General features: G+C 40.2%; 1 protein-coding gene and 1 pseudogene across 2 annotated transcripts; both read left to right on the top strand.

The window, feature by feature from the left end:
* The first annotated feature begins 70505 nt into the window (after window positions 1-70505).
* Window positions 70506-71062, top strand: LOC130023991 (PEST proteolytic signal-containing nuclear protein-like; annotated as a pseudogene).
* Window positions 71063-79235: 8173 nt separating this feature from the next.
* Window positions 79236-143422, top strand: MINDY3 (MINDY lysine 48 deubiquitinase 3). 2 transcript variants are annotated; one of them, XM_056114658.1, is made up of 15 exons: window positions 79236-79571; window positions 89218-89297; window positions 91548-91608; window positions 93593-93766; window positions 96859-96910; window positions 98042-98156; window positions 101627-101700; window positions 102846-102925; window positions 112693-112763; window positions 115919-115999; window positions 130648-130720; window positions 136371-136443; window positions 139005-139092; window positions 140065-140136; window positions 142499-143422. In XM_056114658.1, the coding sequence occupies exons 1-15, from the start codon at window positions 79478-79480 to the stop codon at window positions 142646-142648; spliced, it is 1338 nt and encodes a 445-aa protein (XP_055970633.1). In that variant the 5' UTR covers window positions 79236-79477; the 3' UTR covers window positions 142649-143422. The 2 variants fall into 2 exon arrangements, with proteins under 2 accessions (XP_055970633.1, XP_055970634.1); XM_056114659.1 differs by lacking the exons at window positions 79236-79571; window positions 89218-89297; window positions 91548-91608; window positions 96859-96910 and having other exon boundaries at window positions 93635-93766.
* Window positions 143423-144179: the final 757 nt, after the last annotated feature.

The following is a 144179-nucleotide window of genomic DNA, read 5'->3' as shown; positions in this document are numbered from 1 at the left end:
TGCCTGGCTTTCTAACAGGGCTATCAGAATTTTTGAAAACTATTCTGAGAAATCCCTGAAGTAAAATTATGTCTTTCTGCCTCCTTATAAATGGCTTTTCACTTTCTTGGTCAGAAAATTTTCTTCCAGCAATATTTTGTATAGAGAAGTCATCATGCTCAAAAAGATCAAGCAACTGATAACTGATAAGGGAAACACTGTTTAATGCAGTGGTCTTCAACCTTAAGCCATGAACCGGTGCCACCTCATAGGTCTGGTGAAGTAGAAAACCACTGGTCTATTGCTTGGACTGGGGCACAGGCTAGAGGCCTGTTCACAGGTGTCCAAAGATTGAGAAATACTGCTTTATTGAGTAGGATGAAGAAAGAGCAGAGTTTCAATGTTTTCAGAAGCATTCTGATTCTGGGTTGAAATCACATTGCCTCAGGTTGCCTGTAGAACTATTTCTGAACTCATTGACCCTGGAATTTCTTTGGACTTTCTCCACTACATTTCATCCTCTATTCTCTTCCCCGGTAGCTCCACTTTTCCTGATCCTCAAAAGTACCTGGCTTAATTTTTTTAAACAAAATTACGAAGTCAAGATTATACACTGCTGTTAAAAACCTAAGCTCTGCCTTCAACTCTCAAGCCTCTTATTAATACCCATGGCATGGTTCTCTCTGAGGAAAGGGTTAGTGCACAGTGCTCAATCAGTGTTCTTTCATTCCCTTTCATTAGGCGCCATGTTTTCCTGACAAAGGATAACAAATGGACACTGTTGGTCCCTAATGTGCTTTTGACTACAGATCCTGCACCATTTCTCTGGGAAGCAATTGCAATTATTTGTCATTTTAATATGACTTGGCAAGGAGGTCTGAAAAACATGGCTATTATTCATCAATATGTATATTTGGTACTTATATTAATATTAGAATATCATTATTACTCGTCTCACATTGTAAGAGCAAGATAAAATTACACCATGTAAAAAATGCATTAAATCCTCTTCAGCTGCACTCATATAGGAAAAGTAAAGGTAATTTAAGAGCTTCAACCATTTATATGCTAAATGCTACCATTTATTACTATTAGTGGAGAAATCCCTTCACCTTTGCACTAATGGAAAATATATCAATATGTTTCCACTGTTAATTGGAAATAATATAGCTAATACTAAAATGCAAATCTTTTAAAATGCATCTATCCATTCTTTTATGTCCTGAAATGTTCTAGTACCTAATCTTTCTATGATGTTGGCATAAGATAAATGTAATTTTGATGTCAGAGTATAAATCTTTAAATCTTGAATTCCTTCATAGAACTTTGCATTTATAGTTAGTTTTGTAACCTTTGAAATCCAAGCACTAGCTTTGTAAATAATGACTAATAATTCATCAGCCAACCTTCCCTCAGTGGATATAGCTCATATTCTGTCATAATTGTGATGAAGCAACTTAAACTTCCATCCAGTTCTGGGCAGTTTTAAATTATTTGTCTGATTTTATCAAGCCTTCTTACTCATTGCAAACTAGAACTAAGTAAAATTCAAGTGTGTTGCAAATGAATACAAATATGGTTTTTTAATTTGGGCAACATTAGTCTACAACATTGTTTTATAAAGTTTATACAGTGTCTCACCTGAGCAACTGTGCATATCACACCCATCCACCACCAAACTTGCAGTCTCTATACTATTCTCACCAACCAGCCAACCCCAATTATCTGTTCCACTTCCCCTTTCTCATGCGTAAACACCCTCCTGTGATTAGGGTCTCAGGACTTTTGTTGCATTTCTTCCTTGGGCTGGTCTTTCCTATAAGAGTTAAATCCTGTGAATGGTTTTTCCCCCCTCTTTCTGATTCATTTCCTTTAGTAGTGGTCTCAAGTTCCATCCCTGTTGTTGCATAATGCAAGGTTTCACCTCTGTGTGACTGAGAAGTGCTCCATATGTATATGTACAGCAACTTTGTCTATTCCTGTGTTCACCAAATACTTGGGTCACTTCCTTATCTTGCTTTTATGAACAGTGCTACAATATGGGGGTGAACTCACCTCTTTCGATTTTGTGTTTCCATTGTCTTTGGGTAAATCCCAAGAGTGGAATTACTGGCTTATGTGATATTTTTAATTTCTTTGAGAAACCTCCATACTATTTTCCATGGAGACCAACTTTTAAAAAATATATAGCAATTTTCATTACCGCCAATAGTACGCAAGGGTTTCTTTCTCTCCACATTCTTGCCACCACTTATTAAATATTTATTTTCATTGCAATATAGCGAGCAAATGGAAGGAAAAGGCTAGTTCACTAGAATCTGGGTCTCTGAATAATCACATACACATGCATGCATGTGTGCACACACCCACCCACACACACACACACACACACAAACCACACACACTCACATACATACCAATAAGAATGAGAAAAAGGCCAATCAAGTAGTTTTCATCCTTTTAATATGAATCAGAATTGTATCCTCACGGCTGACAGTAAAATTAAACTTTTACTCATTCGAAATTACTTACTAAGTCTCTTGTAAGAGAACAGGCACCTTTTTTAATCATCTAAACCACTGATGTACAAGAAAGTATACAAAGTTCTGGTATCAACTCATAAACCTTAAAAAACTGGGGAGCCGTACAACAGCCTCGTAGTTGAGAACGAAGCACAGGGCAATAATCAAGATAAAACACACTAGATTTTGTGAGTATGTGGTATGGGTAGAATTGGAATGGGAAGAAGACAGAAGCTTATCAGGAAGCATGATCAAACTTCTACTTACAAGACAAGTGAAATAAAAGAAAGTGAGCCTCAGAGAAACATGTGGTTCAAGGTTATTCATTTCATTGCTGTCTATTAAAAGAAAGGATAGGTTAAACAAAATATAGATTATAAATAAATTATCCAAACTTATCTTTAAAAACTATAGGTATGAAAACATTTAAAATAATATTTTAAGAGTTTAATTTTTAACGTGGATATATAAAATGCAACATATAAAATTAAATTTTGAAAGAATGCATATGCATCAAAACATATACATATATGAAATAATATGCTACAAAATATTTACTAAGTGACAAGATTATGGGTGATTTTAATTTTCTTCTTTGTATACTTTTGCATTATACTGGTTTCCTGCAATGAATGTATTGCTTTGTCAGAAAAAAGTCACTTAAGAGGCATACTAAAATATTAATTATAATATTACTTTTTAATGTGTAGAATTTAAAACTTTCATCTTTACAACTGAGTACTGGATGAAATTATGAGTTTCTGTTGAATTTATTAGAGGGTTTAAATCTGTGCTAAGTAAACTTTTGGTCCTTCTTAATGTCATTTTAAATATTGACACTTTATATTTTACAAAGTATCTATATGAAAGCCTAAGCATTGCAGGAGGTATATTAAAAACTTGCACTCATCCTAAAGAAATCACAGAATGTCTAGGAAACAAAAACAATAATTATTTTTAAGGTAATCATTAAAAATGTAACCTGGGTTTTAAGAAATAGGGCTACTCAGTGACAGTTTTATTTGACTGCCAAATGGAAACACGAATTTTTGCAAATCATAAAAAATAATGTTTTTTGCCTGAATACATCTTGAAAAGTCAATGAAACACAAATTACATTATAAAAATACATCAAGAAGTCCCCCGTCCCCCCAATGCTGCTGTAACATCCTTCCTCTCTTTTCCTCCCTCTGCCAGCAGCCTATAAGCCTCTCAGCTTCTCTACAGTGTCTCTGTCCAACCTCCTCTAATAATCTTCTTTCAGCTCTTTCTCTATCCTCCACAAGAATCCTCACTTCCATCAATATATACAGATAACTTATAGCCTCCCTTGCATTGACCCAATTCTCTTCCCCGCTCTCCATCCCCTCACTCACCATCTGAGTCACTCATAAACTGTGAAGGTTAATATCCACCTCAGAGTGGGTGCTGTGGAATGCCTTCCTTATTGTTCCAGAACCGCTGATAAATTTACAAGCTGTAACATCAATGTCTTTCTTTAAGGTCTTTCAATGTAGTAGTTATCTGTATGTGTTTAAAATACCAATATGCATATAGCAGTTAACTACTGAAACAGGTCATATAGAAACCAATGTTATAAATTAAGAACCTAAAAATATCATTTTAGAGAGAGAGAGAGAGAAAAAGAGAACTAAATATATACAGACTTCTTTTTGCTTAACGATACCTAGGAAGTATGTGATAATTAGGAATATTTTAATAATTAAAAATAAATAAATTGGGAGGTTGTTTATAATAACACAAGGATATAACAAATGAAATAACATATTAAGTTTAGAATGGCAATAAAGGGAACACTAATGGGTTTATCATATACTTCTGGTAATACTCCTAAAGAGCATAACTTAAGTCTTGAGTCTTTCTTTCAAAAGCTGAATTCAAGGCAATAAAGGCCTGAGACTGGTAAATGTGTACTTAGTATTCCAAAGAAAGGTATCTTATGAATACTTATTGACGTGCTGGGTATTTGTAAATACATTAGTAAATATATTGAAGTTTGTATATTTCAGTAATGGCTCTAGTCCAGCGGTTGTCTGTAAACCTCATTACGTGTCCAGCCCATCTGATTTTTGATGTCTTGGCAAATGAGACAACGTCCCTGATTCTTGAGCGTTGACGAAGATCAGAACTCCGGATTCTATCTCTCATTTGAGTGAATCGTGATATTCCAAGCATAGCTCTTTCGATTCCTCTTTGAGAGACCCGAATAGCGTTCTCATCCTGTTTTCGTAGGGTCCAGGTCTCTGAGGCATATGTTAATGCAGGAAGAACAGTGGAATCAAAGAGATGTGCTCGTAGCTGGAGGTTCTTTGTCCTTTTAGTTATTTCTTCAATGCTCTTGAAGGCATTCCAAGCCGCTCTCTTCCTCCTGCGCAACTCAGGTGCCAGGTCATTCATCATGTTGATTTCTCGACCTAGGTATATATAACTGTTGCATTCGGAGATGGTGGTTCCGTTGAGAGCGAATGGAGCGTCAGGAACAAGGCTGTTTCTCATAAACATTGTCTTCGTAAGATTCAGCTGTAGTCCGACCTTTCCACATTCACGGTCAAAGTCATTCAGCATTTGTGCCGCTTGGCTGATGTTTGGTGTTATTAGAACGATGTCATCAGCAAAGCGGAGGTGGTGTAGTTGCCGACCATCTATCTTCACTCCCATGTTTTCCCATTCCAGTCGTCGCATGATGTTCTCGAGGGTGGCACTGAAGAGTTTTGGTGAAATGGTATCACCCTGCCGAACCCCTCTCTTGATATGGATGATTACTTCTTTGTAGAATGGTGAGATCTTGGTAGTGAATCCGCAATAGAGCTCATGAAGGATCCTGATGTATTGAGTTTGTATGCCCTGATTGGCTAGGGCTTCCATGACCGCTTCCGTCTCAACAGAATCAAAGGCCTTCTTTAAATCAATGAACGTTAGACAGAGCGGCATCTTGAACTCCCGAGATACCTCAATGAGCTTGGTTATTGTGTGGATATGGTCGATGGTACTGAATCCTTTTCGGAATCCAGCTTGTTCACATGGTTGTCCTTCATCTAGTGTTCTGCTAATCCTATTCAGGATGACTCAAGTGAATAGTTTGTAGATGACAGACAATAGGCAGATTGGGCGATAGTTGCCAATGTCGTGGATGTCTCCTTTCTTGTATAGTAGTACAGTCCTGCTGGTTTTCCATTGGGATGGAACCTTGCATTCAGACAGGTAGCGTGTGAAGAGTCGAGCCAATGTATTGATGAGTACTGATGGTAAGTTCTTCAGGTGTTCAGGTCTGATCTTGTCTGGGTCAGGTGCTCTTTGTTTCTTTACCGACGAGATGGCATGTTGGATTTCGGAAGGGAGAACATTGGGAACGACATATCCATCGTGTGGTATGTGGTATGTGGGCAAGTGGATGTGGCTATTAAAGAGATCTGAGTAGAAGTCATGAATAATCTTCTCCATTGCCCTTCTGGAAGATGTGATAGATCCATCATGATGTCGGAGGGCAGTCATCTTGGTTTTGTATTTGGTGAAAGACAGGCGGGCATTACGAATGTTTTTCCCAGCTTCTGCTGCATCTACCAGTACTGCTGCTCTCCTGTTTTTGAGGTCATCCTTGATGGCTTCTCTGCACTGTTTTGCCAGTTCAGATGTTCGCTTGTGGTTGCCTGAGGCATGTGCCAAGCCACGTTGGCGAATAAGTTCAAGAGTGTTCGAAGAAAGACGGTTTTTTGTGGTTATCTCTCTCTTGGCATTCCTTGCACAATCATGGAGGTGCTGAATCATTCGATCGTATTCCTCATCAATGTTGTCAATGACGGCATCTTCCCATGTTGCCTCAATAGAGCCAAAGAGCTCCCAGTTGGTGGTTGTTCTGGGAGTCCTCTTCTTAAACCTTGCATTCTTTTCTCCTCCTTCTGTGAGGTAGAATTTTGCACGAAGAAGACAGTGGTCTGATCCCGTTTGGAATTTTGGGACAACAGCAACATCGGTTAGGCAAAACCACCGATTGAATATGATGTGGTCTATTTCATTGTGGAACCGTCCATCGGGAGACTCCCATGTCCAACGTTCAGATTCAGCCTTTTGGAATTGTGAGTTACCATGGAAGGTTTTGGTTGACATGATGAACTCAGTCTGTCACCCTGTTCGTTCCATTCCAGGCCATGGGTTCCGATGTGGAGTTCATCGACTGATCTTCTTGGTCCTATCTTGGCATTAAAATCACCGACAATGATCTTGTAGAAGGTGTGATCTTCTTTATAGAACTTCTCCAGCTCCATGTAGAATTTCTCAGTTTCTCTTTCACCATAACTGGATGCTGGTGCATAGACAACAAAGATAGAAACTGCCGGTAGTGAGCCACATTTATTCAAGTGTAATCGTCCGATTCGGGTTGTTAGGCATTCGAATGAATCAATGCTCGTGACTAAGTTTGTGTTGACAAGGATACCGACACCACCGATGCCTCTTTTATCACATGTTCCAAGGAACAGTTCTTCTCCAGTGTCGAAAACAGCATGATGGGATTGATGTCTTCTCGTTTTGGTCAGACCAATGATGTCGTACTTGATCTTTCGCGCTTGTACCATAAGGTCTTCAATGGATGCAGCAGATGCCAGCGTACGAGCATTGAAAGTACAGACAATCATTTTTGTTTTTCTGCGTTTTGGCAGCCTATGTCTGCCTTGGTGTTTTATCAGCCTCTCCTTCCATATCCTTCTCGACTCTGCATATTCAGGGTTAGGGAAATGAGATCCATTTATTACTGGATTTGGCATATCAATTTGGTCTATTTGGCATAGACCATGGATAGCTTGCCAGGCTCTGCCGTGGACGCCCACCTATAAGATGGTCAGACTTCTTCGTCAAGACCCTAAATGATCGGTTTGAGGCTCTGCATGTTCCTAGAACGAACAGATACCATTGGGCTACGCTAGCATGCAACCGGGATGAATGGAGACATTACTGGCACCCGCTCAAATAAATCGATGAATAACGGGGATTAAGTGATTTAGTGATAAGTGATTGTATATTTCATCTCAAGGGGATGGAGGAGCCTAAAAAATTATTGTCTTTCTTCTAACAAAGCAGAATTAAGTTTTGGCTCTAATTTCTTACCAAAGCATGTTTCTATCCAACAAGATTAACAATAGCAAATTATAACAGAAGTGGCCAAATACAAACAATGAATTAATTGAATGACAGTCATTGTAATCTCTCATCAAAGAGCCCATTTGCTATTAGAGGTCTCTTGAGAAACACAAACTTCAGGTTCATAAGTAAGGACAATGGCTAATTGAAGCAAATTTAGGAAAACTATGACCATCATCCTTCTCTTACCAGCTTCTAAATGTCACCCTACCAAATGTTAGGTCTTCCCTTTGAGGAGTTCTTTAACTAAAACAGAGTTTAAAGTTAAAGAGTTTAACTCTATAACTAAGAGTGTCTGGCAACAGACTCCCATTAGCCTTATCCATAGTCTCTGCCTCTTGATGTTTTCACCAGGTATAATTCCCTCCCCTCCAGACAGAATTTGACAAAGTTGGTGAACTGTCACTCTCATAATTATATTCCGCTTTGTCAAACACTGTACTGGAGCAGATTCACTCAAAAGACTCCTTTCGAGGCTGATGTGAAGGAGATAAAGTACCAACTTGGAAAATTTACCTGGTGACAAGAGGTGGGAAACCTGAATGCTGAAGGGAGCTAGCAGCCACAGCCCCATAGAAACAATACCCTCAGTGGTACAACCTGAAAAAATGATTTCTGCCAGTGACCCTAGTCCTCCACCATCTGTGAGATGCTCAGGGTGTCCCTCATTAAGTCACACCCAGGTTCCTATCCCAAGAAACTGAGCTCTTATTTACATGTTGTTTGAAGTAGTTTTATCTGTGTTAATATTGTCATGCAGCTATCAAAAATGAACACACTGATTTCTTTAGGGAAAAATGTTACTAATTGAAGCTGTTCAGGTACCTCTTATGTTCACTCAGCTCCCGAATTTATTGAAGATGCTTCTGCTCAGGTCACAGTCCTGGGGCTCTAGAGTCAGTGTCTCTGCCAAGCATGTTGATGCTGGCACATAATTCGGCTCTAGCCCCAGACTCTAACAAGACCAAACACATTTACCCAAGTCCTCAGAAGAGATGAAATTATGGTTCCATCTCCAGCCAAGAAAATAATTTATTCATCGTAAAGTCTGGTTGGTAGAGTAAACTAAATGATGGTAGGAAAGAACTTAGGCTAAATAAATTTAATAAAATAAATATGTAATATGGGAGCTTTGAGCAGCCTGAAATTTTGCAGTGCTACATATTTGCCTTTTCCTTGTTTAAGTGAATTAGCAACTCTTACAAATAAATCTCACTGTCAGAAATTCCATCAAAATAACTCTTCACTTGATCACGTGACTCCCATTTCAGAGCTGTTCATTTTGAGGAGGTCAAAGGAACAGAGCGACTGAAGAATTTTTATTTTCAGTTTTACTTATTTTGCTTAATTTTCTAAAGTTCAATACCATAAAAAGTATTTTAGTACCTGAATGTCCTTTTCTCCTCTTTAATGAAATATGCAATTATCTTTTCTTAGTTTTACTGAAATTGTCTGTGATCTTATTGAAGTTCTTCAAGTCCCAAGTATCTTTTAGTTTAAAGAGTTCTTCAATAAAAACATAACACTAACTCTGCATGTATTCTTTTGTCTCCCCTAATACTTCAAAAGTAAGTATTAAAATTATTAGTTTATGTGTTTGGTAGGACAATGTGCATACTAATTTATTTGTTGTGTGTGCATCTTTGGAGATCATATTATGTTAGAACAATTAGAGCCAAATATAAATTCTGCCTTTACAGTGTAATGGTTAATCAATCAATCAGCAGGCATCAGATTTTGACAGGGTACATAGCATACTTGTTGTTACTGTGTTTGGCATATAGAATACGTCACGGGGAGCTTGCCAGGCTTTGCCGTGAGGGCAAGATACTCTCAGTAGCTTACTGGGCTCTCTGAGAGGGGCAGTAACAACAAGTCTCACAATGGAGACGTTACTGAGCCCGCTTGAGCAAATTGATGAACAATGGGAGGACAGTGCTACAGTGCTACATAGCATATTATAGCACACTGTATCTAAGAGTACAAGTGTATTTGCATCCATTTCATTACTGAGAACAAAAATATTAGCCTCAATTTGTTAGTCACTTGATCACTTAACTTCCCGTTAATCATCAATTTGCTCGAGTGGGCGCCAGTAATGTCTCCATTCATCCCTTTCACGTGCTAGTGTAGCCCAATGGCATCTGCTCACACCAGGAACACGAAGAGCCTCAAACCTATCGGTCAGGGTCTTGATGAAGAAGTCTGACCATATTATAGGTGGGCAGCCACGCGGTCTTTTGACGTCCAGTGGAATCCAGTCGGTAATGGCTCTAGTCCAGCAGTCATCTCCAAATCTCATTATGTGTCCAGCCCATCTGATTTTCAACACCTTGGCAAAAGAGACAGTGTCCCTGATTCTTGACTGTCGACAGAGATCAGAATTCCAGATTCTTTCTCTCATTTGAGTGAAATGTGATACTCTAAGCATATCTCTTTCGATTTCTCTTTGGGAGACCCGAATAGAATTCTCATCTTGTTTCCGTAGGGCCCAGGTCTCTGAGGCATATGTTAATTCAGGAAGAACAGTGGAATCCAAGAGATGTGTCCGGAGCTGGAGGTTCTTCATCCTCTTAGCTATTTCTTTGGCGCTCTTGAAGGCATTCCAAGCCGCTCTCTTCCTCCTGCGCAACTCAGATGCAAGGTCATTCGTCATGTTGACTTCTCGACCTAGGTACACATAATTCGTTAGTAACAATAGAAGAAGAGTACATTGATATGTATGATATGGGATCAATGTAAGTGATTAAAAGGTACTCTTATTTTATATATTTGTATTATTTTATAAGCTCTTTTCTTTTCATAGGGAGACCTCAAAACTAAATCAAACACAGCATCACTAAAGTGAACAATCATTTTAAAACAAAAGATGTAGTCAGTAAGCTCAAGAGGGAGGTATTATTCTTCATTTGTATAGAAAATAGTAACCAGAGTCTGACTAAATTATTTTTCACCCATCATCTTCTTCATGACCAGAGAGTACTAAGAGGTCTGGAGCATTTAAGTATGGAGTGCTATTTCCATAAGTTCTTCAGTACTTTTCTGAAGAAAACTGTTCAGGAATGATAGATCTTTGTGGTCGAATGAGGTAAGGAATTACCACCTGGTATTTCACAAGGTGTCAGTTCATTTTCTAAAGATGTTGAAACAATCTGTAATGGACAACCTACCTTAATTCTATTTAATGCAGCGTTTTCAATACCTGTTGAATATGGAACACTTGTGAAGGTTCATGTAATAACATTCTTAAGAACATTTCTATAGTGGGGTCAGAGAAATGGTATAGCAGATAGGGTACTTTTCTTACACTCAGCCAATCCAGATTTAATTCCAAAAATCCCATATGATCCCGTGAGCAGCACCAGGAGTAATTCTTTTTTTTTAATTTATATTAGTGAAAAACACCATGAGGTACAGTTGTAGACTTACAAATTTTTGTGCTTGGGTTTCAGTTATACAATGATCGAGTACCCATCCCTCCACCAGTGCCCATTCTTCACAACCACTAATCCCAGTATCCCTCCCACTCCCAACCCCCGCATCCGACCCTGCCTCTGTGGCAGTGCACTCCCTTTTGTTCTCTCTCTCCTTTTGGGTTCTGTGGTTTGCAAAAAGAGGAGTTGAATGGCAATCATGTTTGGTCTATAGACTACTTTCAGCATGCTTCTCCCTTCCTGGGCGAATGTCCCTTTACTTGGTGCTCCCTTCTCTATCTGAGCTGCCTTTACCCCTAGAGTGTGCGGCTGACCTCCAAGCCATGGAATAAACCTACCTGGAGTAATTCTTGAGTGAAAAGTCAGGAGTGAGTTCTGGGTAACACCAGATGTGACCCCAAAACAGCAACAACAAAAAATGATTTTTGTAGAATAGTGCTCCGTGAGATAGGTATCATACATTACAGTGCTCTGAAACAAACTTTAGATTAAAAATAGTCAAATTAACTTCTCACTGCATAATCAGAATATTAGAAAGAAGAATAAGAGGGGGAAAGGAGGAGAAGGTAAATGAAGAGGAAGAAGGAGAAAGAAGCAGAAGTGGAAGAGGATAATAAAGAAGAGAAATGAGAAGGAAGAGGAGGGAGAAGTAGAGAATGAGTAAGGCAGAAAAAAGTGGAAAATAAATAAGGTAACAGAAGATATAAAAAGAGGAAGAGGGAAAGTTCAAAGAGAAGGTAGAAGATAAAGAGGAATGAAGAGTTAGGGAGGAAAGAAAGATGAAGAAGAAGAGAAAGGAAGAAGAGGTTGAAGAAAGATTAGGGAAAGAAGATGAGAAGATAAAGAAGTAGAGGAGGAAGGGGAGGAAGAGGAGAATAGAGGGGGAGGAAGAAGGTAACAAAAGTCAAAAGAATTTAAAGAATGAAAACTTAAAAATGACTTTTAGGGTCTGGTAAGAACTAATAATTATACCATCAAGTCAAGGCATTTCCTAGCCTTAAATCCTGATATGGTCCATCTGGAAATTGGTACAATATGTCTCACTCCTTTCCCTCTATTTTTCACATTTTAGACACTTAGAGACAATTCCACGGTGAGATCTACCAACTGAACCCTTTAATCCACAAGTACCGTGCCTTGCAAGAGATTCTGTATTACTTCTTCACTCTCATCCTCACTCTCATAGCCTCTTTTTTTTCCCTCTTTTTGGTCACACCCAGCGATGCTCAGGAACTACTCCTGCTCTGCACTCAGGGGTGAGTACTGGTGGTGCCCAAGGGAGCATATAGATGCAGAGGATTGAACCCAGTTTGGCTGTGTTCAAGGGAAATGCCCTATCCACTGTACTATCACTCCGCTTCACTCTCATGACTTCTCCGTACTAAAACCCACCTTCAAATCAAATGGCAAAGCAACATCCTGAAGGCAGTAAAGAAATCCGTCCTCAGCAATCCTGAAACCAAGGGAGCTATCCAATGCTACATCCAACAAACAGAAGAAAAATCAGACTGGAAACTAAAGAATAGATCAGGGCCGACGAGTTTCAACCCACTCTGCAATTACAGGCATAAGAGAGATGAAATTGCCAAGCAACCTAGCAAAGAACAAGATGAAAAGGAATTCACCCAGGAGATCCATTTGCAAACGCTGACTTAGTAGAGATTCCTTCATCTAAGCATGAGAAGGAGGTGAAGTAACATGGATGGGAGAGGTAATTGTTGGTTAAATGCTGCATAACAAAATAAAAAGAAGCTCTGTGTGCTTTTAAAATGAACTCAATATGGGATCCACAAGAGAACACTGCCTTGAAGTACAAAATTACTTGGTAACCCTCTATAATGCAAAGATAAATCCATTAAGAACCGGAAATTGAGACATCAGATTAGTCTGGATATAAATTATAAAAATATGCATAGAAATGTAGAAACTGGCTAAAGTAAGAATAAAAGAGAAATTAATACACCTATAAAAATAAAAGCAAGACTCAGGTTTCAGAAAACCAAATTGTAATGTAGAAGGCATTTATCCTAAATGTTAGGAGGTATGGGGAGTCACGATAATGAGTTTAAGAACTAAAATAGCAAATATTTCATTCATAAATATTCATCCATAAATACATGGATAATAATTTGAATACACATAGAATTTAAGAGAGGTGCTACAGTGGGCAAGGTGCTTGCCTTGCATTCAGTCAACCCAGTTTGATATCCAGAACCATATATGGTCCCCCTGCAGCTATGTCAGGATCCCTGAGCACAGTGCCAAGAGTAAGCCCTGAGCATGGCTAGGCGTGGCCCCAAAACAAAAACATCAAAATAAAAATAAAAAACACTGATATATGAAGTTACAAAAATGAAATTTTATATACTTGCAGTATAGATTATATACAAGGGGATGGTTTCTTTAATATACAAGGCACTCAATAGTAAATGAGAAAAATAAGTAGAAAAATGGGCACATGTTAGAGAACAAATATACAATTTTCTATAATGAAAAATCATTATACCACAAAGTAAGTATATACTGAAGATTTGCATCACAAGTAAGGCAAGAAATTTTAATTAGGAGAGCAGTAAAAATTTTTCCACCATATTAATACTATCATGGACATAAAGAATGAGAATACCTCTGTTTGCAAGGAGGCTAGGAATTAACCAAACTTACACACAGCTTGATCACTTGATCACTTGACTTACCATTAATCATCGATTTTCTCAAGCGGGTGCCAGTAACGTCTCCATTTGTCCCTGTTGCATGTTAGTGTAGCCCAATAGTGTCTGCTCATTCTAGGAACACGAGACCCTCAAACCGATCGTTCAGGGTCTTGATGAAGAAGTCTGACCATCTGGTAGGTGGGCGGCCAGGCGGTCATTTGACGTCCAGTGGAACCCAGTCAGTAACAGCTCTAGTCCAGCGTTTGTCTCCAAATCTCATTACATATCCAGCCGATATGATTTTCAACACCTTGGTAAATGAGAGAGCATCCCTGATTCTTTTTTTAGTTTTTTTTATTAATTTTTATTAGTGAAACACCATGAGGTACAGTTGTAGATTTACAAATTATACAATGATCAAATACCCATCTCTCCACCAGTGCCCATTTTCCACCACCATGGATCCCAGTATCCCTCCCACACCCATCCCCCCATCCCACCCTGTCTCTGTGGCAGGGCATTCCCTTTTGTTCTCTCTCTCCTTTTGGGTGTTGTGGTCTGCAAAAGAGGCATTGAGTGGCAATCATGTTCGGTCCATAGTCTACTTTCAACATGCATCTCCCATCCTGGGAGGATCCTCCTCACACCCTTTATTTGGTGCTCCATTCTCTATCTGAGCTTCCCTATCCCCTAGAATGCCTGGCTGGCCTCTAAGCCATGGAGTAATCCTCCTGGTACTGATCTCGGCTATGCTTGGGTATTAATCTCCTATTTTGATACTTTATGTCCCCCAGATGAATGCAATCTTTCTATGTCTGTCCCTCTCTTTCTGACTCATTTTGCTTAGCATGATACATGATACCATGTAGTACCACTTGTATGTAAATTTCATGACTTAATCTTTTCTAACAGCTACATAGTAATCCATTGTGTAGATGTACCAAAGTTTCTTTAACCAGTCATCTGTTCTTGGGCACTCAGATTTTTTCCAGATTCTGGCTATTGTAAAGAGTGCTGCAATGAACAAACAAGTGCAGATGTCACTTTGACTATACATTTTTGCCTCTCTGGGATATAGTCCCAGGAGTGGTATTGCTGGTTCAAATGAGCATCCCTGATTCTTGACCATCAACAGAGGTCAGATATCCAGATTCTTTTGCTCATTTGAGTGAAATGTGATACTCCAAGCATAGCTCTCTCGATTCCTCTTTGGGATAATCGAATAGCGTTCTCATCCTGTTTTCATAGGGCCCAGGTCTCTGAGGCATATGTGAATGCAGGAAGAACAGTGGAATCCAAGAGATGTGCCTGTAGCCGGAGGTTCTTTGTCCTCTTAGCTATTTTTTCGACTCTCTTGAAGGTGTTCCAAGCCACTCTCTTCCTCCTGCACAACTCAAGTGCCAGGTCATTCGTCATGTTGACTTCTCAACCTAGGTACACAATACTATTGCATTCGTAGACGGTCCTGCTGGTTTTCCATTGGCATGGAACCTTGCATTCAGACAGGTAGCGTGTGAAGAGCCGAGCCAGTGCATTGACGATTACTGATGGCAGGTTCTTCAGGTGTTCGGGTCTGACCTTCTCTAGGCCAAGTGCTGTTCGTTTCTTTACCAACAAAATGGGGTGTCGGATTTCAGAAGGGAGAACATTGGGAACGACATACCCATCTTGCAGAATTTGGTATGTGGGCAGGTGGACGTATCTGTCAAAGAGATCTGAGTAGAAGTCATGGATAATCTTCTCCGTTGCCCTTCTGTAAGATGTGATAGATCCATCAGGACATCGGAGGGAAGTCATCTTGGTCTTGTAGTTGGAAAAGGACAGGCGGGCATTACAAATGCTTTTCCCCGGCTTCTGTCACATCTACCAGCACTTCTGCTCTTTTCTCTTTGAGGTCTTCCCTTATTGCATCTCTACGCTGCTTTGCGAGCTTGGATATTCGCTTGCGGTTTCCTGAGGCATGCGCCAAACCACGTTGGCGAATAAGCTCAAGAGTTTTCAAAGACAGGCTTTTTTTTGTGGCTATCTCTCTCTGCATTCCTTGCACAATCATGGAGGTGCTGAACCAGTCGATCACATTCCTCGTCAGTGTTGTCAACAACAGCATCTTCCCATGTTGCAGCAATAGTGCCAAAGAGCTCCCAGTTGGTGGTGGTTCTGGGAATTCTCTTCTTAAACTTTGCAGCCGTTTCTCCCCGTTCTGTGAAGTAGAATTTTGCATGAAGGAGACGGTGGCCCGATCCTGTTGGGAATTTTGGGACAACAGCGACATTGGTCAGGCAAAATCATCAATTGAATATGATGTGGTCCATTTCGTTGTGGAACCGTCCACCGGGAGACTCCTATGTCCAATGTTTAGATTCGGCTTTCTGGAACTGTGAGTTACCATGGATGGTCTTGGTAGACATGATGAAGTCAGTCTCTCACCCTGTTCGTTCCATTCTAGGCCATGGGTCCCGATCTGGAGTTCTTCGGCTGATCTTCTCAGTCCTATCTTGGCATTAAAATCATCAACAATGATCTTGTAGAAGGTGTGGTCTTCTTTATAGAACTTCTCCAGCTTCATGTAGAACTTCTCAATTTCTCCTTCATCATAATTGGATGTTGGTGCATAGACAACAAAGATAGAAACTGCCAGCAGTGAGCCACATCTATTCATCGATTCAATTGTAATCATCCAATTCCTCCACTACCTCCACTACCCAGCCACCACCACGCTCCAGGATGCTTTCTGGACTGATGCACAGGTGAGTCTACAAATGGTACTATTGGAAAAAAAAACTTCACAATTGTGAAAAACTAGAATTCATAAATAAAATATTGTTTTATTATAATCTATTATAAACCCTTTGCGGCCATGTGACACATCATAAGACACTTAATACCCATCACCCAGGATTGCCGCACCACATTTGATAGGGCTCAAATATGGTTTGAACCATGGGAATACCTAGAAGGGCGATTAGAGGCTGCCCCAAAAGCCTCTATCCCTCTCGGAGAGCCTGGTAAGCTACAGAGAGTATTCCGCCTGCACGGCAGAGCCTGGCAAGCTATCTGTTGTGCATTTAATATGCCAAAACCAGTAATTACAATGGGTCTCATTCCCCTGACCCTGAGGAAGTCACCAATATGGCAGCGTTGAGAAGAATGAGGAAGGAGAGGCTGATAAAATCTCAAGGCCGAACTAGGCTGCCAAAACGAAGAAAGACAAAAATGATTGTACTTTCAATGCACATACGCTGGCATCAAATGCATCCATAGAGGACCTGATGGTACAAGCACAAAAGATCAAGTACGACATCATTGGTCTGACGGAGACAAGAAAGCATCAATCACATCCATTTTCGACACTGGAGAAGAACCGTTCCTCAGAACATGCAATAAAAGAGGTGTCGGAGGCATCAGTGTCCTTGTCAACACAAACTTGGCCATGAGCATTGATTCATTCGAATGCCTAACAACCCGAATCGGACGATTACACACAGTATGAACACAAAATTCAAGGTTTTCATGGGCATCATTGTAATCACTCTGTGTATAAGCATAATTCTTTTTTTTAAATTTTTATTAGTGAGACACCATGAGGTACAGTTGTAGACTTACAAATTTTTGTGCTTGGGTTTCAATTATACAATAATCAAATACCCACCCCTCCACCAGTGCCCATTTCCCACCACCACGGATCCCGGTATCCCTCCCACCCTCTATCCCTCCCATCCCATCCTTCCTCTGTGGCAGGGCATTTCCTTTTGTTCTCTCTCTCCTTATGAGTGTTGTGGTTTGCAAAAGAGGCAATGAGTGTCTCTTTACAATAGCCAGAATCTGGAAAAAATCTGAGTGCTCAAGAATAGATGTCTGGTTAAAGAAACTTTGGTACATTTACACAGTGGAGTACTATGTAGCTGTTAGAAAAGACGAAGTCATGAAATTTACAAACAAGTGGTACTACATGGAAAGTATCATGTTAAGCGAAATGAGTCAGAAAGAGAGGGATAGACATAGAAAGATTGCATTCATCTGGGGAACATAAAGTAACAAAATAGGAGACTAATACCCAAGAATAAGCATAATTCTTATCTCTTGCTTTAATTAGTTAAAATCAATGACTAAGCCAAGCTTCAAAACTAGTTTTATACTCAATTTTTTTCTTAAAACACAGCACATAATTTTAGTATAATAGCTTTATGCATTATGAAGTAGATAATTAACTTATATTAGTCCTCAAACTTCAGGGTTTTTTACTCTTACTAAAGTCACATAGTATTTTTATGCTTTTTGGGTCACACCTGATAATACACAGGAGTTACTCAGGAATTGCTGCTGATGGTGCTCAGGGGACCATATGGGATGCTGGCCAAACGCAGGACAGCTGCATACAAGGCTAATGCCCTACCAGCTGTACTATCTTCCAGCCCCAGTCACGTAGTATTTTCAAGAAAAGATGAAATCATGTTCAACATTTTTATAACCTCAGAATATATTGAGACAAGTACTGATGCACAAGTGAGTCTACAAATGGTACTATTGGAAAATAATTTCACAATTGTGAGAAACTAGAATTCATAAATAACATTGTTTTATTATAATTTATTATAAACCCTAATATTTCAAATACTCAGTGCCTCTTAAACATCAGAAATAAGATATCAAAAATAAATACCACATCTTTATTCATCCATATTTTGTTGGACATGGGTTGTTTGCAAATCTTGGTATTATAAGTAGTGGACATAAGCATATATCTTTTTGAGTTAGTGACTTGTATTCTTGGGATTGATACCAAAGAGTGGAATTGCTGGATTTATTTTTAAAACTTTCATAAACTGCCACCCTGTTTTCCATTGAAGCTGGACCAGTTTATATTTCACAAACAGTAAGAGTGAGGAATCCTTTTTCTCCAAACATCTCACCATCATTTGTTGCTGGCCTTTTTAATTGTACAGCATTCTCAAAGATAAAAGGTTTCACTGTTGTTCATTGTTTATGATTTTTTTAAAACCTCTCAATGGTCTAAAGATAGTTTAGAGAATTTCTATGCTAGTAATATAGGTAAGGTAAAGTTATAGAAATTAAAACAGGAAAATACTTGTTTCTTAACACAAAAAGGTTCAATTCTTACCACCTATTTATAAGAATTTGTTAAAGAAATCTACCAAGGGGCTATAGCAATAGCACAGCGGGTAGGGCATTTGCCTTGCACGCAGGCGACCTAGGTTCAATTCCCAGCATCCCATATGGTCCACCGAGCACCCCCAAGAGTAATTCCTGAGTGCATGAAGCAGGTGTAACTCCTGTGCATCGTCGGGTGTGATCCAAAAAGCAAAAAAAAAAAAGACATCTACCAAGATATATATATATTTATAGATATATACACTTATATATTTATATAGATATAAATATTTATATAGATATATGTAATTTAGTGTTTTTCCATTTGTTATTAATCACTTGCCAGAATAATAAAAGTGCCTGAAACTTAAATACTAGATAGATAGATAGATAGATAGATAGATAGATAGATAGATAGACGGTGGGTACATGAAAGAAATAATGGATATAATCACGATGAATGGAAGATGGATGGGTGGGTGGATGAATGGATAGATGGATGGATGGATGGATGGATGGATGGATGGATGAATGGATGGGTGGATGAGTGGATGGATGGATGGGTGGTCAATGTAAAGAATGTTTCTTAAAAACCACTACATCCTCACTCACACTAATCTTCTAATTGTGGCATCATAATCATTAAGTTACAGATCAACCATTGTAAATGTCAACCCCCAAAAATGTAAGAAAAGGCAAAACATGATCATGTTCATATTGTTATAAAAATGAATTTTACGTTTCCAAATTCTGAAACTAAATAGAAATTATATTCAGTATGAGGATCAAGATGCTTGTGTTGCATGTAGCAAACCCTGGTTTGATCCTCAGCATCCCCCATTCAGTCTCTGAGTACCACTAGGAGCGATACCTGAGTAACCCCTGATCATTGCCAGGTTTAGCTCTTCCCACCAAAAAATGATTAATGATATCTTTGGGGCCAGAGAGCTAGCTCATAAGTCAGTGTTTGATTCCTGGCACTGCTTGGCCTTATGAAGACACCAGGTATGGCCCCGGTGCATATCCCACTGCAGCTGAGTCCAAGCATAACCTAAACCTGTGTCTTCAGAGTGATACAAGGTTAGTCTTCCAAACCCTTGTGCTCTGCTAGAATGATCCCTTTAAAAATAGGTCCTTTAGGGGCTGGAGTGATAGCACAGCTCGTAGGGCATTTGCCTTGCACACAGCCAACCCAGGTTCGATTCCCAGCAACCCATATGGTCCCCCAAGCACCGCCAGGAGTAATTCCTGAGTGCATGAGCCAGGAGTAACCCCTGTGCATCACCGGGTGTGACTCAAAAAGAAAAAAATAGGTCCTTAAAATAAAAATTACTGTGTTTTTCATTAACACATTGATGCAATTTGTGTTCATTAAAACACATTCAACTGTGAGCCGCCCATGGTACATGCCCTTGTCAATGTGTTTAAATACACACACACACACACACACACACACACACACCATGTTTCTTACTGATAACAGAGTGCAAATATTTTTAAGCATGAAAGCTTTTTTAATTATCTAAGTGGGGTTCCAAATAGATTTGCATAAATCTCTAAATCAATCTACATCTCACTTTGTAATGGATCTAAACGTAATATGACAGATTTCAACTATTTTGAAGACAGTTCCATATATTAAGGGAATTTAAAGTTTGCTGTAGAAGGAAGAGTCAGTACTTTCTAAAATAAGCCATAAAAATAACACAGGTATTCCTTTGATCCTCACGAGTATACTTTATTTGTCCTTGAAAAAATATATCCAATGTACCTTTCAGAATGATTTATTAGGTGTTATTGTTATGGTGTTCAATATTGTTCAATACTGAACTACTATACTGATTACCACTCTCCACTCTGCTTTAGTTCTATCATGTGCTTTTATTTACCTCCTGAGGCAAAAACATTTTAATTGGTTTAGAGAAGCTTGAACTCTCTTTTGTCAATGACAGATTTCATCAGAATAGAAGTAATCCAGAGCTATACTCCCAGAGCAGAAAAACTATGATCCTGTTTGGGTTTCCTAAGGCTTACGACTTCAAAACCCAGCAGTTAAAAAAAATAAGACGAAAAAAAAGCCCCTTTGTTATTTAAGAAACCTTATAATGAAATGCACATATGTAAATATTGTCTACAAATACACAATGTAAATATACATATAAATGTATACAGCAGATGTATATGGCACTCATTATTTTACATAAATTTAATGGGTAACACATATATTGAAATCCCTACAAAATTCTTAACATTGGCAGAGTCAGAGAGATATTACAGCAGGTTAGGCACTTGCTTAGCAAGCTGCCAACTCAGCTTCCATCCCTGACACCACATATGGTCACCTGAGCATTGCCAAGATTGATCCCTGAGCACAGAACCAGGAGTGATCCCTGAGTACATCCAGGGATGTATGCCCCCCTCACCCCACAAAAAAAAAAAAAACAGTTTTTAACATGGCAAAGCTAAATAGTTTCTAATTCAGAAAAAATCGTTGTTTAGAAAAAAAAACTTAGCACTTCTATTTTGTTAATGGGCTTCTATCCAAATTATCCACACATTAGATTTATGGAACATTGCAGTGAATTTTGAAATAATTTACAGTTATACTAAATCTTGATAACTGCATTAACTTAGCAAACGGTGCATTATTTTAATAGGTCTATATTTTTTTAAGGATTCATTTCACGATGGTCTGTTATGTCTGAACAATAGCATGTGAAATAATCTGCTTGTTGCACAGAAATTTTATGTATTTAATAGGCTTTCATTTCATACAGATTTCACTACTTGAAAAGCTAAAGCTGAGCTGTGATTTATGCAGAGCCAAACATTAATTGCAATACAGAGGCAAAACAAATCCTAACCACAGCCATAGATACCCACTTTTAGTGTCACGTTCTTTAGTTGTGAGACAAATACACAATTTATTAAGAAATTTATTAAGAAATAAGATCCACTTTCTTAATAAATTTAAAGTGTACAGCACAGTTACAAAAAAATAATAATAACAAGTACTGTCATGATGATATGAAGAAATTGTTCATTGTTGGTCAAAAAACAAAATAGCATAGCCACAATGGAAAATGTAATGAAATTTACTCTACAAAATAAAAATAGGAAAGCCATTATATGATTCTGCAGCCCTACTTCTGAGTATTCAGATTACCCAATAAAACTTAAGATCTCAAAGATAAAATAACATTTGTGCTACACACAGTAACCAAGACATAGAAACAATCTCAAAGGTCATTAATGGATTCTTTTGTTTTGTCTAGCAAGATGGTAATTAGTCATTAGTCATAGGCATAGAATTGGTCACTAGGGTTAAATTCACATACTCTCAACATTTCCATTTCAAAAAATGCACAGCCTTGGGGCCAGACAATAGTACAGCAGGTAATGTATTTGTCTTGCATATGGCCCACCCAGATCCAATATGCCATATGGTCCCCCTAGCACTGCTAGGAGTAATTCCTGAGTGCAGAGCCAGGAGTAACCCCTGTGCATCACTGGGTTACCAAAAAGCTAAAAAAATATGCACAGTCTTTCCTTTCATTAAGTTCTAGTTAAATTGTTCATCTATAAATCCAGCAAGCAGTCTACCCATGGAGAGGAAAGTGGGTTATTCAAAACATTGATGGTATCTACAGTTCTTTGAATAAATTCTCAATTCTGACAAATAAGTTGTTTATTAATTTTTATTGCTGAGTTAAATTGTGCATTAATTTTCATTGCTGTTTCCAATATAGGTGTGTTTTCTTAAATCTCTCATTCCATGTCAAGATGAGTAAAGGCCCTTGAGATGCACAGAGACTGACCTAAATGAACCCTTTGCAAAAGTAGAGACTTTTCCAGTGCAGGAAATTCATCCTCACAAGTAAATTCAGTTCCTATCATCAGACTGTGTTACACATAACACTCAACTGTTCCAGTGTGGTGGTGAAATTGTTCTCTTATAAAAGGCAAACTTGAGGAATCAGTAGAAATATAGGGTCATAGCTGTAAGGTAATACAAAGAGTACAGAAAATCTATCTCAATCACAAAACATATTTCCAGTCTATTCATGAGTTATTTCAGTGCAGTGAATAAATACATGTATCTAGACACTTCATTATTTGAATTAATAGTCATTGTTTAAAACTAACAAACAGATTCTCCTGTGAAGGTTACTTTTGGTAAACAGACCAATGAATTATTTATTACAGGGTGCCTGCCCTGGAGTCAGCTTTGTGACTAGGCATTAGGAGGATACAGACAAATGTTATATACCACTGATGCTCTTAAGCAGTGGCTGATAATTTGGTTTGAAAAAAATTAAATGATCTCATAAAACATAAATCAGAGACCCCCAAAATCATTTTACCTCAGCTTTTAAACTTTAACATCCCAACCACGCCTCAGAAATCTTTTTAGCAAGAGGGCAGCTAATAAATATTTTAGACTAACGGGAACATAGAATCTCTGTCAAGATTACTCGGTTTTTCTATTCTGGAAGAAAAGCAGTTACAATTGTAAGAAAATAAAATGTCTATATTCTAATAAATCTTTATTTATAACATAAGTGGTGACTTAGCACTTATTTGCCGTGGTTGTTTTGCTGACCTTATTGGTTCATTTAATCAATGTATTTCCATTTCTATTATTTTAATGATATCTTAGAATAATAGGACTTTTAATAAAACTATTTTATAGTGATTTCAGGTGTACAGCAAAATTATTTGAGACATATATGTATTATAATATCACAATAAGTCTAATTAATCTCTCTGATCACATGTAGCACGTCCTCCCGTTGTTCATCAATTTGCTCGAGCAGGCACCAGTAATGACTCATAACCAATTGTGAGACTTGTTGTTACTGTTTTTGGCATATCAAATACGTCACAGGGAGCTTGCCAAGCTTTGCTGTGTGGGCGAGATACTCTCGGTGGCTTGCCGGGCTCTCTGAGAGGGGCAGAGGAATTGAAACTGGGTTGGCTACACGCAAGGCAAATGCCTTACCCGCTGTGCCATCACTCCAGCCCCACCTGATCACATGATTAAAAATAATTTTTCCTGTGATGAGTACTTACAGTAGCTATTCTCTTAGCAACTGCTTGCTAATTCTCTTAGCTATTAAAAATATACAGTACAGTTTTGTGAAGTTTACAAACCACATGGCAATACAGTTTCTCCAGGATTCTTTTTGTTTGAAATGGAGTGTTACCTTTAGGCAAAAGTTACCTATATTGTACCTTTCATCAAAACCTCCATATATTCACTTCTTTCTTATTAAAATTTCTTTACTAAGGCAGCATGATTTACAAAGGTAGTCATAGTTGGGTTTTGGGCATATTATGTTCCACCACCATCCCTACCACCAATGCCAACGTCCCTATCCCCAAGTTCCCTCCCATTCCCGCCTACCCCCAACCTGCCTCCTTGACAGGCACATTTTAAGTCTGGTTATTGTAATTTGGATCTCATACTTTTAAATAAAAATCTGTTCTATGTATCTATTAGTTTGGGTGTATATACATATATATTTTTATATTATCTATAATAGATAGATAGCACAGCAGTAGGGCATTTGCCTTGCACACAGCCAACATGACCGACCCGAGTTCGATTCCTCCGCCCCTCTCGGAGAGCCCGGCAAGCTACCGAGAGTATCTCGCCCACATGGCAGAGCCTGGCAAGCCACCCCTGATGTATTCGATATGCCAAACACAGTAACAACAAAATCTCCAATAGAGACGTTACTGGGCCCGCTCAAGCAAATCGATGATCAACGGGAGGGTCTTTACTTTACTTTTACTATTATCTATAATTATTACACATAAATGAGATCATGTAGTATCTGTCTGACTTCATTTAGCACAATTCCTTCAGATTCATCATTACTTTCACAAATGGAATTGCCCCCTCCCTTTTTGTGGGTAAATAATGTTCCAATGTGAGTACACATATATAAAGAAGGGCTTTAATAACATGCAGTATGTAATAATACACATGCAATCTTATTTTTCTTTATCCATTGATGACTGCTTTCTTTATCTCTATCCCTACGCTATTGTAAATAATGCTGCAGTGAACATAGGATATAGATATTAAGTTGTTATTTTCATTTTCATTGGATAAATACCAAGAAGTAGAATTGCATTTCCTATGGTAACCTTATATTTCAGTTTTAGGATCTTGTACACCTTTTTATAGAAGCTGAACTAGTTGATGTTTCCACCAAGTGCATCAAACCCAAGGATTATCTTTTCACCACATTCTCCTGACAGGTATTGCTGCTAGCATTGTAACAGCAGCCATTCTAAGATCTAAGGGGATATCTCATCATGACTTTTTGTTCACATTTCCCTTTTTTTGTTTGCTTCCTTTTATGCCAGATGATATTAAGCACATTTCATGTGCATATTGGCCATCTGGATGTTTTCTTAGGGAAATGTCTATTGAAATCTTCTCCCTGTGTTCAGGCCACTGTATATGACACTGTCAAGAGTAGATGGTACAAATGTCCTTCATAATCAGGGTTTTCATGTCCTCCAGATCAACGCTTGAACATAGGTGTCAATGAAACATGTGGAATCATTCTTTCCCCCAAAACATTCTTATCTAATCACAGAAAATGCATCTCAAGTTGTTAAGTTCAATGATGCCCCGAGAAATAAATGAGGCATTATTCAAAATTAGACTGCTCCACAAAACACAGTTGGTTGAGTATTAAACCAACTTTAAGTTCTAGAAGATGTAGGATCTTGCCTATCAAATAATTGTACTTTTAGTACAATTAATTTAAGTTCTAGAAGATGTGGGATCTTGCCTATCAAATAATTGTACTTTTAGACTTGGAAGAATACATGCCACATAGTACATGTTCAGAAAATGTATTAATATAAAGAGAAGGAACACCTGATCTGCCACAATTAACATTTAATTTGTGAAAATTTTCTTTTGAATATTTCCTTTGCTTAGCTTGGCATAGGTTTCCTGTGGAAATAGATTGATAAAATTGGGTGGAGGTGCTTTTTTATTTAACACATGGAAGGAGCTTACATTGTGTACTGCCAGTTAACCAAAAAAAAAGTGGAGAGGAAAGCTGGAAAGATGTAGGGTTTTAATTCAGTGTTATTTGAAATCACATGTTATTTGAAAAACAGTTTGCTGTGCGCTGTTGGAAGACAGCCCTATGAAGTTCAAAGAGCTGAGTGTTCTAGCACCTGTTTCTGAGCTATATAACCTGTTTACACTTTTCATAATAAGATGAAACTCAATGTTTTCAGAAATTCAGTCCATGAAAGTTCTAAACATATCCTGAATTAAATCTTCAGTGCTAAAAATAGAGGTTACAGTGCTTAGATGAAAGAAAATTAAAACATTTTATTTAAAAAAATATGACACTGAAAATCATAATCCAAAGTAAGGATACCAGTGTGAATAAGAACATATTTTTCTATCTACAGGAGGCAAGATCAGATTTAAATTTATAGACTACAGAGATTCTTTGGCTCAAAAAATACTAGGAACAGATTTTTGTCATATATAAAAAAGACCAGATTCCAGGGGAGAAATCTAATAATAAGACCATATGGCTATCATTTTATGGCTTGACATTGAGAAATCAGTCTTAAATAATGAAGACCACCTGAAGAAGTCTATTGAGTGAGAAATGGGAAGTCTATTCTCTGTCTACTCCAATGTAGGAACGAGGAATAAACCTCACTAATACTCCCATTGAAACAGAAAAGCACTGTTCTGAGATCACAGTTTTGTCACATTGGTACAATTCTTTTATAGCCATAACCCTCTCCTCTTCTGGCTTTAGTTGTCCTTGAAAGGAAAGTTCATCAGAAGAGGGATGAAAATACTTTAGGATAAGACCCAGACAGTGGTGAACAGTAAGAATCTATCTTTTCCCCAAAGCCATAACAGCCTCATGAATTCAAGAATTACTAAATTTTAGTACTAACCACACAGATGTTAAGATCTGATAATACAAAAAATACCACCACAGACCTTGTACTCAAAAGGCGTATTTTGTAGTGACAGCAACCTTGTTTTCAGGGCATTCAGCAGAAGAGAATGGAATATTAAAACTTTGCAGAAATAGGTCAGAAATTCAAGGTTTTAGTATCTGTCCCTTTCTTAAGAGACAATAGAAAAGAATATATTGATGCACAGTCATTTGAATGTTGGTGTCCTTCCACAATTCATATGCTGAAATCCAGTTCCGCACTGTGGATGGTGTTAGGTGGTAGGAAGTTTCGGAAGTGGGCAGTTTTGAGAGGGTGGATAGCTCTTACAAGTCAGCCACATGAATGAGATAGTGCTCTTAGTAAAGTGAGCCCAGAGAACTCTTGAGTTACTTCCACCTTGGGGATATACAAAGAGAAGTCAGCCCCTCAGAGAAGAGTACCTAGTGAAGTGGGATCATGTTGACTTCGTGATCCAGGATTTCCCAGCCTCCCAGATACCAGCCGGGGATATTCTGGGATATCAGCTAAATGGTCATGGTCACGGTCCTCCCGTTGTTGATCGATTTGCTCAAGCGGGCCCAGTAATGTCGCCATTGGAGACTTTGTTGTTACTGTGTTTGGCATATCAGTACGTCACGGGTAGCTTGCCAGGTTCTGCCGTGCGGGCGAGATACTCTCGGTAGCTTGCCGGGCTCTCCGAGAGGGGTGGAGGAATCGAACTCAGGTCAGCCATGTTGGCTGCGTGCAAGGCAAACGCCCTACCTCTGTGCTATCACTCCGGCCTGCTAAATAGAATAAGAACGTTAATATGTTCTTAATCTGGAGCGATAGCACAGCGTGCTGGAGCTATAGCACAGCGGGTAGGGCATTTGCCTTGCAGGCAGCCAACCCCAGGTTTGATTCCTACATTTCTCTCAGAGACCCCAGCAAGCTACCAAGAATATCCCGCCCTCAGGGCAGAGCCTGGCAAACTCCCTGTGGCATATTTGATATGCCAAAAACAGTAACAAGTCTCACAATGGAGATGTTACTGGTGCCCACTCGAGCAAATCAATGAACAACGGGACGGCAGTGCTACAGTGCTACAATATATTCAATGTGGGTATCATCTAGAGATTATGAGATAATATCAAAGAAAATGTCTATCAAGCCTTATTAGAAAGAGTCAGCCTCTGTCTCATTCACTGATATCAGTATAGTTTTGATCAAAAGTGAACAAGTTAAAAATGTCACACAATGATCTTCTTACCTTTTAAAAGAGTTAAAGCCATTTTTATTTCATTAGCCATACCAACTTGGATCATAGATCAGGTTTATACCGTTGGTCATGGTTTGCCAACATCTACTCTAGATCTCTATCGTCAGCAACAAATACTTTCATTAAAATTAAGGTCAATAAAAGATATTTTCAGACAAGCAAGTATCAATAAGGGAGTAAAAACACACCCAAATAGTTTCTGATCATAATGGCAACTACAGTAAAAGTAAAGATAGAATAAAAGCAGAGAGACAATGGATTGGCATTATTAAAAATAGAAAATAAAAAAAATATATGAATAAAGTAGTACATGTCCATAAAAAACATGGATCAGCAAATAAAATAAAATTTAGAAATGGTTTAGGATTTGCAGGGCAGAAGATAATATCAAGCAACTATTCTCACCTTAAATAAGACAAAAAGCAAATTTAACATAAGAAATCAAACAAATGTAAGAGTTAAAAAATCAATTGAGAAAAAAATGGACTAACAATAGGGAATATCAGCAAAGTAGAAATAATGTTCTTGAAAAAGATTTTTTAAAATTGATAAACTATCAACAAAATTGACTAGGGAGATGGGGCAGAAATACAGAAAGCATAAATTGCCAACATCAGAAATAAAAAGGAAGTAACATATCTGATTATACAAATTTTTTTTGCTTTTTGGGTCACACCTGGCGATGCACAGGGGTTACTTCTGGCTCTGCACTCAGGAATTACTTCTGGCGGTGCTCAGGGGACCAAATGGGATGCTGGGAATCAAACCTGCAAATGCCCTACCCGCTATGCTATCTCTCCAGCCCCTGATTATACAAATATTTTATACAAATATTTATGCAACTATTTGTATAAATATATACAAACATTTATACAAATATTTTAAAGAATTTACAGATAAAGAAATAGGGGAAGATGATTATTAATGTGTTACAAATTAACCTAAACACTTAATAGCATTGAAAACAAATTTCTTGGAATTAACCTAATGTAACTTATGACAGATTTTGAATCAGAAGATTTATATCATTGCTGAAAGAAATGAAATACAATATAAACAGAAAATCAAATTCATTATTTATCTTGTTAAGATACCTTGATCATTGGATTTAGCATAACTAAGCAAAATTAAGAGACCCCTTTTGAAGAAATTAGCAAGCTGATGCTATAATTTAAACGAGTTGTAAAGGATATAGACTTGTAAAAAAAACTCTGAATGTAGCAAAATTGAGGTAGAGGCTTTGCACTGCCTTATCTTAAAAAGTTATTAATATAAATTGTTCTTTATATTAATTAAGCTGTATCACACATTGCCACAAGAGTAGATAAATAGATTCTTCAACCAGAATAAAGAGCACAAATTATCTCACTGAGGGTCAACTGATTTCATACAAAATTACCCATCATTTCTATGGGAAAAATGATTTCACCAGAAGTGGTACTATAACTGTCCCTCCATTCATAAAAATTAACTTAAAATAAATCATAGACAAGTGTATTAAAATGTACTAGGACAAAATATTAAATATGTTCAAAAGCAAGTATAGTCATATGTCTTTTTTAAAAAATTTTATTAGTGAAACACCATGAGGTACAGTTGTAGACTTACAAATTTTTGTGCTTGGATTTCAATTATACAATGATCAAATACCCATCCCTCCACCAGTGCTCATTTTCCACCACCACAGGTCCCAGTATCCCTCCCACCCCCCATTCCCCCTTTATGTTTTAAAACATTGAGAAATTAAATAGAGAATCTGGAAATGTAGGAATGTAACTCAACAATAAAGTACTTGCCCTGTCCAGAAAATGCATTCACAGTGTATTTTTTAACAGAAAACAACCCATACATATATATATGCAAATATATGGAATATAATTCACATTCAGAATATCTAAAAATTTTCTACAAATCAACAATATAAATAGAAACAAACTCAAAATTTTTAAAGGGCAAAAGTTTCCAAGAGACATTTCATACACAAAATAACATGCCAATGACCAAAAAGCACGTGAAAAGATTCTTTAATCTTTAATAATAAGGAGAATTCCAATGAAAAGACAATGAACTACCATTACACACTCAGAATGACTCAGATTTCAAATACTGACAATACCCTCTGTTTGCAGGACTAGAAACAATTGCATCCTTGATGCATTGCCAGTGGGAGTGTAAATGGAACACCAAGTTGGTAATTTCCTATAAAGTTCAGCATTTAGCTATCCTGTATCCCAACAATTTTACTCCTACATATTTACGTAAAAAAAATATAAGAATCTGGGCAGTCTTATTCATAGTAGCCAAAATCCGGAAACCATTTTTCAAAGGAGGAAAGAAAAACATTGTGTTATAAAATAGCACCAGATTACTAATAATTAGTCTAAAGAGCACTGATAACTAATCATTAGTTCTAAATCAGTAAAAAAATAATAAAATAAACTACGGAAATTGATGTCAATAGGGGTGAATCTCAAAAACGAATAATGACAAAAGAAAAATAGAAAAGAACAGATTCTTATTGATTCCTTCATATGAAGCTCTGGAACAATTAAAATTCACCTTGAGTGGTAGGAATCAGAACAAGATTTACTTTGGAAGCATATGGGAGCTTTAGAGCTCAGAGTAATATTCTAGGTCCTGTTTTGGATTTACACTGTGTGACGTCATTGAAGTAAATGTCGAAAGACTGTACCTTGACTAAGTTCATTTCAGATTACTTGGGCTCTAAGGAGGCTGGCAAAAGCACTTGTAAAACCCCCTCTGGAGAAGAGAATCTCATCCAAGACCTCAAATTACTTCTATAAACAATTCCACCACTGCATTACTGGACGCAAACTCAACAGTAGCTGAGTACCAAAGGAGGCATGAACACAGGAAGGAAAATGCGTATGGTGGTATGCAGAATAAGCGGTTCATAGGGGCTCCAACTATCATCAGTGAAACAAGCAGATTTTTTTAATATCTACGAATACATGGATCCAACAGATGGTATTTCTGTTCATAAATAATCACTGGTGTAGAAAGAGACAAATGAGCAGTGAGGCAAGACTCTGGAAATGCTTGCTCTGTTTCCAGAAGCTCATGGAGACCCCCTCAAAGCCATAGTGGGGGATGGTCATGGAGAAGTGGCAAGGTCAAAGGTTGCTGGTGAAAATGGAGAAGGGATATTTGTGGACTGTGCCCAGTGATGAGTCTCACGAGAAAGCCCACTTATTGTCCTTTTTTCTGTAACTCAGAATCATTGACCTTCTTCAAACCTTGCAAGGATCTCCAGGGCTTGAGAAGTAAGACTGAGAATTTCCTTGACCATTCAGAGGAATACAAGACTAGGGATATGGCCTGATACCTCAAGCCATTCAAATGATAATATTTTCAGCATCCTTGGACAATCAGACCCAACCTAGCCCCATAGCTTCATTTATTAGAATTTCATCTCAATCTGTTTGACTCTTTGTAGAACTGTCCAATATCATGTTTCCAGATATTAATCACTGGCCATCTCAATAAAGGTTTACTGCATAAATGCACAAATGCTTTAAGCTTTTGGTGCATTGCTCACTAGCCTATTCTATGGTAATTAACTCAACTTTATTGACATCGAGTAAATGTCAAAGACAGTGATACAAATACACTCTGATTAGGGAACAAAATGGAACTCAATTCAATGCAACAATTAATAATGATAGCTAATATTTCTTTAACACTACTATACATCAAACACTGTTCCCGAATTTTACATGGTTTAACGTTCAGAACTCATTATTCTTCCATTCAGTTGGTATTTGGGGAACCTCAGTTTTATACAAAACTAAAAGGCTAGAAGGAAGAGAGGAGAGTGAAGGAGAAAAGAGGGGGGAGAGAAAGAGGAAGAAGAAATGGGAGGAGAGAAAAGAAGAAAGAAGGAAAAGAAAGAAGAGGCAAACTAAAACCTAGAAAGACTAATTTCTCCAGCTCCTATGACTTAAGGAAGGACTCAAGCTTAGATTAAAATGTAAAACATGTGCCAGTGCCCACTCTATCTCCCCTCCTCCTATTAATACAGTGGGGAGGCTACTAAGATTCATTCTTTCTGATGAGACCCTTTCTAGTACTCTTTCTCAAGTGCGGCCTGCCGGTGGAAAACTTCAAGTACTATATATATACATGTTGAGTTTTCTTGATGCACACCTGGAACTTATAAAATGTTACAAAGCAATGGACTTCAAAATAAAATAGACAGGGTCTGACAATTCCACTTTTAAAGTGTATGAGTGTATGGCCCATGGGTGTGGCAAAAAAAATAAATAAAATTTAAAAATATGGATCAAGGTATGATTTATTCTTAGTAAAATAGGTCTTTAAAATTACAATTTAAGAAAACAGTTAACTTGGTCCAATTATCTTGCCTGTAATCATATTTTATTGGAAAAATGCTCACAAAGAAACTTTCATTTTAATCACAATTTTTAAAGCATACAGAAGAATTGATGTGTTGCTACCTAAATGAGTTGTTTCATAGAGAGCACTAAAGTTTTTATTTTACCAAAAAGTGGGAGCTTAACTAAACTGACAATACTTTGTCTCTGTCTCAAGTCTCACTGAAAATTAGTATGAATAACTTGATAGTCATGATTCATGAATTTTTTCCGAAGGTGGATAATTTTCACATTTAAATACATTATTTTTTGCAGTTTTAGGACACAATATCTGCATGATATACACCTTCCATACTCACAGGTTCACAAAAGACCAAGCAACTTTCAACCACACATTCTTTTTGAGTCCTAATGATTCAACTGGGTGTTTTTCTCCTTCCAAAGCCATTGACATTTTTATCAGAATACCAAACTGTGTTTTCTATACATACATATTTTTATAGACATTTATTTGCTGTATCAGCATGCCAATTTCAGATATCAAATATATGCTTCATATTTGTGGTTTGAGGAAATCAATATGCATAAAATCTTCTCCTCTCACATTTATTTAAACATCAATATTTTTAGCCAGGTAGAAGAAAATTATTATCCACTTAAACCCAATACAAAGCAGGGAGAATTTTACAGTATTAAAGTACCACTTACTCAAATGTAAATTGAAGGACGGAGACTAATATGACAGCGTTTGACAAAATAGTTGAATATTGCAGGCACTTCGGTGACCCTATCGGAGAAATCCTGATCTACATTATTATGACTTATGCAAGGGTTAGGATGCAGCTCAGTGGTACAACCCTTGCTTTACTTGCATGTGTGAGGTGCTGGGTCCAACCGCAGAACGTGAAAAGGGCATCAGTTTTTATATTTGTAAATTCACTCGTGGGAGGATTAAAAAAAATCTAAGAGTATTTAGTGACTGTCTCTTGATTCTATAAAGCCTTGAGAAATATATTTTATAACATTGTATTTATTTGAAATTTACGGAACACACATAAACAGGTAAAATATAACAAAAGCACCTGTTGCATCTGCAAGTGTTTTAATTGATTTTTAAAAGACATATGCCCTGAGAACTCTTTTCCTTTATAACAGATGCAAATCTGATCCTGACCTCCAGATGAAAATAGAACTGAGGTCAAAAGCTGAGCTCTCCAATCCAAGGAGCTCACAAGGAGCTCGTTTTCCCACATTCTGACTGTAAACTGAAGGCTCTTCGGAGTTCATCACCCAGATCAGCACTTAAATAAAACCAAGCACATGGGCAACACTACAAAACTGGGCAATAATTTGCTCACTTTATGGCTTTCTCTCTGCAGTCTGGATGCTTCAGAAAGGAAGTCATTTTATTCTACTAAATAGTGATTCTCACATCCCCTGTCTTCTTTCCCCCATCCTTTCTTGTGGGTACCATAGCAAGTTAAGGTAATAAGGACCACAGAGAGACAGTTGCTTGTCCCCTGCTTTGCCTGGGTATTAGCTGGTGAGTCTCCCAGCAGGAGATGAAAGGAGCAAGAGGGCGCAGTACTTAAAGACTGTTCCTGGTCATGTTCATGCATAGAAGGTCACTCATGACCTCAAAATAATTTTCTTCTTTCAAATTTCAAGTCTGCTATATTCTTGTTTCCTTTGGCTTCTAGGTGCCAGTCCTTCCCTGCTGTGTTTTAGCCAGAAAAATAGTTTACAATATCTTGGAATGTCTCTAAATTCTGATGACCCCACCACCACCACTCTGTAGTCCCTTTAATGAAGCCATCCCCCAGAATTATCCTAATTCAGGAATACCATGGGATTCTTCTTGGAGCCCTTTTTAAAATTGACCACACAAGAAAATCCATTTGAGACTTCAAAATGTCACACAATAGCATCTGGAAATTTCATTAAGTTCTTCTGTGAATCTGGGATATATAACCTCCAAAGAATTTACTAAGACCCTTCCTTTCATCTTTTACTGGAAAATAAATGTAAATACAAACCTCTAACTTCAAAGACTACCCTTCATTCTTTCTTGAGCACCTTTTAACATACCAGGTACTCATCAGAGCCAAGCAGAGCCAACAGTTGATAAGAAACAGTTCCTACCTTTAATAAAGTCAGAGGTATAAGCCAATTATTATCATTCCATTTGACATATATGATAATGAATAAGGAAGAGACATTTTAAAAAATTCAGTTTGAGAACACATGTAAAAGTTGCCTGCTTGAAAAAAAATTTTTTAACAGATGGAAGAAATTAAATCCTTTCATGACCCATAGAAAAGGGGCAGGTTTCCGGAAGAAATGTCAGAGTATTGAAATAGGATTATGAACAAAAATTATGCTATCATATTGCATATCTCTTTAAATATGTATGTATATACATATATGTACTTAAATAGGAAATACCTTTGCTTGGATGATGCAGAGTAGAATATTTTGAATTCTTAAAAGCAGCTCCAGTACTACACTCCAGAAGGATGCCATCTCAACCTGTGGATTTATTATCATTCAGCCATCTGTGACCAATGGTCCCTACAGAATTGTTCCAAATTTATTCTCCAATGTTAAATTTATGACAGGAAAAAAACTGGCACCTTTCAGTAGGTGAACATCTGGATTCATTTTGATCAGGTAAGAACCAGATACCTGATATTTAAAATTTGTAATGACCATAATGAGTAATGTGGAAATATATTATTCCGTTCTAATAAAGTGGGGAGAATTAATTCAATAAATGGGAAGCTTGCTTAAAGTAGTCAAAGTGGCAAAATAACTGCAAAAGTTGCAGAAAGCAATTTTTACGTCTTCTTAAGAAATGAAACAGCATGTTGGGATGGTGGGGGAGAATGTTGGACTAAATATTTACAGTCCCCAATTTTGTTCAAATAGAAAGAATAGCAATTTTAATTTTTGCTTTGTAGATAAACCAGGGTACCATTGGTTTAATTGGTTACAAAGTTTTCAGATTGTAATTCCATTCCCTTCAAAACATGATACCACCACAAACTTAATATTATCCCTCAGTCTGCATCAGTGAGGCCACCTCCATACTGTGGTTTCCCTCCACCCCTTCTATGGTCTGAGAACAAGAATTTGAATTCCTTTCATTGTATGGCCCTCCTGTGCTTTGCTTCCCCATACTCCACACATGGCTAGAAGCATCCAGTGTTTGTCTTTCTCCTTAAATTGCTTGTTCCTCTATGGAAAACAGTCTGGGCATTTCTCAAAATATTAAAAATAGATCTTCCATATGATCCAGCAATTCTTCTCTTTGGAGTCTATGCAAAGAAGACAAATACACTCATTTGAAGAGAGACACACACCTAAATTCAGTGCAGCACCACGTAGAAGAGCCAAGGTTTGTAAACAACCCAAATGCCTGACAACAGATGAATGGATAAAGAAAATGTCCTGTGTGTGTCTGGGCATAATATGCAAACGTATTTTGTGAATATATAGACACACATTCATATATACATATTCATATATATGTATATAAATGTGCTACATATTCACATATATGTATATGTACTGATACATATTCATATATATGTACCACATATGTGTGTATACATATACAGACACACATATATCAGGACACAACAATTTTCAAATGAAACCTTGCCTTTGCAACAGCTTGGAAATGCAGGAGGTCATGCTAACAACAGTCTTTCAAAATGCTCTTTAAATGCATTTCAAACTCGCGTGTCTGCAAGTTAGATAATATGCATATGATAGGGCTGGCAAAGAGGTGGAGTGGACCTCATTCTCGGAGAGCAAAATCCAATTATAGAAAAGTCTTTAAATACAGCCTCCCTCAGATCAGGGAATTTGGAAAGTAAAAGTTGTCAGAGCACTGGGGTAAATCTCTAGTCAGTGCTCCAGGGCACGGAGAATCTCCCCCACTACCCACCTCTCCTGAGACTGCTCCCTGCAGCGGGGTCACAGCGGGAGGATTTCAAGTTCCGGATCATTCCACCTCCCATCTTTTTCAGCACTACCTGGGAAGGGGAGGGAGCTGAAGGTCCATCTGTCAGGTCCCAAGAATGACCTCTGAGGCTTGAGTGTGTGAGAAACAGAACATGCGTGTCCCTCCAAACACCAGGCGCTGAAAGGTGAGGCTTGTGGGAGGTGATGAGAATGTGGTGAGTGGAGTTGGGGCCCTTCTCCAGGGCAGCCCAGAGGCTGGAGCCATAGTACAGCCGGTAGGCCATTAGCCTTGCACGCGGCTGACCCGGGTTCAACTTCCAGCATCCTGTATGGTCCCCTGAACATCGCCAGGAGTAATTACTGAGTGCAAAGCTAGGAGTAACCCCTGTGCATCGCTGTGTGTGACCCCAAAAGTCAAAAACAAGGGGGGGAGGAGCCTAGCTGCTGTCCCTTGTGCCAGGTGCCAACCAGATTTGGGACATCTAGGGACCTGGAGCTTCTGCAGAAATCTTGCTCAAAACTTCCGGCCTCCAGAACAGAGAGAAGTTAATGACTCCTGACCCTAGTCCGCTTGGTTTCTGGTGGTCAAACAGGATACTATAATCCCCTTGGAGTTCTTCTCATAGGAAAGCAGGGAGTTGAGGTTTAAAAGGGGGGTATGAGTCTCCAAAACAAGAAGCAATAGCATGACTAGAAGACAACATCACTTCTAAGTGAGTCAACGCCCATTGGCAGGAATTGGCCAGCAGGAGGGGCTGTTTGAAGCTGGCATCCCTTCTTAAGCAAGTGAGCAGATAAATGACCAGCACACCCATCTTAAGGGTTTCCTTAGTGAGAATTTATCAAAGTTTCTTATTAGGCAGAAGGTAGGAGTTTGAAAGATCTGCAATAGACAGCACCATCATCTAGGTCCTTCCAAGAGAGAGTGACCCCAATTTTCAGCAATGCCTAGGATAGTTTTTATAATTTGCAGCTAATGGATCAATGATCTCTCTTACTGTTTTTAATAAGTGATTTTAAAGGTTTCATCTCTGTCAATTGTGGGTGTCAAGATGTTCAAGATGACTAGTTTCAAAGTTTTCACAGACGTTATCACTTTCTAATAAACTTTTTCAAATTGTGTTGCTCTGATTTACAATAATGTCATGATGCTTTCCTGTGCACATTATTCCAATACCACACCTATCAGTATGCACCCACCTCCCTCCCCCAAGGGCCCCTGTTCATTTACTAAAAATCAATTACGAAGGGACCTCTCAGCGGTTCTTTCTCTCTGCCGCCTGCATTTCCTAGTCTCGGGTCGCTGCCCCCACCCCAGGGAGGTTGATGGCGATGGGCAGAGGAAGGAAGGAATGAGGGCCAGGCTGGTTGATCTCAACTGCCATTTATTCCAATCTCGTCTCCCTTCTCCTCTGCTTTTCCCTTTGCTTCTCCCTTCAGGAACCCCTTCCCACCTTACAGTCTTAGTTAAATCCCAAATCATGAGGGGTTGGAATAATAATTACACGTAGGTGTGGTCATACAATCAACAGAGGTAAAGTCCCTCAGGGAAAGCTTCTTCTAGGACAGATTCTCATTCAGCAGGATGATCTACCCAAGGGCGGAATCCCATGGGGGTGTTTCTCCTCTCCTTATCCAACGAAAATATAAACATTCATAATATTAATCATTTCTTATGGACACAGTAAGAGATACATTAAGCTTATAGAATTGCTCTCCGGGGTCCATCTCAATCTCAGACCACAGTGCTCAGGCCAGATTAGTCTTTCCTATCCCTAGCAGGGTCCTAATCTCGTTGTTACTTCTTGGATCATGACAACAATTGTCCATAACCAAGCTCCCAACTTATAGTTGAGTATTGTGGCACTTTGGCCTGGCCCATTTCCTTGCCAGCCTAGCTCACAAGCTTGCCCAGTGTCCATTCAGTTCCTTGTTGGGAACCTGCTTTTGGAGTGCTTGGAGTGCTAGGCACCAAGGGCAACTGAAGCTTAAGTCGAGAAAGCAGATGCCCAGGAGTGAAAATTATTTGGAGTCATTAACTTCCAATTTACAAAAGTGTAATATTAACTGTCTTCCTTTGTCCATACAAAAAGGACATTGCTTTAAAGTAAACTATTCAAAAGATACAAGGAGAGGAGAAAGGCAATATTAACCTACAATACAAGTTCAGTGTCCTGAGTAGGATCTGACCTTACAAGTTAACAGTATCTGATTAGGGGGAAAAGCTGGTTAACTGGTTAGAGAAGAGAGCACAGAGAAGTTACAGATAAGCACAGAGGAATGGGAGTGACTCGGAAGCACTGTGATGGGTGTAACCTGATTAACCTAAGCTCCCTGTAGCAAGGGAGAAAGAACAAACCAATTTTATCCTACAGGCTCCAATGGCCCTTCTTTCCAACCCTGGCCCCCACCAACTCAGTTGTGTGGATCTTCTCTCCCTTCAACCCTTTGTTGCTCCTTTGTTATGTTTCTTTAAGTCCCACATATGAGAAATTACGTTCATGTAATTTCATATCTCTTAATTAATATCACTTGGAATACAATTGAATTTCATCATAGGGTTGTCCAACATGTGACTTTAAGCGATTCAAGGGATGTTTTAGATAGTGCACATTGTCTGCATTTTGATAGAAAAAAATTATGAATATTCTATCTTTTCTAAGTGAGTAAATCAAAAAGCTTAAGACATTTGTAGAAAAATGCCTTGACTTTGATTTAAAATAACCGGTGATATAGATGTTTTATGTAAAGTACACAAAATGTATTCACATGGAGTATATTACCGGTATTGAAATTTTTCTTTCCATTTTAAGGTTGTAGGAAAGAATAAACTTAGTATTCTATACAATGAGTAGTGTTGGAATTCTCTTTTCATAGCGCACATCTTGATTCAACTCATAATGGATCTTTTGAAATAATACTCGTTTTTTTTCTTGTTAAGGGACCTACAATCTTTTTTTCCGAATTTCTTAAGCACATAATGTTCCTTAACAACTCAAAGAGATATTTTAAGGTATTGAAATATCTTTCAAATGTTCCCTCCAATTTTTATTTTTAAATCCTAAAGTTTATCATTCACATAAAATTCCTCATTACAGTTGTTTTCTTTCTTAAAGTGAATAAAAAATTAACTGTCAACATCTAATGGTCTACAGCTCTTGATAATTTCGAGATTATTGCTTCATTCAGAATCAATAGTCTTTCATCCTATAGTATCTTAGCTACATATTACAGTTTGACCTTATTGAACTTATTGCACAACCACTATAAAATGACAATTTAATTATGAACATCAAGACAAAAACTCTTCAACGTGCTTAGGATTAGGGTTATCATATTTATCCAATTTTTAGAAGTCCAGTTAAAATGTGCATTCCAGATAGAGTCGTTTGGTTTAAGAATGTCCCAAATATTTCATGAGACATACTTGCACTAAAAAAAGTTGTCATTGTTTATCTGAAATTCACACTTAAAACAGGGCATCCTGTTTTTTATCTGGCAAAACAATTATGATCCAAGAGCATAAGAAAAAGAGAATCATCTTAAACATCAATAATGATAAGTGCTTGCTGTAAAGCAGGTATTTATTTATTTTTTTATCATTTTTTTATTAGTGAAACACAATGAAGTACACTTATAGACTTATAAATTTTTGTGCTCGGGTTTCAGTTATACAATGATCAAGTACCCATCCCTCCACCAGTGCCCATCCTCCCCCACCACGGGTCCTAGCATCCCTCCCACCCCCCCACCCCCCTCCCCACCCCACCCCCCTGTTCTCTCTCTCTTCTTTTGGGTACTGTGTTTTGCCAGAGAGGCATTCCCCCCTGTTCTCTCTCTCTTCTTTTGGGTACTGTGTTTTGCCAGAGAGGCATTGAGTGGCAATCATGTTTGGTCTATAGACTACTTTTAGCATGTCTCTCCCACCCTGGGAGAGTCTTCACAACACCCTTTATTTGGTGCTCTCTTCTCTATCTGAGCTTCCTTCTCACCTAGCACATGTGGCTGGCCTTCAAGTCATGGAGCAAAATTCCTGGTACTAATCTGAGCCCTTCCTGGGTGTTAGTCTCCCGTTTTGTTGTAAAGCAGGTATTTAAACATGCGCCTCAAACTGAGAGTTGGAAGAACAGGAAGGAGTCAATAAAGAAACGTTTATGAGCTAAATGGCAGTGAAATCATTTATGTTTAGACAATGACAACTCATGGCATCTTAGAAGAAGGCGAGCATAAATAAAGGTGAATGGGGGAAGAAGGAATACAAATATCCAAAAATACAGTCCAATGTGCACGGCAAAGAAGTTGGTATGGGAGATGTGTGGGAAAGACAGCATAAGGAATGCATGGAGAACTCTCCTTGGTTACAAATTATTAATTAAAGCTATATAATGTTGCATTTCTAGGATGTTATCAATTCTAGGGAATAATAGTTTAATAATCTAATAAGTAGGTGTTGGTTATTTCTGCCTGGGGAAAAAACGATGCTCTTTATTTCCAGAGTTATAGCGCCTTCTGCTGGTCAGAAGTAGAAAAACTCTCTGTGGGTACAATAAATAGAGCTAAACAAAGACTGCAAGTTTCCTTATAAACAGCAATAAATTGAAATTGGAATATCTCCTTGTAGGCTAAAGCAGGAATTATATGCTTTTTTGGTACCATAATCCTAATAGTTATCATGAGAGAAAATGCTCCAAAAGTTGGGGATTTAGTTTAAAGACTCTGTGAAAATATCGGCTTGCTCAAATCAAGCTCATGAGCAATCAACTAAGCTCTTTCTCCCTTACTCACTTTCCTCTTTCTTCCCAATATGCTCCAACACAAAAATAAACCACACACTAAATCAGTTGATAAAAACAAATACCTTGCAAAGGGCTGTGCGTTATAAAGCCTCTGGGAGCTTTTAGAACTAGTTTTTCTTTCTCACGTCCTCTAAAACAGAAGCACCCCTCTCCCATCCCCCTCACCCCCACTCCAAGACTGGACACCAAAGTGCCCAGAGTGATCCTTAATGCAACGTTCTGGGGGGACCCCGTTCAGATGCAAACTTTCCGTCCTCACCCATAAGTCAAACTTTCCTGACTCTGTATTATGCTCATTAATTAGCGTCCCCAGTTCCACTGAGCCTCTGGCTCATGGTCGTCAATTCAAACAATCCTCAAAGTTCTCTGGTTTGCAGGATTTCAGGTTCTCCATGGGCTGGTCTGGGCTCGGGGCTCTTTCCCATCCCCATAACCCAGGGGGATCCCTGGTGTCTTCATTCGGGATCCCACTCGTGCTTATGGGAGGCAGGAACCTGCAAACTTGGGAAGAATTATTCAAATCTCTAACGTGCCTGTCACCACCGCAACATCAGCCCCGAGCTCGCCTTTCCTCCTCCTCCTCCTCTTGAGAAGCTGCAGGGAAACAATCTTTGCAAGTCCATGCAGTGCACACCTTGGTGATAGGATCCTGTTCTCACCAGTTTTCTCCAGAAATAGTGCGACTGTGGGGCTGTCACCCAAGTCAGGGTATTTATGATAACGGTGGGTCTTGGCTACCAAGCAAAAATGTCCAGAAACTTTATTCCCACCTTCTTTCTATCTGCACCGTGCAACCTACATTCCCTGCACACCAAGGCTCTGCATCAACACTGGATTTTTATCATCTTCATGAGCCCCAAACGGCTGCCGAATAGTGCTAGTCCAAAGGCATTTAACATTTTGAAAATATTAACTGAATGTTTGCAAGATGCCAAATGCAATTGTTTTCCAAAATACCTATTGCTATGCCAAACAATGTACATGCATAGTGCAGAGAATTGTAATTAGAGAACACAGACATAGTAAATGCGTTTGATTTGCACGTGGCCAATTGAGGTTCCAATTCCAGGTGCCACCAGTGGTCCTTGCCAGCACTGCCACGAACAACTCCTGAGCACAGAGGCAAGAATAGCCCCCAGAGCACGACCCAGGGATCACTCCTGAGCACAGAGCCAAGAATAGCCCCCAGACCACTGCCCAGGGATCACTCCTGAGTCAAGAATAGCCCGAGAGCACTGCCCAGGTCTGGCCCAAAGTCAAAACCAGCAACAGCAAAAATATCCATTGCTTCAATGAAAGCATGTCCTATTAACCATAAAGTCACTGCAGCAAGTCTCTCCCTGAAGAATTCTTGATACTTCTAAACCCACATACCCAGCAGACTTGTCTCATCTGGAAATCCCAACACGAACACGTCTGAAACGCCATATAAGAATGAGCAAATATCTGCTTTGATACAGCAAATAGGATATTGTCAAATTGTTTTAAAACAAAATTCAAAATGCCAGGCGTGTCTGACCCAGGACTGAACAGGGCTTCAGTAATTAGAAAACCAACATGCTCGCCTCAGCTGAGGCCCCCAAGAGACTCCAAGCTTCGGGCTATTCTGTTCCCTTCTTGGAACATAAAAATTTTTTGTCTGCAATTATGTCTCTGCTATTGTGAGCTAGCCTATCAAGCTGTTCAGTGACGTATGTTATATTCAGGACTGTCTTTCAGCCAGAGTCTCACATCTTTCATGCAGTGTGGAGTACATCCAGCAACAGATTGTGACTCGATGTGAAATAACCAAACTTCCTTGAACTAAGCACTCTTAGTCCACGCTCATAGTCCACACTCATCATCTACATTTCACACCATGACAAAGCACACGGATGCCACGTAGTGACTTGTATTCTCATGCCACTAACACTCACGCCAAGAGAAAGCTCAGAAGTTGAGGATGGCATGATTGGTCTCTGCTTCAGGTCTTCCAAGGCTGAAGTGAATGCATCCCCAGGCCAGACTGTTCTCGGAAGCTTCTGGAAGCATGCACTTCCAGAATCCATCAGGTTGTTGGCAGAATTCAGCTCCTTCGTGGCGGTGGGGCTGAGTCTGTTTCTTTGCTGACTGTGGGCTGGCAGCTGCTCGGAGCCTCCCGCCAGTTACCCATGTTCCCTGGCATCCATATCTCCATCCCGGCAACTGTGTCCCACACATCTTGGCTTTCTCATCCCCCTTCCTCCTCGATCCTGTGCAAATGTTGAGAGATAAGTTGATGTCCACATGGGTGGTTTCCCTGCCACTGCTCTAACATCTCTGTGGAATGCGTCTCTGGCTTTTCCACATGCACAGGAAGTGGGACTTAGAAGAACAGGAGTGGAGGGGGGACTTACGCAGAAAACAACAGTCATTGGGTCATTTTTAGAACTGACCCAATACGTGTGGCAACTGTATTTGTTAGTAGATATATTTTTATGGAGAGAAAAATAAATGCTTGAGCTGGCCCTGGCCTGTAACTTGGGGATCAGGCTGTCCACTTCTAGAATGGGGCTGAAGTTCCATCCAGGGCATCACCCCACGTCACTTCCAAATAGAATCCCCAACTCCGCAACCAAGTGCATGTGCCGACCTTACCCATCCACCACCATCACAACAAAGGAAGGTCTGGGAAGAGGGAGATTGAGGCTGCGTTTATAAATTCCACAGCAATTTGTGCCACTCCCTGGGCCCCAGGCACTGTTCATGCTAAGTTTAACAAACCATGTCCGTGTCCTCAACAAGACTGACAGATGAATAAACCTCTCCTGTCATGAGCACCATCGGAGAGAGTGGAGACAGGTTCTGGGGCATTCAGGAGAAGGGGAGGAGGAGTGGCTTTTGCTACAAAATCTAAGTGGCAGGTATCGGACCCCAGTCTGAGACCTGAGATGCCCAACACACCTGGCCTGCCCAGCTAAGGAATTTTGGCTGGATTCTGTAATCATTGGAAGAGCGCCCCCCCCCATCCCCACCCCATAGTTACTCAGCAAAAGAACATCATTCCCATTCTCCAAGCCTCAGACACAGAGAAAGGAGAAATCACAGCAATACATGGTACAATAGCAGCTACAGTATGGGCAGACTGACTTGCTGATTGTTGCTGCATTTGGGAAGAAGTGAGCTTTAACAAACTACTGACCAAAAACAAAACAAAAAAAAAAAACAAAAAAATATTTAGTACAATTTTGCAAGGAACCCTTTTATCACAGAAGCACCAGGAACTTGTGACTCAGCCCTGCTGCTCCCCCATGCCTGCACAGTGACACATTTCTGATTTCCCGTCAGCTCCATGTCAGACTTCCAAATTTCCATCATCTGCCCACCCGCCCTCTGCCAAGCTTTTTAACTACCCACAAAAGAAAAAAAAAGAAATAACGAAAAAGAAAAGAAAAAAATAAAGGTTTTTTTTATAGGCTGGAATTTAAGTTTTCCTCACGTTAAAAAAAAAATCTACACATTTTATACCTGCAGTTGCTTCCTGAGAAAAGGTTACAGGGATCTCAAATTTTAATGAGTCAGATTCTTACGTCTCTGAACTGATTTATGGGGGAAAGCATTGGAAAATTTGTAGTGAGTACATGGTGGACATGAATTATCACGAAGGTGTACATGTACACCAACCCCACATAGATCGTCCTGGTACTTGAAAGAGTAGCCAAGTTATGGAAACATTATTTTTAAATGTCACCACTGGATCTTGGGTGCTGCTAAAAAACGGAGTCTGTAGAAAATCAAACTCCTGCCTCCTCGATGACTCATCATTAAGATGATCCTTCTTGGTGAAATACGCTGCTTGGAAAATTAAAACTGCAGCAAAGACTGTCTCTTGAACATAGGATAAATAAGGGAAAATTGAGCTGATTTCTTGTTCCCTGGGCAGCCTCCCTCCCCAAAACTTCCCTACCACCAGGTTTGCACGAGGGATTCTCAACTGAGGCTGGTTGCCCCCCATCCCCACCAAAGTGGAGTTTTGGTTTTGCTTTTGGGGGTCACACCTGGAAATTCTCAGGGGTTTCTCCTGGCTTTGCACTCAGAAATTCCCCCTGGAGGTGCTCAGGGACCATATGGGATGCCAGGGATTGAACCCGAGTTGGAGTGTGCAAGGCAAATACTCTCCCCATGGTCCTATTGCTCAGGCCCCAAAATGCAGATTTTCCTGTAAATATCTCAAAAGTGAAAGAACTAGAAAAGTCTGTGCATTCCCAACGTTTGCCAGTCAACATTTGGACAAAGGGAGTATGCAAAAATCTTTCCGCAGGTAGCCATTTCAGAGGACACATGATGGACTTCCCTGAAAATATTAAGGCAGAAATTGTCTTTCATCTGAGCTAATGAGAAATTTAGAAATTTCAAAATAATAGTTTCCAAAATTCTAAATTTCCTCAAATAAGTTCATTTCTTCCCACCACCATATATTTTCTAGGGACCTATGGTGTGTTGTGATTTTTCCGGGCATGAGAAATAGGACAGTGAATAAGCCACCTCCTCTGACTCTATTTAAGAATGAAATATTGGGACATCCTGTCTTTCAAATACCAACCTGCCTCGGGGACATTTTCTGATATTTTTTTCTCTCTATTTCCTTTCAGCTGTATTGAGATATGATTGACACAGAACGCTGTGTAAGTTTAAGGTATATGACATGTTAGTTTAATACTTACATGCTGCAGGATGAGTTTTTTACAGAGGATTAGCTAATACCTCTAACACATCATGTCACAAAATTCCCTTTTCATGCTGAAACATTTACGAGCTATCTCTAAGGGACAAGGTAATGGCTCACAGGACTGACTCACGAGGAACCCAGAATTGATCCCCAGCATCCTGGGGTCCCCTAAAACATCACTGCAAGCAGTCTCTGAGCCACAGCATTAGAATTAGCCCCAGGGCACCACCAAAAGGGACTCCCCACAAAAGTAAAGAGAGAGCTTGCTGGGCTAGAGAGATTGTAGAGGGACTAAGGCACTTCCTTGCTTGTGGCCAACCACAGTTCAATCCCCAGCACCACTAATGGTCCCTCAAGCCCCGCCAGGAGGGATCCCTGAGCACAAAATCAGGAGTCCTGAACATTGCCAGGTGTCACAACCAAATAAAAAAAAAAGAGACAAACCCCTGTCTTAGACACCTTCAAGTAGCTAATACAGCATGATTATCTGCTGTTAGCTCCTCAACTGTCCATTAGATACCAGTTCTGAGGTTTGAAAAACATCATTGAACACTTGGAAAGGTGTTGAGAGAGAAACCACAAATGACCCAGATGGGCAAACACAATCTTGAAAAAGACTAAACTTGAAGGAACACATGTCATATCCTGATTTCAAAACTTACTACGGAGCCAAGTAGTTAGAATGACATGGTCGTGCCTGAATGAAAACACACTGGCCTGTCAGTCAATGGGACGGGATGCATATTGATTCAAGCATCTGCGTTGTCCATGAGGAAGGCAGTCTTTGGCAGCTTTCTCCTGCTGGGTATGGTTAAATTGAGGCTTATGTTTGCTAACAGTACTCTGGTCAGATTTCTCTCTATATAGGAATTGTAGGGGAATAAAGTTAAAACAGGACTCTGTTAAGTAACTAGCTAATGGAACAAAGTGTAGGTCTGACGATAATCATGAAGAGATAATAGAACAATACAGTGTGATTTAGAGTAGGAATATTATGGTTATTTTTGATTTGTCTGTACCTTGTACAAAATGTCGACTTCATTACTACCACCAAGGAAAAACTTAATCACTAGGAAACTTTCTCTTACAGCTTGTGGTGGTAAATGCAGAAGCCATTTACTGGAGTTAGAGTTTTAGTCAAGGCATAGGTTACTGTAGTTTGCACCTGACTAGAGAATACTTTTTTAAATTTAAAAATAAAATTGTATTTTATTCTTAGAGGTTACTATTGGTTATCTATAACTTCTAGTACTTGTTAATTTTCTGAATTCCAAAATAGACACTACTTCAATAATAAAATGAAACTTTGAATACACATATGTGTTAAGAGAACCTATCCAATTACTTTTGACTTTCCAACCTATAGTGGCAGAGGGGTCTTATATATCGGAAAAATTTCTGTTCTGCTTTGCAGATGCCAACTGACTCTAAGAGTTACCTTTGAAATGAGACAGGTATTTCTGAAGTTGCAGAAAATACCATTTCTAATACTTGGTCATAAAAATACTGTACCATATCTTACAGTACTCAAAAAACTTTGGTGGGAAACAGCTTTACCAACCCTGGAAAGGATAGAACAATAGACTTTTCCACAATTTTACAAGATTACGGTAATAGACAGACATAAGGCTCCTTCAAATCCCCCATTTTCTCATATCATACAGGTAGAATTTTCTTTAAAAAAATTTTTGATTGAATCACAGTGTGATACACAGTAACAAAGTTGTCCATGATTGGGTTTCAGTCATACAGTGTTCCAACACTGCTCACTTGACCAGTGTACATTTCCCACTATCAATATCAACGTCCCCAATTTAATCTCCTTCCACCCACAACCCCAAGTCTGCCCCCAGTCTGCCTCTACTCTATGGCAGACACCTTCTTCTCTATTTCTGTCTGTCTGTCTGTCTGCCTCTCTCTCTCTCTCTATCTCTCTCGCTCTCTTTCCTTTTGGTCATTATGGTTTTCAGTACGGGTACTATAAATTTATCATGCATATCTCTTTAATGCAGGTAGACTTTTCATCAAGTCATTTAATCTAGATAAGTGTAATGAATAGAAACATTTCAGTTCAGCTGCTATTCCCTTCACCCCAGCACTGAGGATAGCAGGAGAAAGAAGGAGATTCTTTGAATGTATCTTCAAAGTATGGAACAAAAGTGAAAAAATTCATAATGAGTGTGTTTAGGTAATCTAGAGAGAAGAAGGAGAAAGCACTTAGTGTTGGGGATGTGGAAGGAGATCAGAATGACAGAGAGACAGGAAGAGAGAGAACAGAAGAAACTTTAAGGAATGCAAGCCAAGTATGCCCCTATAAAAATGCAAATTGCTTTTTGAATTTTGGGGGGGATACTGTCACGCTGCTGTTTATTTGAATGAAGACCAAGTAGGTGATTCATCTTTGTATGAATATGTTTACATATTTCTGTATATGTAAAACTTCTGTCCTGCCATGATCACTTCCCTTTTCCCAGGGATCACTTTTCCAAGCCCTCTGAAAGGTGATTTGCCTGACATACAGTTCTGTTCCTGCTCCTGTTTACTATCCCAAGGACTGACATCAGACATTCAGAATATTCTCAGCCTAAAGTGTCTCCAGGAACTTGGAATGAGATTACAGAATGTTAAGCTGTTTCTAGATAAGATTGACAATATAATATATGAAGTTAGGGGTTTTCAGATAAACATAATTCGCCAACGGATTGTAGAGTAAACATATCAGAAGAAAGAAATAGATGAGAAATAAAGAATGCTGACAAGGTTCTCCTAACGAACCACTTTTTCCTCTGCAAATTTTCCACTAAGAACTAGTAGTAGAATCTTGGAGACACTTGTTAATTTTTATAATGAAAAACAATCATTATAAAATTAATTCTCTCTCTTTTGCTTTGACTAGCTCCAGTGGATTTCTTTGCAATCAAATGTGCTTGTAATCTTATTTTTTTCACTTGGTAATATCTCAGGAATATATTTTAATATTAATGAATGTTTATCGCACCTAAATTAGTTGTTGCATAGTTTTGAATCAACCCATCCTAATTTTACACTTCTTTTGCTGTTAAAAACAGTCTTTTCACATGTATCTTTGCATATGTATTGGCTCATTTCCTTGTGATTATTTGTACTAACACATATGCTACACCAAGAGAGGGTGCTTTTGGGACCTGTTGACAAATCATGGTCGTAAAGTATGTAACAATTCATTGAAAATTACCGCATTTAAAATGACTGTTCACAGGCAAGAAGGTAAGTACACTGTTTCAAGGTGATTCCTTTGATCATCCAAGAAGAAGAATATTTATTTACATAATTTTATTTTTTCTTCATTCTTTTTTAATTTGCTTTACTCAGTTGTATAAAGTTTTTTCCCGTTTATTTGTAAGAACTATTAAATATAAAAATCGTGACTCTTGCTTTAGCATATATGCTTCATACCTCTGTCTTTCTTTTTATTAATTTTCTGTTGTGGATTTGTGGTCATTTTAAGTTTTGATTTTATTATAGGGTGATCTTTATCAACAATTTTTCTACCTTTGAGGATGTTTATAAATCCCTCCCACACACCCTAAGTACTTTACTTGCCCAAAAGCAAAAAAAAAAACAAAACAATGAAATATAGAACAAAACAAAACAAAATTCTCCAGAGCCAGGAATGCAGCTCAGTGGCATAGCATATGCCTTGTAAGAATTCATTAATTCTCCATTTTCTCAAGTTTCTTATGTTATATAAATATCTATTATTTAGAATATGCTGTATAATAAGTCTATATGTAAAAATAATTTTCATAAAATATGTGCAAACGAGTTAAAAGACTTATTTTCAATAACAAGGCATATTTTCTGAGATTAAGGAATAAGAAGTCTCAAAGAAAATTTAAGGGCACCTTTATTTAAAAATTATCTGAGAAAATAAAGAGCTAGTTTATATGTTTCACATAGAGGAGACCCAGCTTCCATCCTGGCACCACGGAGTGCCCCCAAATGCTGCCAGGAAAGCCTCAAAGCAACACCAAGAATAGCCTCTGAGACCACCAGATGCTTCCCCAAATCCGAGGAGAAAAATAATTATTCATTTTACTACCATAATGGGCAAAGGACAAATGTCAAGTCTAGAATGGTAACTGCAAAAAAAATGTGAAATTTCATAATGGTATGAGATGAGAATTGATTCCTAGCAAAGTAAGTCTGAGATACACCCTTTTGCTCTTTTTTGCCAAGCCATATGTCCCACTTCTGGTTGATCACCTCCACTACAAAAGCAAGCACCAGATATGAGCATAGGGAGAGTCTGTCCTGCCCAACTCTAACCCCAACACAGACAAAATCAAGTTTGTGTGACTCACAGAGAGGATAAGATACATATCACCGATCATCACAATTTCATAAAAACAACATTTATACTATCCCATACATTAAAAAATAACATTTATACTGTCCTATACACTATTTTTGGTGTCTACACATCACTTCCTGTCCTGTGCAAAAACTATAGTTGAGGTTAAAATTTAATCCATTCAGATACTATGTTGTAATTCTTTTTTTTTAAGTTTTTTTTTATTGAATCACTGTTAGATAGACCTTCACAAAGCTGTTCATGATTAGATTTCAGACATGCATTGGTCCAACTCCCATCCCTCCACCAGTGTACATTTCCCAGCACCAGTGTCCCCAGTTTCCCTCCATGCCCAGGCTGTCTGTCTGCCTGTATGGCAAGCATCTCTCTCTCTCTCTCTCTCTCTCTCTCTCTCTCTCTCTCTCTCTCTCTCTCTCTCTCTCCCCCCCCCCCCCATCCCTCTCTCTCTCTCCCTTTCTCCCTCTTCCCCCTCCCTCTTATTCCCTCCTTTTGGACATTGTGGTTTGCAATACAGATACTGAAAGGTTATCGTGTGTATCCCTTTATCTACTTTTAACACTCAGCTCTTATCCAGCTGATCGTTTACAATTATTATTGTCATACTGGTCCCTTCTCTATCTTACCTCTGCCATACACACACTTGTGATAGATTTCAACCATTGACCCGTCCTCCCTACCTAGCCCCTGTTTTTTCCCTGTCCTTGAATTTATATATATATATTTTATACATGGGCTGGAGCAATAGCACAGCAGTAGGGCGTTTGCCTTGCACACAGCCAGCCCGGCCGAGCCAGGTTTGATTCCTCCGCCCCTCTTGTAGAGCCCAGCAAGCTACCAAGAGTTATCTCGCCCGCATGGCAAAGCCTGGCAAGCTACCTGTGACGTATTCAATATGCCAAACACTGTAACAACAAGTCTCAAAATGGAGAAGTTACTGGGCCCACTCGAGCAAATTGATGAACAATGGGAGGACAGTGACAGTGACAGTGATAATATACATATGTGTATATATATCATAAATGAATTCAGTCTTCTATATCTATCCCTCTCCTTCTAACTCATTTCATTCAGCCTGATGCTCTTCATGTCCATTCACTTATAAGCAATTTTCATGACTTCATTCTTCCTAACAGCTGCATAGTATTCTGTTCTGTAGATGCGTCATAGTTTCTTTATCCATTCATCTGTTCCCAGGCACTCAGGTTGTTTCCAGATTCTGGCCAGTTGTAATTCTGTAATCAGGCCAGCAAGCATCCAGAGGACAGTCTACCATAGGCTACTTTCTATTCTGTCTTGACACTTTTGCAGAGTCAGCCTGGGTTTCTAATTACCCCTAGTGACTTCTGAGAGTTGTGGATTTGGGGTCTTATTTCTATATGATTGTGTGGGCCTCAATGTGTCACCCTCCATGAAAGCACAAGTTCCTGTTAATATGTGTGAGGGCTCTTACTCTCCATGGCCCATACCTTTCTCCTTTCTTCATTCACTCAGAGCGCCACCACCACGCTGGCATGCCTTCAAGTATTCCACACTGGTTCTCCTTAGGGTCTTTTTGCTGTTGGTATTGTCCCTCGGCCTATATTTCTCCTACCTTTTTATGTGAGTGCTGGGTTTTATTCATTACGTCATCATTTTCTATGTCCAAAGAATAAAACCCAAGAAATATGAGTCTAAGTATCTCCAGTTATTGATAAAATGTGCCCCATGAATTGATCATTGCATCGTTTAACAGAGAGTCTCTGGCTTGTGGTTTTGCTCTCAGGGGAATTGGATGTTGTCTGTTTGGAACTGAATTTTCCATCTGCTGACCTGCTTATCTAATTGATGTGAATGACTCCCAGGCTGTTTGTTTCACTTCTTGCTGTTTGTGTTGCCCCCGTTTTCAGTATTGCTAAAGAACTGTATCGTTTGCAATTATCTTTTTTTTCATCCAAATCAACAATGCAGAACTAATTAGCTTTGAAGAGCTGGCTGTTCCTGAAGTCACTGAAGAGAATCACAAGAAGCTGAAAACCAATCTCTCTGTCAGTGACTTCTTCCAACGTCTCATCACCACCTTCTGTGCTCTCATGCTGCGACTTTGACAACCACCCTTGAGGAAGGAGTTCGGCCAGTTTATACAGTGAATCGAAGACAGAAGTGGGAACAGGATGGAGCCCAGGGTGATCCTGTGTCCCTGCTCTGTGTGCCAGAGCTTGCAAGATTACCCACCCCTGACCCAGCATGACCAGCGGCACCATGAAAGGGAGCCTGGGGTGTTATTTCTGGGAACACTTAACTACAAAGAGCTCTTCTGGCAGTGCTATGACTGAGGCTATGTTTAATAGCATTTGTAAAAGGAAAAAACACCTTACAGACTTTGGGCATGTCCTGCTTTTCTTGGTATTAAAGCAGGAGTGGGGGGTCATTTTTCATTTGGGGTTTTGTGTTTGCTAATACAGAGCAGAAATTTTTTAATTGTAGAGAATAAGATAAGAATGTATAGTGGTCTAAATCAAAACAGGTGTTGATCCTGCAGATATCAAAATGTGTCATTTCCTATCATAGGCATTATTTTTGGGTGGGGATTGCTTTGTAGACAAAACAGACATGTAAATATGAATGGCAGTTTCTTGATGCTTAATATTCCGTGGAAGATTCCAGTCTGTTTCCTGTGTTTAACACAAATTTAGCCCTTTAATTTTTTAAAAGAATTCCTAGAACCATTGTTACTTGGACTATGAAAACAGCAAAAAAAGAAACCTCTTAGAGAGGGAAGATGTTTAAAGGAGCAATTACTCCGAAACGGATTTCCTGGGTCACAAAATTCAAAGTCTGTACAATGGCGCCACCTGCTGATGGATTGGCAGAACGAAAATCCCAGAACAGCATTATATTCACTGGAACTTTAAATCCAGATGTAGCACACGGATCAATGATCACAGATTAAATGATGTTTATCAGTGAAATAGTTAGTTGGCAATTGATTACATTAATGGGGTCTTTGACTTTGGGAAATTATGTGGAATGACACAGTATATCTTTTAGGCCTAAGTATTACTAAATGAGAAAAAAATCCATAAAAGTTAATTGTCTTACATTTATTTAAAAGTAAATTATAGAACAAAAGTATATTTTTCATGTGCATATATTTGCATCAGATGAGCAAGAAGGACCTAGTGAAACATTTGTCAGAGAAGGGGAGTTGTAGACCTCATTTTCTGCAATTGTGTTCAATTCAGTAAGCACATTTTAAAAACAGCTTTTGGACATAAGGCTTGAACAGCTCCAAATCATCGTTCCTAGCTACTAGTTCATTGGCCAAATATCATTGGGGGTGGCCCCCAGATCTCTGAACACTGCTTGGGAGGCCCTCACCATCCTCTCCACCCCCACCGACCAAATAAATGAAAACTTATTGCAAGGTAAACATTCTCAGATGCACACCGATTCTTGCAAGAAAGTAAAATAACTCCCATAGGTTAACTAAGGGAAAGAACAAAAAATCATGGGCGTCTCTCTCCAGATAGTGCAGGATTTACGGCTCTTGCCTCGCATGCTGCAGATCCTAGTTCAATCTTCAGCGCCATATATGATCTGAGCAGTACCGGAGTCACTCCTGAACACAGAGTTAGGAGTATCTCCTGAGTTCTGCTAGGTATGGACTAGTAGCACCATCTCCAAGCTAAAAATGAACTGAATATCCCCAACTGGTACTGGAGGGAAGTGGATTATGTTAGAGGTAGGTGTTCCTTTCAGGATTCTGGGGTTTTAAGAGAGCTAACCAAATGACAACTCAAACCTGTGTTATGCCATGCATTGAAACAGGCATTTGCATGATTGTACCTTTAATGGAAAAAATGTGGAATGGCATAAAAATATTCCCGGGGTATCAGAAAAAAGGAAAGGAAAGCTAGATGATCTTGATTTGTCATTTAGATGGATAAATGTCAAATATGAGAATCATTGAGAATGGAGTTTTTCTCACAAAGGCTGAAATTCTGTTTTCTCTAACCTATCTGACCCAGAAATGTTTTGGTGGAGAACTGGAATACCTCAAATGGAGAAAATTCAAAATTTTTTTCGATCTAGATGGCAGAGCCATTCAAGTTTCCTACCAATCAAAGCTTTCCTGAAAATGAACTCATGATCAGAAATCATAAAACTGGCCAGGGAAGTAACTCAGCAATAAAGCCCAGGATTTGCATGCATGAGACCTGGGTTCAATCCCCAGCGCTTATGAAAGATAAATCTTAAAACAGACAAGGAGATATTTTATTGTGATTTGAGAACACAAACCTAAAAAACAATAAATTATTTTATAAATTTAAAAAAATGCAGAAACTGGGGCTGGAGCTATAGCATAGCAGGTAGGGTGTTTGCCTTGCACGTGACCAACCCAGGTTCGATTACCAGCATCCCATGTGGTCCCCGCAAGCACCGCCAGAAGTGATTTCTCAGTGCAGAGACAGGAGTAACCCCTGAGCACTGCCGGGTGTGACCCAAAAAGCAGTAAATAAATAAATAAATAAATAATGCAAAAACTGAGAACAGGGGATGTGGCTCAGGAGTAGAGCACTTGCCTTATGTAAGGTTCTGGGTTTGATCCCTGGCACAGTGAGAAAAGGGAAAATGCACAATAATTGAGATTTAAAGTTTAATGTTTTGCTTAAAAGAAGGGAAGTCAGAAGCAATCAGAGAAATAGATTATTTCTAAATATTCTAGATAAAATAATTTCTAAATAAAATAGAATATTTTATTTCACATATATAATGCAGCAAAAATTGGAAAATAACAAAGGCAAGTTGAGATAAGGAAAGAGGAGTAACTAGATTAACCATATACCTATTTGATTTTTCAGTGAAGGATGATAAAGGAGATGATTGAAAGAAACAATCAAATCGATTCCCAGCATCCATATAGTCCCCGAGAACCACCAGGAGTAATTCCTGAGTGCAGAGCCAGGAGTAACCCCTATGCATCACCAGGTGTGCCCCAAAAAGCAAAAAAAAAAAAAAAGGAAAAGAAAGAAAGAAAAGAAAAGGAAAAGGTGGATGCTGACCTTATTTCTCCAATTGAGAAAACACTCAGTCTGAAAACACACATCAAGTGGGATAAACACAGATGAGCTGCAACCTAGCTGGCCCAATGAAGTAACAGAAGACCAAAGGCGAAGGAGTGCTCAGAGGAGATGCAAAGCGACAGACCCATTTTCCTAACATGAAAGGGCACTTGGGTAAGACTTACCCAAAGTAATAACAAATGGCAGTCTAAGGCTGAATGTCATTTTTAAGGAACAAGAGAAATGACCCTTGCCTTATCAAGAGTTTTATTTTATTTAACAAATGTTTACATGGTGCTTGTAAAGAGCCAGCTTGATTTAAGGGTCTAATGTTAACTTATTAAATTGGATAACCGAATCCTTAGAACTTTAAAAAGATAGAAACAAACTGGGGACTCTGACTGCTTTGCTTTGGAAGGTGCTAATGTGAACCAGATCTCTACCATTGAGGATCCTGTTTCAGGTAAGATTGCTCTGGGCTGTTACAGAGGCAGCACTGAAAGACTGAGGGCAAAGGTCACTCATCCTTCAGCATTCTACCCAACAGAAGCCTGCAGGTGACCAGGACACTAATTAAACCAAGATGGTGAAGCGTCTACAGCTCATCTGCCTCTGTTTTTCCATGCAACATGCAACTCTGAGTCAAGCAATTCGAGATAGTTACTACGGGAGGTCACTAAGGAAAACAGGTCAACTTTCTGGGACAAAATTCAAAGCATGAGATTTTAGCCCATGGAAATAATTTTCCTCTCTGGTTTGCCCCTGCTGATTGCAGAAGATTCTGTTCTGGCTGTACCGTCCTATCCATTTTCTGAGCTTTACCCAACAGAGCTTACCATTCTAGTTTTACAGAATTAAGCAGATCCACTCCATGTTCGCTTATGAGAGCTTTGACTTGTCAAAGGGGCTTCAATTTGTGCCCCCAGAAGACAGCACAAGAAACAGTGGAGAGAATACCTGAATATTTTATTTTTTTATTTATTTATTGGCCTTTTTTGGGCCATACCTGGCAATGCTCAGGGGTTACTCCTGGCTGTGGACTCAGGAATCACTCCTGGTGGTGCTCAGGGGATCATATGGGATGCCGGAAATCCAACCCAGGTCAGCCGTATGCAAGGCAAAAGCCCTCCCCACTGTCCTATCGCACCAGCTCCCATCTGAAACTTTTTCTTTTTTATAATGTAGGAGCACTGTTATTTATTCAGCCGTTGATTAAGCTGATTGGACTGGGCATGAACTCCACATTACTTTTTTTAAAATTTTTTTATTTTATAAGTTGGTTCACAATGTTTGATTACATTCAATATTCAAACACCAATCCCACCACCATTACACCTTCCCACCACCAAATTCAGGATGTTTCCATTCCAAGCCCCAATTCCTGTCCCAAAACACAACGGAAATAATATATTTTGTATTGTCTGTTATGAAGAACTGCTGAACATGCTTACAAAAAAGTGTTCATATCGGAAACAGTGTGAAGATTTTGGCAAGAGCCATTAAGACATTATATAGGATATCACTAACATGTTGTTAAAGTTTGGGTGCTGAGCTTTAGTATATATATCTGAAAATATGTATTTTTGCATATATATTTTTTTCTTTATGATTTGTTGCCTACTATTTGAACCCCCTCAAATGTGGCATGGTAATTAAGGAAAAAGGGTAGAGAGTAGTGTTTTTTTTTTTTCTTTCACAGCCCTATAGCCCAGGAATCTGTTTACTCATATGTGAGTCTCGGCCAAAGTGCATGGGGAGTGGCCTTGAGCCTGGTGGCGGTTGGGTTGTAGAGGTTTTTGGCTGCTGGAGCCGGGTGGGGAGGGCTCTCACCCGCCCCCCTCTGGGTAGCCCCATGTGACACAGCCTGGCATGGAGTCCAGTGGAGTGGTTATGGGGGCCTCATGTTATGCTCCCTTTTGGGAGAAACAGCAATGTGATCTGGACAGTGGCCAATGACGAGATTATCAGGTGCCAGCAGAAGGTGGCTTTTGGGCATGATCTCTGGGTCACCAGAGACAGGGGAAAGCAGGCAGAGGATTTCCACTGCTGGTCTTGTTGATCCCAGAATCCAAGGTCACAAAGTTCCACATTACCTGGGTTCCGTAGGACTTCACTCATGTGTGAGGCTCGACACCGAGTGCATGGGTGAGGGGGCAGCCTTGAGCATGGCGGTAGTTGGGTTGTGGAGGTTTTTGGCTGCTGGAACTGGGCCCCTTGGGACGGGAAGGGTTCTCAGCCACCTGCCTCTCAGTTGCCCCATGTGAAACCGCCTGGCATGGAGTCCAGTGGCATGGTTATTGGGGCTTCTTGTTGTGCTCCCTTTTGGGAGAAGGTGCCGTGTGATCTGGATGGTAGCTGATCTCCACATTACTTTTTTTTATTCTATTCTGAATGTTAATTTTATTTTATTATTTTATTATTATTTCCCCATCTTTTAATTCACCGTGAGATACAGTTACAAAGTTTTCATGTTTGAGCTTCAGTCATACAATCATCAAACACCCATTCCTTCACTAGTGCACATTTCCACCACCGATTCCCCAGTATTACCAACCTCCCCACCCTCATTCCAACCCTTCCTCTGCCTGTGTTGAGCTTATATAGCTGAGCCAGAGGTAGTTTGTGGGTGTGTCTCCCACATACCTAACTTTTGGCCATTTAATTTCTTGGTAAACTTGGCCCCAAGTTGTTAGGGTCTGGCCAAAGGCACAGCAGCAATTTTGGGGTATCTGGAAGTCTAAAGGCACCATCAGGTTGCTGATGCACTCGCCTCACAGGTATATGTTGACCTGCTGGCAGCACCATACACCCGTCCATCTGAAACTTTTATTTGCATTTGCACACAAACGCAAAAGGAATCCACTAAGTCATCTAAAAAACAAAGCATGGGATTGTCTATAAATAATGATAATTTTTGCCCTGCAATATCCATCCTTTTATTTTCTTCTCTCACCATCCTTTTATGTTCTTCTCCTGCATCCATGCCTGGCTGTCCTCACAGGGGCCCTTGGAGGAGGGTGGGTTGAGTTTCCCTCCCCACCCCGAGCAGAGCCCCGGCAGCTGAAGACCTCCGGTTTCAGCCACAGCCATGCTTAAGACCACTCTCCACACTTTCAGATGAGCCTCACACATGAAGGAACCAGCAGAGCAACCCAGGTGTGCGGGACCCAGGGTGTAGATCTCCGAGCCTGCTCACATTGGGACTGGGCCTCCTCCACCCAGATCCCCCATCTTCCAGTATGTAGGTGTTACACCTACCACTGCCCCTGGCACCGTGTAATCCCATCAACAGCCAAGACCCAGAGACTATAAAACCCAGCTCCCGGAAGCGCATGGCCACCTTTGCGGCTGCACGACATCTAGTTCTTACTCTGGAGAACCTGGCAGGCTACCAAAAGTATCCTGCCCACACGGCAGAATCTGGCAAACTCCCCATGGCGTATTCAACATGCCAAAAACCAGTAACAATGATGGTTCTCATTCTCCTGACCCTGAAAGGGCCTCAAATCTGGCACTTTCTAAAATCTCAGGGCTAGAGATAAGTACCAGGAGGTTTACTCCATGGCTTGGAGGCTAGCCGCATATGGTAGGGGAAAAGGCAGCTAGGATAGAGAAGGGAGCACCAAATAAAGGGTGATGGGATGATCCTCCCAAGATTGGAGATGCTCGCTGAGAATAGACCATAGACTGAACATGATTGCCACTCAATTCCTCTTTTGCAAACCACAGCACCCAAAAGGAAAGAGAGAACAAAAGGGAATGCCCTGCCACAGAGGCAGGGTGGGATGGGGGGATTGGGGGGAGGGCTACTGGGATTAGTGGTGGTGGAGAACGGGCACTGGTGGAGGAATGGGTACTTGATCACTGAATAACTGAAACCCAAGCACAAAAATTTGTAAGTCTACAACTTTACCTCATGGTGCTTCTCTAATAAAAATTTAACAAATAAATAAATAAATAAAATCTCAGGGCTAGGATGAAGGAGAGGTTACTGGTGCTTGCTCGAGGAAATCGATAAACAACAGGATGACCGTGACCATGACCGTGCCTTATTGTGTAGGAGTATATTTATTACATTGAATGAAAATGACAGCAGTGGTCATTCTGATCTCGTTGCCATTTTAAAAGGTAAATTTCTCCACATTCTTCACTAAGTATTGATGTTATCAAAGTATTTTTTTAATATTGAGGAAGTTGTTTCACTCAGATTTCCTTCATAAATTAGCCTATGATATGATGGAAGTTGTTTCACTCAGATTTCCTTCATAAATTAGCCTATGTTCGCATTCCCAACCACCAGATATTTGGGGCAGCTGCCCCTTTCTACAAAAAATTATCCTGACCAAAATGAAGTCAAAGGGGACCATGACTGTCTGTGATGGCTAAAATGGGGTTACAAATGTTGACCACTTTATAACCACCATCAAAGATAAAAAGACCCAACAAATCATACTTACTAATCAACTATCTAAACCAACAGATTAGGTTTAGAAATTGCCCTTGATGACTCAGCACTGGAGTGTCGCTTGCTCCCAGTGGTGCTTGGAGGACTATGGCGCCAGAGAGCAAATCTAGGTTTCCAACGTGTAACGCTATATACCTGGTCCATTGAGTTATCTCTCACTTTTTATCAAGCATTTTTTAAAGCATCCATTTCTTGCTGTGAGGAAACAAACAATATTGACAGCCAGAAACACAATATATTTATGAAAGTGAGATAGCTTCCAGGAAAGCAGAATTCTTACCTTGGTCAGAGCTTTGATAATGATTAAGTGGAGCCCAAATATCTGGGGTAGGGGTTGATAGTCCTTGGTTTCCTTAATGTACCCATCCATATGTAGTGTGGATTGAGTGTCCTGGGATGGTAGCTGGATTCCCACAACTTGGCATGCCCGAGCAGAAACTGTTATCTTTTCGATAGCCTAGTCTTATCATTTACATGCCATTGCTCCTACTGTGCTATCTCTACAGATCAGTAGAGATTACTCAAGGGCATGACTGTCCAGAGTCAAGGAGCATTCATTGTCATTTTTATCATCGGGCTCCTACAGCCCACTTTTGTTCTCAACTTGTTTCTCCTGCATGTAAAACATACTGATCTCCAGCATGCAAAAGACAAACATGTGGGTCTCATACAGACCAGGTCTCACATTTTATTTTCTCTTATCATTCAAATCAGGTAGAAGTCTGGAGGAGCTTTCTGCACTGTGGTTTCTCAAGTCTTATGAAGCATGAGGCTAGTTATCTGGTCCAGGCCCTGTCATCATGGCCGCAGAGAGAACAGACTCTTCCTTTCAGAAATGGTCAGACAGGAAGTTTGTAGAAGTCCCAGCCAATGGCATTTCTGACGGTGACAATGGACACTTGAGCTATATACCAATAGTTCCCTGATGAGAACTTATGACTGATTCATTTCCATTTTGGCTTTGCCCTCAAGGTTCTGGTTCTGCCTTCTTACTCATCCTCCCTTTACCGTAAAAGGTAAGGTAAAGGTAAAGGCCTTCCCGTTGATCGTCGATTTGCTCGAGCGGGCCCAGTAACATCTCCATTGGAGACTTTGTTGTTACTGTGTCTGGCATACCGAATACTCTCGGTAGCTTGCCGGGCTCTCCAGGAGGGGTGGAGGAATCGAACTCGGGTCGGCCATGTTGGCTGCTTGTAAGGCGAACGCCCTACCCGCTGTGCTATCGCTCCAGCCCCGCTGTGCTATTTTTTCTTCTTCATAGATAAATTTGAGGGTTCTGAGTCTCGTACTTTTAAGGAGGGGTGCTCATAAGCATTGCTTAGGGGGCTGAGGACCAAGACCATGATCCTTTATCTGGTTGTGTGTGCCTGATGGTTCAGTGCTCAGCCTCACTAGTCAGCAGTGCCAGTCCCAGGGCTGTGCCAGGGACCAAACTTGAGGTACAACACATGCTGGCCCTGTGCACCAGTCCTTGCAACCATTTTCCTGGCCCCCATTCTTCTTTTTTTCTTTTTTAATTTAAAATTTTAATTAGTGAAACATCATGAGGTACAGTTGTAGACTTAGAAGTTTTTGTGCTTGAGTTTTAGTTATACAATGATCGAATACCCATCCCTCCACCAGTGCCCATTCTCCACACCAATGATCCCAATAATCCCTTCCACACCCCCATCCCTCCCCCATTCCATCCTCCCTCTGTGGCAGGGCATTCCCTTTTGTTCTATCTCTCCTTTTGGGTGATATGATTTGCAAAAGAGGCATTGAGTAGCAATCATGTTCGGTCTATAGTCTACTCTCAATGTGCATCTCCAATCTGGGAGGATCATGCCAAAACCCTTTATTTGGTGCTCCCTTCTCTATCTGAGCTGCCTTTACCCCTAGAGTATGCGGCTGACTTCCAAACCATGGAGTAAACCTCCTGGTACTTATCTCAGCTATTCTTGGGTGTAGTCTCCTATTTTGTTACTTTATGTTCTCCAGATGAATACAATCTTTCTATGTCTGTCCCTCTCTTTCTGACTCATTTTGCTTAGCATGATACTTTCCATGTAGTACCACTTGTATGGAAATTTCATGACTTCATCTTTTCTAACAACTACATAATACTCTATTGTGTAGATGTACCAAAGTTTCTTTAACCAGTCATCTGTTCTCTGGCACTCGGGTTTTTTCCAGATTCTGGTTATTGTAAACAGTGCTGCAATGAATAAACAGGTGCAGATGTCACTTCAACTATACTTTTTTGCCTCTCCGGGATATATTCCCAGGAGTGGTATTGCTGAGTCAAATGTTTCTAATTTTTTGAGAATCGTCCATACTATTTTCCAAAAGGGCTGAACCAGTCGGCATTTCCACCAGCAGTGAAGGAGGGTCCCTTTCTCGCCACATCCACGCCAACACCTGTTGCTGTTGTTCATTAGGATATGGGCCAGTCTCTGTGGTCTGAGATGATATCTCATTGTTGTTTTGATCTGCACCTCCCTGATGATTAGTGATGTAGAGCATTTTCTCATGTGCCTTTTTGCCATTCAGATTTCTTCTTTGAGAAAGTTTATGTTCATTTCATTGCCCAATTTTTTCTATTTAGATTTTTATTAGTGAAAGAGCATAAGGTATAGTTGTAGATTTACAAATTTTTGTGCTTGGGTTTCAGTTATACAATGACCAAATACCCATCACTCCACCAGTGCCCATTCTCCACTACCACTGATCCCAGTATCCCTCCCACCCCCCATATCCCCCCAACTCACCCTGCCTCTGTGGCAGGGCATTCCCCCTTGTTCTCTCTCTCCTTTTGGGTGCTGCGGTTTGCAAAAGAGGCATTGAGTGGCAATCATGTTCGGTCTAGAGTCTACTCTCAGCACACATCTCCCATCCTGGAAAGATCCTCCCAACACCCTTTATTTAGTGCTCCCTTCTCTATCTGAGCTGCCTTTTCCCCAGCGTGTGCGGTTGGCCTCCAAGTCAGGGAGTGAACCTCCTGGTACTTAAAACCTGGTACTCTACTACTCTTGGGTGTTAGTCTCCTATTTTGTTACTTTGTGTTGCTCAGATGAATTCATCACCCAATTTTTTGATGGGGTTGGGTGTTTTCTTCGTGTGGAGTTCAACCAATACTTTGTATATCCTTGATATAAACCCCTTGTTGAATGGGTATTGGACGAATATCCTTTCCCATCCTGTAGACTCTCTTTGTATTTTGGTCACTGATTCTTTTGAGGTGCAGATGCTTCTTAGTTTAAGATGTCCCATTTGCCTATCTCTGTTTTCACTTGCTTGGCAAGTGGTGTGACATCTTTGAAGATACCGTTCGCTTCAATGTCGTGGAGGATTTTGCCAACTTTGTCTTCAGTGTACCTTATGGATTCCGGTCTGATGTTGAGAACTTTAATCCATTTTTATCTTACTTTTGTCATGGTGTTAGGCAGAGATCTGAGCCCATTTTTTACATGTAGCTGTCCAGTTTTGCCAGCACAGTTTGTTAAAGAGGCTTTCCTTGCTCCGCTTCACATTTCTTGCTCCCTTATCAAAGATTAGATGATCATAGGTTTGGGGGGATATGTCAGTATATTCAACCCTGTTCCATTGGTCTACAGCTCTGACTTTGTTCCAGTACCATGCTGTTTTAATTATTACTGCTTTGTACTAGAATTTGAAGTTAGGGAGGTTAATTCCTCCCATTTTCTTTTTCCCAAGAATTGCTTTAGTTATTCATGGGGGGGTATTGTTCCATATGAATTTCAGGAGTGTTTGCTCCATTTCTTTGAAGAATGTCATGGGTATCCTTATAGGGATCACATTTAATTGTACAATGCTTTGGGAAGTTTTGACATTTTGACAATGTTAATTCTCCCGATCCATGAGCAGGGGGTATCTTTGCATTTTCTCATGTCCTCTTTTATTTCCTGAATTAGCATTTTGTAGTTTTCTTTGTACAGGTCTTTTACTTCCTTAGTTAAGCTGATTCCTAGGTACTTGATTTTCTGGGGCACAATTGTGAATGGGATTTTTTTCCATGTCACTTTCTTCTCTTTCACTATTTGTGTATAGGAAAGCCATGGACTTTTGGGTATTGATTTTTATAGCCTGCAACTTTACTATACAAGTCTATTGTTTGTAGGAGTTTTTGGGTAGAGGTTTTAGGGTTCTCTACGTATAGTATCATATCATCTGCGAATAGTGAGAGCTTGATTTCTTCCTTTCCTTCCTGAATTCCCTTAATATCTTTTTCTTGCCTAACCGCTATGGTGAATACTTACAGTACTATATTGAACAGCAGTGGAGAGAGTGGGTATCCTTGTCTCGTCCCTGATCTTAGAAGGAAGGCTCTCAGTTTTTCCCCATTGAGGATGATGCTTGCTGTAGGCTTGTGGTAGATGGCTTTGACTATATTGAGGAAAGTCCCCTCTATACCAATTTTGGAGAGGTTTTTCATCATAAATGGGTGCTGGATCTTGTCACATGCTTTCTCTGCATCTATTCATACGATCATATGGTTTTTATCTTTTCTTTTGTTGATATGGTGGATTATGTTGATTGATTTCCGAATGTTAAACCATCCTTGCATCCCTGGGATGAATAGCACTTGGTCATGGTGTATGATCTTTTTGATGAGTTGTTGAATTCTATTTGCTAATATTTTTTTGAGAATCTTCGCATCCGTGTTCATCAGGGATAACGGCCTGTAGTTTTGTTTTCTTGTGGTGTCTTTGTTTCCTTTTGGTATTAGAGAGATGTAGACTTCATAGAAACTGTTTGGGAGCATTTCTGTTTCTTCAATTTCCTGGAAAAGCTTGAGAAGAACTGGCAATAGGTCCTCTTTAAATGTCTGGGAAAATTCGCTAGTGAATCCATCTGGACATGGGCTTTTGTTTTTGGTAGGACTTTTGATTACAGTTTCAAGTTCCTTGATGTTAAAAGATCTATTCAGATACTCTAGATCTTCTTGATTCAGCCTTGGGAGATTATAGGAATTCAGGAATTTATCCATTTCTTCTAGGTTCTCTTGTTTTGTGCCATACAGACTTTTAAAGTAGTCTCTGATGAACTTTTGAATTTCATTGGTTTCTGTTGTGATATCCCCCTTCTCATTTCTGATTCGATTTATTAGGGTTCTCTCTCTCACTTTCTTTGTGAATCTTGCTAATGGTTTATCCATGTTGTTTATTTTCTCGAAGAATCAGCTCTTGGTTTCATTGATCTTTTGGATTGTTTTTTGGGTCTCCATGTCATTGATTTCTGTTCTAATTTTTATTATCTCTTTCCTTCTGCCTGATTTGGGCTCCTTTTATTGATCCATTTTTTTCATTCTATAATACTTTTATTAATAGCCTCCATTATAAATATTCCATACTTCCATTTCATTGTTGATCTTTTTCTAAGATCTTGAGATTTGAAGTCAAGTTGTTTATGTGGGCCCTTTTTTCCTTTCTGAGAAATGCTTGCAGAGCTATAAATTTTCCCCTTAATATAGCTTTACCTGCATCCCATAGGTGCTGGTATTTCGTGTCTTCATCCTCATTTATTTCCAGGTATCTTTTGATTTCGTCCTTGACTTCCTTCCTGACCCACTTGTTGTTCAACATTGAGTTTTTCAATTTCCAGGTGTTTGATTTGTTTCTCCGTGTCTGTGTGTGATTTACTTCTATTCTCAGTGCATCGTGATCTGGAAAGATTGTTGATACTATTTCTATCTTCCTGATTCTATTGAGGTATGTTTTGTGGCCTTGCACATGGTCTATTTTGGAAAATGTTCCTTGTGCACTGGAGAAGAATGTATATTCTTTCTTTTGGGGGTGTAAAGTCCTGTATAGGTCTATATGCCCTCTCTCTTCTATTTTTTCCTTCAAAGCCAGTGTTTCCTTGCTGAGTTTTGTTCTTGTTTATCTATCCAGAGGTGATAAGGTGATGTTGAAGTCTCCGGCTACTATTGTTTTGCTAGCAATGTCCTCCTTAAAATCTGTTAGCAGTTGTTTTAAATATTTAGCTGTTCCGTCTTTAGGTGCGTATACATTTAAGAGTGTGATTTCTTCCTGTTGTATGTATCCCTTGATGAATAGAAAATGTCCTTAGCTGTCCCTTCTAATCTTTTTCAACCTGAAATCTATGTTGTCAGATACTAGTATGGCCACCCCAGCTTTTGTTGAGGTTGCTGTTTGCTTGCAGGATTGTTTTCCATCCTTTAACTTTGAGTCTGTGTTTGCTCTGTTCAGATGAGTTTCTTGTAGGCAGCAGAATGTTGGGTTCTGTCTCTGAATCCATTTTGCTACTGTGTCTCTTAATTGATGAATTTAGACTGTTGATGTTGAGAGAGATTATTGTTATGGGGTTTTGTGTCATCTTTCTGTTAGGGTCTGTTGTGCTTGTAGGGTTTTTCTTGTCTTATGGTAGCCCCCTTAGCCCTTCTTTTAGGTTTGGTTTTGAGTCTAAAAAATTCCAGAACTGCTGTTTATCCACAAAATAGTTTACTGTTCCTTCGAGTTTGAGTGAGAGTTTAGCCATATAGTGAATTTCTGCTCTCATTTCTTCCCGTAATTTCTTGGTTTTTTCTTTCATATCCTCCTTTAATTTATTGGATATCTGTCTCACTGTTTCATTGAGTTCCTTGAACATCTTCATTATTTCATACCTGAATTCTTTCTCAGAGAGGTCCCTTAGGTGAATAGCACCTACTGAGGCTTCTGGTCTCTTTTCATCGTCCTCCCCACATGGTAGAGATTTGTGTTGTTTCTTCATGTTGGTGTAGAGGTATGGAGACTGAGAGGTTACTTGAGATTGCTGGGTATGAGTAGATTACCTGCGGCAGTGTGAGCGTTGGTCAGTCCCAAATTAGGCGCAGCCCACTTTGAAGAGGCCAAGCCCACTTCTGAAGAGGCCATGCCCCCTACGAGTACCTGGTGTGGGGGGGTTACAATCAGGGGGAGGAAGAAGGCCAGCATAGTGTTGGGGACAAACAGGAACAGGCTCAGGGATGGTGACCATCCCAGGGTCCTAGAGGATGACTGGGGCATGTACGCAGAGAAAGCCAAGTCCAGGTTCGAATATTGATGGACTAACTGACCTAGGGCAGAAAGAAGATGGGCCTTGGCCCCAATTTTTCACCTTTATTGTCTATTTCTTGCTGTTTGCATTGATGCTGCTTCTATAGTGATTTTTAAAACTTCATGGCTCTTCTTTGAATTCTATTTGCATTGACTCCACTAGACAGTAACCATACTGCATATCTCTTCAAGATACAGTTTTCTGGTTGGACTTTTGTATAAAGATGTGGAAGTATAGCCCACCTTAGAAGACCTAATGTTTCCCGTTCGGGACCCATGATGTCCCTCATTTCTTTAGAGAGTCTTTTGTTTGGTTTTTTGGGGAAAGGTCGTTATAGTCATGTTTTTCATTTCATCTTCAGACCATTTTCTCCTGCCCTTTCCCTGTATTTATTGTCTGCTTGGAATCCTTTTCTTTTTATGCATAATTTTTATTAGAGTTAAGTAACATTGTCACAATAATGTTAACATCTGCAGTATTGACATACAAAGTTACTGCACCTTTACCACCATGCAAGTGCCCCGGATCCTCCGGCACTGTTCCTGTCTGTGTCATCTCTAGTCCCATTCTTCCATCCTCCCCCAACTTCCCTCACTGCTTGGTGATCTGAGTTTTGAAATCCAGGGTCAAAGGATTGTCATCATTTGATACTACTCATTCCCTTGTTTTGTCTCTCTTTGTCCCACAGATGAGTGATACCATGTTGTATTTGTCCATTGCCCTCTGACTTATTTTGCATGACAGGATACCCTCCAGCTCCATCCACATTGTAGCAGACTGCAAGATATCTTTTTCTCTTACATTTTTGTAGTATTCCATTGTGTGTACATATCACAAGCTTTTGTCCATTAATTGGGCCTGCTCTCCATCACTGGTCCTTTGCATTCCGTACCTTGGCTCTTGTACTAAATGCTTCAAAGCATACAGTTGGGCCTATATCTTTTTTTTAGTATTATTATTAGTGAAACACCATGAGGTACAGTTGTAGACTTAGAAATTTTGTGCTTGGGTTTCAATTATACAATGATCAAATACCTATGCCTCCACCAGTGCCCATTTCCCACCACCATGGATCCCAGTATCCCTTCCACCCTCCATCCCCCATCCCATATTTTTTTTGAATTAATTTCTTATGTCTTAAGGATAGATGTCAAGAAATGAAATTACTGGGCACTATATTTTCACTTTTTCAAATGACTAATTTTTATTTATGTTAACATAATTTGTCCTGAGGAATTCTCCAAACAAGTAAATCCTGTCACTGTCACTGTCCTCCGTTTTTCATCGATTTGCTATAGGGGGCCCAGTAATGTCTCCATTGTGACAATTGTTACTGTGTTTGGCATATTGAATACGTCACGGGTAGCTTGCCAGGCTTTGCCATGCGGGAGAGATACTCTTGGTAGGTTGCCGGGCTCTCTGAGAGGGGCAGAGGAATCGAACTCGAGTCGGCCATAATGGCCGCTTGCAAGGCAAATGCCCTACCTGCTGTGCTATTGCTCCAGCCCAAGTAAATCCTAGATTTCTTATTATTAACAACTATTCCTCAACATACTCCTCTCCTCTTGCTTTTTAAAATTTTTTTTATTAGTGAAACACCATGAGATACAGTTGTATACTTACAAGTTTTTGTGCTTGGGTTTCAGTCATACAATGATCGAGTACCCATCCCACCACCAGTGCCCATTCTCCACCCTCACCAATCCCAGTATCCCTCCCACCCCCCCCATCCCCCATCCCACCCTGCCTCTGTGGCAGGACACTCCCTTTCGTTCTCTCCTTTTGGGTGCTGTGGTTTGCAGAAGAGGCATTTCTCCTCTTACTTTTGACTACAGTGGAGAGAAATCGGCCAGCAAATTGAACACTAAGCCTGGAAACCTTCTAAAAAAGATCACTATTTCCCAGGAAAAAATCTATTTTCCTGATGCTTTAGTTGATGGTTTTCAGTGGGCTTCCCTCCTCTCTAGACTGCAGGAGTGCCTTTCCCTCACTGTCCAGCTTCTAGGAACTATGTGGCTTCCACAACCAGTCTCTGCAGCTAGTTAAACTTGTGCTAACATTTCTCACAAGAGCCTTCCACTTTCACCACTGCTTGGTCTCAAAGCAATTTCCAGATCTGCACAACCAATTACTCCAACTTGTAGCAGTTTAGAATAGCACTTCACAGAGGCCTCATCATGCACAAGTGTTCAGACTGTGAACTTCATTCTGGAGAGAGGAAGATGTGGAATCACAACAGATGTGAAGCCATTCCAGATAGCGAAGTTTCCAGAAGCCCAGTGTCCTAGGTAATTCCAGGCATCTTTCCCAAACAAAGGCCAGTTACTGTCCCTTCTACCCACTGATGCCTGGAAAGAAGTAGATGTCTGAGCAGCCTATTTCATGCCCCTGACATGGCATATCCCATCCCCACATCTAATGTCTTTTTTGCTCACATGACATGTAAGTGTCCAGTGGAAGATAGCACAAAATATCCCTGGCTGCAAATCCAGGATTCTATGAAAATAATGCTGTCATTTTCTCCACATAATCCTGCAGATCCTGTGGGTCCCAGAATATTTACTTCTTGGGATATTGAGGAGAAAAAAATGTTGGTGGACCCCTAAGCAGCTCATATAGTAAAGTTACAGCACAGAACAAAGGCCACGTACACATCCCCAGCCTCAAAGTCAACCCTGAAATGCCACCACCTATCTCAGCAATCTTTGAATTTGTCCTTGAGCTCTTTCATCTGCCTGAATTTATCTTTCATCATCTATCTTGGTTCTCCTTTCATGTGTTTGCTTGCAAGCTTATCATGACTCATGGAGGGACCGTTTTTGATGTGTCTACCCAGAACAGCATCCTTTTCTCTATCTCTCCTCCATAAGATTCAGCGGAATCTGCTGTATAGTTTACTGTTTCTTGTATGTGATCTACATCTAGATTATCTTTTTTTAACTACTAGCTGCCCATTCTCTAAATAATAATGTCTGCACACAGTAGACATTCCAAAACATTATTGGTGGGTAACTGAATGTATGTAAGGAGAAACTCCAAATATTAATTACTTGAGAACATCTTTAACTCCTTTGTGCTCAAAACATAATTCTTCCCTTACCCCTTTTTCTGTGAGGGACAGAATATCCTCCTCCAAAATATGTATGTCCTAATTCCTAGAAACCATGAATAGAATCTGGATAGGCTATGAGAAAAGTGGAATTAAGGTTGCATGGTGCCTTGGCAGCTGATCTGAAAATAACGATATTCCAGGCTAGCTGGGTGAGATCAGGGTAATGATAAAAAGTCCTTAAAGTTAGAAAAGAGAGACTGGGTGGAGGGCAGGGTTGTGTTATGGTAGAAGGATTCAACTAACTCTAACAGATTTAAAGACAAAAGAAGGGGGTGAAAAGCCAAATAAAAGCAGCCATCCTGTAGCAGCTATCAAAAGCGAGCTAAACAACTATTCTCAAAACCTTAACAGTGCTTTCACTTAGCCTTGTGAGACCCATGTCAGAATTCTGACAAGACAGGTTAAGACAATTATTTTGTGATGCTGGAGTGATAGTAAGTAAGAGAGGGTGCTTGCTTTGCATGGGACTGACACCCAGCACTCCATATGGTCCCCTGACTCATCTCCCTCTATCCCCACCACCCGGCCTGAGTACAACATATATGGTAGAATATCCTCACTCCTCACGACTGAATAACATTCCACTGTATTTTTAAAAAATCTATTTAACTGGCTGTGGTGGGGAAAGTGGCTGATGGGAAGGCAGGAGAGAAGACAAGCCCAAGAAGCCACAGCGAGCTGGAGCCGCAGGAGGACCTGAAGAAGAAGCACAAAAACCTGTGAAAACTAAGACTGTTTCTTCCAGTAATGGAGGGGAAAGTTCCAGTCGCAGCACTGAGAAGCGATCTGTTGAAGATGAAGCTACAGACCTCCCAACAAAGCCTATAAAGATCTCCAAGTTTGGATTTGCCATAGGTAGTCAGACGACAAAGAAAGCCTCAGCTATATCCATCAAACTTGGCTCGAGTAAGCCAAAAGAAACAGTTTCAACTCTTGCTCCAAAAACACTTTCAGTAGCAGCAGCTTTTAAGGAAGATGAAGATAGTGAACTAGAGGAAATGCCTCCAGAAGCAAAGATGAGGATGAAGAATACTGGAAGGGACACACCAACATCAGCTGGACCAAACTCCTTCAATAAAGGAAAACATGGGTTTTCTGATAACCAGAAACTATGGGAGAGAAATATAAAGTCTCGCCTTGGAAATCTCCATGACCAAGATAATTAAATGATGTGTTTTGAAATTGGGGTTATGGGGTGGGTGTAAAGTTAAAAGGAACAGTTTCCTTTTTAAAGAGTGGTATAAGACTATCTTTGGAGTTGCTTCTTTCTTTTTCTTTTTTTTAAGATTGAGTGGTATACTAATAAATGAGAGTTAGAATTTAGAGGTAATTTGTGTTTTACACAGAGATTTCTATACGGTTCTACAATGAAATAGACCACATCATATTCAATCGGCGGTTTTGCCTAACAGATGTTGCTGTTGTCCCAAAATTCCAAACGGGATCGGACCACCATCTCCTTCATGAAAAATTCTACCTCACAGAATGGGGAGAAAGGAATGCAAAGTTTAAGAAGAGAACTCCCAGAACAACCACCAACTGGGAGCTCTTTGGCTCTGTTGCGGCAACGTGGGAAGATGCCGTCATTGACAACAATGATGAGGAATACGATCGAATGATTCAGCACCTCCATGATTGTGCGAGGAATGCCAAGAGAGAGATAACCACAAAAAACTGCCTTTCTTCGAACACTCTTGAACTTATTCGTCAACACAGTTTGGCATATGCCTCAGGCAACCACAAGCGAACGTCCGAGCTGTCAAAACATTGCAGAGAAGTGATCAAGGATGACCTCAAAGACAGGAGAGCAGCAGTGCTGGTAGATGTGGCAGAAGCTGGGAAAAGCATTCGTAATGCCTGCCTGTCCTTTTCCAACTACAAGACCAAGATGACTGCCCTCTGACATCCTGATGGATCTATTACATCTTCCAGAAGGGCAATGGAGAAGATTATTCATGACTTCTACTCAGATCTCTTTTTTTTTCCCTTTATTGTATTTTATTTTTTTTTAAACTTGTAGATTTACAATTTTTTGTGCTTTGGTTTCAATTATACAATGATCAGATACCCATCCCTCCACCAGTGCCCATTTTCCACCACCATGGATAATATCCCTCCCACCCCCATCCCCCCATCCCCCCTGTCTCTGTGGCAGGGCAATCCCCTGTGTTCTCTCTCTCCTTTTGGGTGTTGTGGTCTGCAAAAGAGGCATTGAGTGGCAAACATGTTCAGTCCATAGTTTACTTTCGACATGCATCTCCCCTCCTGGGAGGATCCTCCAAACATCCTTTATTTGGTGCTCCCTTCTCTATCTGAACTGCCCTTTCCTCTAGGATACCCGGCTGGCCTCTAAGTTATGGAGTAATCCTCCTGGTGCTGATCTCAGCTATTCTTGGGTATTAATCTCTTACTTTGTTACTTTATATCCCCCAGATGAATGCAATCTTTCTATGTCTATCCCTCTCTTTCAGATCTCTTTAATAGCCACGTCCACTTGCCCACATACCAAATTCCGCAGGATGGATATGTCATTCCCAATGTTCTCCCTTTCAAAATTCACATGCCATCTCATCGGTAAGGAAACAAAAAGCACCTGGCCCAGACAAGGTCAGACCCAAACATCTGAAGTACTTACCATCAGTACTCATCAATACACTGGCTCAGCTCTTCACACGTTACCTGTCTGAATGCAAGTTTCCATCCCAGTGGAAAAACAGCAAGACTGTACTACTATACAAGAAGGGAGACATCCACGACATTGGCAACTCTTGCCCAATCTGCCTATTGTTTGTCATCTACAAACTGTTCACTCGAGTCATCCTGAATAGGATTGGCAGAACACTAGATAAAGGACAACCATGGGAACAAGTCGGGGTCCGAAAAGGATTCAGCACCATCAACCATATCCACACGATAACTAAGCTCATTGAGGTTTCTCAGTTCAAGATGCTGCTCTGTCTAATGTTCATTGATTTAAAGAAGGCCTTTGATTCTGTTGAGATGGAAGCGGTCATAGAAGCCCTAGCCAATCAGGGCATTCAAACTCAATACATCAGGATCCTCCGTGAGCTCTATTACGAATTCACTACCAGGATCTCACCATTCTACAAAGAAGTGATCATTGATGTCAAGAGAGGGGTTCAGCAGGGTGACACCATTTCACCGAAACTCTTCAGTGCCACCCTCGAGAACATCATGCAACGACTGGAATGGGAAGGAATGGGAGTGAAGATAAGTGGTCGGCAACTACACCATCTCCGCTTTGCTGATGACATCGTTCTAATAACACCAAACATCAGCCAAAAAAAAAGGCCCTCTCGTTGATCTTCGATTTGCTCGAGCGGGCCCAGTAACGTCTCCATTGGACATCAGCCAAATGGCACAAATGCTAACCGACTTCGACCATGAGTGTGGAAAGGTCGGATTACAACTGAATCTCACAAAGACAATGTTCATGAGAAACAGTCTTGTTCTTGATGTTCCATTCACTCTTAACGGAACCACCATTTCCAAATGCAACAGTTATATATACCTAGGTCGAGAAATCAACATGATGAATGACCTGGCACCTGAGTTACGCAGGAGGAAGAGAGCGGCTTGGAATGCCTTCAAGAGCATTGAAGAAATAACTAAGAGGACAAAGAACCACCAGCTCCGAGCACATCTCTTCGATTCCACTGTTCTTCCTGCATTAACATATGCCTCAGAGACCTGGGCCCTACGAAAACAGGATGAGAATGCTATTCGGATCTCTCAAAGAGGAATTGAAAGAGCTATGCTTGGAATATCACGCTTCACTCAAATGAGAGATAGAATCCGGAGTTCCAATCTCCGTCAACGCTCAAGAATCAGGGACGCTGTCTCATTTGCCAAGGCATCAAAAATCAGATGGGCTGGACACGTAATGAGGTTTAAAGATGACCGCTGAACTAGAGCCATTACTGACTGGATTCCACAGGACATCAAAAGATCGCATGGACGCCCACCTACAAGATGGTCAGACTTCTTCGTCAAGACCCTGAATGATCGGTTTGAGGCTCTGCATATTCCTAGAATGAGCAGATGCCATTGGGCTACACTAGCACGCAACAGGGATGAATGGAGACGTTACTGGCACCTGCTCAAGTAAATCGATGAGTAACGGGGTATCAAGTGATCAAGTGATACAGATTTCAAGATATTTGCTAATTTTGTAGTTTCATGTGGTTAGTTTCCAAAGGTTACATATAATAAAATTAGAAATGTTACCTTTTTAAGAATTATATGTTTTTTAGACACAATTATTAGCACACAAGAGGGAAGCAACAAGTTTTTGTCAATTTAAACTGTAAACAATTACTCTCTTAACTCCCTTATTAGCTAAACTGTCTAGCTCTCAGGAACAACCTATAAAGAGGGGAGTACTGTATTGGGAGGAAAATGTTATAAACTATTGACTGAACATATATTAGATAAAATTAAATATTAGCTTTTTTCCCCCATGGACTTTTTTTTTGTTTCAAGTCATAGGACTAGATATTGCATTGCTATCAGTGGATACAGATGCTTAACTCTTTAAAAAATTTATGTCAACTTGAGTATTTGAAATAGCCCATTTCACCTTAATTGGTCTTGTCTGCCTTCATTATTCTTCAAAGAACAGCCATTTGCTACCAAAGTAAAGCAGTATTTTGAATGTGGTTCTCTCGGTTTTTATTATTAGCTAGTTTCTGTAAGCATTTCCACCGGAATTTGAGGAAAATCATAAAGAAGCTGCTTCTTTTAAATTATAGACCACCACCAAAAATTTAAATGTACATAAATAAATATTAGGGTGTTTTTATTTTCAAAGAAGTATAAACACCAAAACAGGAAAACTCAGCATTGTATGAAGATGGAAAATGAGAAGATGCACTTTTCTGTAATTTTGTCAAAAACATATAAGTTACTAACTTGATTTGAGATTAATACAGGTTTTATTTAATATAATAATGTGCTTCATCTTAAGTGTATACATGCCGGTGTCCTCTTAAAAGCACATTTTATTTATTGAAAGCAAAATAATGGCATCTTCAAGAATATTTTATGGATCTTGACCATATATGCTTTGTTAGATTGTAGAGGGTTTTTTTTATATTTTTGTATTGTATGTGGATTTTTTTATGTGACAGTTAAACATCTTTAAAACATAGTCAGAGATAAAAGAAACATGAATTTAACTTGCTTTAATGTAGGCAAACTTTTTGTTTTAGTTCATTTCATTGTTTGTTAAAGTAACATCCTCTCCAACATGTTCTTTTGAGTCAGATGAATTACTAACCTACGTTGAAAGAGAGAAATGCCTGAAATGAATGTCTTTACTAAATTACCAATAAATTTGTCAAACTCCAAAAACAAGTCCATTTAACTGTGAATGGACATTTAGGTTGTTTTCATATTTGGGATATAAAGAACAATAGTGTATGTATCTTATGTAAATCTTACTTTTTCATTTCCTTTAGGTTTATTATATTCAGAAGTAGGATTGCTGGATCACATAGCAATCTAGTTGTTTTGTTTTTTTTTCTTTTGGGGGGTCACACCCGGCGATGCTCATGGGTTACTCCTGTATTTGCTCTGAGGAATTACTCCTGGCGGTGCTCGGGGGACCATATGGGATGCTGGGAATCAAACCCGGATCAGCCACGTACAAGGCAAATGCCTACCCGCTGTGCTATCGCTCCAGCTCCCAGCAATCTAGTTTTATTTGTTTAATTCTTTATTTTGGAGCTACAACACAGTGGTGCCCAGGGACTACTCCAGGCTCTGTTCATGTGGTATGCTCCGAACAGTTCTTGGAAGACCATGCAGTTCTGGGGTTAAACTTGGGCCTCTAGTAAGTAAGCGTGTGCTTAACCTATTGAGTTATCTCTCCAGCCCATGGATCTAATATTTTTTTGAAGAATCTTCATGTTGGCTTTTCATTGTGGAAGCACTAATTTACATTCCTACCAACAGTGCACAAAAGAGTATTCCTTTTTACCACCTTCACAAGGACATACTATTTCTTGTCTGCCTGGCAATAGTTACTCTAACAGGTGTGACTATAGCAACAATATTGCACCATACAAGATGAAAAATATCACTGCTGTGACAGACAATACTATAGGTAAACTACAATCTGCAAATGTATCAAAGTAACACTTTGTACTCCTTAAATTTGCACAGTGTTACATGCAAATCAATTCAGTTAAAATTAGATAGTTTCAAGAATTAATCATGATAGAATCTCAGCCCAGTTTTATGAAAGTACCTTTATTTTAACTTAAAAGAAGTATTACTAAAACAACTTGGGCAGAAATTATTTGATGTTGTAAAGCTCTTTTAGGACTGAAAATCAATTATGCAACCTATGCACATCCTAATACACAGTGTTTTAATTAAAACTAAAGAGATACCTAAGGGGAAATATGTAAAACATGAAACAATATAAATACTTGATAGAAATATTCATAATTTTCAAGTCATTAAAATAATCAAAGACATTATTATTCTCTGTTGGATAGGGATGCAACAAACCTGAATGCTTTCAATATTTATTATTTTTATAGATAATTACTGAGTAAGAACAATTTAAATGAACATTAAAAAGGAACATTAATTCTCTTATAGCTTAATTTCAAAATTCAAGTTAATTCATTAAGCAATAACAATGCTTTAACAGTAATAAATTATTCCTTGTTAAAGTATGTTCTGCTAATTAACAAAATTTAAACACTGCAAATAAGGAATAAAACTTTTGTGGGTACAATACCCTAAAGGAAAGAGAGAGCAAAAGGGAATGCCCTGCCACAGAGGCGGGCTGGGGTAGGGGGTGATGAGGGAGGGGGGATGGGAGGGCTACTGGGATCATTGGTTGTGGAGAATGGAGACTGGTGGGGGGATGGGTACTCAATCATTGTATAACTAAAACCCAAGCACAAAAATTAGTAAGTCTACAACTGTACCTCATGGTGTTTCACTAATTAAAAAAATATATCGTTGGTGGGTAAAGGATGTACATGTCAACATCTACCCATGACGTTGCCAGATAATTGTAGCTAGAAACAAAAGAAACTACTGGCTGGAGCGATAGCACAGCGGGTAGGGCGTTCGCCTTACAAGCGGCCAACATGGCCGACCCGAGTTCGATTCCTCCGCCCCTCTCGGAGAGCCCGGCAAGCTACCGAGAGTATTCGATATGCCAGACACAGTAACAACAATGGAGACAGATCAATAAATAGTTCATTAAAAAATAATTTGAGAGTTGGAGTGACAGTACAGCAGACAGGGTGTTTGCTTTGCATACAACCAACCAGGTTCAATCCCTGGCACTACATATGGTTCCCCGAGCCCCACCAGGAGTGATCCCTGAGCACAGAGGCAGGAGTAAGTCCTGATCACCATCAGGTGTCGCCCCAACACACACACACAGACACACCCTCCACAACAACTAAAACAACAGCTTTTGAAAGTGCAATTTTTTCTTCATAGATATAGTATTTCTATTTTATAACTCATTTGTATATATTAATGGGAAGAAAATAAATGTGGCAAACTTATATAACTGTTATCAGGCTCTCTATGAACACAGACTCAGGAAGTGGAGAAATTATGTAAATTGTAAATTACCATTAAATTGCAAGATATACTTAGCCCATGATTAAGGACCAGTCAATTTTATTTCCCTTGGTCTCATGCTTGTGGCCAGATAGAAAATTCTTAGGTTCTAGTCAAAGCAAGTTTTATTTCCTTAACTTTTATTTATTTGGTTCTGACAACATCCAGGCTCCATACTAGGTGTTAGGAATAAGATAGATCCTTGGTTTTATCAAGATTGTATTTCAAGAGAAAAGCAAAATTCTTGCTAAAACAATAATTACAGTAGTTGTCATAAACAAGTTACAATTAAGATACTCTGAAATTTGAGATATTCAAATTATTTAGCTTTCCATAATCAGAACTGTCACTGTCCTCCCATTGTTCATGGATTTGCTCATGCGGGCCCAATAACGTTGTGAGACATGTTACTGTGTTTGGCACATTGAACACATACCGGTAGCTTGCCAGGATTTGCCATGTGGGCAAGATACTATCAGTAGCTTGTCAGGCTCTCTGAGAGGGGTGGAGGAATCGAACCAGGTCAGTGCTAGGCAAACGCCCTACCCTCTGTGCTATTGCTCCAGCTCTTCGCCCCTCTCAGAGAGCCTGGCAAGCTACCGAAAGTATCCTTCCCTCACGGAAAAGCCTGGCAAGCTACCCCTTACCTATTTCTTATGCCAAGCACAGTAACAACAAGTCTCACAATGGAGACATTACTAGGCCTGCTGGAGTGAATCTATGAACAAGGCTTGGGGGAGAGGGAACAGTGCTACAGTGCTAATCAGAACAACGTTTTACTACAAAGTAACAAATATACTATGCCTTGGCAAATGAGTAGCACTGGGTTTGTAAAAATAGGACCAAGCTTACTCCAAAGGGAATAAAACTCAGGGGTAAGGTTATAAATATCATTCAGGCATTGTGAACAATTCCTTTGTGCTATATAACAAAAGTTTCTTTGGTCGGAAACAAAGCATAATTTACTTTGCAATTTATTGCAACTGGAAAAAAAAAACCACCAGATTTTGTCCCTTTGTCTGAAAACTCAAAGTTCAGACAGAATAAGTTGATTTTTTTTAAAAAGCACAAATAGAAGTTTTCATGCAAATGACATTTACCTAAGTGCTAGTGTATGACTGAAACCTGAACGTTCAGGTGTTGCTCCCAAAGCCTATTGGAGAAGGTCCTGTCCTCAACACACAGGTTGCCTTGATTATTTTCCAAGAATCAGCACGTTGATTCTGTGCTACACCTGGTAAACCGCATTTCTAAGGCACTTTACAGCACACCCAGGTGGCGTTGGTAATAGTTTGACTGGACATAATGTGGCAAGGTATTGAGGCTGCCAACTTATCAGAGGATCCCTACAGCCTTAGCCGTCTCGCTGGCGAGACTCAACCCATCTTGGCATTGCAGCGTAGCATAGTTGCCCCAAGAAATCGTAAGCAACAGGTGATTTATTTCATTGGCTCCAAGGCTTTGGCCTCAGCACCGCTAGTTAAGACCAGGCCAACTGAGAGAGGAGGAGGCGTTCGAGGAGGGTAAAAACGTGCCAACGCCTGCCTATCTGGGGGGATAGGAAGCCGGTTCCACCAAAGCCACCCCCCACAGGTACAGGGAGACAGGTACGGGCCGGCCTAGCTAGAGGCCTCCATCCTCTCATCTCGGCAATCCCCGCCTCCCACTTCCGCTTCCGGGGCGGGGTCTCCGCGCTCCTCAGGCGGCGGCGGGGGCGGGAGCGCAGGAGGAGCAGGAAGTGGCCCGGGACTTCCGGGACGGGAAAGTCGGAGCTGCTGCCGGCCGTGGACTTGACAGGCGCGGTCCCTGCAAGTAGCCGCCGTCCTCCTCGGGTCTTGCTCGCGTCTCCCCTGCAGCCTCCTTCGCCGCCGGCGCCCCGCAGCTCCTGCCTCCCGTCGCCGCCCCTTCCCCATGTTCCGGGGCCGGAGTCGTGGACGCCGAGACCCGCTCGCCGGTGACCCATCATGTCCGAACTGACCAAAGAGCTGATGGAGCTGGTGTGGGGCACCCAGAGCAGCCCCGGCCTCTCGGACACCATCTTCTGCCGCTGGACGCAAGGTACCCAGCGTGGGGGCCGGGTGCTCCCCGCGCCAGCTTCGCTGCGGCTGCCGCGCCCGTGCCCAGCGCTGACCCCCCCACTTGGTGGACACGCCCTGCCTGCCCCCTTGGGGAGGATGGGGAGGCTGCCGGGAGCTCGGGCGCAGCCGGTCCCCGAAGACCCCGAGCGCCCCTGCCGCGCCGGGCTCGGGGAGGAGAAGGTGGGGCTGGGGCTGAACCGGCCTGGGAGGTGCGTGAGTGCGCGCCCTGCGCGGGCCCCTCGGGCCCCCCTCCCTGCAGGTGTCCGCCCAGCCCCGCCCTGGGGACCCCCCTCCCCTCCAGGTTCCCTCTCTCCCACTGGCCTTTCCTTCCGCAAAGTAGTTTTTGGCTGTTTCTGAAACGTCGCGGCGTGGGTCAGACATCGCCAGGCAAAGCCCGCCCGGGTGCCGCGGCACCCCGCTTTGCAAACGGTAGAGAGGGTACGGGGCCCAGGCCCTGGGCGTCTCCGCCGTAGGGCGGAAGTCCCGGGCCGCCCCTGGTGGTACCCAGAGCGATGATGCCCAGGGAACTTTGTGAACAGGATCAGAACGCAGCCGACGAGGCACGCATTTCAGCGCTGTGCGTGCGCTGGGCCGGGAACCGCGCTGGGCGCTTTCTACCCGTGCGGAGGGGCGGTGGGTGCTCATTCTTAAGCTTGGATATTACAGGAGCAACAGACACCTTAAGTTGGCGGTGAGTGGCAGATTAGGGTGCGATTCAGTGACCTGAAGGCAGCCTTCGAAGTCCGGAGGCTAATTAGTGTCAGTGGAAATCCCTGCAGACCAATAAGTTTCAGCTATTACCAAGAAAATATCTTCTTTTCAAAGGATGGAGATGGGAGGGTTAGCAGAGGAATTCTAGTGCCCTCCATATATATTTATTTTGGAGCAGAAATTCAGATTGTACGTAAGTGCCTCCCCCCTGCTAGTTTTGTTTCTCTTTAGGAGCTGATAAAATTTGAACCATGATGTATTCTTACAGGCAGTTAGGTTATTTAGGCCATCACTTTTGTTTTGCTCATGAGAAAAATGAGTGGTGAACAAAGTTACACACATGGATAGATGAATTCCAGTTCTCCCCACTCCGAATTTGACTATTTTTGTTATTTTCCTGTGTGTTTTCAAACTCAACGTGTAATTAGTTCAGCTTTTTACAGATTTGTCAGATATAACTCATATCCTCCTGAAATCTTGGAACACCTGCATTTGTGGATTTTAAAACTTAGCACCTTATTTATCCTAATAAGGAGCAGCCCTGAAATATACAAGTTTGTGAAGACTTTGAAAGATTTTTACTTCCCATGATTTACTTGACATGAGTTATTTACAGTGAGAAATAAGGTAATATTGAACCTCACATACATTAATAGTGTGATGAAAATTCAAGGTCCTTCAGTTCAGAGTAGATTTTTTTTTTTTTTTTTAGTGAAAACATTTTACTTGGAGATCTTTAAGAAGGGGAAGGAGTGAGAGAAAGTGAGAGAGAGCAATGCACCCAAGAGAAAATGCAGGCTTCTCCAAAGGAGAGATCTCCAACATACATACCAGCATTAGATATGGATGCATGAAAGTCCATATCTCAAGACGGGAGATGTGAGAGACACATGTGCTAGTGTGACACTTGTGCTCAGCCACGTGGCCACAAGCAGCACATGGGCTCAGGCGGTGTATAAGCCGGTACTTGGGTTTTAAGTTCAAGTTGTGTAGCTTAATTAATCCTCAGTTTTCTTCTTTGTAAACACAGTTGATGTTGGTGTCAACCATACATTTTGTTGCTGTGAGGAGTAAAGGCATGGAAAGACATTTAGGCCCTTAGAACAATAGCTGACATATTGCAAACACTCGGAAAATGGTAGCTTGCTTTAATGTGTGTTTCATTGTAAACCAAGCCAAAGACAGTTCTCTGGGCCCTGCCAACTGCAAGAAATTATCATTTATTTAATGGATAATTATTCAGAGTAGAACTTAATAATGACAACATTGGAATGCCCTGCCACCTTTTCGTCGTACCGAAGGTCATCCTCAAGATTCATTCCATAAGTACTATTTCAGGATAAAGGATCTTTCTTTTTGCCCGGCTTTTCAGAAAATGCAGTTAAGAGTGTGGATATGGAATTCCTCAGGGCCTCACACTGATGATGTTTTTAAGGCAGCCAGATCTGTGTTTTTTGAGCTCTCAGCTTTGAGCCAGAGAGTGGAATGCTGTGACGGGTTGTGCTCTAATAATTGCTGTCTGTGTTCCCGGGTACATTCTCAGAGGCCGAGTCACGGCCAAGGATTGTTGAGGCAACCTCTGGAGCGGGTGGGGAGAGGCACGGTGCGGCCTTGCTGCACTTGCCGGACTGCCTCAGTGATGTGATGTCACCTTTGGCTGGAGTTCAGTCCCCTCAATCTGAATGGAGAGCTGGATCTCTTTGGTCTTTTGAAAGCAAATTAGACCTATGGGATATTTGGGGATGAGTGTTTATGAAATGATGTCTAGGGATATTTCATTCATGAAGTTGTATCAATTGGTCATGTCAGATGGTTTTGATGTGTGTAAACAATATGTCACCAGTAGATGAGGCACGTTGTTTAGTTTCATCTTTCTGAATTTGGAAACTTTAGGTACTATGCTCAAGCACTTAACTCATAGAGTGAAGCATGGCCCTTTTTGGGGGTCTGTTTTAGATGACTCGTCTACAATTTTTTTAAATGTATGATTTGGGTTAGGGTTTTTTTTGGGGGGTGGAAAAGGAGGGTATCCCCAAACAGTGCTCAGGGGGCTCCGACTCATCCCTGCCACCTGGACTGTCAGTTTCTTGTGAGGGCTGGAGCAATTGTGCCCAGTTATGTTGTGTCTGGGATGGTTTGGGCCACTTAGTGGTATCAGAGGCCTCCTGTTTTTATACACAGTGACATTGGGGGATTATCTGGTGCCGGGGATAGAATCAAGGTGGCTTACAGCCAAATACCTCAACTCTTGGTACTGACTTTCCTACCACTTTTGGTCAGTATTTAACAATAAGTCAAGTAATTTAAAGGTTTGGGGTTCCTTTTTCTATTTTTGCTTTCTGGGCTTCACCTGGCTGTGCTTATGACTTGCTCCTTGCTCCTGGACTGCTCAGGGATGACTCTTGTTGGGGCTGTGGGGAGGAGGTGGGAGGTGGCTTGTGAGGTACCAGGGACTGAATTTAGTTTGGCCACATGCATGGCAAATGCCGTACAAGCTGCAGTGACACTCTGCCCCTCCAAAGTTCTTTAGTTTTAAATTGGAAATTTATGTTTAAATCCTACCTCATTGTACTATCTAAAGAAAAGCATGAGATAGGTACTTCCTTAGTTCATGAGCATGATTTAGCCTCCCTCCCTCGTTCCCACCAACTCAAACAGTGACCCAGAACTCTACAGTTTACACTTGGCAAAATGGGAAGAAAGTAAAAAAAATGAACCGAATATAGTATTGGCATATATGACACTAAAGGAAACAGGGAGTTTTGTGAGGGGTGACTGGGGTAGGCTGCATTTTAAGATAAGTTTTGAATTGATGCTTGACAGTGCTGATTTGGTTATGCAGCCATAGAACATTTGGACCTGGCGGAGGGAATGGCCATGATAAAGCATGTAATGCAGAGTAAGCCTGGAATGGAAAGGTTTGTTTAGCAGCAGAAGAAGCCACAGATGAGGATAAGGAGAGGACTAACAGATAGAGTAGGGAATGCTTTCTCCCCAGTCACGTCAGACCACTTAGACTATTACGCAGATGATTCTGGCTCTGAATGAAATAATGTGGTTATTGGAAGGTCTGGAACAAAGGAGCGATGTGATATCACAAGGTTTGGTTTGGTTTTGTTCAGGGGACCAAAAGGTTCCTGTGTTGGATCCCAGGTCCTCATACATGAAAGAGTTATGCTTACTACCACTTGTGATATCACTGGCCCTGTATCACAAGTTTTTGTGGTGTTCTTTTGCTTGGTTTGGGGGGCAGGAGATTGGGCCACACTCGGTGGCACTCCGGACTTACTCTGAGCTCAGTGCTAAGGGGTCACACCTGGTGGTGTTTGGGGAACCATACGCAGGCTTCAGGGATCAAACCAGGGTTGGCCGCTTACAAGGCAAGTCCGCAATCCCCATCTCAGCATCACATAGTTTTGCACTGACTGCTGTGTTTGAGAATAAACTAGTGGATGTGTGAGGCAGGAAGATCCACAGTAGACATTGCAGTAATCTGAAGGAGAAATGATGGTGGTTTGGGCCAAGAGAGTGGTAATGAAGATTGTAAGAAGTGCTCAGGTCAACTGTATCTCAGTAGAATCAAAGGAGAAGTCATCTAGCTTTGGGGAACGGAGAGAGTACAGAGGTTAAGGTGTATATATCTAGCAAACCCCAGTTTCGTCCTGGCACTACATGGTCCCCAGAATGTGCCAGGTGTAACCCTGGAGATGCTCGGCACCATTAGATGTGGCCCCCAGGCCCTGAACTCTCCTGGGGGTGGCCTGCAGGCTCCTGAGCACCCCCAGGTATGTCTCTGGGCCTGCTGGAGTGCACAGGGTCATTCCCCGCTCCATGGTGCCACATTTCAGTGGCACCAAATCCTTAGGTTGGAAGAGAATCCCAGCAGGGGCCCCCAGGACCTCCTGGCCACTGCTTGGGTCAGTATGTTGGGGGAGGAGGGGAGAGCTGTAGTCAACCGGAATTAGAGGTTTGAGTTTTCAGTACAAGATCATTTTTGTTATATAACTTTTGGGGAATTTGTTTTTAGGTCACCCTCTGTGGTGCTCAGAGCTTACCCCTGACTCTGTGCTTAGGAATTATTTTTGATGGACTTGGGGGACCATATGAGATGCTGGGTTCAAACCCAGGTCAGTCGCATACAAGGCAAGCTCCCTACCTGCTATACTGTTGCTCTAGCCCCGTATTTTTTTTTAATTGAATTACTGTGAGTTACAAAGATAACTCATGATTGAATTTCAGGTGTACAGTGTTCCAACTCCAAACCCTTCACCAGTGCGTTATATAATTTTTTAAAAAATGATTTAACAAATAAGTGAGGGATCAAAGCATGAAATATATTAATACATTTGGATTAAAGTTTGAAAGTGTAGTTAGATGCTTAGTGTAGTGTAATTAACCTTTTATTAAAGTAACACAATAATACAACAGCATCATTCATTTTCCTTCCAAATAAACTATAAATTATCACTGTGGAGCATAATAATTTCAGACATTTTTGTTTTTGATGGAAGATTTTTATTTCTCCTAAACATAGATTTTCCTTTCTTTGACCTACCTAAATGATAATTTATTATAACATCCAGTTTTTTTTTTAAGGTACACATGTATTGTGCCATACAAATATACAAAAGAAGAGCCCCTTGCACAGTTGCCTAAAACAAAATTGAAACTGAACATTTTGCATTTAATGTTCTTTCCACTGCTCTATTTCTTGACAGATAACAAAATAATGAAACTTAGGTGTTGGCGAAAATAAGTGTAACATAATAAGGACGTAACATCCAGTTTTTTTTAACTCATATTCTTATTTGGCTTTTGTTTTGGCTTGGGACACACGTGGTGGTGTTATATTTACTTATGGATCTTTCTTGATGGGGCTCTCGTAGCCATTATCCATTATTATTTCAATCATACATACCGTAAATGATTTTTGTGTGTTTTAAAATGATGTGTCTTTGCTTTGGACTTGTATACAGAAAAATACATGTGTCATTGGTAAGCTGGGTGTTTTTTCTCCCGGCTTTTTCTTCTTATTAGGGACTTTTTTTTTTGATACCATACCAAAAATCAGCCCGCAGTGGTTTCTTGTCCTAGCGATTCTCTGCAATATGAAATCTGAAGCCACTTCAGTAAGCGTCCCGCACTCTGCATCTAGCATAGACTCCCTGGGTCTGTCTTGTGCTGTAAGTGGATTTTTTCCCCATGCATTCATTTGTCATTTGGGAATTCTTGGCCTACTGGAGTGAAGCATCACTTCCAAATATTAATTCATTATGTAACATCAGAAGTCGCATTTACTACCATCAACACTGATCTCAGAAGCAGCTCAGGCATTCAGAAGCTGTCAGGCTCACAGTGGTTGGCATAAGTTTTCCAGATTTTAATTATTGCTTGAAAACTTATATTTTATTCACTGGTAAAAATACTGTCAAGTTATTTCCCTGAAAGTACCAGGCTGACTTCATTCATGTCAGAGAAAATGTGTGCCAAGTACTCAAGTCTGCATAATTATAATTCGTCCACAGCTTCTCACAGCAGAAAGAGTGCCCAGTTAAAGAGAAAAAGACAGCTAGTTTGGCTTCTGTTTAAAAAGCCGCACACGTGTCTTTCCTGACATCACACTGGCATCTCTTATCTCTCTAGTCACCCCAAACATTTTTTTTTCTTTTAGTTTTTGGTCACACCCAGCTGCAGTCCTCTCTCTCCATTCCTGCCCATTCGTACTGTTGTTTCTATTGTTGTGATTTTGTTTTTTTGTATGAGGAGATATTTTGCAGGGGGTGTGTTTGAGAGTGACGTTTGCTGGTCCAGAGACCAGCTGCACAGCTTGATGTGGACAAACAGGGCCAGCTGTCCCACCGCTGCTTTCAGCCATCAGTATGAATGTCAGCCCCAAGTGGAAACGCAGATTCTGGCTTTATGTTAACCTCTGCTGGGCTCTGAGAACGATGCTGCAGTACTTCCAGGCTCTTGACCTTGGGCAACTTCTCTTACTAGTAAACAGCTCTGTCACTTGGCCATTCTCTTCTAATTCTTAAGTACTCATAGCTTTCCTTTTTTTTTCTTTTTGTGTCACACCCAGTGATACTCGGGGGTTACTCCTGACTCTGCCCTCAGGAATTACTCCTGGTGGTGCTCCGGGGACCATAGGGGATGCTGGGGATTGAACCCAGGACAGCAGCGTGCAAGGCAAATGCCCTCCCCACTGTACTAACACTCCAGCCCGTCTTTCCTTTTTCAATTTTTGATGCCTGCACTCCTTTTTTGAACCTCTAGCCATTCAGCATCTGAAGTCCTTGATCTATGCTTCGAGCAATTCCCCTTTCCCCCTTTATTTGTATTATAGATAACAAAGCACTTATTAGCAAAGTTTACCTCTACTCTGTATTCTGAATCACATTTCACTGTTTCAAATTTAGTGTCTCTTCCCGACACTCTCATTCAGATTTTAGTGCTCCCCGTGACATCCAGTGCTTTAATCTGTGTCTTCATTCTATGCAGCAGTGTTGAGGTGATCCATCACCCTTTGCCTGGCGGAGTTTTTTGCCTTTCCAGCTCTTAAGTGTGTTTTTCTACCTCTTCTAATCTTGGTTAATCTCCTTTGCTGAGTCAGCTTCTGCTGGCTTTTTCGGATTCCTGGCTTCATTATCTTTGTTCTGCAGTTCTTACTCAAGTTAACTGCCATCCATATTGCTCTCTTGGATCTTATTTCCTCTCCTGAGCTCCAGACTCCTACTTCCCTGCTTTTCCTGAATACTGTCAGATGGTGCGCAAAGAGTTTTGAAGCTGAATTTGGCATCTCCAGAAACAAACTTCATTATCTTCCCTACCAAACTTCAGAAAAGATATTCAAAAACCTGTAGTTACTGAGTAATAACTATAAAACATGGAAAACTGATCAGAAGAACAGACAACTCAAATCTGTAATTCAAGACGCAGAACACTGAATAAGTAGTGACAGATTATGATTAGGGTTGGTAGGAGGTTCTACTTAGGAAGTCTCTGAAGATGCTCTATCATAACCAAATCAGGAATGAGAAGGATTTGGGTAAATGGAGTGACCCGCGGGCCCAGGGTATTACCTTAGGGTATTCTCCAGACCTTTTGTCGCTGTGGATGGTGAGGGTAAGAGGGCATGAGGGTGCCCAGGGCAGATGGGGTGCACACGCAGCGCCTTGTCTGCCCAGTGGTCTTCAGATGCTAATCCTTGAACCACACTTTTAACACCTGTGCATGCAACTGTTACGAGAATTGAAGAGCAACTTTGGGGCCATGGAAAAGAGTTTGGGTTTTATTCTCTTTGTAGCAAGAAACTGTTGATTGTTTTAAGCAGGCTGGTTTTCTGCATAGATCTGACTTCCACTTTTTTTTTTTTTAAAGCAGGGTAGTTTTTCTTGAACTAAACTTGCTTAGAAAGATGAGGAGAGAAAGTGCAGACATGTGTGTTCAAGAGAACACAAGCTTCTCCAGAGAGGAAATAAACAAAGAAACATTGAGACAAACAAGCAGAATAATGTGTTCTCTTGAACAAAGCCTGACTTCTAGTTGGAAACTGTTCCTTTGGCACTCTGTGGAGAAGGGTTGGCGATTGGTGGTAAGGTGTAGAGAGATGGACAAATTTAGTCAAAGTGCTTTACAGTAGTCTGTGTGAGATACATTGACGGGTGAGCTAAAACCAAATAGATTAATGATGGAATAGAAATGGAGAGATGGGGCTGGAGCAATGGCACAGTGAGTAGGAAAGCCTTGCACACCATTCCACGTCACACTCCCACAGTTCCTCCCACTGCATTAAAGATTAAATTTCCATCCAACCCACTGACTTGCTGCTGCTACCAAACTCTTGTGCTGCAGCAATGGTGCTTTCTTGGAAGTCGTTCTCCCCTCTCACATCTCTGGCCCATTTAATTCAAGATCAGCGTCAAAGATGGACTTGACTGGGGGAGAAAGGTCCTTCCTGCCCACATACACATTAGCGTCTTCATGTTTTTGTTACAACATGCACTTATTCCTGGGGAGAAGTAGTTATCTGCTTTGGGGACCACACCCAGCAGAACTTTGGCCACTCCCAGCTCTGTGCTGGTAGCAGGGAGGAGGGGTTTGCTCTCAGCAGTGCTCAGATGACCCTGTTGGTCCTTAAGATGACCCCGGCCCTCCTGCATGATTGTCCAGAGAATAGCATGGCCCTGTGCAGGAGTGATCAGTTTCTTTCTGCATCCTCATGGTGCCGTTGGCTCCTTTTCACCAGGACTGTGACATTCACGTATGTGCTCTAGATGCTCGGCATGCCATCTCATGTCCTTTAAATACTTACTGGAAGAGTGATGGAATTAATGACTCAACAGACTTAATGTGATTCAACAGATTTCTAGCATGTTGAAATGGAAAGGATGTCTGTGAAGAGAGATCCCTGGAGATCTAGAGAGGAAATGAGCTGAAGGTTCCCAGAGTCTTCTCCCCTTTGAGCCCAGGCGCCTGGGAGAGCTTTGCTAGCTACTCTCAGTCTGAAACTATTGGACCCCGATCCATTCCCCAGCCCACCAGATGATGCGTTTGTTTCTAGCCAAAGAGTGTGATCAGAGATTGAAATTAAAATAGATGCTTATGGGAAAGGGCCTATAGGAGCCCGAGTCGCATCTGTTGACGAGGACACCACCCTCAGCGCCGCAGTCCCCCAGTACAGAATCTGTTCGCATGCCCTCCGGAGGGGACACACCATCCTGCATCTTACAGGATTCTTCCATTTTCCTCCCCACAGGGGTTGTGCCCAGCCCACTTGCAGGCATTTGGCTGTCGTGGCAAGGGCTCTTTCTCAGCAGAGTGCATCAAAACGACGACATTCATCTACCCCCAAATGCGTTTGGCTGCCAACTTGGATTCCGCTTTTAATCTTAGCAACTTGCTTTTGTTTGTAGGGTTTGTGTTCAGCGACTCAGAGGCATCGGCGCTTGAACAGTTTGAAGGCGGACCCTGTGCTGTCCTCGCACCCGTCCAGGTAATAGACCCCCTCCAGGACCCCGGAGGTTGTATTCAGACTATGCCAGCTCGACTTCCTGTCACTACTGTCTCCCATCAGGCTCGCTCAGTTGGGGTTTCTCTTCTACTCCTGCAGTTGCAATAAATACCCCAAATAAAAATGGAATCAGAACTGCGCTAACAGGTCGACTTTATTTTCCAAAAGATCAAAGGTTCTGTCCGATGTTCAGAAGCTCAGGAGCTCATGATTCTGTTGAATAAGAACATTCTAGAGGGGAGGCCTGTGCTTCACAGCAATGGTGCTCTTTTTATTTGGTCTATTAAAATAGTAATTCCAACACATTAAAGATGACTTCCTAATTTTTGCGGCCTAAAACTTAATAAAATTTTAATGTAAATTCACAGTTTATACTATTCTAGTTTATAGCTTTGTCCTTTTGGAGTAACACTGGTAGTGACTCAAATAATTTTCAAAGAAAATTTGCTTTGCCAAAGCAAAAATTTCTTTGGTCAAAAGATAGACTTAGTTTGGCTTACATATATTTGAATCTTGGTATGCTATATTCATTCTCACTAGGGATCAAAAACCTGCAAATAAAAATCACTGGTGTCTATCGAATACTTTTCGCAATCCTTAAATATGAAATAATTGGCATAGAGCATAGTACGTGGATGAGTAGATTGATTGCTATGTGGTAGAAGTTTATACTTTGATTTTGGGAAGAAAGCTTTTACATTATAATTGAAACCTAAAAAGATGATTTGATGAAGTAGTTTTACTTATATGGATCTTATAGAAATAATCCCAAATAGATATGTAAGAGGTTGTATTCAAAAAGCTTGGATATTTTAGCAAAAGCTTAACAACCTACTATATAACCATGTAAATTAAATGTGGAATAATGGTGTTTTGATGGCTTGATAGGCAATTATTAAGAATAGTTATTAATTCTCTGGGAAAAGAGAGAGCATCAATCAGTCCTATATCTAGTATGCTTCTCACATGTGATCAGGTGTAAATCAAGTGTGAAAGGCTAAAGGAAGCCCATTAGCAAAAGGGCATGGGAACGGAGTGAAGTAATGGTGAAACAGTGGTGACACCCCTCACTCTTCCAAAAGTGTGTAATGTAGTTACAGTATTCAACTATGATTGCTTTCATTTTAGGTAAAAATCAGAAACACTTTATTGTTGTCTGTGTAAACTTCTTTTATATTTTATTATTTCATTAAAATACTTCGAAATGACTCCTTATGCCAGTGACCTATGCAAGTCACTGTGCTACGTGTATTACTTTGATTACCTTACAGAATCCTAAGTTTGTGCTCTGCATATGTGTATTTTTGTTTGTTTAGGGGCCACACCCAGTGATGCTCAAGGGTTATTCCTAGCTCTGTGCTCAGGAATTATGCTGGACAGGCTCAGGGGACCAAATGGAGTGATAGAATTCGATCCAAGTCAGTCACGTGTAAGGCAAGCACCCTACTCACTGTATGATCTCTCCAGCCCTGCTGTATTTATGTGAATGAGTAAAGTGGTGGACTGAATTCAAACCCTGTGCTGCCTTATTAAAAGGAGGCCTTACCTGTAGGTGGCTAACTTCAGACACTGTGAGTCATTGCCATGGTATTCTCTTCATCTTGAATTGGCTGGGGAGAAATTCAGGTACAGTAGGTGGAGCCCAAGGAGGGTACAAAATAGCCCTTCAACCCCCTTTGAGAAGGAAACATTGTACCACCACAAACTACTTTCAGTCTAGCCACCAGGGCAGCTGAGCTTACTAACAGAAGAAAATTAGGAAGGCATCAAGCTGAGAGCATTTGCGGTCAGATCAGGGGTTCGGAGCTGCCTGTGAAGACTGATGGCTCTCCAAGCGGAGCCGCAGAGCTGGAGGACTCAGCTGGGATGGGTCTCACCCCAGGGGATGGAAGAAGACATGTTCCTCTTCCCATGGGCCCTTCTTGTTGTCCATGGAGAAGTGGATTTCTTTTGTTTCCCTGTGATACACCTGATACTTTGCATCAGTTCTTTTTTGCCAGGTGATAATGATTTTTGGAAAAATTATTTTATGAATATAAAAGCAAGTTTATGGTAGTATATTCTGAGTAAATAACAACTTCACGGTTACTCTTGAATATGAGGAGGAAAGCATTTGAAATGGTAAGATCAGAAAGCGAATACAAATGATTTTATTTACCCTAATAGTGAATAATAATTTGAGGTATGTTTATAAAAATGTATTCTAATAACTATTGCTTTCATTGTATAAAGGCATTTCTTTTGAAGAAGCTCCTGTTTTCCTCTGAGAAGTCATCTTGGAGGGATTGCCCAGGTAGGATGGCTGTCTTCCATGAATTTTACCCCGTCTTTCCTTTTGTGGGTGATCCAGGTAGCATTTATTGGTAATAGTTTAATTATAATTGTCTCTTAAAATGACAGGTTCTTTTCAAAAGTTTGAGAACGTTTTGTGAATAGTGACTCCAAATTTTAAAGATAGGTCATTTCAAAATTGATTTTCTTAACTGGGAAATATAAGACAGAATAATACAATTCAGGGGGGAAAAAACCTTGTACCTCCTGCTAAACATAGTGCAGCTCCTCAAATAATAATATACCATAAGGAATATGGTATTTATATTTGTTTTGTCTTAAAGAACTCAATTTATTGTATTTTTGCCTCTTCTAGTATAATGCCTTAGACAATACAAAACACTGCGGTTCTTTCTGAATTAAATCGAAAATGAAGCTGTCCTATTTGCTGGTGTCTGGTTCCATTAGGGGGCAGAGAGGGTGTAGCCCAGTGGTGACAGACACTATAGTTCCACTTGACAGTCTACACAGATTCCCTTCACTGGCCCAAATTTATGAGAACCTCATAACTACTTCTGGAAGAAGGTAGAATGTGTTATAAAAACGGTGTCCCTGCTAAACCACACCCATGGGATCTGCTAGTGATTTTTATAAAAGTGAAAGTATTGCTATCTTGCTTCTTATTAAGAAATAGCCAATACTAGAAGTCCATTTTAGTCAAGATGAAACTGTTGAAGAGTTGCTGTTAGCAAGAACATGTTAGTAATAAACTTGATGCATGGAATTGACTTTGAAGATGTTTGTGTTGCATTTTCTTAGCTGACCTCCACATGATGAATGCAGTGGTGGTTAGAAAGTGAGTGGTCCAGTCCCTGCCTTCAGCGGATTTGTGATCCGTTTGGAGAAAGAAACCTCTTTGCAGGTGCTATATCAACCTCCTTTGATATAGGGACTATACATAACACTGTTCTCCTGTTGTTTATCGATTTGCTTGAGCGGGCCCAGTAACGTCTCTCTTGTGAGACTTGTTGTTACTGTGTTTGGCATATCGAATACATTATGGGTAGCTTGCCAGGCTTTGCTGTGCAGGCGAGATACTCTCAGTAGCTTGCCGAGCTCTACGAGAGGGGCGGCAGAGGAATTGAACTCAGGTCTGCCAAGTTGGCCGTGCGCAAGGCAAATGCCCTACCACTGTGCTATTGCTCCAGCCTAGGGACTATATATAATACATTAAATATCATATATATCATGTATAAGATATGTATAACATGTTACGTATTACATGTTATATAATGCTATATGTAATCATATATATTATAAATAATATAGCTCTACGCAAATTCAGAAAGGGAGATTGTGTTACGAGATGAATACAGCTTGAAAAGGGTTAAGATTTGGGAGGAAATTGTGTATTTGTGCTATTTTCTGTGTGCGTCAACTCTTGGGCCTCTGCAGCCCCATGTCCAGAACCTTCTGATTCATAGCTCTGTGTTATGCGGCAGAGCTGCAGCGGTCTCTGCTGATGGCATGGGCCATGCTATTCTCGGTGCCTAGGGTGTGCTGCCTCATTCCCCTGCCCCCCGTGGGACAGTGAGATCAGAGACACTAGACGGATTCAGAAAGGAAGGGCAAAAAATAGAATCTCAGCGGGCTTTCCTGTGCCCGCCTCTGTAATGCAGCAAACTGTGACTTCATCACCCCGTTTGCAGCCTGACCGGGATGGGGGGTGTCTCCGAACAGAAGGACCCAAGGAGATCTTTCCCCGTCTAATGCTTCTGCATTTCCCACAGTTCCTTTTCTAATTGATGGCTGCGTTTAAGAAGTGGCAGCTTTTTCACCCACCAGCACCTTATTTTTCAAAGGGAACACTGGACATGTGTTTTTCTATGGGTATTTTTTCTGCTACTTACAAGGCTTGATTTCACATCAGTAAGTGAGCACGGGCTTGACAAAACTATCCCCCCGCCTCACCCCCATTATAATGTCCTCCGTTTGGTTATTTTTAGAGGAGGAGCGGAAGGAACTCCTATGTCATACATTATGTGACATTTTAGAAAGTGCTTGTTGTGACAACTCGGGACCCTACTGCTTGGTGTCGTGGCTCCGAGGAAAGACAGCTGATGGAAGTACCAGTGGTTCTGGGGGGCCTGCGGAGTCCAGCTGCCAAGTGGAACATCCTTGTAAGATACATTTTTATGTCCTGAAGTTTCACTCTGGACCTTTGTTTGAATGGCTCTGTTGAAAAATTTGAAGGGAAGTATATTCAGTTTCTGTAACAATTTTCCTTTTAACAACAAAGATGAATTCATGAAACCTTATTTTTTTTTAATTTCCAGTTTCATTATTATAATTGCTCAAGGATACAGCATTTACATTTGCTTTCATTTTAAGGGGGAAAGTGGAAATGCAGCTCAAACTCTTAAAATTTTTACTGCAGCTTTATGATAGTCTCTTGAGCTTTGCCACTCTCATTAGAAAGTTTAAAGAATTATTTTTAACGTGCTGTGGCTTCAGAAGCTTTCATGTTTTATTTGGTATTGGAAAAGGTTGGCAGAGATGACAGAAATTTTCTGAAATATCTTCTGTTGCTTTCTAGAATAACAATGAAGAAGGACAATTTTCTCTAAGATGGTTTTTCTTTTTCTCCTGAATATTTGGACATTGCTGGCATTTGAATTATTTAAAAGAAGTTTTCATAATGGGCTTCAATTGCGCCTTCACTGAAGATTTCTTTTTTAGTGAAACTTTCTCATTCATAAAAATTACATATTCTGTGATCGTTAGCCTTTGAAAATTGTGATGTAACTGACCTGAAAACTACCATAATGAGCTAGAAAGATGCTTCTAGTAGTGACAAAGCCAGATAAAAGAATTGCTTTTTTGTTCTTTGTTTTCAGGAATCACCTGATAGGTGGCTAATAGGTGGCATTTGATAACTGGTAACCCTCGGTGCCTCTACCAGTAACTGAATTCTACTGTTGCATTTCATTAATGACCATCTCTATGGAAATTGTTTTTAAGAAAATTGGACACCTTATTTTCAGAAAATATATTGCAGTTGCTCATGATGGATATATGTGTTTGTGTATAGGACTTGTTTGGGACTCTTGTCTTCACAGGCTGAAACGTTTCTATGATATCAGGGACTTTGCTCTTTAACTTCCAATTGTAGCAGCAAATGCTCATACTAAGTTTGCAAACCAAAATTTAAAACAATATTAACAGTTAAATGATGCTTTTCTGTTAGGCCTTACAAATATACCCCTTCAAAAAAGAAGTCAACGTATTTTAAGAAAACAAAGTGGAAAAATAGTCATAAGGACAATTGGCTTATGATTTGCTCTTTAACTCCTAATTGCTAGGAGTTGAATAAAACGAGGAGTTTCATTTAAAATATTTGAATTTGGAGAGGAGGAGACAAAAATTGTTTTAAAGAATATGTACTTGAAGCCAGTCTCTATACTACTGTGTAAGAAAGGAGCAAAAATACTTTGCAGCATTAAAAAATTATTTGACAGTATACTCTGTGTGCCTTCTATAAACATGCATTTTTGAAGTGAGATTTGCTGTAGATTAAATGACTTTATAATTGATTAACTTTGAGACTTTAGCAGTGAATTTAGCTGGGCATATTATATTGAGATTTCTCTCCAAAAAATACATTTCAGAAAGTTTTACTTACTTAGCCTCATTTTAAAATAAGAAAGTAAACCATATTTCAGATGTTTTTTAATATTGCATAAGTTTTAGAAGTTTTAGCTGAAAAATTGAGACTATACCTTGGATATTGACAGATGAGCTCATTTATATTAAAATTTGTATTCCATTATAACAATCTATTTTACCTGTTCTTTCCTTATTCCCAGTTATGTTCTTGTGTTTTATTTTTTTTCTGCCATCCTGCCTGCTAAGCTTTTTATTTTGCTTGCCTCTTTTCCCTAAATTACTATATGTCTACTCTCAAAATGTAGATCCAGCAAAAATATTAGATAAGCACTGCAGAGTAATCAGTACAGTTTACAAAAGGTTAGGTAGAATTTTCACTTTATCTTGAAATTTTACGTGTGAAGCAATCCCCACCCCCACCCCTTGTCAATATGACCTTCTGTACAAGCATTACTTTCATTGGCTTGTGTGGTGTGTGTAGTTTTGGCTTGTTGGTAATGCAGTTGTTTGCAGTAGTGAATGCTCAGGTTCAGCTTCAGTTTGTTTCCCAAACAGATGAAGAAATCATTTACGTACATTTGAATTTCTAGACATTCTAGTAATTTAACTTGAAAATTAAAAAAAAGCATTGAAAAGTTAACATGATGGGACATTTTAAAAGTGTAAATAGAAAAGTTTTATTTTTAAATGCATACATTTTCAAAAGAGAATACCTTTGAAAGTCCTTATTAAAGGTTTTGACCATTGTTCCTTTGACAAATCAGAATGGGCGTTTTAATCGGCCTTCCGTGGTCCTTAAAGTCATTTATTTATCTTGGAGTCAGGATCTCTCTGGGCTAAACCTCAGCTAGACTGACTATCCCATGCTCTCGGGAAGATTCTTTGTGCTCTGAGCTGCTCTTTACCCAGGCTGGTAGCACCGTCTGGAGGAGGAAGTGAGGAGAGACCTGCTTCCAGGGGAAGGGGGCCTGGCATGTCCTTGAGTGCTGAACACACACTCCCTTTGAAGACTGTGGTCTTGACTTTCTTTGATTTTAAAAGCCATTTAAATTATGCCATCTTAATACATCTCAGTGTTACTGGAAACCCAACATTTGTGTAAATAAATGGGGAAACAAACTTAAAAAAGGCTGAGGTTGAACCTGTGTTTTCAAAGTGCTATGCCATCTTATACACCTTTGTTTAGTAGTTGAGCATTAAAACTAAAGACTTTTCTATTCGAAGAAGCTAAGCTATGATGAGTTTATTTGGATCTGTGACTCGAAAGACTCCCAAAAGTGCAGCACATATTACTGACATGTGAAGCACTGTGACTTAATAATTCCTCGTATTTTTAAAGCTCCTAACCTAAGTAAATTGAAAAGAAATGTTTGTCTTAAATCACCCTTTTACATTCTCAGTATTATACCCATTTTAGTTATTTTCACGGTAACTAAGATGCTGAAATAGAGTTGTATGTTATAGTAAAATTAAATAAACTGAGAATTTTAAGGGAGTAAGAACATAGGGAAACATTTGATTGCTCGAAAGTATTTACAGTCTGCTGTGTGTATCTTGTGTCATTTATTTGCCATGTGTAGTGCTGAAAAGTGTCTTTTATGTATAGCTGCCTTGGCTGTCGAAGAGCTTGGCTTTGAGCGATTTCATGCATTAATTCAGTAAGTAACATCAGAACATTTAAAATACTTAACATTGTGGACACATTGCCATTTTTAGCTTGTTGATAATGTGATAAGGACCTTAAGATTTACATGTTAGAGCTTTTATTTGTTTTGCAGTTAAACAATAGTTTGTAAGTGTGTTGTTAAAATCATCAAATTCCTAAATTAAATGCCAAATGCACTTTTTAAAATAAAGGTTTCTGTGTCATGAGAAAAATCATTTAGCTGCTTGTTCCCTGAGTGCATATACAGATTTTTTTAGTAGAATAAGTTTCAAATTATTTATTTTTCAAAATAATGCTTTCTGTAAATGTTAAGAGCCATATTTTCATTAGAGAGTAAAAACAACATTATTAAAAAGATAAGGAGAGCTGTTGATAGATACATTGGTGGCATTTGAAATATGCAGTATACTAATTTCTTTTACAAGAAACCACAAATGTACATTTTAGTTTGGGTATTGGGGTACTTGTCAGATAGTTTTCATATTTTAAAAAGCCAAGTTTTGTTTGGTCTTCAACAGCTCTTGGAAGAAAGTGACTTCATTTTTCAAATAATAGTGGAATTATGGAGAGAATTTCTCGGTGCCTGGCCAGAAGTACAGAAGTAAGGCATTTGCCTAGTTTGCAGCCGACCCTGGTTCAATGCCTGCACCACATATGGTCCCCTGATAACTACCGGGCTGGCTCCTAAGCCTGGAGCCCTGAATAGACCCTCAGCTTTGCTGGCTGTGGCCCAAACCATGTGCTCCTCCAAAAAAAAGAATTTATTGGGAAGATGCTTTACCTAAAAGATGAGAGATTCCCTGCCACACAGCAGTCATATTTTACATTGAGTCACAGTAAGACCAGGGCTGTTGCTTGGCTATAGAGCAATTGTCTTGCATGTGTGAAGCCCTGGGTTCAAACCTGGCACCACCGAAAAATTACTTTTATGTATATAGTTGATCGTTGTCTGCAATTAACTATTGCTCTTACTGGCTATATTTGTGTTAGAAGATTTGAGACACTTGAAAAATATTCTGTTAGTAGATGTTTTATATACAGGATAATTTTTAAAAATTTCTCATTTATGAATGCGGAGTCAATTTCATCATGGCACTAATATTTCATTCTTTTTCCCCCCCAGAAAAAGATCATTCAGAAGTTTGTCAGAATTAAAAGATGCTGTATTGGATCAGTATTCAATGTGGGGAAACAAATTCGGAGTATTGCTTTTTCTGTATTCTGTGTTACTGACCAAGGTGTGTTTGCAAAGATGCTTCCTCTGGCTTTGGTAGTTTGAGTTTAGTACTGTTTTTCCTGCTGTAATGGGGAATTGAATTCTTGATGTCATTCCTAAATCTGAGAACAGTCATCTCATATGATAATAATAAGGAAATCAGCTTCTCTTTCTTCCTCACTGTCACATTTACTTTCTCCCCCTCAATCTTCTGGACTTGCAGAAGCTACCAGTTATTTTCTAATGATGAAGTGCTCCCTATTCTGAATGTTACCTTCTTTGTCCTTAGCCTTATATAGCAGTTGAGCCTTTAACCCCCATCTTACAAGCTTTTGAACTTCTATTCCTTAAGAAATCATTATACATATTCTCCTATGACATCCCAATTCTTCTCTTTTTATTTTGATAACTTCTCCATCTTTTCCTGTTATCACATGTTCCTAAATGTCCCCCTGAAAGCTTTTGTTTGTTTGTTTTCTTTTTGGGTCACACCTGGTGATGCTTAGGGGTTACTCCTGACTCTGCACTCACTCTCCTGGCATGCTTGGGGGACCATATGGAAAGCTGGTGATCAAACCCGGGATAGCCATGTGCAAGACAAACTCCCTACTCACTATACTATCTCTTTGGCCCCCTGAAATCTGTTTATACTGCAGAAATTCCAGTCCCTACATCATTATGCTTGTATGTTTAGGGATGTTCTATATTCTCTCATCTTGCCTTATGTGGTTAATTCCACCATGTACACTTCTACTCCAACCTTTTTCCCCAAGTGCCATCCTCATTCATCTCAGTTGTGTATCCTACTACATTTATCATATTTGAAATCAAATTTCATTTGACACATTTATTGAGCATTGCCAGGCTCTTTGTATGGGTTCACTTTTTTTTTAAGTAATAATTCCTGTTTGGTATTGTAAAAAATGGACACATTAATTACTTCCAACTTGGCAGTGTATTGTGGTGTTTGTTCCACACACAAAGCATTGTGGGAAACTTTGGAGATGTTTATTGGGCGAAATCAAGGGCAGATCTGGGTTATAGAATTGGTGCCATTTGATGGATATGGGTTCTTGAGGGAAAAGGGAAAGTTTTCTAGATGATAGCGTGTGAAAAGATTCCCCAAGCAGTCGGAAGAGAAAGTATAGACATGCTGGGTTGGGATTATTGCACTTCGGAGGCATTATAAATAGTTTCATATTAACACTGTGTTATATACCACAATAGCAATTGTAAAGATCATACTGGGTGTGTACACATACAAACACACACACACACACACACACACACACACACACACGGAGATCTTAGGATATGATAGTCTTTGTATACTGTGTGAAAACTGCTTTAAATACTGTCTGGCAAAAAAATATATATGTTGATTAGGAAAGTAATCTTAATATTGGTAAGAGAGTGCTTAAGCTGGGGTGAGCTGTGCTAGACAAGGGAGTATGACTGAGGGTCAGGCAGACTAGAAAAGTGATCATTCATACAGGTGAACAGCAGCTAGGGCAGTGATGGAGAAGATAAAGAACATGTTTGAGCGATACTTTACATTCAGAAATTTTTAAAAATTAGCTTATGTAAGAGAAAGAATAAAAATGGGATGGTGTTGATACACAGCAGTGATGGCAGTCTGGAAGGGGAACAGCTCACCAGATTTTCTTGTCTATTCGTAGTCTCCCAGTTGTTCATGCTTAAAACATTGGTGGAAGTGGGTTACATGGCACTCAGCTGTTGCTCAGGACCTGCTCCCAACTCTGTGCCTAGGTGATCTGACCTTGCAGATTCGAGGACAGAACCAGGGTTGGCCACATTCAAGGCAAGCGCCTTAAACCCCACACAGTCCCCCCATCCCCGTGCTCAAAACTTTTCCTATCTCCTGTCTTGCTTTTCATTTTGATTTTTATTTTGGGGGCCACACCCTGCAGAGCTCAGAAGCTCCAGACTCTACTCAGGGTCACTCTTGGCGGAGTGTTCATGGGAGTATGTGGTGCCAGGGATGGGAACTGGCACCAAGTACCCAAATGAGGAGCCTGAGTCTTCTGCACACAAAGCATTCCCACAGCCCATTGAGCTATCTACGTGACCCTCCGCTGTCTTCTGTCCTTTACAGCCCGTGAGTCTTTGTGTCTCGTTATCCTTTGAGCTGGTCTTAGAAATGATGACCCTTTGATGATCATGTCTCTTAGTTCTTCATTCCCGTTTCATCGGTGCCTCATTCATATTGTTAATAAGCAGGCAAGGGCAGGACCTCATGCTAGTTTGTCCCTCCTTGCAATCATTTATATTAAAAAATTATCTCTCATCTTTTGAAATGGCCTATAATTCAGTAACTCCAGTAGTTTAAAGTTAGATGCATAGCGCAGCAAGTGGCCGCTAACCTTTGTCATTTTGGAATTGATAAAATTTTAAAAATGACTGAGCTGTATACTGGTCCAGTATCTAGATCTTTGGCGACTTGAGTGCCTTCTGGGAGCATTAGATTAGATTCAAAATGGGAGCATTAGAAAGATTATATTAATAATAGAAAATCAATATGAGCCCGTTGGTTTTCATGACCTTCAAGTTTACATATTTTCAGTACATCCTTGAATGAGCAGCACCTGAGGACACAATTTAAAATAACTCTTTGTCATCTTATGTGTATTTAGATTGACCTCTCAGCACTCAGATATGTTCCTGAGTGTTCAATAACCCTGTTCCACTGAGTTTTTAAGAAAATGCACGGTTGCCTTAGCAAGCATGTTAGGTCTGACTTTATAGTAGCATAAAGTAAAATGTATGTTAACTGTACATTTAATCATTTTTTCCTCTTGCAATGTAAACGTTTTCTCTGCAGATCCTTTTATTCAGAATTAGCCTTATTACCCACGAGTCTCTTGATGTTCTTTATTCAGAAGCCCCCCCCCCCCGAAATGAAAATCAGAGATATTCTTAGAGAGTGATGACCACTCTCATCTCTGCACCTGCTATTCACATCTTGCTCATTTAAACACTGTTGATAATTTCGCTCATTTTGGATCATTTAAACACAGTTGATAAATTCGTTGAAATAGAATTTTAAGCAAGATGACCAAGACAAAATCAATTCGGCCATATCCTAATTGAGAGGATCAAAAGTTAATAAGTTACCATGGTTTCTGGTCACAAAAGGTATCACCAAACTTCTAAATACATGAAACACACTCTGAAACCATCTCTTCTGCATTCTGTCCTTCCTTTCCCACGTGGCTGCTTCCAGTCGGAGATGCACGGGCAGAGACTATGGGTCCTGATCCCAGACCCAGGTGGACTTCACAGGCTGGTCACAGCCAGGAGGCAAAGTGTTTTCTCACAAACATTGTAGCAAAAAATAACATTGAATCAGTGTTATTTGAGAACCTCCTGTAATTGTGTTCTGTTGACTTATACTGCAGACTGAAATTTTTCTGTCACAAGTTTTATTTTTAATTTTGAAAAGGTAAGCTAATGAATTCTTGGTTTCTTTAGGGCATTGAAAACATAAAAAATGAAATTGAAGATTCAAGTGAGCCCTTGATAGATCCTGTATATGGACATGGCAGGTAATTAAAATTCTTTAAATTTCAGTGGGCTTCATTTTTCAGTAACTTAAGAGGGAACCCCATTGCTGGCTTATCTTATTGAGTATGAATTTTGGCAGTCTGGTACTGGATGCATAGCTTGTTTTTTGGCATGAAATGGTAACTTCCACTTTAGTTTTATTTGTAGATTGTATTTATGGAGCAAAAATATTTTCTGGTTTTAAAATGAAAGCAGAAATATGTTAACAGATTATGCTGGATATTCAGCTAATAAAATTTTCTAATGTGTGCAGTTTTACTCATTTGACTTAGAAATCAGCATGTGCTTAGTTGTGTTTTCCTGCTTGGGAGGAAAAATATGCCTATTTTTCTTTGAGACTACTTTCCTCTCAAGCTCTTTAAAAGTGGTTTGTACTAAGATCATTGGCATACTGATAAGCATGTCAATCTCTAGATCTTTCTGATGTGCCAGTTGAAATTCATAGATCTTGGGGCCGGAGCCATAGAGCAGTGGGGACGGTGTTCACACAGCATGGGACGGACCCAGGATGGCCCCCTAAGAAGCCAGTAGTGATTCCTAATCACAGAATCTGGAGTCAGCCCTGAGCTGACTCAGGGTGTGGCCCCCAAACAAACAACTCCTTGCCCCCAAATTTGTTGATCAGGGCTAGAGCAATAGCAGAGCAGGAAGGGCATTTGCCTTGCATGTGGCCGACCCGGGTTCAATTCCCAACGTCCCATATGGTCCCCCGAGCACCACGAGGAGTAATTCCTGAGTGCAGAGCCAGGAGTAACCCCTGTACATCGCCGGGTATGACCCAAAAAAGAAAAAAAAAATTGTAGATCTTCCATCAAACACAAGATAATTATATATATGCATTTTAAAAGATGACTTTGTACGTGAAGTAAATTATCCACCTAAGCATTATTTAGTTCTCATGTGAATTTGTTAAATGTGTAAGATTGTGGAGGCACAGGCTCCACTGTGACCCAGTTAGCACGGCTGGTGTTCAGGAGTATTGGGTGGTAGGGAGAAAAGCATCAGGCTTTTCTTCACTTTGTTTTTTACACAACCTAATTTAATGTAAAAAAAGTCATTATGTTTTCCCAAAGAGATCGATGAACCTTATTTTGGTTTTAATTATTTTTTGATGTTTTATTAATAGCCAAAGTTTAATTAACCTCCTGCTGACGGGCCATGCCGTCTCCAACGTTTGGGATGGTGACAGAGAATGCTCAGGAATGAGTGAGTACATTTCTTCATTGTGTTTCTCTTAGGATTAATATTTTAGTAGGACATAGTGGAATATGTATTGACTCTGCATCTCTGTATTGGCTCCATTTTCCTTAGGGAATACATACTTTGTAATAGAACAGTTCTTTAACTGTTCTTAAAACGGAAATATGGACGGGTTCAAATTCTTGCTGTTTGACTTTAGTCATGTCTGAAATTGGGGTAGCAGTGTTACATTTTGTGTAAAACTTGAGAGTTGCAGGTATTTTGAGTTTGTTCTAAAAAGCCTAAAAGTCTGTTTCCACAAACATGATAACGTCTCAGTATCTGTGTTTTAGACCATAGTGCCCAGAAAGGGGGGAAAGGGGAGGAAAGAAAGGAGAGAGACAGAAACAGAACAGAGACAGGAGATGGGGGGGGGGGGGGGGGGGGGAGAGAGAGAGAGAGAGGGAGAGAGAGAGAGAGAGAAACCCAATCATGAACAGCTTTATAACTGTGTATCTCAACGTGATTCAATTAAAAAAATTAAAAAATATAAAATAAAAGTCTGTCTTCAGGAACCTTGGGAAGCATCCAAGTCCCTTAAGCAGTGGCGTGCTATCCTCACTGCAGTGTCACTCTTGGGGCTTAGAAATACATCAGCGCACAGGGCTGGGCTGTGCAGAATCTCCCAGTGCTGTGGCCCAGCATGACAGTGGAAACATTTCCAGAGCTACAGACCAGGGACTCTCGCCGTGCCCGTGATGGACTAGCAGCTACTCGGAGGAAGGTCACAGAGTTGGGCAAACACACGCCGCCTTGAATATACGAGATGTTTCATTTCATTTGGCAAAATTTAAGAAGAGCATCGTCAAAGGCAACTGAACAGAGAAATAACAGACTTAGAATACGAATGTGAATTTTTAGAATCCGTTAGAATGAGGCAGGTCAAACATGATTGCCAGTCAATGCCTCTTTTGCAAACCACAACACCCGAAAGGAGAGAGAACAGAAGGGAATGCCTTGCCACAGAGGCAGGGTGGGATAGGGGGGGATGGGGGGTGGGAGGGATACTGGGATCCGTGGTGGTGGGAAATGGGCACTGGTGGAGGAATGGGTAGTTGATCATTGTATAATTGAAATCTAAGCACAAAATTTGTAAGGTACAGTTGAGGTACAACTGTACCTGATGGTGTCTAATAAAAAAAAAAGTTTATAAAAAATATGATTGCAAATTGTCTAGACAAATGTGAAGGAGACTGATAAAGTTGGCATAGGAAGAAGAAAGAAACTAGTATTTATGTGTTTTGTGTGAAGCAATATAATTTTTTTTTCTTTAACCTCAATTTATAGCAACAAAAGATGAAGCTCGAATAATTTAGTGACTTCTTTTCCCTCCACCATCAGAAAGCAAAGGTATAAATTGCTTCTCCCTACACTCAGTGGTGGGTGCCACCACTTTTCCTCCATTGCACAGTTCCCTGCTTGCCTCAGTGAAAGAGCCTGCAGGAACGTACAGTCTCTTGGTTTCAGCAGTGAGTCGGGCATTTGAACTTAAGGTTCAATAACTATTAGGTTCTGAAACAAGTCTTATTGAATCAGTAGAGAAGAGAAACAGAGCAATTGACCAAAATCACTGTTCTGGCAGAGGGAAAAGCAAGCTTTGTCCTCAGATATTTAATTTTCTTTAAAAAGCAATTACAGAAGCCAGAAAGATGGTGCAGTGGGCCAAGCACTTGCCTTGCATGTGGCCAGCCCAGGTTTGATCCCCAACTCCCCAGAGGGTCCCCCAAGCACCACCTGGCGTGATGCTAACCACAGCCAGGAGTCAGCCCCAAGCACTGGTGGGTGTGGCTCCAAGACAACAACACAACAGTTAACAACTATTGGTGACTGATGATTAATAAAGCCTTAATATCCATTTCTTAAATAATGCCAAGTCCTGTAGTGTTGGTACCAGATGAATGAATATATGGATTCCCCCCCCCACCCCCCCCCCTCCCAAGCTTTTCCGCTTTCTCTCCTCTCATTTTATTCTTAAACGCCCTGACGGTCATTCTCTGTAGTTGTGGGAAATGAGGCAGCAGCTCTGGAGTGTGAGGTTTCATTTCATGGGGCTTAATGAGTTGACAGTGAACTGCAGAGTTCTGATTCCAGAGCTGATAAGCCTCATCATTCTGATGCACTGCCTTGGATGCTGTTCCGTTCGTGAGTGCTATAATATATGTGTGAGATGACTTGAAAGTCTTCCTTGCAGTCACAGCAATCTGACAGCTGTTTGCTCATGTATAGAGAGCAGCTAAGAAGGAGAGGTTAACCCCAAATTCCTTGTCTGCTTTATGGAGTAGTTAAGTGACCCACCGGACTCATTCCAGGAGAATGAGAACTTAGGAAAGTCTGTGTAAATTTAGCAGTTAGTAGGGTCTATAAGAACAATTGAGATTAGGAACCAGAGGGTAGGGAGCAAATGTTCTTTTTAAGTCTTGTATTATGTTGTGTTGTGCTCCTCTCCTGTGCTTAGGGCCTGGGGATGGAAGAAACACTTCTATTTCTGGTTTGTGGGGCTTCTTGACCATCAGTCTTTCATTGCCTCATCCTGGGCCTTCCCGTCCCAGGGGAGTCTTGACATCTTGGTCAACGAGTGGCCTGGGCTGCCTCTGACACCAGTCGTCGGCACTAGTCTACACAGATGTTCCTGACTTTTTTTTTTTCTTTGAGCGTCTTTTTTTCTTTCATTTTTCCTACGGGAAAACATTTACCATAAGATCTGCCTTTAGAACAGAATTTTGGGTGAAAGATGCAGCCTTGCGGAAGGGAACCTCATTGTCCAGCAGCTCCCAGCTTCTTTCTCCCCCAGCTTCCCGCAGCTTGTCCCATTCTGCTCCCTGCTTCCCCCAGTGTGACTGTCCACATCGCTGGTGTCTGGAATAATGTTACGTTTTCCTGTGTGACTGATAGATTTGACTTAACACAGTCCGCACAGCCATTTGGGTGCACCTGTGGTAGGAAATCACTGTCTTAAACCTGAGGAAGTGAGAGAGTAACAGAGAGAGAGGGAGGGGAGGGAGAGAGAGAGAGGAGGAGGGAGGGGGAGAAGGAAGAGGGGGAGAGAGAGGGGAGAGAGGGAGGGAGGGGGGAGAGAGGAAGGGGGGGGAGAGAGAGCTAGAGGGGGGAGGAAAGGGGAGAGAGAGAGGGAGCGAAGAGCCCTTTGGTCATGGCTGTCCCCTTCTCACTGCAGTCAGTTTGCGTTTGCGTTTCTCTCCGATGATCTCTTCATAGACCCCTGCCTGTCCTTGTGTCTTACTTGGAGGGGAGTCTGTGAGCCTTTTGCCCAGCTTTCAGTTAGTTGCTTGTTCCATTCACATTTGAGTTGCCAGGGTTTCTTTTCTATTTTGAGTACACATGGTTTGCAGAGAGGTCCCCGTGCGGATCTTCAGGCCTCTCTGGAGTGGGGAGGAGGGGGGCTTTTGTAGATATTCTGACAGCAGTGAGATGTGGGAGTCAGGAGCGAAGGAGAATACAGGAAAGCAAATTCCTGCACCCGCAAGATTGCTCCAGGGCAACAGTATGGCCCAGGTTCCTTCCCTCATTGGCTCCCTGAGCACTTATGGGCCCAGGCAACACTACAGAGCGGGACCCTCACACTGAACGGACTGGTCAGTTACAATAGTGACTGTTACTCCCCGGCCCTCAGTGCTGCTTGGGAGGCCTCTCCCTTATGAGTGTGTGTGTGTGTGTGTGTGTGTGTGTGTGTGTGTGTGTGTGTGTTCAGTCTCACTGACTAAAGCACCTATGCGTTGATAGGGCTGCACATGTAACCATGATTAAACTTAAATGCTAAGCTAAAGAAATAAAGTTCAACAGATTTTTTTTTAAATGTCAGTTAAAATGTATTCAGCTAAATAGATCTGGAAATACATAAGTGAATTCTGTAAGTCATAATATATAAGAATGTAATTACAAAAATGTAACTCACTTTAATTACAACTATTTTTTTTCTTTTGGTTTTTAATTAAGCCACTGTTAGATACACAGTTACAAAGTTGTTCATGAGTGAGATACACAGTTATAAAGTTGTTCATGAATTAGATACACAGTTACAAACTTGTTCATGAGGGAGATATACAGTTACAAAGTTGTTCATGAGGGAGACACACAGTTACAAAGTTGTTCATGATTAGGTTTCCATCATACCATGTTCCAACATACCTTCAACAGTGTACATTTTTCACTACCATTGTCCCCAGATTCCCTCCTTTCACCCTCACCCCCAGTCTGCCTTTACCACAGGCACTTTTTCTTCTGTCTCTCTGTTTCTATCTCTGTCTCTCTGCCTCTGTCTCTAATTCTGTCTCTCTCCATTTTTTTTTTAATTTTTATAGTGAAACACCATGAGGTACAGTTGTAGACTTACAAATTTTTGTGTTTGGGTTTCAGTTATACAATGATCCAGTGCCCATCCCTCACCAGTGCCCATTCTCCATCATTTACATTTTTTTTTTAAATTTTTGTTAGTGAAACACCATGAGGTACAGTTGTAGATTTACAAATTTTTGTGCTTGGTTTCCAATTAATTACAACTATTTTAATTTGAACTCACTATAATTACAACTTTGTATAACGTTCTTAATGATGCACTTTCAAGATAAAAAAAATTACATATATGGATCCTATAAGGAAATAATTTTTTTTGTTTTTTTGTTTTTTGTTTTTTGGGTCACGCCTGGTTATGCATAGGGGTTCCTCCTGGCTCTGCACTCAGGAATTACCCCTGGCAGTGCTCAGGGGACCGTATGGGATGCTGGGAATCGAACCCGGTCGGCTCTATGCAAGGCAAACACCCTACCCGCTGTGCTATCGCTCCAGCCCCCAAGGAAATAATTTTTTTTAAGTTTTTTTAAAATTTTTTTTATTTTTTTGTTAGTGAAACACCATGAGGTACAGTTATAAACGTATAAATATTTGTGCTTGGGTTTCAGTTATACAGTGATCAAGTACCCATCCCTCCACCAGTGCCCATCCTCCACCACCACGGGTCCCAGCATCTCCCCACCCCCATCCCCCCCCGTCCCACCCTGCCTCTGTGGCAGGGTATTCCCCCTTGTTCTCTCTCTCTTCTTTTGGGTACTGTGTTTTGCAAGAGAGGCATTGAGTGGCAATCATGTTTGGTCTATAGACTACTTTTAGCATGCTTCTCCCACCCTGGGAGGGTCCTCACAACACCCTTTATTTGGTGCTTTCTTCTCTATCTGAGCTTCCTTTTCACCTAGCACGTGTGGCTGGCCTTCAAGTCATGGAGAAAAATTTCTGGTACTAATCTCAGCCATTCCTGGATGTTAGTCTCCCTTTTTGTTGCTTTATGTTCCCCAGATGAATGCGATCTTTCTGTGTCTATCCCGCTCTTTCTGACTCATTTCGCTTAACATGATACTTTCCATGTAGTACCACTTGTATGTAAATTTCATAACTTCATCTTTAAGGAAATAATTTTTAATATTACCATCCTTACTACTACATATGTGGGGCTGGAGCGATAGCACAGCGGGCAAGGCGTTTGTCTTGCACGCGGCTGACCCGGGTTTGATTCCTCTGCCCCTCTTGGAGAGCCCAGCAAGCTACTGAGAGTATCTCGCCCTCACGCCAAAGCCTGGCAAGCTCCCCATGACGTATTCAATATGCCAAAAACAGTAACAATAAGTCTCACAATTTGGGAGGACAGTGCTACTACATATGTGATTACTGACCTAATATGAATAATTCAATTATGAACTGCTAGGTTGTTTTATCTAGAAGTATATTAGTATAAATACTAAACATTTATTCAAAAGTCCAAGGAAAGTACAGTCGAAATGACATCTGCACTTCTATGTTCACTGCTGCACTGTTCACAATTGCCAAAATCTGAAAAAAAAACCCGAGTGCCTGAGAACAGATCACTGGTTAAAGAAACTTTGGTACATCTACACAATGGAGTTCTACGCAGCTGTTAGAAAAGATGAAGTCATGAAATTTACATACAAGTGGTACAATATGGAAAGTATCATGCTAAGCGAAATGAGTCAGAAAGAGAGGGACAGACATAGAAAGATTGCATTCATCTGGAAAATATAAAGTAACAAAATGGGAAACTAACACCCAAGAATAGCTGAGATAAGTACAAGGAGGTTCACTCCATGGCTTGGAGGCCAGCCGCAAATGCTGAGGGAGAAGGCAGCTCAGATAGAGAGGGAGCACCAAGTAAAGGGTGTTGGGAGGACCCTCCCAGGATGAGAGATGCATGCTGAAAGTAGACTATAGGCGAACATGATTCCCACTCAATGCCTCTTTTGCAAACCACAGCACCCAAAAGGAGAGAACAAAAGAGAATGCCCTGCCACAGGAGTGGGGTGGGATGGGGGGCGGGAGGTGGGAGGGATGCTGGGGGCATTGGGAGGTGGGGAGTGGGCACTGGTGGAGGGATGGGTACTCAATCATTGTATAACTGAAACCCAAGCACAAAAATTTGTAAGTCTACAATTGTATCTCATGGTGTTTCACTAATAAAAGTTAACAAAAAAAAAAAAGTCCAAGGAAGTAGATGATGCAGTTCCTAATCTTAACACTAGGTGGTAGTAACTGATTTTAGAAATCAGAGTATAAACATGTTTCTCAGCATATTCGTTCTTTAAATATGAAAATATTTAGTGCACCTTACATGTTTTTACATTTCAAAGGTGGAGAGGTTTCATGTACAATTTCTCCTTCAGTTTTCTTACTTCCACTCCCTTTTTTTCCTTGGAAAGCTCTGATGTGACTTTCGGAAAGTTGGGTTTTGACATCCCTCACAGTTTTGCGGTGTGCTGAGAACCCCAGCAAGGTTTTGCTTATGTGGCTTCTAAGTAAATAGTGATCAGTATTTTTCTTGTTAGGAGTTAAAACTGACCAATTTTATTTTTATTTTCGTGAAGCAAGGTTGGTTTTATTAAACTCATTTATAAGGAGGTAAGGGGAGAGAGAGAGAGAGAGAGAGAAAGTACATGTTGGAGAGAGAACACAGACTTCTCCAGAACAGAGATTGACAAGTAAACGAGAATTAATCCAAGGAAGGATGGGGGCTTGCGGGACTAGCCAATACTGACAGATTTTAAAATGCATATTAATTCATTTAAAAACAATATATACCCATTGCTTGTTAGTATAAACATATTAATAAGTAAATAGCTGTTTTCTAAAAGGAATTAAGGAGAGGCATCATTTTATTTTATTTTATTTTGCTTTTTGGTCACACCCAGCGATGCTCGGGTTACTCCTGGCTCTATGCTCAGGAATTACTCCTGGCAGTGCTTGGGGGTCCATATGGGATGCCAGGGGATTGAACTCGGGTTGGCCATGTGCAAGGCAAACGCCCTCCCTGCAGTACTATCACTCTGGCCCAAGAGGCATCATTTTATACTTTGCAAATTCTCCTGTTTATAGGTTCCATCTGTAGGAATACAGCATGTCAGTTAAGCTCTGGAAAACTCCAGCATAGACTCAGAGAGTAACAAATACCACAGACAGATAATATCTTTTTTATGAAAATCATTTTGATCATCTCTACCAGGGTCACACGGATGCATAGAGACCTAAGCCACAGCATGAGAACCCTCACTGTACCTCAGTGCAAGCACATGCATGACACCCAACCTGGATTTCACTCGTATCACCACCTGGTTCCCTAAAGCACTGCCAAATGCAGCCTTGGAGGCCCCTGGGCAATCACATCCACAGGCCCTTGCGTTGCCCTGCGGCCCCGCTGACTGAGAATCACTGATGGGTTCACCCCCAAACCCTCTCAAAAAACAAAAGACTGGTGATAGCACAGTGGGTAGGGCATCTGCCTTGCACGCAGGCAACATGGCCGACCCAAGTTCGATTCCTCCGCCCCTCTCGGAGAGCCCGGCAAGCTACCGAGAGTATTCGATATGCCAGACACAGTAACAACAAAGTCTCCAATGGAGACGTTACTGGGCCCGCTCGAGCAAATCGATGATCAACGGGAGGGCCTTTACTTTACGATGTGTTGGAATTTCAAAATGAGTGAAAAAATACAAACTTATGTATATGTGTTTTCTTTTTACTTTGAATTTATAAAAAAAAAAAAACAGTGCTCATCTGAATATACTCCTTAAGGATACATAGTAAAATATATGTAACCTAAGTGAGACTGGGCAGATGTTCTTCCATTAATTAAGAGAAGCATCTTAATAGCAAAATGGACCAAACATGGCCAGATGGTAAAAAACTCACAAAGTGCTAAGCATCATATTTACAGCAGACATCGTCATTACCAGAAATAAATGCATTTTTGAAATTTTGAATGACCAGGTTGCCGTTATTCCACTTGATATATATTAGCCATGAAATTCATCAACACCGTTGTATCTCCACAGTGAATAATCTTGTCTTTCTCTTCCCGGCCGCTGTGCTCCCGAGTCTTATTTTGCAGTGATGTGTCTGTCTCTGCATTGGCACCCCAGGTGTGCCTCAGTCCCAGTTTACCTAACACAATTTGGCATTCTCTCCTCACACGTCTCTAGAACATGAGTCTTAATTCTCTCTTGGAGCTAATCACAACAGTTTCCCCAAACTAGAAACCTTTAAGGAACTGTGCTATTTCACGGCTTACTACAGCAATTCTTGATCCTACTTTGCTACTCTTCTACCTTGTTTTGGTTTGGTTTTGTCGTCTTTCTTGTCTGAGGAAAAAAAAAGGTCCTTATGTGCTTCTTTTTTTTTTAACCTTTAAAGTTTTTTTTTTCTTCTTTGAATGAATCACCAAGAGATACAGTTACAGACTTAAAAACTTTAGTGAGTACATTTTAGTTAAACAATGATCAATACCCATCCCTCCACCAGTGCCCATTCTCCACCACCAATGTTCCCAGCTTATGTGCTTCTGAGGTCATCTCAAATACCGACACAGCAAGCGTCTCTTCCGTCATTATAAGATATAGCATGCAAATGTGAGCAGAGAGAGAGCACGCTTTTCTTACGTTTTCCTTAACAAACTTTCAGCTCTTGTATGGCAGTAAACCATACATGTTTTTTTATTTGGCTTTATTTCCCAGGTTTAGGAGCATTGCCAGTATCTAAATTTAAGAGAGAAAAGTGGTATCAGGTCATCATCTCTAAAGGATTTTGCAAGTAGCTTAAACAGTGATTAAAATTTCAAATTCTGCTTAGCATAGCCATTTGCTTTTCTAAATCAAAATCATTTCACGATGCCTGAATATCAGAATTTTGTTTTGTTTTTAAATTTCCAGTGAGTTCTTGGGTTTTTCGCCTTCATTAAGGAATTTGCTGTTGTGGGGCTGGAAAGATAGTAGTTTGCCTTGCACATGGCCAACCTGGGTTCAATCCCTGACATTCTATATATTCCTCTGTATACTGCCAGATGTAATTCTTGAGTGCAAAGCCAGGAGTAATCTCTGAGCATCACAGGATATGGCCCAAAAACTGAAATATGTATACACATAAAAATTTTTAAAAGAATTTGTCATTGAATATAAAGTTTTATGAATCTGTATAACGTATATCTGAGGTAACAGTTACCAACCATGAATCTAAAAATGGTATTTTCTGAGAAGTACTATAATAATGATTTCATGTAAACAACAAATATACACAAGGTTTTTACAATGTAGTTTGGAGTTGAAAAATGGTCTTCATGTGGAATATCTTTATATGTCCAGAGATAGTGAGTATGGGTGCATTTATATGTGTGTATAAGTACTTTTCAGATTTACATGTGCTAATACACTACTAACTTTTTTTTAAAGAACTTCTTGGAATACACGAACAGGCATCAGTCGGATTCTTAACGTTGATGGAAGCTTTAAGATACTGTAAAGTAAGTTGATTTTTCTGATTCTTTGGATATTTTTTGTTTTCCATCTCTCCTGTTGTGGATAGTGCTTTTCTCCTGAGGCAACATATTTTAGCTTCCTGCCATTGATAGCTACCGCAATTATTTTTCTCTTTGTTTAGGGAATGTCAGTTTAGGGAAACTGACATTCTTACCAAGGTTAGAATTAAACAGCTCATGATGCAACATTACCTGGTTTTAAGTTATTTCCTTTCCGAGGGTGGGTGAGAGAACCCAGTACAAAATAATACATGAAACAGAGAAGCCTTTTCTTGAATATAAATATCTTTCTAATAAATTGAGAGAAAAGGAATTTCTTCACCGCTTCTTCCTTGCTAACTTCATTGCCTCACCCATACAACTGGGAATACTTTAGAAGCTCCTTGGTACAAGTGCTGAGATTAGGAGTCTGTTGTACATATGGCCTGAAACAACTTTGGGAAATTTAAATAGTTTCAAATGGTATTTAAACCATTAATCATGTGCACCTAATAAGATATCTTGATTTGGAGAGAGAAGTCAGTCTAATTTTCCTTTCCAGTTTAAGTTGGTGATTGTATAGCAGAGACTGATTTTTTTCTTTAAGTCACAGTAGGATCTCACCCTCTCTCATGACCATATTTAGATTTTTATTGAAAATGGATTTGATAATTGTTTTCATCCAGTTCAGATCATGGTAATGATCATACTGTTAAAAAAGCTGCCACTTCCTATTTTCGCTGTCTTTAATTTTACCAGGAAAGCTGAGAACCAGAGAATCAGCTTGTGTCCCCTCCCCCCAACACACACACAACTCCTGTGCCCTAAAAGTGAACATATGTGCAAACTGGTAATGGATTCATTCATGCCTTTGATCGTGGCGACCTTTTCACGATGTAGTCATATTTGGAAATGTTGTGTTGTACACATTAGAGTTGTACACTTTTTATCTCAAAAATATTTCAGGAAAGCTATTAAAAATAAATGTGTGCGTGTGTGTGTGTGTGTGTTGCAGGAGAACTAGATGTGGAGTTCAAACATGGGAAATGTTCACCTTGGGGCCTGTGGGGCACTGGAGACCGGGGTCCTGCCTGGCCTCTTACCAACGTGGTCATCTTGCTGTCATCTCTGCCCTGAGCGTTCACCCTTGCCCTGGGTAGCTCCGTTGCCCCATTCAGGCCCTCCTTCCACTGGGGTCTCAGAGACTGTCTCCTTCAGTGGCCCCCTTTTACATTATCACCAGAAGGATAATGACTATGGTGAAGTTTGATTACTGTTGTGTTTACCATTTTTCATTTTTCTGTTGTTTGTCCTGATAGAATAGACCGGAAACAGACACCCAGTCTTGCAGGATACAGATCAGGTGGCCCATAAACAAATGCACCAGAGTTGTGAGCATTTCTGAATGTGCCTTTGTAACTGTTACATGGAAGGGAATAATGTGTTTTCCCCACCAGTGAGCTAGGGCAAAGACCATGGCTTCTCGCTATGATTTCCTTTTGCGTTGCAGCAGTATTCTCCCTTTAGAGACTTAAAACACTTTCATCCATGGATTACATCACACTGCTAGACAAAAACCGAGCTCTTAGTTACTTTCAGACGCACTCAGTGGCTTACCAAGCAGAGCCACACAGGGGTCCTTCTTAGAATCAGGGCCACAGTGGGCGGGGCAGTTTATGAATGAGAATTGGCATAGAGTTTGCTCCCTTGCCTGAGCTCCCTGCTGACTGGCTAATTATGGATCCAGCAGGCTGTGGGGCAGATGCTTTCTCTGCCCGGCTTCCCCTGGGGAGGACTGTGAAGAGTGGGCTGGGCTCTTTGGAAGGGAACTGCTGACCCACCCCCAGAGGTGAATCAAGACATTGTAAGAAAAAGGGAAAAAAACAACCCACACAATTGAATTATACTGTTGTGTTCTTCTGTATGCAACTCTCGATATTTTCCTCAAAATATGTATCTACATTTACCATGCATTAGTTTAAGGGCATAATCATATTAGCTAGCTGTAAATCTGAGCATTTCCCTATTCTGTTCTCAAATAACAGATTGCCCTTTAGAAATGAAAGTAACATTTTTTTGTATAATTTTGAATATATGTGCTCACTATTACAAATGAAATTATTTCCTTTTCATATATATTTATGTGTGTTATTTACATATATGTAGGTATGCATATTTTAGGGCTAAGCTTGTGATGTCTATTTGTTACGTCTGTATTTGCTCTGATGTAAAGGTACATTGTAAGCTTAGCCCCGACAATCTTTCTTAACATTTTTACTTTTCACTCAGCAGTTGGTTTTTGTGATAAAATCTTGCAGTCTAGTTTTTCTCCAAATTAATATGAATTGGACACACAGTGCATATCTACATAAATGAAGTTTTGCTTTAGTTCTCTTGTCACCAAACCATCCTTTTTGCCATCTGCATTAACGTATCCATCATCATTAGCGTATCCAGCACATCCCTACCATTAGCATAACAGTTGCTATGCTGATGGGTATGCTGATGTTTCACCATTCATTAGCATACCCAACTCATCCCTCTTAAATTTTGACACTGTCCTTTTAAGGATTAAATATGTAATCTTTAAAGACTGTAGGTATAATTTTCAAGTATATGTAGTTTAAGTAGACTTTATCATAAAACCTTGAACATAAAGTGTCCAGTGGAGGATTCTTTATATTCTTAAATATTTCATTTGCGAATCTTCCTTGAGAGAACTTATTATATTGTCCTAGGTTTTTTGAAGATAGGAATTTTAAGACTTTCTTTTCCTTTATTAAGTCATACATCCACTAATGTGTTAATTTATCAAACTTACAGTTTTGAAGCATGAGGGAACAAGCTGAAATTCTAGGAGTTCTCATTCTCACTACAAACTTGACAAAATCTGAGAGTGATTCTTGGGGCTGAATTCATGATTTCTATTTGTGTTAAGTCTGTATTCTGATGTAAAGATATAATGTAAGCTTAGCCCTGTCATTTTTTATAACATTTTCATTTTTCATTCAGCATTTGGGCTGTATGATTAAATCTTCCCTGCCCAATTACTCTCTATTAATGTGAATTGAACACACAGTCATGCCCCAAATAGTCATGAACAAAAATACTTAACAGTTAATATAACATTTTTATTGTTTATCTTGCTACATTTGTTCTAGGTTGGTTCTTACTTGAAATCTCCAAAATACCCTATTTGGATTGTTGGCAGTGAAACTCACCTCACCGTATTTTTTGCCAAGGTATGCTTAATAAGCAGGATTTTTTTTTTTAAGTATGACATCAGACAAACAAATAATATAAGTCCATATTTAGTTTGGATCTTTGTGCAAACTTCAGTGTTTTTCCAGTAACAGACTGTTCCAAAATCTAAAATATTAATATCGAAGTACGTATTGTTATGCTGCTTTAGTTTTGGAATCATTTCAATAAAATGTCATGGTGTAGTTATAATTCCTTTCTATTTACTTACTTTCTGACTTTAGGACTTTGACGTTCTTTTTTTTTTTCTATAGTCACTGGATTAAAGTAAAATAATTGAACATAAAGGTTTTTAATTGCTCTTTCATAAGGTGGATAAAATTCTGACTTTTGTGTTGTAAAATAATTTTAGTTACATATTTCCTAGGAAAGCGTTTTAAAATATAATGATAGTCAGTGGTATTGAAGCGCTCTTATAATGGAAGGAAACTCTTATACCATTACTGTATGCAATATATACAGGTTGCATTATTGAAGTAGATGAAATGTGTTTGGGTATATTTATTTTGAAATTCTTAGACTGAATTGTTTCTAAGTACCGTTAACTTGACTACTTCTTATCTCCTAGTTCCGTATTTGAGACCTTTGGCGTTGTCCAGTCTTTACTGAATCCCAATGTTACCATTTTCCAGCAATGCTAGGAATCCTTCCTATTCTTTTATATAGGGATTGGTAACATTCCAAAGGTCATATAATTGTTGCCAGTCTTTATTAAAAAATTTTTGTTGGCATTTAGTACAAGTAAAGTGACCTGTTGTTGGTGACACTGTCATTTTTGTTATTTTAATAATATTTATCAAACATCTCTGGTATGCCTAACTAGAGTTATTAGCTGTTGGATGGAAAAGGGAAACTTTGTAGTTGCAGTTTGAATTTTTTTCATTCTAGTGAACTTTTTCCTGATTACACTGAGCTATTTTAGCTTTGTACTTGTTAAAGAATTTCATTCCTCTTGGTAAGAAGTAGGATTTGTATAAATTGTACCATAGCTGGATTGCCAATTGTAGATCTATTCAGTTATTTATTACTGTGTTTGCTTTTATTGTGTTGGCAAAAGCCTAGCTAGTAGATTTAGAGCAGAATAAATCAAAACCTTTTCCCCAATAGAGAAAGCTATGACATTCAACTTTAAAAGTTAAGCCTTACTGACACACTACATTTAGTTTAAAACTTTTATTGTTTACTTCCCTCGTAGAGAGGAAGACATCAGAAGCAGAATGGGAACTAAAGAAACTAAAATACTGATTCCTGAAGTGAGAATTTCAGTATTCCACAAAATTTGTTTCTAGTGTTAGAAATTTTCAGATAGGAATTAATGATTAAAAGGAAAAATTTACATCTCCTTCGTCCTAGCCCAGAGATTTTTTAAAAAGTTCCATATTCAAGGCTCTTTCAGGGTTAGGAGAATGAGACCCATCATTGTTACTGGTATTTGGCATATTGGGTATGCCACGGGGAGCTTGCCAGACTCTGCCGTGTGGGCAGGTTACATGTGATAGCCTGCCAGTTTGTCCAAAGTAGGAATGAGATAATAAGATGTCGTGCAGCCCCATTTGCAGCGGCACACTTCCGGGAGATGGGTTTTATAGTCTCTGGGTCTTGGCCATTGATGGGATTACACGGCGCCAGGGGGCCAGTTGGTGGGTGTGACCCCTGCCTACTGGAATAATTATATACAAAAATTATTTCAAGTTAATTTTTTGAAATTTCTCTCACTAATATTCAACTTAATGAAAACTAATGAATTATAAGAAACTAATTTAAAATATAAAAATACAAGATAAAATCATTAAACTAGATTTTATGATTAATATTTAAGTTGATTTTATTTCACTTGATCACTTGACTTCCCATTAATCGTCGGTTTGCTCGAGCAGGCTCCAGTAACGTTTCCGTGTCGAAAACGGCATGATGTGATGGATTTTATTTAAGATCGCAAAAGAGATTTCTCTAATAGTGTGAGTTGAGCTGTGTGAACTTGCAGCCATTTTTTTTCCCAGTGCAAGCATCTGAGTAAATGAATGGGTGTGAGCTGTACCCATCTTTGAAATTCTTTTTACCTGCCTGTCCTGGCCCTCCTCCCCCTCACACCTGATCTATTGAACTGTTGTACTTTCTACACACTGTAGGATTCGAACTGTGCTTTTCCCCTTCATGCCTATGGTTTGCAGTGAACTTCACTGAGCTTTGTCCAGGGGTGGATCTGTCTGTCTGTATCTGTCTCCACCCCCCACTCCCGCAGTGGATTTCAATCCCGTCCTTTGAAACACTGAAAAAGATATGAGAATTGCCTTGGGAAAATGCAACCCCCTTGTAACACCAGTTCTAGACTGACAGTCTCATCTCTGTGCCGGGCTGCGCCAGACAGGGCCTTTCTATCCACCTTCATTGATTTGTACCATCTGAAGCTGCTCTAATACTCCTAGCAGCAAAAAGCCTGCACAGACTTAGTGAGGTGCCTGCAGAGTTTCCTCGGGAGATTTGAGGCTTGGGATCTGAGCATGAGGAGCAGCTCCAGAGCCCATGTAGTGGTGAAGGAGGCCCTCCTATGAGCATCGTGTTTCATTCTCAGGAGCTCAGGAGCTAATTTCATTGGTAACCTGGCCAGACATTTTCTTGAAGTTGAGAAGTTGAGGTTTGCATCCCCCTGTGCTCTCTCTGATGGTTCTGAAAGGCCTCTCTGTGCACTGTTGTCTCTGACCTCCCCTGTGATAAAGCAGTTGCCCTCTCAGGTAAGGGCACGCGGAAACGCATTACTGTTTGAATGCAGAACATAGGAAGAATCTAAATGTAATGCGAAGGAGAAACAGAACACTGAACTGCTCCTGTGTGAGCTGACTCTTCAACAGTGGTGTCCATTACTGGGAGTCTCAATGGAATTATTCTACAGAGAAGCCTCCTTTGTGCTTTGCTCTCCATTGTAACCTTAGGAAGGCCAGTGCAGTTAAGTGTGAGACACCTTTATGGAAGCGTTTAAAAATTGCCAAGGTCTCACTTTGCCATCAGTTCTTTTCTCTGCATGTAAGAAACACAGTGGAAGGCAAAGTTGTAAAGTGAGACTTTATAGACTTAGCTTTGAAGAAGATTCACCTTCCAGTATCCTTAGTTATTGAGTAAAAGAGGACTTGGACTGCAATTAAGTTCACCAATGGGCATTTTGGAATAGAGCTTTTCAGTTATGGCATCTACTTCTCTTACGTAAATCTGAGAGCTGCGTGGTTGGTTTGGGTTTCATGGTTTATCTTCTCCTGAATGGAAATGGATTTAAGAACCACAGTAATTTATTGTGTATTTTAAATCATTCTTTGACAAGAGACTTTCAGTACCTCCTAATGGAGCAATGTCTTCAGATAAAGGTGATTAAGTGAATTTAATACTCTGTTACTTGAACAACTTAGGGAGTTTGGGCAGAAGTCTACACAGACTAACAGTTTTCAGGTTGTTTTTAATCATCTTGAAATCTGTGCATTTTCAGCCACAAGCTGTTCCCTAACTTCTTCCCACACCATGGGACTAGCCCCCTTTAGCTCTCTAAGGTTGATAACACCATCATAAAACTCAAGGTGATTTGAACCAGCAGTATATTTTATCTTCTTTGGGGTGGGGCGGGACAGGGGTAAGTTTGGGGTCACAGTCAATGGTAGTCTGGGCTACTCCCAGCTTTGTGCTTTGGGGCTGTCCAGGGAATGCCTGGAGGAGCCCTGTGTGCTTATGTCTGCGCTATACATGTCACGAACCTTAACCTGTCTGCTCTCTCCTTCCCACTTTTTAATTTATTTGAAAAAATTTGGGGGCCACACCTAGTTATGCTCTCAGGGGTTACTCCTGGCTTTCTATGCTCAGGAATCACTCCTGGTAGTGCTCGGGGGACCATATGGAATGCTAGGGATTGAACCCTGATTGACCGCATGCAAGGCAAGCACCCTACCTGCTGTGCTGTCACTCCAGCCCTCACTTCTCTTCTTGAACCAACTCTTGCCTGCTACTCTCAGTGCCTTTGGGAGCTGTTTAGATTTTGGATACCTGGCTTTAGACTTTTTTTTTTCTTTTTCAGTTATTTCGGCCATGCGCATGATCCCAACCTGTTTACTGAATGGAGTCCCTTTAAATCTGTTTCTTTTTTTTAATTAATTGATTGATTAATTTTTTATTAGTGAGATACCATATTCGTGTAGCAGAGCTGAAATAATTGTCTTAACAGGGTAAAATATTCCCTATAGAGGTCCGGAGAGGTAGTCTATCAGGAGTGAAGTCCATGAATGTTCATCAGAATAGTATTGGTTAGTGTTCCTCTAGAACTGTATTCACGAATCATAAAAAAAAAAAAGCAGTAGACAGGGGCTGGAGTGATAGCACAGCGGGTAGGATGTTTGCCTTGCATGAGGCTAACCCAGCATCCCATATGGTCCCCTGAGCACCGCCAGGAGTAATTCCTGAGTGCAGAGCCATGAGTAACCCCTGTGCATTGCTGGGCGTGACCCACAAAGCAAAAAAAAAAAAAAAAAAGCAATAGAGCCGGTAATGGAAATAAGGCAAAGGCCTCAAGTGTTTCATGTGTGATAGTAAGTACTACGAGTTGGATTTTATTTCGTGCCGTTTAATATTATACCTCTTCCTGGAATGGGTCATCACATTGCATCTCCACATTTATGGCACAGCCTTGACCTCATTGTTTTTCCTTTTCTGTTTTTGGGTGTGTTGGGGATCAAACTGGAGCCTTCATCGGAATGAAGCATGTCCCTGACCACTGGGCTACATTCCCAGTCCCTGGCTCTTGTTTTTCTTGTGCTTAATTCTCTAATTTCTTGTCACTTTTGTTCTTCCAGTTTCCTTCCTTCTGTGATCAGTGGTTCTGCCTAGTTTATCTGCTTCCTCACAGTCCCAAACAGTGCAAACATCAGGCATCTAAACGGTAAAGATGAGTACTGTTGTTGACTCTTTACATTTCCTGAGAAGCTTCTCTCTGCCAGGTACTACACTAAGCACCTGACATGCATTCCTCAATTTCTCAGAGCTACCCTCTGAGGTAAAGCACCATTTTCAACCTCAATTACAGTCTTAAGATAGTGAAAAACAGCTTTTCCAAAGTTACATATTAGTGAATGCTAAATGAGGATTCAAAGTCAAGTCCTGAGTTTTTAACCACTACTCTTAAGGAATTAAAAAAAAAAAAATGTGTGCTAGGATAGACTAGAAAGTCAAAGAGGGAGAGGTGGATAAAAAGAACTGGTAACTAAAATAAGGGATGTGGGAAATGTTAAATTTGTCTGAAATGAAGTCTGTATTCATGATTCAGGAAAGATTAAACAGAAAGCATGAGATGTAAACTGTGCGGAGTTAAATTCTGCAGTTATATTCAGGCTGGTTCTGGAGGTCTTCGGCTGCCGGAGGTACCGGCAGAGGAACAAAGGCATGCGGGTCCTGGGGCTGAGCTCTCCAAGCCTACTCAGATCGGGGCTGAGCATCCTCCACCCAGATCCTCCAAATTTCAGTAGGCAGAGGTTACACCCACCAGCTGACCCCCTGGCACCGTGTAATCCCATCAGCAGCCAAGACTCAGAGACTATAAAACCCAGCTCTCGGAAGAGAACAACGCAGAGTCTCCTGCCCCCCGCGCCTGGTTGTCCTCACCAGGGCCCCTTGGAGGGGAGCAGGTTGAGTTTCCCTCCCCGCCCCGACCAGGGCTCCAGCAGCCGAAGACCTCCAGAACCAGCCACCACCATGCTGAGACCACTCTCCACACGCATGAAAGTACCAGCAGAGGAACAAAGGCATGCAGGTCCCAGGGCTGAGATCTCCAAGCCTACTCAGATCGGGGCTGAGCATCCTCCACCCAGATCCTCCAAATTCCAGTAGGCAGGGGTCACACCCACCAACTGGCCCCCTGGCGCCATGTAATCCCATCAGCGGCCAAGACTCAGAGACTATAAAACCCAGCTCCCGGAAACGCACGGCTGCATTTGCGGCCGCGTGACATCTTGTTATGACATCTTATTATCCCATTCCTACTTTGGACAAACTGGCAGGCTACCGACTGTAACCTGCCCACATGGCAGAGTCTGGCAAACTCCCCATGGCGTACCCAATAGGCCATATACCAGTAACAATGATGGGTCTCATTCTCCTAACTCTGAAAGAGCCTTGAATATGGCACTTTTTTAAAAATCTCAGGGCTAGGATGAAGGAGACCATACTGGGGCCTGCTCGAGGCAATCAACGAATAACAGGATGGTCGTGATCGTGATAGTGATATTCAGAGAACAGTGTGGGTGAATCACACCAGTTGGACTAGAAGACTAAAGCGAAGGTTGGCATCGGCCGGAATAATGATGCATTTCCAGACCTTCTTCACCACACTGGGCTGGGTTGGGTTTTTTGTTGTTGTTTGTTTTGGGGCCACACCCTGTGATGCTCAAGGGTAACTCCTGGTTTTGCACTCAATAATGACTCCTAGCAGTGTTGGAGGTGGAGTGGTGGGGTAGATCATATGGGATGCTGGGGACCAACCCCAGGTCAGCCGCATGCAAGGCAACCACTGTACTATTTCTCTGGCCCCTTCTCCACTATACTATTACTGTATTTGCATGCTTACCTTGGAGTCTGAAAGGCTAAGCACCAGTGAGGGTGACCCCAGCCTCCTCATGCACCCCCCCTCAAAAAAATGACTTAATAATGAGTAAAAACTTCTTAGTAAAGTCATGGTATTTTAGAGTATTAGAAATTGGCTGTGGCCATTTTCACAGTCATATTGTTTGAAGCTGTAGATAAGGAAGGAAGCAGGTAGGATTAGCCCTAGGGTAAGGGCTGGCTTTACTCTTCACTCCTACCACTCCAGCTCCAGAAAGCATAAATTACCAGGACTGGGTAAACTGCCGTTTCTGTCGTCTTGGCATTTGTATTTCTGTGAAACATATGACGTCCATATATGTGGAAATTCTCTATTTTATGGCATTTGGTGACTCTCTGGGCGGCATGAAGAAAAAGAGGAGGAAACGGAGAACAAGTATGAAGCAGAGTACAGATCTAACACAAGAGAAATCAAACTGGAGGCAGAACGTTCGGCTTTGATCTCTTTCGCCAGCTTCCTGACCAACCATAAATTTCATCAGTGTCCATAGTAATATGAAAGACGGGGGTAATTGGATCAGTTCATCCTCAATGGGAGAAAATTTGACCCCTAAGGTGGTATAGAATTTTAATTTGCTTGTATATGGCAGAGACACTAAGGGAGCCCAATAGTCTAATTTATTATGCTGAAATTATTCTATTGAAACTACAGATTTTCTTCTCTCCTTTTTTTTTTTTTGGCTCTACCGGGGTATGCCGCTCTCACCAAGCCTCCCTCCCCAGCACACACCAAGACTTACTTCCCTCTTCTTTCATATGTGCTACAGCTGTGTTCTCCGTGCCTCCCTCACTCAAAGGTCTGGCCGGAAGGAGCGACTGTTCTTTTGTCAGGGATGGGCAGTTTTTCTGGCAGAGGCAAAGCACAAAAGACCTTGACAAAACCACAGACTGGCACCTAAAGCTGCTTCCTAAAGCCCATGTCACTTCTGCTTACACTTCTCTGGGCAAAACCAGGTGCCTCCCCTACCCCATTATCTGGGCTAGCAATTAATAGGCCCCCACTTACCAAAAGGTACCTCAGGCCCAGAAGGAACCAGGTAAGATACAAATATAACCCTCTCCAAGGGAGGAAAGTAATACCATCTGCCTTTACCTTATAATTCTTTTGTGTCCTGATTATTTAAAGAGTTGAATTCAAATGACAGGAAGAACCTTTGTTGAAGATAAGGAGGAACTTTTTTTTTTGGATATCCCACTGATTGCTTTTAACCCATTAATTGTATAATATTAACTTCTGCCATTAAAAAGAAGTGAAATGACTTTTCTTGAATTTTGGAGGTGCTCATATGCCCAGGGGCTGGAGCGATAGCACAGCGGTAGGGCATTTGCCTTGTATGCAGCCAGCCCAGCCGAGCCAGGTTCAATTCCTCTGCCCCTCTCGGAGAGCCCAGCCAGCTACTGAGAGTATCTCACCCGCATGGCAAAGCCTGGCATGCTACCCATGACGTATTCAATATGCCAAACACAGTAACAACAAGTCTCACAATGGAGACATTCCTGGGCCTGCTCGAGCAAATTGATGAACATAGGCCCAGAGTACTAAGAGCTTAATGTTGACTGTTTTCTTAAAGAGATACAATAAAAGACTAACAGTTTTTTTGGTTTTTGTTTTGTTTTTGTTTTGTTTTTGGGGGATTTTTTTGCTCAGTTCTTTATATAAATAGAAGATCACAGAAGGTGGTTTGTGAAACTGTTTACCAAACTGTTTCTTATAAAGTGGCATGCTTGGTTCCTAAAAAAGTCATTATACAAAGGCCCTAGGCTATCAAGGAACAATCCTCTGTTCAAAATATTGAGAAAGGGCTAGAGCTTTAGTTCAATGGGTAGGGCATTTGCTTTGCATGCAACTGACCGAGGTTTGAGCCCCAGCATCCCATATGGTCCCCCAAGCACCACCAGGAATGATTCTTGAGTGCAGAGCCAGAAGTAACTCCTGAGCATTGCCAGGTATTACCCAAAAAGCCAAAAAATATATATATATGTACATATGTATATGTATACAGAGAGAGAGAGGCTGAAAAGACTGATTGTTAGTGATTTGTAGTATTAAGAAGGCAGGGGCTCAGCAATAGTATAGTGGGTAGACCGTTTGCTTTGCACCTGGCCAACCCAGGTTCAGTGGTTCAATCCCCAGCACTGACTGAGCCCCAAGTACCAGTGGGTATGCCCCCTCCACACCCCCCAAAAAAAGAGGAGGAAGAATAGAATGGCCATGTGTTAATAATTGTTATTAGTACTATAGAATATGAATATATATATATGTATACCGAGAGTATCCTGCCCACACAGCAGAGCCTAGCAAGCTCCCCGTGTGTTGTACTCCATATGCCAAAAACACTAACAACAAATCTCACAAGACGTTATTGGTGCCTGCTCGAGCAAATCGATGAACAACAGGAGGTCAGTGCTGCAGTGCTACTTCTATAAATATTACTAGTAATTCTAATGATTCCAGTAGATTGCATCCATTGGATATCCAGCGGAAATTCTCCCACTGTGTACTTCTATTTTCCATTTCCCTCCCAGAGAAAGAATCTTGCAGGATTGCTTTGTTTTCTGCCCTCTTCCTTTGCATGTGCCACAAATCTCACAGGGAGGGCTTTTGGCCAGCCCATTGCCTGAGGCTTTGGCACATTGTTTAGAAAATGATGGAAGACCAAGAAAAGAGCCTGTTTTCCTACTGGCTCAATAGATAGGATTAACTGGATTCTGTTTCTAATATTGGTTCTGAAGAACATTCTATTCTTGGGAGCATTTTAATTGTCTTAAAATCCGTTTCATAACGGTTCCCAAATTTCCGTATAGTTAGCAAGGGAAGAGATAGAAAGTGATTTCGGAGGGAGTAAAGAGCGAACAGCTTCACAAACAGGCCACAGTGGAGGAAATTCAGAGTCTGGAAGCCAGTTTTACAAGAAGCATTAAAGAAGCTTCTTGAAAAGATATGACAAACTTCACAGCACTTTGCCTGTGAGTATGACGTTACTCAGTGATGCTTGTGGTTGCCTCTCTATTAAGGAAGACATGCTTATTCCCAGCTTGCTGGGCGATCTTATACTTCATCCATAATAAATTGATATTTCTTGTATATGAAATGGTCTCTATTCAGGTTATGTTCTGTATCAGTGGCAGTTACTACATTCTTTTATTAATTAATGAAGATACTTAGGCGTATTCTGTAATATAAAATTGGCTACTATAAAGTTGTATTGTATTTCTATTATAAATATTGTTGTATTGCTACTATAAAGTTGTATTGGCAGTATATTTTCTCTTTGGGATAAAATACACTTTCATACTTGCATAGGCGCATTCAGATTTTCCCTTTAAATTCTCAAGCCCTCCTCTTTTACTAAATTTATATTTGTAAGATTTATCTATTTGATATTTATTTAAAAATGTACTAGTACATAATTAGGCATGCTATATATTTTTAAATTTATACACTTACAAAGAGAAATATACTGTTTTTGAAAAAAAGATTTTTTTTAATTTATCATTGATTTACAATTTCTGGAATTTCAAGATTTTCACTTTAAGTATCTATATATGTGTAGGTATTACCACCTCCACAATAATTTTTTTTTTAAAGATCAGTCTCATGTTTGGGAAGTAAAGAAACATGGTAAGGAAACAACAAATAGCCAGTCATTAGAACTGAACATTTTCGTTATAGAGCTTAGCTTCCAGGGGACTATGGGGGTACCGGGGAGGGCTCTGGGACATTGACAGAGGGAAGTGAGCACTGGTGATGTGTGTGGTGTTGGGATGATAGCATGTAAGAAAGATATAACTGACAATATCTTAAGTGCAGACACCTCAGTAAATGGTAAAAAAAGGGTGGCAAGGGGGTGGGGGCAGCATAGAAAACCTTAAAGATAAATTAGAAGGACTTGTCTGTAGGCTGCTGTATATAGTTCATACAAATGCAATCCTTTCTGAAATTAGGTGGGGTGTGGGGTGCTTGGATTTCTCAGCACAGAAAGAGCTGCTGAGAGTGAGGAAGGGTTGCGATGAATAGGCCTGAGAGGCCCCTTCAGTAATTTAATGATCTCACCTAGCCAAGGAACTGATATTTCAGTAGGTGTTCAGGAGGCCAGCTTGTGTTACAGCCCTTGGGGAGGTTTGTGGTGCAGTGAATCATTACACCGATAGCACAGGCAGAACCACGAGATTCGGATCCGTGTCCCCTGGCTGTAGGATATCAGATAGTCTCACTGCATGGTGGGGTGGGCCCCCAGCCCCTTTCTCTCTCATAGTACTTGACCAATTAAGGAAAGCTAGGTGAAGCTAGATAATTTTAAAAGCTATTTTGTTTAGTAATTCCCGGTCCCTGTTGACCAGTAAAGTAACTGAGTAGAAATTGTTTGCTTTTAACATTCCTCTAATCAAAAGTATCTGATTCTATTGGAGTGGTGATAGAGGGAAATTTTTAGAGCAGAAATCCTTTCTGTGGTAAATGAGAGTATCAGTCGCTAACTCATATTTTCATATAGTTAGTTAAAATAATCATATTTTAAGATTTGAGTCAATTTAGGAGTTTATTCTAGCGGGGTTGCAAACACCCTTTAATTGCAATACACTTTGAATCAGCTCCGAAGTACTACAACTAGTGAGAAAGAAAATGCTGAAAAGTAGCCCTACTGATTTAGAGAAGTTGGATGCCATCATTGGAATCTGTTTATAATTCAGCTGGGGAGAGGGGCTGCTAATGTTTGTTTGAATTTATCTTGGAAGGTAATTTTCTAAGATAATTTAAGTGACATTCATGGATGTAAGCCTGTAGTACCAATCTGTTTCTTTTTCCTTGGATTGTAACCTTAATATACAAACTGTACCTTTCTCTACCACCTAATAGCTTGATACTATTCATAACCTTATGGATGTGAATCTTTTCCATATTTTCCTTTTCTGGCATCATCACCTCTGTTCCTTATATATATGAGAAAAATACACTGAATAATCTAAAAGCTATTGTTATGTTATCATGGAGATAAGAAATCTCTTTATATGTTCTTCATACAATTATAAGAACTCAGTTTGATGATTGCCACTCAGTGCCTCTTTTGCAGATCACAACACCCAAAAGGAGAAAAAGAACAAAAGGGAATGCCCTTCCACAGAGGCAGGGTGGGATGGGGAGATGGGGGTGGGAGGGATACTGGGATCCATGGTGGTGGAAAATGGGCACTGGTGGAGGGATGGGTATTTGATCATTGTATAACCGAAACCCAAGCACAAAAATTTCTAAGTCTACAACTGTACCTCATGGTGTTTCACTAATAAAAATTAATTTAAAAAAAAAACTGTTTGACTTCATCCTCTCTAATTTGTCGTTGGCTTTATTTGCAGTTAGACAAATGTCAGTTTTATCTTTCTCACTAAAATGCTTTTCTTGCTTTTCTTCAGATTTTATCAAGGACTGAAATTTTATACTTGCTGTTCAGACTCTCTATAGAACATGAAATATATCTACAACTATTGCAATACCAAATTTGTTACTGAATTATTCTGCAGTAGATCTTTCCATTAGAAATCTTGTCCAGGAATGTAAATTCGAAATATAAATTAGTAAAAAGTGTTAGAATTTGTCATTTCAAATGAAGAAATTAAAAGGATTTCAGAATGAAACACTTTAATGGGAATAGACGGTGTTTTTGTAATTCTCCTGATTTCATGTATAAATATTTAAACTTATATAAATTTAAGCCAGCTTTAAAATAAGAAATCTTTTTCTACAGCAATTTGAAAAAAGCATTGTAAACACTTAAGCCAATCATCGGTTTAGAAAACTCTACTGGTTTTGATTTGTGGACAGAAACTTTTGGAATTTACTGTAATTTTGTATTTTACCTTCTTTTCTTTTGTTTCCCCCTGTCTAGTATAAATATGTCTTAAAATCAGTGCAGTTAAAAAGAGTTAACAGATTATTAGTCTGTCACTGGGACCAGTGAACCAAAGCATGAGTCTTTCTTAATCACTGAATTCAACTGTATTAATAAGTCCCATCTTATGGCAGGTTATTATATGAAAGCTGACCAGTGCCACTGAGGTATTGTTTTTTTCTGGAAGGGAAAGATAAATGTGTTTAGTTAATTCACATTTGGGACTTTGTGTTGATTCTGCAGATTTTGAGACACTTGTTTCACACTTCCGGTACACTGCTTAAATTCCGTTTTGGAAGATGCCTTTCCAAGAATCTGTTTTCATCTGTTTCAGTTTGACCTCGCTTTTCTTTCCTAATGTCCACTCATGCTTATACCCTGTTTCTACTGGCCTGTGTGAAGCTTGTGATTGCCCAGAGAAGCTTCGTATGCTCCACTCGTTGGTTAGCCGTTACCTCCAAATTCAAAATGAACCAATCGTTCATGTGGTTTCCCTTCTTAACTCCTGTTCCTTCTCTCTCAGTCCTGTTTGGTTCTTTCAGGAAGAGCTTTAGAAATGCTGTTCCAGGGGCTGGAAAGACAGACAAAGATAGACCAAAGCCCTGGTGAGGAGGAGCTGTCTGGTACCCAGATTCATGTTCTCGAGGACTGGGATTTCTTTCTTTTCTTTATTGCTCTTAAAGCCACACTAGGCTGCGTTTAGGGCATCTTTCTGGCACTGTTCAGGGATCACTCCTGCTGTGTTCCTGGAGCTCCATGTGGTACCAAGGATTGGACCTAGATCAACTGTGTGCAAGACAAGGGCCCCACCCACTATCTCTCTGGCTTCAAGTATTAGGATTTCTTATCAGTTTATCATTTGTGTGGGCTGGAGCGATAGCACAGCGGGTAGGGCGTTCGCCTTACAAGCGGCCAACATGGCCGACCCGAGTTCGATTCCTCCGCCCCTCTCGGAGAGCCCGGCAAGCTACCGAGAGTATTCGATATGCCAGACACAGTAACAACAAAGTCTCCAATGGAGACGTTACTGGGCCCGCTCGAGCAAATCAACGATCAACGGGAGGGCCTTTACCTTTACCTTTTATCATTTGTGTAGTTAGGAGCTTTATGAAAACTCAAGTTCAACTCCTGGCTCCTAATAAGGTCCCCTATGCACCGCCGGAAGTAAGCCCTGAGTACCACTGGGCGTGATCCAAAATCAAAAGGGGGGAAAAAAAGTATCATCAAGATAATGATGCCTTGTGTGCTTAGTACTTTGATAATAATATGGTTCAGTACATAAAGAAATGAGTTGTGATGCAGTATTCCTTCCATGAGAGAAAGAAACATATTTTCTTAGTCATGTTTCCTTTAAGAAAATTTGAGATTCTGACGCATAGCTCTCAATTGTTGATCTGTGACTGAGTATTGATATGAATGCCTACTACAGTAATCTCAAGTGATCTGCTATCTAGTTTTACACAGCTTATGTCTAGTGTGTTAATCTTTGGATATTTGAATATACTATAAGTTGTATTGGGTGATAATATAAAGTGAGTATATATGTGTGCATATATATATGTATGTAGCACTGTAGCACTGTCCTCCCATTTGCTCGAGCGGGCACCAGTAACGTCTCCATTGTGAAACCTGTTGTTACTGTTTTTGGCATATCAAATATGCCACGGGGAGCTTACCAGGCTCTGCCGTGCATATATGAATGTGTATGTGTGTGTATATATATATATGTATGTATATATGTATGTATATATATATACACACATATGTATATATATATATACACACACATACACACTCACATATATGTGTGATTTTTGCTTCTATTTTTCTAGTATATTGTTTAACATATTTAACAATAGATATTTCAAATGTTCTTATATAAAATTTTCTAAGTGTTCCAACAACGGGTCTCTTAAAGTTTTCTTTTCCATTTCTCAGATGTAAAGTTAATGCCTAGAGACTTGTTTAACTCAACACCAGTGCTCTATGTGTGAATCAGGCTTCCGGTTGTCATTGTCACCGTTTACTCATTTGACTCTGATGCATGTTGTTTGCTTTTGTTGTTGTTGTTTAACATCACTAGATTGTCTCTGGTTCATAGCTTCCTCCTGTTCTTCTAGGACATGGCTTTAGTTGCCCCGGAGGCTCCTTCAGAGCAAGCCAGGAGAGTGTTTCAAACCTATGATCCAGAAGGTAAAAACTATTGCTGGCATCTTCTCCTCTTTTATATCTTCACAGCTTTTATATCGTCATAGTTTTGTGCAAAAAAGTAATCATATTATTGTGTCAAATATTAGTTTGCATTCCTTGATATTTGACACATAAGTGTTCCTTAAGTTGTAGCATGGTATGAGGGTCCATGCTTCTACGATAACTTGGGTTTTGAATCAGAATAGTCTGTTAAATGGGGAAATTCCACCTTCTGAACAGGCCTTTGCAAAAAGCAAGTTATTTTCTTACTGTTTCACTCGAATGTTAAACAACTTCCAGACTTTTTCCAGTATAATTAGTTTAACTTTTAGGAAGACAATGTTAGTCTGCTACATATGCCAAAATAATTATTAGTTAATAAATAAATATTAACCAACACTTCTAACATGTCACAAAATTTTATTGTGGTGAGACCAAGATCTAGTCTCTTTGTATTCAGTGGAATCAGGAATTCCGAGGCTTGGGAGGGAGGAGAGGGAAGGGAGGATGGTGGTGGGATCCTAGACCCCTGGGAGAGGCATTTTGTGGGGAGGGGAGGGAAGTGCTGCCCCCCAGCCACCGTGACACCCAGGAAAGTATCTGGGCAAGTTTGGACTAGGGACTCTACTCTGAGCCCCTGCACAGTGCAGACCACCAGCCCACCAGCCCCACGAGGCAGTGGTCAAACCGCATCTGGGTTCACGTGCTCTGCCCAGTGTGGGAAGTGATCCCTGCCACCCAGTTACCGGGGAGCAGGGACCCCAGGCTGGAGGAATCGCTCTCTGCAGTCACTTCCAACTCAGCAGGCTTTTCAGGTCTCACACTTTCCCCTCTCGAAAAGGATGTCAGGACTAGAAGAATAGTGAAGTAATGTGGTTTCAGGTGGAGACTATGAGGAAGGAAAGAGAGTAACAGGTTTAAGAGAAAAGTCGGGCTTCTCAGAAAGGGAGAGAGCTGAGAGGACACGCCTCCGGTGGAAGCGTAGGCGGCTGCCTCCCATTTCTTCCCAGCAGGGGTAGCTCCCCCCTTGCTCTTTCCCAAACTTAGTGTCACAGGTTTTCTTTCTCGATAGAGCCCATTGCTGTGGTGCTGCGGAAGAGCTGGAACTCATGGTGTCCCAGTTCCTGTGTCCACAAAGTAGGCCCTGCATGCTGATTTCTGACCACTCAAGTGATAGTGACAGTGACTTTTTTCAAATCACATCTTGTTTTATTACTTTCTAAGAACTCGCTGCCAGCCTCAGAGGGATGGGTGAGCATCTGTGAAACAGTCATTTCAGTAGTCTTGTAAACTATGACACTGCAGTAAAAACACGAATTTCTGAACAACAGGAAAAAAAAAAGATTTAGTCTCAGCAACATAGAACTTTCTAATACCATTTTCCTGGCTATCATTACATTGCTGTGCATTAAGTCTTCAGGATATGTTATTGACTAATTACTGGTTTTATAACATAAATATCATCTCCCCTGTTTCCTCACAATTCTACTCTTGTTTTAACAAGTTGGAATAAGAATGGCAAAAATAGATAACTGCTTTATTCCTGATGTTAAGGAGAAACACTTCTAGTATTTCTCTTTAGGCATAATGTTAGCTGTGGATTTTATCATCTCTGACCTTTGTTGTAGTAAAGTATTTTGCCACTGTACTGAATTTGTTGACATATTTTATCATAAAAAAGTACTTTTTTATATTTTATTAAATGCTTTTTTTAACATGCATTGAGGTGATTGTATTTTTTTTTAACTTTATGACATAGTGTCTCATTGATTTTGGTGTGTTGAACCATCTTTGCCTTCCAGCAGTGAATCCCACTTGATTTATGGTCTGTGATCCTTGGAATATGCTGGGGAATTCAGTTTGCGAATATTCTGTTGAAAGTTCTTAATACCTCTGTTCATTCAGGTTATTGGTCTGTGATTTTCTAGTGTCCTTATCTGATACCAGCATAGCGCTGGGTTATAAGTAAGTAGATTTTGAGAAGCAGTGTTATCTGTTCTCTTTAACTGTCGGAAGAATTCACCAGAGCAGGTTTCTGTATTGGTAGTTTGTTTAGTCAAATAGCTGATTGCTGATTTGTTTAGCTATTGCTACTTATTTTTGACTCAGTCTTGGTAGGTTTCTTAGTTTAGAAATGTGTTCATGTGTAGGTTACCCAATTTCTCAGCATATAACTTTGGGGTAATTCTTTGTATTTGTGTTTGCAGATGTAATATCACTTTCCTTTTGATTTTATTTGTGCACTCCTTTTTAATTAATATATAAACGTCTGTTCACTTTTCAGAAAACCACTTCCTAATTTCCTTGATCTTTGGGTTTTACCAACCCTTTATTTTTGCTCTGATCTTTTTTTTTTTTTTCCTGTCTTACAAGAATTGTCACTGTCACTGTCCTCCCGTTGTTCATTGATTTGCTCCAGCGGGCCCAGTAACATCTCCATTGTGAGACTTGTTGTTACTGTATTTGGCATATCAAATACATCACGGGTAGCTTGCCAGGCTTTGCCGTGTGGGCAAGATACTCTTGGTAGTTTGCCAGGCTCTCTGAGAGGGGCGGAGTTATCTAACTTGGTTCAGCTGGGTTGGCCACGTGCAAAGCAAACGCCCTACCTGCTGTGCTATCGCTCCAGCCCTTACAAGAATTATGGAATTAAAATTCAGTTGTTAGAGATTTCAGATTCTTAGATCTTAATGTATACCTTATGGATATATACTCTAGATATATATATCCATAGCACTTTTGCAGCATCACATAAGTTTTCTGAATTTTCAGTCTGTAGTTCCCTAAGACCTGTTTTGTAACCTACTGTATGATGAGTCTTTGTGGTGAGTGTTGCTTTGTGGTGAGTGTCTAGTCTGCTGCTGTGGAGAATATTAGCTTGTCAATATCAGCCCCCACTGACACGTTGCTATTTCTCTCCCTTCATATCTGTGAGGAATAGGTGAGTGTATGTTCGCAGTCATTAGACCCCCAGGGGAATTAAGTTTCTCAGCAACAACTTTCTTTTGTCTGTTGTAGGCTTGGTTTGCCCTGGTCTCTTGGGTTCCATTTGCATGGGTATCTGTACCCTTTGTGTTTCATCCTGTGAGGGTTCTTAAAGTTGAGTCTGTTCTAAGTAAGTTCTGTGGGTGAGCTTAGTTTTTTTTTTTAAATCCATTCAGCCACTATCTTCCAACAGAAGAATTTCAATAATTTAACTTGGATTAATTGTCAGTGAGGACTAATCACCATTTTGTTGTTTTCCAACTTTTGAGTTTCTTGAATCCTTTCTCTGTTATCTGTCTTTGTGAGCTGTTGATTTTTATAGTGGAATGCTTTTATTTTTTTTCTGTATGTTAGTTTTTTGTTCTGTGGTTACCTTGAAGTTTTCATACTTTATCTTAGTTATGGGGCCAGAGAGAAATTATAGCAGATAGGGCACTTGCTTTGTCCACAGCTGTTCTGGATTCAATCTCCAGCATCCCAGATGATCCCCTGAACACTGTCAGAACTAAACCCTGAGCACAGAGCCAAGAGTAAATCCTGAGCACAGCCAGGTGTGCCCCCCACACAGAATATATATGTATGTGTGTGTATATCTTTGTATAGTTAATTGTCATGTAAACTAGTAATAACATCTTTATTGTGCAAGAAATGGTGAAGCCCATGTCTTTGTTTTCTTCAAGTTTATATTGTATGACAGCTGTAATACTATCTATTTTTTCACACTTGTATCTCAGCCAGTATCTAGAATTCAAAGTGATTTTACTACTGTTGCAGTATTGTTTAGCATTTGATACTGTCTTCATCAAATAGTATTTCTTCCTTTCCTCCATTCTTCCTTCCAATTTTTTTTTTTTTTTTTTGCCTTTTGGGTCACACCCAGCGATGATTAGGGGTTACTCCTGGCTCTGCACTCAGGAATTACTCCTGGAGGTGCTTGGGTGACCATACGGAAAACCAGGAACCCAAGTCGGCCATGTGCAAGGCAAATGCCCTACCCACTGTACTATTGCTCCAGCTCCCCAATATCTTTATTCTCATATCAGGGTTTGTACAAATATGTTGTTTTAAGCTATAGTCATTAAAGGTGTTATTTGTAACCAAGTCAGCTTTTACCTACTACATCTTTTGATTGTTTTTGGTTCACACCCAACTGTGCTCATCGACTAATCCCGGCACAGTTCAAACTCTTTAAGTTGGCTTTCAGAGAGCTTGAATACTTCTTAGAAAGTTTGAATGCTTTCACAGTATGAAGTTTTTTATTTTCCATACCTCAGATCAGTGCTAGTTTGAGGCATTGGAATTACTCTAAACCTTCACTTAGAAAGTGCACATTTTTACTAAAATGTCCTAATTGCATATTTTTGATAAAAGGGTTACTTATTGAATAAGTTTTTGCATATTTTTCACTTCAGTCATTCCCTACTCATACTGAAAATTACACACTCAAATTATTCTTGGCTTTTTAGTTAAAACTAAACTATCTTTAAACGGGCACATCAATACTTTTGAGGTTTAAGAAAGAGTATTTCCTACATCATAATTTCTTTATTGACTTTCTGATATAGTGGACCTATCACAGCCTGAAAGAGCCACTATCCTTTGTTTTCTATAGTTTGGTGTGAAAGCAAAGCTCTTGGACATCTTGTTCTTCATGACAAGATGTTTTTAAATTACCTACTCTGAAAAAGATACTGTGTTGGAAGTTGATTTAAAGCCGAGACAGTCTTCAAGAATGAGTAAACAGCGGTAGGACCTCAGACACTGTACATTTAAGGGAATAAATTACTTGCTTGTTTAAAACTACACTGATTTCAGGCTCCTCGGGAAGGAGGTGGGGTTGTTTGTTTTTTTTCTTTGTTGTTGTTATATCATGTTCTATTGCATCATCAGGGTTTGGACCATTTTTCATCCAGTCCTCCCAAAAAAGGAAGTTTCTTTCATATACTGGTCTACCCAAATTTGGTTCATTTCTGCATTTTAATTTTGAGAGGTTCTGTTCCATCTTTTGTTTTGTTTTGTTCTTATATTTATATTGTCAGTTGTCTAAATAACAGTGGATCATTGACCTTGTTTCAAAAAGTTAAGTATGACATTGAGACCAAAGCAACTGGACACTGAGAAATTTTTCACATTGAATTTCTTCAAGGGAACATGAAGGTTCGCATTGTTTACTGGAAGTTATATCTGATGACTAAGTAAGAAGCAGAACTCTTAGATTTATAAACCAGTTTGTTTTGTTTTGTTTTTGTTTTATCTTGGAGGCCACACCTAGCAGTGCTCAGGGCTTTCTCCTGGTTCTGCACTCAGGGATTACTCCTGGCAGGCTCTGGTGACCCTATGGGGGATGGAGTCCAGGTTGATTTCGTGCGAGGCAAACGCAGTACCCGCCAGACTCTCACTCAGAACCCCAATAAGAAGTACTTTGGTTTGCGTTTTCTTTGGAGTTGTTAGTTAAACGTGATTAATTTTTTTTTATTATAAACTACCACTGAAAATAAACCTTACGTGTTGCCAAGAAAATTAGTAAGAGTTTAGTTTAAACCTAACATAAATATATATATACTGTTTCTTAAATTTTTGTATTTATTTTATCTGAATTTCCTATCAGAATCTAATCAGCCATAATAGTTCTTGAAGTAAATTCTTACTCCAGATTTGTTTTTTCCAGATAATGGGTTCATACCTGATTCACTTCTAGAAGATGTGATGAAAGCATTGGACCTTGTTTCAGATCCTGAATAGTAAGCACAAGAGGAATTATGATCTAGCAGATTGAAAACATTATGTACACTCATTTGGTCTTTTTAAAAGTCGAAGCCAACATGTGAGAAACATCACACTTTCTAGAAAGCAGCAGTGTAAGGGAAAGAGGCGTTAGGGCTTTTGTTGTTTTTTTGCTTCCTTTGGGGGCCACACCCAGTAGTCCAGGGATTGAACTGGTCTTCCCTGGACAACGAGTTCAGTCCTTTGAGTCACCTCCCTGGCCCCAGACCATGAGTTTTAAGGTATAAGCCTGACATATTAATTAAAATGACTTTCCTTCTCTCACTCTGCCTTTTATTGCCCTACTCAGAAGTGCCAGAAATGTTTTCTAGAATTTGTTCTTGTTTCTGCTCACTGTAAAGCTGTTACAATTTTTCAGAACTTTTGCACGTCATTAATATCAAGTGAAGGAAGTGCTAGATCTTTATTTGATATCATTAGTCTTACAGACATTTAACCAAAGACTTTGAACATCTTTAAGTAATTAAGCCTTTGGTGACCAATGTATGATCCAAAACCTTGGTGAATCAGTTCAGTATATATAATCATTGTCTCTATCCTCACCGTTGTAGTTTATACATTACTACATCTACAGTGTCTTTCGTATCTTTAGAATCTTTTTATTCATGAGGAAAAAAAGTCCCTCATTAAGTAGAAACATTAATTAATCGAGTGTAGAAATAAATAAATGTAAACATCAATTAATCGAGTGTACCAACTTTTCCTTCTGCACAATTATTTTTCCTTCTACACAATTATTTTTCCTTTTGAAAGGTTCTCTGACAACAAGCCAATTTTGCTTGCAAAACATTTAAGGAAAGAAATCAACAGAAGTAAGATAAAACATTGGCATACACAGTTTTAAGATCTTGATTCTATTTTGTTTACGCTGAGGTTATTCACCAAGGCTTCAGATCAGTTAACTTAATTTTTGGAAGTGTTCAAAGGAGAAACATAACTGGACCAGTAAATGGTATGTTATGGTTTAATAGCAGTAGCCATAGTGTTTCAGGTGGAGACCATCTTGCTTTACATTGTTCTAACTTGGAGAGGAGATCTGAGTTCAGTTCATTCTGGACACTGGTGCTTCTTAACAGGTAGAGGAAAAGGGAAAAGTTCTTTTTTTTTTTTCCAAATTCTTACATAGATACCACATACCACCTAGTTTTTCCCTTGTTTGATCAGAATACATATTGTGAACTATAAAGTTACTACAGTTGGGTTAGATGATTTTTCTAGAAGTTGTTCTAAAACAATGGTCTCTCAGGGCTGGAGTGGTAATCCAGTCTTGCCTGTGGCTCACCCGAGTGGATCACTGGCTCCCCATCTGTTCCCCTGGGCCCTGGCCAGGTGTGGCCCAAAACCGAACTAAAACAGTGAACTATTTTATTCACCATACACCCTGGATTTGGTGTATGATGATTTCATGCTGAGGATGAATAAAGTATATTAAGTAGGATGTTTCCCTCACAACCTCTTATCTTACCCAGACCCTCTCAAGTGCCATATTCTTTGCATATTGTATGATAAGGTGTATTTAATTTGGCATGTATAATTTAGAAGATAAGCCTTTTTCAGGAAATTTTTACTCAGTGTTTTCTTTTACAAAAGTCTTCAAACTGCATCCACTTCCCTGTGCCTTTTTCCTACTCACAGGCACCATCTTTCAAAAGGCAACACCAAGAGTTTCTGCAAAGCATTGTTCACTTTAGATAGAGCTTGGATACGCACACCATTAGCTGGAATTCAGTCTGCACTCCAGTGTTTTGAAAGTTCTCTACCCTCTCTCACCTTACAGTTCCATTGCCTTAAGAATTACAACCCTCCATCTTCATTCTTAAAATATTTGAGATTTAAAAAGAAAATACTAGCTGATAATACTGCCATCTTCATTGTTACTTTTCTCCTTGGGCTCAGAATTTTAAAACTGCAGACGGGGGGAGGCAGTGAAATATAGTCCACTGGGAAAGGCGCTTGCCTTGCATGCAGCCGACCTGTTTTGATCTCTGGCACCATGGTAAGATCCCCCAAGCACTGCCAGGGATGAACCCTGAGTTCATACAGGTGTGGGGCCCCCCAAATCGTCGGGGGCCACTCCTAGAAATATGTAACCAGTCATGTTGGATGGTTCAATGCTGAGCCCAGTGATGCTTTAAAATTAACTTAAAATTAGATGCCTCATTGGACTGTTAAATTGAGGCATATTTATAAGCAGAGAGAATTTGCCTGTGGGAGGTTAGAAGCCTGTGTTTATAAGCCTAGTTTTTAAATTACTTTACCTAATAAGGAACAATATTCCAAAGTTGTCGTCATAATTTAAGTTCTAAATAGTAACAGATTACTCTGGTTTAAAAATAGCCAAGTTTTGGAAATTAAATGTCATTCCTCGGTATTTGTCATTAAGGGTCTAAAAAGAACAGCTCTTAGAATTTTTGGCAATCAAATGTGTTATAGTACCAGTAATTTAATCATGAAAAGAGAAAAATAAACATTTTTTTTTCCTTTTGGTATCCACTCTTTTTTTTTTCCTTCTCCATAGTATAAATCTCATGAAGAATAAATTAGATCCTGAAGGACTAGGTATCATATTACTGGCACCATTTCTTCAAGAGTTTTTTCCTGACCAGGTAACATCCTTGAGGATACATATGTGTTGCTCTGCTCTGTTGAATTGATCATCTTGTGATTATTTGAGTATGTTTTCTGCTCATGTTATATATTATAACATGCACGAAACTCAAAAAGCACTATTGATGTGTGGATTATTTCCCATACAAAGAGGGTTAAAGTGTGTGTGTTCACAAGACAACACCAGTGTGTCTATCAGTGCTCAACATATAGTGTCAGGGGGTCAAGGTTCAGAAGAAGGTATTGGAGCAGATAACCCTTTTCCTGTTAGGTAACTCTTGTTAATAGACACATGGGTGTCTTTTTAGCACTTTCTAAAACCCAGGAAGGAAACTGTGGGTGTACCTCCTAGTGAACCTGACTCCTGGGTTTGAGGGAGAGGCCACTGTTTCCCAAAGGGGTGCATCTTCCCTTAGGTCAGTTAATAGGAGTCTACGCCCGTCTCCTTGCTCCCAAGTTTGGTGCATCATTGGCAGTCCAATCCGACAACTTGTTCTTAGCTTTCCTACATACATGCTGGGCCCTACTACCGAAACAAAGTGTGTGTCACCATCCAGTAGTCACTTGATCAGCTACCAGTATGGTGTAAAGCTCATTTAAAAAGAAAAAGTATTGAACTGTGATTTGCAGAGTTACTGATAGTTGAGTTTAGGCATGTTATTCTTCAACACGAACTCAATAAAGCTCTTTTTTTTTAACATTCTGCTCCACCTGTCTGAGGAAAGAAATGTATTGCCAGCCAGAAAGTTTCACACCAGTTCAGTTCTTCCTCACTCCCAGGCTTCCTCGAAGCACTTAGGCTGTTAGCACTTAGGCTGTCTGCTAACCAATGACTTGCATCTGTGTCTTGCCCAGTTAAAGGATAAATATTTATAAAACTTGCGTTTTAGTTTTGACTGCTAACTACAAATTGCCTGATATAAAGACATAATTAAGGTTTTAATAACTATAATATCTAATATCTGCAACAGGGTTCCAAGGGCCCAGAGTCTTTCACTGTGTACCACTACAATGGACTGAAGCAATCAAATTATAATGAAAAGGTAGGAGAATTCACATTGTTATTTTTCTTGTCCTGGGCTGACAAATGAGTACAAGACATTGTTTGATTTCTATAAAATTGCTGCTGAACGAGAATATTCTGGAATCTCTCCACAGTCACAATGCATTTTGATTTGAGAAATACATTATTGGGTGAGGTAACTTGAAATTGGAGCAATACAGGTAACTACAGCCATGTTGCAGCTATTCCTCAGCCAACACTCTTGTTTAGTCTGGTAAAGAGTATTGATTCACTCAGATGGAGAAAGGTAACAACAGATTTTTGAGAAAAAAGTACTTTTAAAGGATTTAAATTGATAATCGGAAGAGCTGGTATTTAATTGAATTTTTATCAGGAATCGTATTAGATCATCATTGTCTCTCAAGATTCAGGCCAGTCAGTGTGGTCTGTCAGTCGCTGTTTACCAAGGAGGCTTCAGGTACTGAGGTCAGCAGTTTGGCCAAGGCCAGTCAGCCAGGAAGTGACCCTTTGCTGCATCCCTGGGTGAGAGCTGGGCAGGGTTGAGCACCCTGACAGCCTCGCCTGGCTTGGGCTGCCCTACGGTTTCACTGCTCTACCTTAAGCCGAGCACTGACTAGATTTGTTTGCGTGATGTCCATAGTGCATGTTATTTCAGTATGTCACAGCAGGTGATATGTAGCAGTCCATGTAAGTTCTGGCCTACCCTGCTGGTCTGGAATAGCCAGGCTGAGTTCTAAAGTATCAAAATTGAGGAAGCTGCAGAAAATAGATCATAATGCCATGAAATGCCGAACAGGTGGAATGCAAACTAGAATAGACTTTTTTGATAAAATTAAGTCCCAAGCACATTTCACAAAACTCAGCTACCATCCCCGGCCATTTGCTAATGAGTATGGCCCAGGCTTTCCCAGGTGGCGTTAGTGCTCCCTGGGGGAGATTGATTTTTTTTTTCCCTCTTTCTGAGCAGAGGGGCAGTAAGTTACAAAGTTGGGGGAACTTTTGGGCTAGACTGAAGTTTTACATCAGAGGAGAAACTTTACAGTCACAGCCCCGCACGGTGAACGAGCCAGTTCTCACCCAGTTTTCTGGAGGAGGGACTAGCGGATGGGTCAGCTCTTAATGCTGTTTTCTGGAGGAGGGTTGTGAGGGACTCACTGAGCCCGCACAGCACAGGGACCCTGTTGCCAGCCCTGGTCCACCCGGCCATGTTGTTTGTGTGATGGAGTGAACTTTCAAACCCTGCTATTGGCATACTCAGGAAAAGATCAGCACTCACAGGACCAGAATCCTAAGGCAAGGTACCACATGCCACTGGACTGCGGGCGTGATTGAAGTCCTTAGGAACTGGGACCATGGGCACAGCAGGGGACTCAGCATGAGGTGGCAGCTGGCCCCGGGGGCAGCCAAGAGCAGGCCCCTGCCAGAAGCCAGTGAAAAGCAGTTAACAACCTGCCCTGTTTTTAAGGGTAACAACTGACCAGGATATTTGTGGACCATTTTTCAGAAAAGGGAACTTTGCTTTATTTGAGATGTGAAGTACAAATTGTAGTTTTTAGAGTTTCCCAGAAGAGGTCAGTGAAGCAAAATTATCCAACCTCGTAATGAAACAACTGAATCCACATATTTGATGTTTTTAAGGACTCCCCCGTTGATATTAAGAGGTTTCTTGGTCAAATAGCTTCTCCGCTCCTATTGGAAGAACATTGTTACAATCATGTTTTAGCTATCGGGGGTATAAAATTAAGTATTACAGACTTTGAAAGAAGGCAGTCGATGTCTGGTGTTTCTGAATTATGCAGTTGGAATTTTTCTAGGTACAAAAATAACTAGAATGGTTTCACGTAGCCCTGATGAGGGATTTTGTATCTTTACTGACAGATCAGAATACCTCTTTTTCTTTTTTTCTGGTAATCACTGCCTGTTAGGGTGAGCCCTACCACTAGCCTTCCCTGGCAACCATTCTCTCCTCTTTGGGTGTGGTCTTTGTCCTGACAGGCTATTGCCACGATGCTTTATGCAGTGCAGTGTACATTCTCAAGCACAATATTCCAGAAATACTCAATGCAGTAGATAGTCTCACTGGCATACAACCTATTTATGTCTAGAAAAATCATATATAGCTCTGGATTTCACTAGCTGAATTGACCATTCAGCTGCCTCATTCTTAAACCGATAGTAGTAAGTATAGGAATGTTCTATGGATCTGAGAACTCAGTTTCTTGCAATTATGACTGTACAACGAAAACTCAGCTCATTGATGTTATATAAAATGTGCCTGACCAGGTTGCTTTCATATTTATCTTCACAGTAAGCAGGTTGTAGGAAATGCCAGGCAAGAATTTGCTTAGCAAATTGACATTGACCTTTATTGTGTTCAACAGGTAATGTATGTGGAGGGGACCGCAGTTGTTATGGGTTTTGAAGATCCCATGCTCCAAACAGATGACACACCTATTAAACGCTGTCTCCAAACCAAATGGCCATATATTGAGTTGCTCTGGACCACAGAACGCTCTCCTTCACTAAACTGATGTGCCCAAGAATTGACAAGATGGATGTAATAGCAGATGTTGAAATAGGGATGCAAGACTGGCGGTTGGCTAAATTAAGTTCTACACTGGTATCATTGACTAATTGTAAATAAAAACACATTTTCAGTGTTTGAGATGTTTAAATTATTTCTTTGAAAGCCTTATGTTAAAAGTTACCCTATTTAACTATGTGAAATTTACTAGCAAAATTAAGCTTTAATCAAAAGTTTGTTACCTTTGCAGTCAGGTAATTGGTCACTTATAAAATTATAAGCATAATATAATAGCATTTGTATATTGAGAATTAGAACCACTTTTTATTAACTTCTACTTTGGGTTTTATTTCCATTCAGCCACACTTTGTTGTTGGTTCTGTCTTGCAAAAATTTATCAGCTTTCACATTGAATTTCAGAAAAGTTTTTTTTTTTTCCTGAAATGTTTCTGTATTAACAAATCATCAACCTGGATCCTCTACAATTGGCTTTAGCTCTGGCATGTTTATAAAAGTAGAAGCTGTAAAGGAGCACTGACATTTGTTCAGATGTGAGGGTGTGTTTTTTAAAAATGATCAGGAAGAATCTGTTTGCTCGTCTTAACACTGTTAACGTTCGCTGTATTGCCGAGTTTGTCCCAACGGCCCTGGAAGCCAGCTTTTCTTGTGTGTATTTATAAATGTGATAAATGCATGAAGACATCTGTTATTACATTAGTATATTGCATTATTTATTATGATCCGAGTGATGGCCTAAATAAACTTTTTTTCTTTATCTGTACTTTTGCAGTTTTTTTTTACCTCAGTGGCTCCAAAAGGTTTAACATTGTCCCAGTGATCCTGAAAGCAGTGGTACCTAGCACAGTTGAAAATGGGAACTCCCAGTAACCCCAAGAAATTCCTTCTCTCCTCCACAGTGCCAAGCAGACCACAGTGTGGGAGCAGAGCGGAATATGCCAAGTTTCCCCTGTGCGCTGGCGCTCTTTGCAGGCAGTAACCACTCCAGGGAGCAGGTCTGAGCATAGGAAAGAAGAGACACTGTCTTCTGTGTAACTTCCGTGTCCTGTTCAGGAGTGCGCTACATGCTACAGATTTGTGTCTATAAAATGTCAGTGGTTCTGGTTAATCTTGGTTCTTTCCATTCAGGATGTGACTTCCATGAGGATTATGAAAAGACGGAGACACTCTCAAGCACCGGCCTGTGAAGCAGCATATATGCCTTCCACCTGTTACATAACCATCATGAATTTCCAACTTTCATTGCAAATATTCTCTTTATTGTACTCGGCATTTGCCTTGCACACAGCCGACCGGGTTTGATTCCTCCGCCCTTCTCGGAGAGCCCAGCAAGCTACCGAGAGAATCTCGCCTGCATGGCAGAGCATGGCAAGCTACCCGTGACTTATTCAGTATGCCAAAAATAGTAACAACAACTCTCACAATTTGTTGTGAGATGTTACTGGTGCCTGCTCGAGCAAATCGATGAACAACGGGAGGACAGTGATATTATCCCCAGGACAGTGCTATTACTCAGACAC

Source organism: Sorex fumeus, unplaced genomic scaffold, assembly GCF_029834395.1.
Source record: "Sorex fumeus unplaced genomic scaffold, SorFum_2.1 ptg000026l, whole genome shotgun sequence".
Lineage (NCBI taxonomy): Eukaryota > Metazoa > Chordata > Mammalia > Eulipotyphla > Soricidae > Sorex > Sorex fumeus.
The sequence above is the reverse complement of the archived record's forward strand: the minus strand, read 5'-3'. Positions and strand labels throughout refer to the sequence as shown.

What these genes read in the sequence shown, in the direction of transcription:
- MINDY3 (XM_056114658.1), top strand. Translation starts at nt 79,478, where the DNA reads ATGTCCGAACTGACCAAAGAGCTGATGGAGCTGGTGTGGGGCACCCAG. An exon ending in ATCTTGGAGGGATTGCCCAG is followed by an intron (nt 91,609 to 93,592) that starts GTAGGATGGCTG and finishes GGTTATTTTTAG; the next exon opens with AGGAGGAGCGGAAGGAACTC. An exon ending in AAGAGTTTTTTCCTGACCAG is followed by an intron (nt 139,093 to 140,064) that starts GTAACATCCTTG and finishes TATCTGCAACAG; the next exon opens with GGTTCCAAGGGCCCAGAGTC.